This window comes from Gobio gobio (assembly GCF_949357685.1).
Source record: "Gobio gobio genome assembly, chromosome: 19".
Taxonomy (NCBI): Eukaryota; Metazoa; Chordata; class Actinopteri; order Cypriniformes; family Gobionidae; genus Gobio; species Gobio gobio.
In genome coordinates this window covers 37,540,429-37,668,472 of record NC_137112.1, presented here as the reverse complement: position 1 = coordinate 37,668,472, position 128,044 = coordinate 37,540,429, and the positions used below count along the sequence as shown (strand labels likewise).

General features: G+C 41.4%; 5 protein-coding genes across 10 annotated transcripts; 3 read left to right on the top strand and 2 right to left on the bottom strand.

Moving 5' to 3' along the window:
- Positions 1-7,081: 7,081 nt before the first annotated feature.
- On the bottom strand, positions 7,082-11,532 carry il1fma (interleukin-1 family member A). Its single transcript, XM_079844633.1, has 7 exons — positions 11,420-11,532; positions 11,200-11,306; positions 11,020-11,116; positions 10,167-10,515; positions 8,905-9,024; positions 8,471-8,613; positions 7,082-7,911 (listed from the first exon to the last, which is right to left on the bottom strand). Exons 1-7 carry the CDS (start codon positions 11,429-11,431, stop codon positions 7,681-7,683), a joined length of 1,059 nt encoding a protein of 352 aa, XP_079700759.1. The 5' UTR covers positions 11,432-11,532; the 3' UTR covers positions 7,082-7,680.
- An 8,382-nt stretch (positions 11,533-19,914) lies between these two features.
- LOC307143251 (uncharacterized protein) lies at positions 19,915-29,068 on the top strand. Its single transcript, XM_079844630.1, has 10 exons — positions 19,915-20,054; positions 20,172-20,348; positions 20,451-20,623; positions 22,831-23,046; positions 23,308-23,602; positions 23,738-23,871; positions 25,740-25,979; positions 26,142-26,303; positions 28,368-28,457; positions 28,641-29,068. Exons 1-10 carry the CDS (start codon positions 19,934-19,936, stop codon positions 28,806-28,808), a joined length of 1,776 nt encoding a protein of 591 aa, XP_079700756.1. The 5' UTR covers positions 19,915-19,933; the 3' UTR covers positions 28,809-29,068.
- Positions 29,069-29,090: 22 nt separating this feature from the next.
- pir (pirin) lies at positions 29,091-45,056 on the top strand (the record flags this gene model as incomplete). 2 transcript variants are annotated; one of them, XM_079844632.1, is made up of 9 exons in its annotated part: positions 29,091-29,413; positions 29,540-29,632; positions 33,116-33,196; positions 35,147-35,353; positions 39,123-39,207; positions 42,048-42,092; positions 42,729-42,811; positions 42,914-42,980; positions 43,340-45,056. In XM_079844632.1, the coding sequence occupies 9 exons, from the start codon at positions 29,321-29,323 to the stop codon at positions 43,456-43,458; spliced, it is 873 nt and encodes a 290-aa protein (XP_079700758.1). In that variant the 3' UTR covers positions 43,459-45,056. The 2 variants fall into 2 exon arrangements, with proteins under 2 accessions (XP_079700758.1, XP_079700757.1); XM_079844631.1 differs by having other exon boundaries at positions 29,321-29,632.
- A 424-nt stretch (positions 45,057-45,480) lies between these two features.
- On the top strand, positions 45,481-59,982 carry vegfd (vascular endothelial growth factor D). 5 transcript variants are annotated; one of them, XM_079843890.1, is made up of 7 exons: positions 45,481-46,307; positions 51,614-51,812; positions 51,945-52,135; positions 53,934-54,070; positions 54,486-54,589; positions 54,765-54,886; positions 59,346-59,982. In XM_079843890.1, exons 1-6 carry the CDS (start codon positions 46,218-46,220, stop codon positions 54,860-54,862), a joined length of 819 nt encoding a protein of 272 aa, XP_079700016.1. In that variant the 5' UTR covers positions 45,481-46,217; the 3' UTR covers positions 54,863-54,886; positions 59,346-59,982. The 5 variants fall into 5 exon arrangements, with proteins under 5 accessions (XP_079700016.1, XP_079700018.1, XP_079700015.1 ...); XM_079843889.1 differs by having other exon boundaries at positions 45,497-46,307; positions 51,945-52,162; positions 59,346-59,974; XM_079843888.1 differs by having other exon boundaries at positions 45,497-46,307; positions 54,765-54,858; positions 59,346-59,886.
- A 36,418-nt stretch (positions 59,983-96,400) lies between these two features.
- Positions 96,401-118,250, bottom strand: grpr (gastrin-releasing peptide receptor). The gene is made up of 3 exons (XM_079844260.1): positions 117,726-118,250; positions 111,576-111,927; positions 96,401-97,076 (listed from the first exon to the last, which is right to left on the bottom strand). The coding sequence occupies exons 1-3, from the start codon at positions 118,124-118,126 to the stop codon at positions 96,693-96,695; spliced, it is 1,137 nt and encodes a 378-aa protein (XP_079700386.1). The 5' UTR covers positions 118,127-118,250; the 3' UTR covers positions 96,401-96,692.
- Positions 118,251-128,044: the final 9,794 nt, after the last annotated feature.

The window sequence follows — 128,044 nt, the reverse complement described above, 5'->3', positions numbered from 1 at the left end:
TATGGCTGAACCTGGCCGATATGCGGGACACCGAGCGGACCCGGTTCCTCGATGCCCCCCTCGATGCGGCCTCTTCGGCGGGGCGGTTGAGGACTTTGCCCAACAGTTCTCAATCGCCCAGAAGCAGACTGAGGCTATAAAACATGTACTGCCCCGGCGGCCAGCTGCTGCCTCCACCCAGCCGCCGGCACAGTCGCCTCAGTCTGCTCCACGCCGAGGACGCCCTCCTAAGGCTCCCGCCCCTCCCGCCCGGCCCAAGCAGCAGCCTTCACCCGGGCCGGGTGGCAGAGGTCGCCGAAGGAAGGCGTCACAATCCGCTCAGCCCGCCCCTCGCCCCGCTAAACGCCAGGCCAAGCGGCGTTCCTGAGACGGATGGCTCAGGGATGGAGTATTCTTTCCAGGAGATGGTAGCAGGACCACTCCTTCCCCCGGTGGAGGGCCGGGGGAGAATCTTTTGTTCAGCTGCTGGCCCACGGGTCAGCAGCACCCTAATTTGGTCAAAGAAAGAATTAACACTCCCATCCCTGAGCCCACAGAGTCCGGTGATGACGGTGCGCGCCACCCACGGGTCCCGCCACTCGCATCCCACTCTGTCGCCAGCCTCCTGGCAGAGCAGACCCCAGTGGAACGTGCGTCCTTCCCTGGTCTCCTCTGTCAGGACGCAGCAGTCAACCGTGCCCCCGCACCGGGACGCCCCTCAGCCTCCCATGTCCGGGCCGGTGACGCTGCATCGCTGCAAGCCCACACCGGGTACGTCTGTACTCCGTATGACCCCGCTGGCACAGTTTCTGGGAGTCTGGCTTCAGCTTCCAGGGCTGTCCCGCTGGGTCGCGCGGACCATCAGGCGCGGCTACGCGATTCAGTTCGCGCAGGTTCCTCCCTGCTTCCGGGGAGTCCGTTCCACTATGATCGGGGCCAATGCCCCCGTCATGCGAGCGGAGATTGCCACCCTACTGGCGAAGGGTGCGATCGAACCTGTCCCTCCAGCCGAGATGAATTCCGGGTTTTACAGCCCGTACTTCATTGTACCCAAAAAGACCGGTGGGCTACGACCGATCCTGGACCTGCGCGTCTTGAACCGTTACCTTCACCGGTTTCCGTTCAAGATGTTGACAGCGAACCGTTCCTACGGTTTGCTTTCGAGGGGCGGGCATATCAGTACGCAGTTCTACCATTCGGGCTATCTCTGTCCCCTCGCGTCTTTACGAAGATTGCCGAGGCAGCCCTTGCGCCCCTTCGGCAGCACGGGGTTCGCATCCTGAACTACCTCGACGACTGGCTCATACTGGGTCACTCTCGAGAGCAGGTTTGCGGACACAGAGATTTGGTGCTCCATCACCTAGCCCGTCTGGGCCTTCGGGTCAACTGGGAGAAGAGCAAACTTTGCCCCGCGCAGAGTATCTCTTTTCTCGGTATGGATATCGACTCGGTCGCCATGTGCGCGCAGCTTTTGAGCGAGCGCGCGCAGTCTCTGCTGACTTCCCTTCGTCAAATCGAGGGCAAGAGTGCGGTTCCACTGAAACTATTTCAGAGGCTCCTGGGGCATATGGCATCTGCAGCCGCGGTGACGCCGCTCGGATTGCTTCATATGAGACCGCTTCAGCACTGGCTACGCGATCGAGTCCCGAGATGGGCATGGCGGTCTGGCACGCTCCGGGTACAAGTGACTCGGGCCTGCTTACAGACTCTCACTCCGTGGTCGAACCTCAGCTTTCTACGGACCGGAGTGTCCTTAGAACAAGTTTCCAGGCATGTTGTTGTATCAACAGATGCATCATCCACGGGCTGGGGTGCCATGTGCAATGGACAAGCAGCCGCGGGCTCCTGGATAGGACCCCAGTGCCTTCTGCATGTCAATTGCCTCGAGTTACTGGCAGTACGGTTCGCCCTGCACCGCTTCCGAGCGTTGCTGAGGGGTCAACATGTACTAGTCAGGACAGACAATACAGCCGTAGTAGCGTACATCAACCACCAGGGTGGTCTACGCTCTCGCCGTATGTCTCAACTCGCCCGCCATCTCGTTTTGTGGAGTCAGAAGCGCCTGAGGTCCCTTCGTGCTGTCCACATCCCGGGAGACCTGAACCGTGCAGCCGACGAGCTCTCACGGATTCAACCTCTCCCCGGAGAGTGGAGACTCCACCCCCAGACGGTCCAGCTGATATGGGAACGGTTCGGCGACGCACAGGTAGATCTGTTTGCCTCCCAGGACTCTTCCCATTGCTCCCTGTATTATTCCCTGACCAAGGGCACCCTTGGCACGGATGCACTGGCGCACAGCTGGCCGCCAGGGCTACGCAAGTATGCGTTTCCCCCAGTGAGCCTCCTTGCATAGGTACTGTGCAAGATCAGGGAGGACAAGGAGCAGGTCATGTTGGTCGCCCCGTATTGGCACGGCCAGACCTGGTTCCCAGAACTTCTACTCCTTGCGACAGCCCCTCCCTGGCCTATTCCTCTGAGACCGGACCTCCTCACTCAGAGACGGGGCACCTTTTGGCACCCGCGTCCAGCGTTCTGGAAGCTCCACGTGTGGCTTCTGGACTGGACGCGGCAGGTTTGAGTAGTCTTCCACCTGCGGTGGTCGCTACCATCACTTCCGCTAGAGCTGAGTCTACGCGACGTCTCTATGCGTTGAAGTGGAACCTCTTCGTCACATGGTTCTTCCATGTTCTTCCCGCCAAGAAGACCCCTGGAAATGCCCGATCGGGTCCGTGCTATCGTTTCTCCAGGAGGGGGTGGAGCGAAGGCTGTCTCCTTCCACCCTTAAAGTGTATGTGGCCGCAATATCTGCCTACCACGATCTCCTGGGAGACAAAAAGGTAAGTCAGCACGACCTGATCATCAGGTTCCTGAGGGGGGCGAGGAGACTGAATCCTCCTCGCTCTCCACTCGTTCCCTCTTGGGACCTCTCAGTAGTCTTAAGTGCTCTGCAGAGGCCTCCCTTTGAGCCTTTGCGGTCGGCTGAGATTAAGTTCTTGTCTATGAAGACGGCTCTGCTGACCGCATTGGCCTCGCTTAAGAGGGTCGGGGACCTGCAAGCATTCTCGGTTGACGAAGCGTGCCTTGAGTTCGGGCCGGCTAACTCTCACGTGATCCTGAGACCCCGGCCCGGATATGTGCCCAAGGTTCCCACCACTCCGTTCCGAGATCAGGTGGTGAACCTGCAAGCGCTGCCTTTGGAGGAGGCAGACCCAGCCTTGGCATTGCTCTGTCCAGTACGCGCTCTCCGCGCCTATGTAGACAGTACGCGATGTTTCAGGACCTCAGACCAGCTCTTTGTCTGTTATGGTGGAGAGCGGAAGGGAAGTGCTCTCTCAAAGCAGAGGTTGTCTCACTGGATTAGGGCTGTAGCGATACACTAATCTCACGATACGATACGATACACGATATTCAGCTCACGATACGATATATATCACGATATTCAGCCAACGATACGATTCGATACGATTCGATATAATTCGATACACTTACATCATTTTCTGAAAGATTTAAAGGGGACAGAGTGATTTTGGTGACATCTTGTGAGCGTTTCATTTACTTGGATTGAATTAACTGAACTGAAAACTAAAATCATCAATTACACAATATATGTCTCTGACGGGACAGAGAGTCTACAGCTTGCAAATGCTGGACAAAATGAATCAAAGATGTGTTGAGAAAATTTGTTCCATTTATTGAAACAGTGCAAACTGTAGCTTACAAGCCTTTGAAAAGTAAATAAATTGCAGTATTGAAATTAACAATGGAGTTTTAAAAATTGCAGCAAGTGGCCTGTTCTGAACAGTTTCTTTGACAGCTTTTTTAGCTTGACACTGACACTTGGTATTTCCAGAGTATTTCACGTTTGTGTCACACAGCTTGCAAACCAACCGCAATGCTTTGTCTAAGTCAAGGGTCTCCAACCTTTTTTCATTTGAGAGCTACTTTTTAAAAAAGAAAGTCAAAGAGAGCTACTCATGTTATATAATACTTAAAACTCTTAAATAATGCATCATAATTCTCTTATTAACAACTATCCAAACTGTTTTACACCTGAAAGAGTATAGTAGTGGTTCCAGTAGTCGGTACAATACCACTATTTTTTTTTAAATAAATGTTTTATTATATATGATGATAATCATAAGTAAACAATACATAAACATGTAAAGGCTTTATGCTGTTTAAAAGTAAACATTGTTTATAAATGAAAGATCAAGTGAAAAATAAGCAACCATTAATAATTATATAATTAGTATTATTTATTTCATAATTATTATTATTAGTAGAGACGTATTATTATTACATAGAGACGTAGCTAAATTTACTGTAGGCTACAATCTGTAGTCAATCTCTTCACGTTAAACCGAACTTTTATTTTGACGGGTTGCCGTGATTACCAGTGTCTGTGTTCATGATATGACAGTGGGTGCGCGTCTCAGTCATTCAGCTCCCTAGTTCAGTCAGGGATCAGCCCATTGACTTATGTCCTGATCAGTGCCCTGACTACTGAACCAGGAGCAGAATGAGACGCACCCAGTTTTCTCAAATGATAAATGTAAATTCTCATGAAGTGACGGTTTATGCGTTCCGTGTCGGCAGAGACTACAAGAGCGAGTGCGCGCGCGGCGCTCGTCATCCACACAGACGCATAACATGCAGGAGTAATTTAGCAGTTTATTTTACAGACACTAGTATATATTCGGCTTCAGTCTGGACTCGAGCCCTGCGCTTAAATTAACACGGAAGCGACTGAACGCAGCTGCTATGGTGAGCTATTTTTAGAACAGACCCGCGGGCAACTCGTGTGGTCCTTGCGGCGACTCATGTTGTTGACCCCTGAGTCTAAATCGTCGCTTTCCTTCTTCTTTTTAAACCCAAAGTGCTCCCACACATCTGCTTTTAAGCATGAAGGTAACGTTACTGGATTTATATTCGCCGCCATTTTCTTGAATCTCCTCGCTCTGACTCCGTAAACAAGAAGAGATAGACGTCGGCGTCTGTGTAAAGTTAGTGCGGGTAACTTGCTCTACAGCGATACTAGCGGCTGGCTGACCAAATCGCTCTTCCTGCAACGCAAATGGGGGTAAACACGGGGATTTGAATGGGACTAATGTATCGATACTCGCGGCTTAAAAATCGATACTTTCGTGGGAGAAAAAATATCGATTTATATCGCAGAATCGATAAAATTGCTCAGCCCTACACTGGATAGTGGACACCATTGTTTTGGCTTACCAACAGCAAGGTCGACCATGTCCCCTTGGTGTGAGGGCACACTCCACCCAGAGTGTGGCCTCCTCTTGGGCTCTAGCGCATGGCGCCTCGCTAACAGACATCTGCAGAGCTGCAGGCTGGGCGACACCCAACACATTCGCCAGATTCTACAATCTCCGAGTAGAGCCAGTGTCCAACTATGTACTCGCCCCTATGGGTGGCCGGTAATGGGCCAGGCTCAGGTGTCTTCGCTTGCTCGCCATTCCACTCCAAGGACTGGATACGTGCAATATTTTCCCTCAGGTGAGCTCCCCGAGAGCCCTGAGCTCCTCCAGCACTGCTTACGCCGACATCAGTTCAGTCTGCCCTTTCGAGCCCAGACCCTCATGTCCGGCCAGGTGCTCCGTGTGCATGGTTCCCCTCCGGCGACCCCCACACGAGTATTTCCACCGTAAGCCTCCTCAGCGAGCAGGTGTCTTTCCCTTGGCAAGTCCCTGCCGCCCCTAGGGTTAAAAATCCACCTTCGGCTGGTACCCTAGAGATCTTCCATATGCAGCCCTTAGCGGGTCATATGTGTGTTCTTAGCCCTCCCTACGGGTAGGCATCTTGGCATTCCCTCACTGGGATATGCTTCCCAGTGTACCTTGGTAATCCTGTGATAAGTGGGAGTCCTTTGTCCGTACTAGTCTTACGACAGGGTACTCACACTTACGCAGGGCACTGGATGACAGCTGAGTGGCGTTGTTGTATTGGAACCCCCATTCGTTAGTCACTAACGTACGTCGTAGTGACTGAACGAAAGGGAACGTCTCGGTTACGTATGTAACCCTCGTTCCCTGAGGAGGGAACGGAGACGTACGTTTCCTTTGCCACGTCAGCTGTGCTGCCTGGAACGCGGAGTTCAGTCTTGGCTCCTGCAGCAGTAACATAATGCGATGTTGCCAGCGTACTTCCTTATATACCCACGAGGTGGGGCGGAGTTACGCATGCAAATTCCGCATGCCCATGGCATTGGCACTGCCATTTGGTGCTGTTGAATTCTCGGAGATGATTGGCTTCTAAGCGAAACCCCCATTCGTTAGTCACTAACGTACGTCTCCGTTCCCTCCTCAGGGAACGAGGGTTACATACGTAACCGAGACGTTTTTCCTTGTTGAAAATAAGGTATTTTCACCCAAATATCCTGTGTTGGAATTTACTTGTTAATAAAGTGGTATGTGGTAAAATGTCAACCCTGTTGTCTGTTTCTGTATTTTGCTTAATATATTTATGTTTTTAGTCATTTTTGTCTTTTGGGACAGTGAGAAATAAACAATTGTTACTACAATTTAAAATATTTAATTGGACCAACCACACAGTTTCACTGTAAAACATTTCTCCAATTCAAAATTTTCTAGTGACTGATCACATCTAAATGTTTTAGTTGGCCAAATTGAAAAATTTAGATGTGATCGGTCACTAGAAAATTTTAAATGGGAGAGGCCTGACATTTTTTACAGTGTTGGTAAATTACATTTTTCCATTGGCTCAACATATTATTTCTAATTGAGCCCATGTTAACAGACTGTTGCCACAATGGATAAAATTCAATTCACAGAAATTCAATTTGGCCAATTGAAAATTTTAGATGTGACCAGTCACTAGAAAATTTTGAGTTGGGAAGATTATAAATTTTTTACAGTGTATTGTACAGCAGCAGCATGTCTTACTTGCTCACAGCAGTGTGTCGTGTTGGCAAAAGCAAGTACCGTACTTGCTCTGCAGCAGCAGCAGCAGCAGCAGCAGCAATAAAAGCAGCAGCAGAGCATATCTATTACGCCAAGACCAAATACATTGTCATACCCATTACAATGTCAAACACTGAGTTGTCACGATAGAACTACCCTTGGAACTGTTGGATGAATCGTCTTTACTGAAACACTGAACTTGATTAAAAAAAGTATTTAATTGAAATTTGATAGAAAATAAATGATACATAAACACACGATAATATGATAAATTATACATGAATGTAGCAAAAGCAACTGCTTAAAGGCAATACTAGTTGATATTATAAATATACAAATATGTTTTGCAAAGATTTCTTGTCAATAAAAAACATTACCAATGTTTAAGCATAAAAAATAACTATGAGCAGTTAGCGATACAAATAAATATGAATTATATGTTTAAAAATATCAGTTTAAAAGTAGTTGAATATAAAAAAACTGACACTCATGAGACACAACTAACAAGGTAAAAAAATGGAATGGACAAATCACTCTTTGTAAGAGGCTGCATTCTCTAACACTTAAACTCATCTAATATGAGAACATATCAGATCAACTCATTATGTTAGGGTTAGGTTGTAATCACCAATATATTGAAGTTCATTTGAGAACAGTTCCCAGTTATAAAATGTAATTTGCACATGTCATTCATATACATATACACATACACAATCTCTTAGTCACTGTGACAATCATTAGGTTTCTATCAAGACCATGAATTCTAACATGACCCTTTGTGAATTATGATATAAAAACTTGTTCTGAGTTCACAGGCAAACTGACTCATGTCGACTTCACTTGTGTCTACACTTTTTGTGTAGATAAACCATCCTCTGTGGAGAGCTGACTCAAACCGCCGGAGATTGTCTGCCGTAGAACACATGTAGAATACAAGGGACCATTGCTCTGGGTCATCAGCACAGATCATTGTCAGGTCTTTTTTTTTATATTGCTGAAAAACAACACAAAACCTTGGGTTAACAGTAGGTTAAAGTCTTACTGACTATGTTTATGTAACTTCTTTGGTACTTTTGTGTCCTTATTTGAATTTTGAATACTGAACACAAAGGAAGATATTATGAAGTATATGGGTAACCAAACAGTTGCTGGTCCCCAATATGAAGAAAAAATGCTGTGGAAGTCAATGTGGACCAGAAACTGTTTGCTTTCCCACATTCTTCAAAATATCTTCTTTTGTGTTCAAGAAAACCAAAAAACTCATACAGGTTTAGAAAAACTTGAAATGTTGACAAACTTTTCATTTTTGGTGAACTATCCCGTTAAATTAACGTTCAACCTTTGCTTATAACTTTTGTAAACTGCATTTCAGATAAATAACATCATCAAAGAATTCATCAAATCAAATACTGTCTACTTTTCAACCACAGAGCACCCAACAATTACTGACATGCTATTCATATAACATCTAAAATATAATTGTAATGTAATATGAATGTTTCTTTATTATATGTCCTAATAGCATGACACATCAGAAATGAATAAAGACCTACCACAACTGTTAAAATCTTTGAATCTACACCTTGCTTTGCGGTGCAGCTGAAGAAGTTGTCTGTGTTTGAGAAATTCAGCACAACAGGAACACCTGGACTGCGAAACGCTGTTGTGACTTTGTAAGAGTAGATGGTGATTGGTGCTGAAAAAGCCAAAGCATTGCAAAATATATTTCAACATATACTTATGAAGCAAGTGAAAATGAAGAATATTGCTGCAAGACTGCAGCAACTAGTACATTGCAACTTACACAAAATTCAAATAACTGCATGATTTAACAAATACAATAAGTGTAATTTTGGTAAATGGGCCCAAATTAAAAGGACTGCTAAAAAAATAAATAATAATAATTAACAAATTAATAGAAAAAAAAATGGTCATGGAAAGAGGAATTTCAAACATCACATATGAATTGACGTTATTTGGTACCAACCTGACATGGTCTTATCCAAACATAGCTGATGATTATTTGGGGTGATGTAATTTTCCTTGAGTAAACTCTTCAAATACACATTATTTTTAATGCGAATCCGATGCAAATTCCTTTGAGAACCTGTGAAATTGGAGGCAGAATTGTTATACAATTTTCAAAAAGTCACATTTGGTTTTGCATTAGTTTCCTTAAAGGGTTAGTTTACACAAAAATCTAAATTCTGTCATGTCAAACAAGTAAGACTTTTGTTCATCCTCGGAACACAAATGAAGATATTTTAAATTAAATTGCTTGGTCAGATTTATTTTAAAATATCTTAATTTGTGTACAGCACAATAAAGAAATTTATACCGGTTTGGAACAACTTGAAGGTGAATAAATGATGAAAAAAAAAAAACTTTTTTGATGAACTATCCCTTTAAGAAATTAAAAAAATACACTCTCAAAAAAAACAAAACAAAATTGTACCTTTTAAGGTACAAGTGGCCGTTACTGTGGTGGTACCCTTAAGGGTACGTTTTTGTACCTCTAAGTCAGGATTAGGCAAGTTCGGTCCGGCTGATGTCCTGCAGAGTTTAGCTCCAACCCTACTGGCTTAGTATATTTGCAGCATTAAGTATGTCACAATTGTTGAGATTCATATGCTGATTCTTGATATATGTGTGCGTCTAAACCTAGAATGTATTTAAAAATCTAAATTCAGAATGTCTGATCTGTGGCAAGAAAGTATTGTTGGTGAATATTATTTATTAACACTTTTAGTCAGTGATGAGTTTAGTCAAACATTTTTCTTCAAGACATTTTTTGTTTATGGCTTCTTTTGAATTAGACAGATTATGTGTTTTGTTAACACTGTAACAAAAACCACTAACTCACATAAAAAGTGAAGAAAGCCAAGAGTCAAACTGCCCAACTAAAGGAAACACTGTTCACCATAATGGCGACCAAACATTTTCAATAAAACATGCAAACCTCTGTTAATTCTCAATAAGAGCTTCTATAGATGTCTTTCAGTGTTGAAGCCAAACTCTGCAGGACAGCGGCTCTTTAGGACCTCACATGCCTACCCCTGCTCTTAGTAGAGGAAAACAATTAGGGTATAGTTTTACTCTAAGGACCAATTGTGTACCTTTAAAGGTACAGTTATACGATTTGTTCCTCAAGGAACAAAATTGTACCTCTACTGTACCTTTTTTTAATATTTGTGTATTGTGCAATTGATTGCACATATTCAAAAGATTTAGAGACAAAAAATGGCTTACTAGAGGTAATCTCAGCTTTCGCAGGCAGGACAACAACTTCATTAAACTGGCAGTTCGTCTTTCCACAGTCGTGGCAAGGGTTGTCAGGGTCACAGCCTCGAGCAACAACCAGACTGAAGCTCGTATCAGCCATGGAGACAATCAGCAAATTTTCATCCTCGAAACCGTCGTCCTCAATGTCATTGCACTCTTCTTCTGAAGGTGACGGTTCCTGGCTCCCAAATTCCTCCAGCTTAGATTCTCTTACCATCATCAGGCTGAAACTCATGACTGTCGGCTCCTTTGAGTTGACATGGAGCTCCTCAGATTGGCACTCTTCTGTTTTTGTTTTGCACGGATGATGTATGGTCTAGGAGAGATTATTTTATTAGAGTTGAAGAAAATCAAGTCGCTCTAGCTCAGGTACAGTTTTATTCCTCAAGCAATTCCTCAAAAAAAAAACATGGTGATGTAATCTCTGGAACATACATTTTTCAACACCCACACATAAGTCCATGTGATCAATGTGAGTTCCCTGACTAGGCAAAAAAATGCCCCAGTGAAAAGTTTAGTTTCAGTTCTCTCTACCGGTGTCACGTTTAAATGGGTTAGATCAAACAGAAAAGTGAGAAACATGAGTTACATACACTCTAAAAAATGCTGGGTTAAAAACAACCCAAGTTGGGTTGAAAATGGACAAACCCAGCAATTGGGTTGTTTTAAGCAAACATTCAACCCAACCACTGGGTTAAAACAACCCATTCACTGGGTTAAAACAACCAAATTGCTGGGTTTGTCCATTTTCAGCCCAACTCGGGTTGTTTTCAACCCAGCATTTTTTAGAGTGTAGTCTGTGGATAAATGCAAAACTCACAAGTAAGGGAGATCCATCAACCAGAAGATCAGCAAATGCCTCTGGAGTCAAATCCTCCACATTTGTGTTGTTTACCATTACGACTTTATCTCCCTTGCTGAAAAGAGATAGATAGATAATAGATGATAGATGATAGATAGATAGATAGATAGATATATTGTATATCATAAATAATCTTACCTTGTGAACATTCCTTTGTTATAGTTTAAAAAGCCCTTCACTTCATACGAGTGTTTCCCTTCACATTCAGTGTGGAGCAATGTAACTCCACCAGAAACAAGATTCCCCTATAAGATGTCACACATATATTTTTTTCAACTGGTACATTCAAAATGAACACCTGTTGATCAACTGTGTATGGAATCAGCAATAGATCTGCATACAACAAAACACTACATACCTCGGCTGCCATGATGAACTCAGTGCTGATTACGATGTGTGTGTGTCCGAAATGCTGCCTTTTGAAAGTCAGTGGACCTGATACTGTGGTAGGAAAAGGAAGCTACATTTGTATGTCACTAAACCAGTGTGAGAGTTGGCCGGAAAAGGAGAAGTAGAGAGTTGTAGGGGAAGGACATAAAAGTGTAACCCACAATGCTGAGATAAGATAGAGTTTTGTGCCATTCACCTTTTCCTTAAAGCGATTTAAAATGAAAATTCTGTCTTCATTTACTCACCCTCAAGTTGTTCCAAACCTGTATGAACGTCTTTCTTCTGCTGAACATAAGATATTTGAAGTATGTCGGTAGCCGAACAGTTGATGGGCCCCATTGACTTTCATAGTATTTTTTCCCCCCTCCATACTATGGACGTCAATGAGTCCCCACTGTTTGGTTACCTATATTCTTCAAAATATCTTCTTTTTGCATTCAGCAGAATAAATAAATGCATACCAGTTTGGAACCACTTGAGGGTGAGTAAATGATGACAGAATTTTCATTTTAAAGTAAAGAAAATTTCAGAAAATGTCCAATCAAAGTTTTGCTTAGGAGAAGCTGACAGCTCACTGTGTGATTACCTTTGCCAAACAATATGACACGCATGCTGCTCATGTTTAAGTCATGTTTAAATACCCTATTTAAGGGCAGATTTTCTGTCTGAGGGTGCTTTCACACTTGTAGTTCGGTTCGTTTGGTCCGGACCAAAAACAAAAACAAAACATATAGTCCTGGGGCCTGTACCATGATGGTAGTTTAACAAACTCAGGGTTACAGGATTAGTTTCGAGTTGACAAAACCAAACCAATCTATTCAGGCTTTGTTGGTCCCATGATGCTGATCATCAGCTTTCTCTGTCAACTCAGGCTTTGATCCTGAGTTTAGGAGTTTAGCTGTGACATTAGTAGTGAACAGCCAATCACACGCTATGGATCAGTAAAACTGAGATTCACTTCTAGCGGGAGAAGCAGCGAGATTCGTGGAGCAACGAGGAGCAACGAGGAGGTAAAATGCCTCATCAACATATGCAGATCTTCGTTTCTGCGTACAACGGAGGAAATCCTGGTGCTGTTTTGAATGTTTTGAGCATTTTATGAGCTCTTTGTAAGTTCTCAGCTGGTAAAAATAAAACCATATGTACATGCATAAAATGATCGCGTTTAATCCAGCACACAGCATTATTTTGAATGTTCGGTAAGCAAGCTCCATCGCAAAATATACGTCATAAAAGCCGACCAATCAGGTTGTGACTGTTTCCCTATGCCTTTGGTTTGGTAACTGTAGGTTCGCTGTTAAAAATGGACTATATGTTTTGTTTTTGTTTTTTTGTCCGGACCAAACGAACCGAACTACAAGTGTGAACGCACCCTTACGTTCATATCAATCGAACCGCACCAGTGTTCGTTTGGAAGCGGACCGAGACCCATCTTTTTAGCGGTCTCGGTCCGCTTGTTTGGTGCGCACCAGGGTTCGGATGGCAGCGTTCACATATGTTCAAATGAACCGCACTAACCAAGCAATCGCACCAGGGTTCGTTTTAATCGAACCAAACACGACAAGTGTGAATGCACCCTGAATCACCAAAAACTGTTTTCACTGTGCAGAGCACAAAATCTATTTTACAGGAAATGCCGTTATTGAAAGTGACTTTTTAAATAGACATTATTGATAATATGAGGAAATAAGAAAATGAGGTTTCACGTGTATAATGGTAAATGTTTACACTCCCAGAACACAATCCCACTGTACTTCCTCATATAAGGTAATATTAACAAAAGAAGAGGAACAAACTGGTTACGGGGGAAGAGTCAATGTGGAGCAGTGTAACACTCCCATCTATCCACACACATTTACAGTGGCTGTGATAATGATGAAAGATCATACAATTTTGAAAATAAAAAGTAAGTATTCCAGATTATGGAATTGTGGTATATTTAATATAATTTTCCTTTATCGTTTAATATGCTTTAAACGGATAGTTCACCCAAAAATGTAACTTTTGTCATTACTTAGTTGTTCCAAACCTGTATGAGTGTCTTTCTTCTGTTGAATGCAAAAGAAGATTATTTTAACCAGAGAGAAAAAATACTATGAAAGTCAACTTTTTTGTTCAGCATTAGAAAGAAACAACATGGGGATGAGTAAATGATGACAAATGTTTCATCTTTTGAGTGAACTATCCCTTTAAGAAATACACAGTAAAAGAACATTTGAAGAATCTTCAATCAGCTCAATCCATACAAGAACAGTTCGAATGGACTATAGCTATGCACGTCTCAGTGAGATGTCACTTTGAACTGTCCTTGTATGAAACATGTCTGTATGAAACATGTTTGAGAATGCAACTCTTTGTCATACAAGGACAGTTCATGCTCACCATTGCTGGCAAGGTCTAAAAAGGACAAAAGGCACCATTAAACTAGTCCATACACCACACAATAGCTTTGTGTGAGAAACACACTGAAATGTAAGTCCTTTTTTCACTGATAATATATCCCTCCAGTGAGATGACCTTGCCAGCCATGGTCACCATGAACATTAGCTGCATGAAAATTCTCCTTTTGTGTTCCACAGAAAAAAAGAAAATCTTTGGGTTTGGAACAACTTGGGGTGAATAACTAATATAAGATTTGTTTTTTAAAGTTTTACAATGGCATCTTTTGCTAGCAAGGTTCGTACTTTATGACATTGTTTCTGTGGTTTCCTGCCAAAATGTCACCAGACACTTTTACTAAATTCTACCACACACACAAAACCTACAAAGGGCCTACCGCTCTGACTCAAACCAATAGATCATGTTTATAAACATCCTCAAAACCTTTACACATTTACACAGAAAAGGTAATAGGGACAGTAGAGTAGACACAACACTTCGGAACAGCCACTCACATAAACATACCAGTTTCGTAAGTCAAAACACAGGATCTCTCTCTGAATTGATCACGTAGCCCAGACTGTATCTATACAAAACAAATACGTCTAGGTGCAATCTCTGCAGACATTCTGAGTCATCATGGCATTTAAAGAAAACAAAACTGTGTTGACTTGTACTAAGTAACTTATAGGTAATGCTTTTATATATACTTCAACTTTTTAATTTGTATGCTTATCTATTGACAATTGCGATCTCGTATTTTTAAACTAATGCATGTCTTGTAAGTTCCGCTGAATAAGATTATTAATAAAAAAGACCCAGCCCACCCTATTTTTACAACCACTTCTTGCTTGTCCCTCAACAAACCTACATGAAACCACCCACTGCCAAACTCCCACTTATAAACGTAAAACAGACAAAAAGTTACATAAGAATACAACAATTTAAACGTACATATAAAATAAAAAGTTTTGGTTACACTTTATTTTGATGGTCCACTTAACTGTTACATATCTGTCTGTGGTGACTTTAAGTTGTGTTTTCTTCCTGTCACGTGTTCCTTTGTCTCAGTTTCCCGCCACTTATTTGTCACCATAGTTGCCCTCTTGTTATGTTCGTTTCAGCTGTGTTCAGTTAACTATCCCGTTTCTGATTGCTACTTAAGTTCTTCCCTGTTCCCCACTCTTTGTCTGGTCACCGTTATGATGCCTTTGGTTTATTTATTATTAAAACACGTTAGTATATGCATCTCCTACGTCTTCTGCCTGTTCCTGAGCACCACACCCGTAATAGACACTCTTAAGTATAATTAGAACATTAAGTTGACGTAGTTGAAAAGTTTCTTATAGTCAGTAGAATGTCTGTTGGGGAGCGTCAAAATATATTAAGCAGCAGATCTTAAGTAGGCAGTCTACTAATACTCCAATGAGAGTTAGTTGACATGTATGTAGGTGCAACATTCCTTTAGTTAGAATGTCTAAAGTGGACCATAGAAATAGTGTTACCAAAGTATTTTATAGTTAAACACTTATACAAGTGTCATGTTCACAAAATAGCAAACTTTTTTAATAAAAATGAGTCGTTTGAGGTCAAGGTCACCCCCAGAATGACATCAGCTCTACATATTTCCCTGATATCAAAGTGATATATCACTCACAAAATGAGTATCACAATTTTCCATGTATGTTCTTGATGTAACGCACCTCAATGAATTTGTCATTTCTTGTTTTTATCTATGTTTGTAAAAGCACCCGCATGTGAGTTTGAAACAGTGCATGTGTTTCTGAGCGTGAGATGGATAAAAAAAACCCACAAAGCTCTTATATTCTGAGGTAATGCTGAGCTCTATCCTCTCCTCTCAGTATGAATCATCGTGTATGAATTAGCTGTGGGTTTTTCTGATCAAACAACAGAGAACGGATAGAAATTTTGAACAAGAAAAAAATCCCATCATTGAGGGTGGGGAAAATATAATGTGGATTTCAGGTACAGAAATTAAGATGCAAAAAAACCCATTTCATTTTTTTAATCTGAACACATTTCACATTATATCTACACACAAAATCCATTAACTTCATTAAGGCATTGTTAACAAAACAAGAAACAGGTTATACCACAATGAAGAAACAAGGTTACCCCCGCTGAGGGCAGCTACTACTAAGGTCATATGACCAAGAGTTCAGAGCCCAGAACAAGTGGAAGTTCTGTGACAGATGAGTCATTTGTACATTTGTACAGAGAGTCTGGCCACTCTCCATTGACAAGCGTTAACTTACTTGAAGGCGGATACTCTGTTGAAGTTTGAAAACTATTGGATCTGCCATAACCAATCGCTAACGTTTGGCGTATCGCCACGCGTATGTCATGCACCGTTTGCCTTTATTTCTCACATGGAAGTAAAAAAAAAAAGTGCAGCCACCTCAGTGATAAAACCTCGTGCATTCGGATTGTGATTTATTCACGGTGGAGGGGAGAGTTTTGTGATCGGGAACGCGCTGCTCACGTGGTCCATAACATGATTGTAAACTGTAAATAAAATTTCATATGCTTGGTATGATAAGAATAAATGCTGCCGTAAATAACGGCCCAATTCAAATGTTTACGTGCTTTTCTTCCTTTTATTTTTTGAGCGGTGATGAAATATATTGCTCTTGAAAATACTTGCCAGCATTTAAAGAAACACAAGTCTAGAAATGCATCCAAATTACAGCGAAGCGCAACCGCACGGTGCTCTGCAGTGGTCAAAAAGGATATAAACAGTGAATTTTGAAGTGATATATTCTTGAAAACTCAGAGATGTGGATTCGGACAGCAATTAAATTACCACACGACCTTGGTGTTTGTCTAAAACAGTTGGTAATTCGGCCGGGGATTTTTACGCGGGTGGTGGGAGAAGGACTGCAATCACTGACTAGCCCCTGTAAATGATGACAATACCTTACTACCGCACGAGAAACAATTACCAACTCCTTCACCACTAACGGAGCGAGCTGGAAAATCAAACTTTTCCTGGGACACAACATCATGGCAACAAAACTCAGCAAAGTTTGTTCTTGCTCCGGCTTTAACTTCTGTTTAATCGGCAGCAGTGCCACAAAGGAATGAATGGCTTCACTCGCATCTTTCTCCGCCACCATTACAACTCAAACTAGCGCACGACATCAACGTCATCGTTCTCAGCCACTCCCGCTGTTCGCTGATTGGATCTGTAAAAATTTGTTCGGAGAAAACCTAAGTATATACCGCAGTCCCAGACGGAGTACTGAAGGAAAATGAAAATTGAGCGGAAGTACGTAGGAGGGCGGAGCCAAGCTAGAGCAGCTCGGCATAGGCTATCCAATTCGTACGAATTCGTACGACCTCACTCTACGATTTGTCTATACTGCAGTAATGGTGTTTGGGGGCGGGGTTTGAGGTTAGGTCATTCGTACGAAATCACACGAATTGACCAACTCGTCAAATATGTACGATTTAGCAAAAAATATACCAATTCGTACGAGTGAGCGCACAAATTTGTACGATTTAGCCACCTCGTAAAATACGAATTGCCATGAGATCGGGTTGGTTCATCAGATGGACAGGCATCGCAGACATAAACAAACAAATGAGCAGATTCTGTATGAGCTCTGATGAAAAACGATAATCCAGCCAAGATCAAATGACAAGACAGATCCGAATCACAGATCAGTCCTTTAGACATAGGGTGTAACTGAAAAAAAACTTCAGCATATCCATTTGACTGTTATAGGCTATTAGTGGATGGTTAAAAAAAAAAACAAGGTTCAAAAAGATGAACTAAAACAGAGAAAGAGTTAGGAAGAAGTGGTTAACAGAATTGATTTTAACCAGAATGGAGAAATAAAGAAGCTGACTCCTAAAAACCCCCAAAACCAATGTTGGGCGTAACTCATTGATAAATAGCCTAATAATTACAGTAATTTAATTACTTTTGCCTTGTAAAGTAAGAGACTGCAATATAATTACAGTTACTTCTGATGTAATTACATTAAATATAAAAAAAATTGATGGATCAATGGAATGTGGATGACACCCGGTGGCTATTCTTGGTACAGCGCCTAAATAAAATGTCATGGGGACTTCAATTTTTGTGATATCAACTTCAAATTTGGAACACAACTTGGTTGGACATATGGCTTTGATTTTATAGTAATTTTATAGTAAAAATTTTTTTGTAAAATACATATTGTATATAAAATAAGAATATTTATTACAGTATTTTTCATTTACAGCGAATTTAAACTTCCATAACTTTTTCATACTTTCATATTTTGAAATGCTTTCACTTCAGCAATAATCTGCTGAGTGTCTTCTTTAAAACAAGACAGCCCTTTAAAGTTTGGATAGTGCATTTTCATGACTATTCTCAAAAAGGGGGGTGACAGTTAAGGGGTTGACATCAAAAAAATAAAATCTGAAGAATTTTCACTCAGCTCTTCTCCATACAAGGACAGTTCAAAGCTATTGTGAGGCATATGGACTAGTTTCATGGTGCTTTTTGTCTTTTTTAGACCTTACCAGCCATGTTAAACATGAAATGTCCGTGTATGAAAAAAAGCTGCATGAAGATTTTTTCAACATTCTCACTTTGTGTTCCACAGAAAAAAAGAAAAAAATCTTAGGTGACCTATCCTTAAAATTAAACATTTCATTTTACAATGACAGGTCTGTTAGCAAGGTTCGTATATGACATCTTGATACTGTGGTTTTCTGCCAACAAGTCACCAGGCATTTTTACTCCATTCCACACACACCCACACACACCCACACACACACACACCCACACACACACACACACACACACACACACACACACACACACACACACACACACACACACACACACACACACACACACACACACACACACACACACACACACACACACACACACACACACACACACACGCACACACACGCGCGCACACAGGCAAAAATAACCCTCTGACCCTCTGACTCAAACCAGAAAGTAAAACGTTCATAAACATCCTCAACCTCAAAAAAGGCCATGTACGCAGATAAGGTAACACATTGGAAGAGCTAACAGCCACATTTTTGAGGTTGACACAAACATACTCACTTCCTCTCTGAATTGATCATACAGTTTTTTTATTCGCTTTGGTACTATTTTCACAAGTAAGCTGTACATTTTCAAAACTATTAGTACAAAAATCCAAACTGATCACACTTGTAACGCACCTGATCTCATGCTTTCATTCAGTTGAACATATTTTCATTCCACATAATCACCGTTTCAAACACAAGATTGTAATATGTAATGAGCACAGTTTAAATCACAGTAACAATCAGTTCATTATAGCAAACTGTAACTTTATGGTTTTGTGTATTGTACTAACACAATTGCAAATATGCTGAAATGTTTGAAAAAAGTGCACTTTTGATGATCTGTTGTGATATTAGCACTATGAGTTTTAAAAATGTACACCTTTCTTGTGAAAATATTACCAAGCGATTGTATCCCCTACATCTGTACAAAACAAACAAATTAATCCAATTGATACATTTCAATAATCAAAGGTCTGTTCAAGATTAAGTGGCAGGTACTATTTTTTTTACTTTCTGCGATTATCCATAATTTTGACATGAAATAAAATATAACCTGAACCATCATTATATTTTCCTTTGATTATAATTGAATATACAGTTAATGTCCTAAACTCTTTCTTAAATGCTGCCATCTAGAGAGTGATTTAGCAACATCAAGTCAAATTCACATTAATCAGCATTAATCTATGCATTTTAGAAGTCTTTTGAAGCAATGATTTTGCTTCAATTGTCCTTCAAAGTTTTTGTAATAATACATTTGTTTGTTTCGACAATCCAGCAGCACATACAAAGTTCACAATACAAACACTTAAATATATATAAAAATGTTAAAAGGTATTTTTATATTTTGGACAATTTTATAACATACCAAAATGTGCAATATTTAAGTTCTAGCTTGTTTAGATAACACTGAGGAGTGTGAGCTAAAATTAAGCCCCTCTGCTCTAGGACAGAGCTATTCTGAGACCTACACGCAACCAATCAGGAGCCAAAGTATCTGGAGTGGACAGTGTAGCACATGCCACACTACTTGCAATCCGAAAACTGTTTGTCCAACGGTACTCTCTGTCAACCAACTGCTCTTGATCTTCAGAAAACAGACCTCATCCGCAAATACAAGATTCTCGTTCTTTCCAACAGTAAGATGGTTCAACTATAGGTGGCATGCAAATGAGTAAATTCTCCCTTGCTATATATTTGATCATGCTTGCTTTTAGTAGTTATTGTCTCTCTCTCTTTTTACTTTTTTTTTTTAGTTATGTTGGATGTTTTAATAATTGGAGGAGGTCCTCATGCGCTAACCTTGGCTACTCTGCTCTCAAACCCTGACCGACCTCTCTGCCAATCTAGCGCTGCCATCCTTCAGGGAATTCAGCTGAGCAAAACTAAAGCTAAAAGTGCACACTACAAAAGCAAAAAGAGACAACCCACCAGTAAGTTCAAGCTTGTGAGGACAACAATTTGGTTTTGGTTTATTTTTCCATCCATCTTTTCCTAATCAATCATCAGACAGCTTTAGATCTTCATTCCAACAGGAGCAGTGTTTGACACAGAGAATGAGGCCAAACGTCCGCCATGTCCTCCACTACACTTTAAAGTGGTGGATTCCTATGGAAAATGGACATCACTTTGGGAAAGTCAGTTTACCGCCCTGAACATCCCTCACCTCCGTTCACACACGCTGGTGCACACAGATCCATTTAATAAGGTAATATAGCACTAGAGACCATTTTTATCAAATGTGCTTTTGAAATATTGTGGCCTACTGTTTGAAAAAGTACAAGCAGGATTTCTCAAACTTGCTCTTCAGTTGAAGAAAAGCTAAATAAAAATTTAATGTAAAACAGTTTAAATAAAATACTTGATAAAAAGTTTAAATATTTTTCTCGATGTCATGTGACCATTAACTGACATCCGAGAAATGTCAAAATATTGAAATATTATATTAAGGTTATAAAACACACCAATCAGGCATAACATTATGACCGGGTGAAGTGAATAACACTGATTATCTCTTCATCACGGCACCTGTTAGTGGGTGGGATATATTAGGCAGCAAGTGAACATTTTGTCCTCAAAGTTGATGTGTTTGCAGGAAAAATGGGCAAGTGTGAGGATTTGAGAGAGTTTGACAAGGGCCAAATTGTGATGAATATAGCATCTCCAAAACTGCAGCTCTTTTGGGGTTTTCCCAGTCTGTAGTGGTCAGTATCTATCAAAAGTGGTCCAAGGAAGGAACAGTGGTGAACTGGTGACAGGTTCATGGGCAGCCAAGGCTCATTGATGCACGTGGGGAACGAAGGCTGGTCCGTGTGGTCCGATCAAACAGACGAGCTACTGTAGCTCAAATTGCTCAAGAAGTTAATTCTGATTCTGATAGAAAGGTGTCAGAATACACAGTCCATTGCAGTTTGTTGTGTATGGGGCTTCATAGCCACAGATATTTAGGCACAAATAAGTGACTCATACTGTATATATAGCGCCTGTTTAAAATATTCTTTAAAAGCTTTCGCAGATGCGAGCTCCAGGCTGTTAGCGGCCAGTCAGCGTTCATGTACCCGCAGAGAATCAGAATTCATCTAATTTGTCACTTACTGTAGATAGTGGTTAAACATGAGATCATTCATTTGGGGTATATCAAATGGGCAATCTTTGGTCTTATTAATCCATTACTTGTTCCAAAGCAAACCGATTTGGGTTAAGGGAAAAACTAAATGCGATAAATGTTTACCTTAAACCCTGTAGGGCCTACTAGCACTGCTTTTGTACGTTTGACTGCATTGTTTGAATGTGTTTATTTCCTATTGTCTTTAATAAGGGCCTTTGTTGTTGGTTTAAATATTATTGTTCAATAAATATTATTTTATATAATATGCCACATTTGGTGTTGAGAAAGGGTCTGTCAGTGATTGTCATTTCGAATTCAGTGACAGTTACATTACACCACTATATGGCAGCGAAGACTGTCTATGGTTGTGAGTGGTTGTAAACAAGGAAGTTGTTTTTAGGGATGTATTTGGAAATCTTTTAAAAGGACAAAGATATCGCTTTCCTCTGCGGACATTCAAACAGATTTTTTACAATGGATATCATGGACATCGATCTGACGAATGAATACTATATCATATGCAGGTAAAACACTCGTTTAGTCGATCTCTCTCTAATACTCTCATCATAGTATAATATTCTACTCTACATAATACAATAAGCTTCAATGAAGCAACTCAACGTTACTAGTTCTAAAGTGACATTTTAGAATTAGTAACAGAAGCTTGGTCACAACTGTTAAACTGTCAACTTGAGATTTGTTTTTAAAGACACTTTATTGTTGTTTCTTGTTTATTTACTCCCTTCTGCCATCGAACTGTTGTATAAACGCAATATCACACTCATATTGCACTGCTATGAGGGAGATATTGCTCATTTAAGGTCAAAGCAGCTGACAAAAAAGTTTGGAAATCCCTGAGTTTAATACTTTGTTGAAAGAAGTTAAAGGGATAGTTCACCCAAAAATGAAAATGCTGTCATCATTTACTCACCCTCAAGTTATTCCAAACATGTATGAGTTTCTTTCTTCTGCAGAACACAAAATAAATATTTTGAAGAATGTCAGTAACCAAACAGTTGATGGGACCACTGACTATTTTTTTTTCCCATACTATGGAAGTCAATGGGGTCCATTAACTGTTAACCCATATTCTTCAAAATATGTTCAGCAGAAGAGAGAAATGTATGCAACATTTTGAACAGCTTTGGAACAAGGGTGAGTAAATGATGACAGAACTTTCATTTTTGGGTGAACTATATCTTTAAATTGGTCCGATTTGTGTACAAATAATAATGCAAACCAATAAAGATTACAATGATGTTGCCTATTAAAGGACTAATAGTTCCTGTATCTGTGTGCAATCCCAGAAGGCCTTGCAGGACTTTGTGGTGGAGCAAAACCGGGAGGAGGAGCTACACCGTCTACCTGACCAAATTTACATTCAGGATGAGAATGCATTTTTTAACGACAATCGCCTGGGAAAGAAGAACAAAAAGCTTCTTAGCGCAACAAACGGCCTGCAGAAAAACCTGTATTTCAGTCTTCCAGGAACACAGCTCAGTATAGACTTCTTCCAGGAGCAGGTCTGAACGCCAGCATGTGGAATCGAACGGAATGCCTGACTAACAATAATTAATAAACACATTTTTAAATGTTTGGGTTTTACAACTCTTCTGGTATTAGGAAGTACTGTGTTGCATGATGCTCAACTACCATTATCAAATATCTCATTTGGAATGCTACATGCAATGTGTGTTAATACTAAACTGAAAAGAAACATTGAATAATAAATGCACTGTGAAATAACTAAATTATGGATTACATTGCCAAGGACTTTCACCCAGGTACGGAAATATGACCTGGGCAGTGTCTTAATCCAAGCCACAGTGGACATAATCATCCCAGTCTTAACTGAGGATGAGAGCAAGGTGAAGTTTTTCAAGGTGACGCTACACACTGGGGAAAATGTAGAGGCAAAAACAGTTATCATGGCGACGGGGCCTTCGAGGGCACAGATGGCAAACATCCCGTGTTGGGTGCGAGCAATCCAAGAAAATTACCCAGAAGAAAGTCTGCAGCACACAGTGCAGCTCATGCATTACTTCTGTACACATGAAGAGATGGGTGAACCCTCCTCAGGTGGGTTTCTAAATGTGATCAAAACCTGATCCGCCAAGCCAAGCAAACAAATAACCCAACCATAGCTTATTAGGATTATGTGAGAATACAAAGGAAACCATTCAGCTCATAAAATGAATATACTCTTCTTCTCAGGTTCTCCTCCTGTGTGTCAGATGGGCCAGAGAGTGATGGTGGTAGGTGGCGGTCTGACCAGCGCCCACATTATCTCAATTGCGCTGAAGCAGCGAGCATGTCATGTGACCTGGGTCTTACGTAAACATTTACAAGTAAGTTACACCCAATTTGAGCGTAAACAAACATAAGGGATAATGCAGAAAAGACAAATCAAAATCAAATAATCTCTGACAGGGGGGTCGTGACCCCAATGTGAAGTTTAGGGGGCTTGTATCACCCTGAAGGAATTTATTTTGTGATTAACGACCTGCTACTTGCCATAAATAAATAAATGTACATGGAATACTGATTTGATGGTGCTCAAAGCCAGAGGTCTTCAACCATGCTCCTGGGAACCTAACATTTTTTTCCAACCTGCTTCAGGTTACATGCCTGTGTATTTTCAAGTAATCCTGAATAGATTGATTAGCTGATTTAGGTGTGTTTGATTAGGGTTGGAACTAAACTCTGTAGGGCAGTGGGTCCCTAGGTGCAGGGTTGAACTTGAAGAACTCTGCCCTAAGGAGCTGTTCACACAGAAAGCGTTTTTCCATTCCATTGTGCCCCTTTTCCTAAAACCCTGTCAATTTGTCGTAATCCGTTTTTTTACCTGTCAAGAAGCGAATTGAGCTCGGGATTTGTTTTCAAGCGTGTTGAAACCATAGACTGTAAAGAAAAAATGGACAGTGCGTCTTCGCTTCCTTCCACTGTAGAAAAATGAAGCCAAATATCCACCGTTGTTGCCGATTACGCCGTTCAGAGCCTTGCACAGCAGTGACCTGGTTGAGCCAAGAGACTGTAAAAAAAGATGGACGAGGCACCTTCACTCTCTTCCACTGTAGTAAGTGAAGCCGCCAGTGTCCAAATATGCCGCTGATATCATGAGTCTCGAGTCTGCGCAGTAGCAATTTAGAGCCCGTGTCTGAGTCGTAATGAGCGCAACGTGGAGCCACGATATCAAGGTCCCGCCCATAGACTGCTCTCGCCTAAACAATCACACGCCCCTGAACTTTTTGTGGAATAAACATTTATGAAAATGTAGAAATATCTCCCCCAGTGACTACTTCACTGGAGTGGTTGCCAGTGTGCTTTATAGCTCCCGGGTCTACAATGTCACCACGCCGACGACGTTCCGTCTCTCTATTGGACTGATGACATACGTGCTTCACGACGCAATCATGCAGGGGCGTTCTCAAAGCGGTGACGCAGCTCGAGTTCCCTTGAATGGGAACTAACTAAAACCAAACTTATTGGGAAAACAAACACTTGAACATAAGTCTGCGTGATGAGAACTACCTAAAATAACAGACCCATCTTTGGGAAAAATATTTTTGAAAGGTGATTGGATTTTTTTATATTGGCTCGCGTCCCATTTGTGGAGAGGGCGGGGTTTCAAAGGATAGTTCACCCAAAAATTTAAATTCTGTCATTAATTACTCACCCACATGTTGTTCCAAAACCCGTAAGACTTTCGTTCATATTCAGAACACTCACAAATAAAGGTCTTTTTGATTAAATCTGAGAGCTTTCTGTAGCTACTCTCCATAAACTGTCACTTTGATGCTTCAAAAAGTCCATAAAGAGATCTTAAAACTAATCCATATGAATTGAGTTTAGTCCAAATTGTGTAAATGGTCCCTAGTCTTCCGGATTTTAATGTCACGACTGCAGCACTCTATTGCAACGACATGTCTTCTCTTCTCTGGTGACGTGTTTACCAGCATGAGGGCAGGACAACCTGTCACAGTCACGAGATGCTATAGCAAACCCCAATGATCCAATCAATTCCCAATTAACAAAATCAAGTCTTGCTCTATACGTTTTTTCTTGTTCAATAAGCCGTCACAATTTGATAAGAAAAGACTATCACAACTTCTGTTTCATGCCTACTTTAAAATTTACAGAGGCTAGAGCTGTCAGAGATCGATGTGATTTCTCAGTAGTTATTTCAGTGATATTTACCAAACTTTACCCCTCTCAGCTTAAGCAGTTTGACGTTGGGGATATAGAGAGTCTGATTGGACGCTATTCCCACATTGAGCATGGGATCAAGATGGATGGTCTGGCCTACCTAAGGCAGTTCTATAATGAACGAAGTCTTCACAAGAGGCTAGCAATGATAAAACAAGCAAGGAAAGGAGGAGCAGTGACCCCCGAGGCCTATGCACAACTTCAGCCTTTCATTCAGAGTGGCCAGCTCCAGATCAGAGCTCACTGCCAGGTGTGTCTTTTGGCTATTGTAAGGCTACTGCTTATGTGGGATGTCTTTGACAGTTGAGCATAAACGTTCTTAGTAATATCCAAGTTCAAGGAGAGTCCATAGCAGTACCAAGTTAGTGGATTTCTCAACTAAATTATATATATTTTATACCTTTGTACCAAGGTGACTGAAGCTAAATGGTGTTATCAATCCCAGCGTTGGAAGGTCTCCCTGTGTAGCGGCGAACAGTGGATTGGGGAAAAGATTTGGCTGGCAACAGGCTGCAAACTGGATGTTACCCAGGACCCTTTACTCTCTGACGTTATGTCAAAATTCCCCATTCAAGTGAGCAAATTAACATTTGTAAAAAAATATAAAATTTAAGCAGGGGTCTTAAATAAGGGTAAATAATAATAATTTAATAATAATACACTGGTCAAAATTATTTGGAATAATTATGATTAAAAAAAACCTGTAAAAACAGAAATTTGTGAAATACAATTTTTCTATTTTAATATATTTTCAAATGTAATTTATTCCTGTGAAGGCAAAGCTGAATTTTTAGCATACTCCAGTTTTAGTGCCACATGATCTTTAAGAAATCTTTCTAATAATCTGATTATTAATAATGTTTCTTATTATTATCAATGTTGAAAAAAGCGTTTGTTGCTTAATATTTTTGTGGTAACCATGATAATTTTTTCTCAGTATTTTATGATGAATTGAAAGTTCAATGAACAGTATTTATTTGGAATAGGACTCTTTTGTAACATTATAAATATCTTTACTGTCTCGTTTGATCAATTTAATGCATCCTTGCTGAATAAAGCATTCGTTTAATTTTCTTTTTACCTTTGAATGGTAGTGCATCCACAATATATATACACCAATCAGGCATAAAATTATGACCTTTGTGTTCATAATATTATGTTGGTCACCCTTTTACTGCCAAAACAGCTCTGACCCATCAAGGTATGGACTCCACTAGACCCCTGAAGGTTTGCTGTGGTATCTGGCACCAAGATGTAAGCAGGAAATCCTTTAAGTCCTGTAAGTGGTGGGGTGGGGCCTCCATGGATCGGAATTGTTTGTTCAGCACATCCCACAGATGCTCAATTGGACTGAGATCTGGGGAATTTGAAGGTCAAGTCAACACCTCAAACTCGTTGTGCTCCTCAAACCATTACTGAACCATTTTTGCTTTGTGACAGGGTGCATTATCCGGCTGAAAGAGGCCACAGCCACCAGGGAATACCTTTTCCATGAAAGGGTGTACATGGTCTGCAACAATGCTTAGGTTGGTGGCATGTGATGTAAAAGAAAATGTGATTCATCAGACCAGGCAGATTCTTCCCTTGCTTCCAGTTCTGATGCTCACGTGCCCACTGTTGGCGCTTTCAGCGGTGGACAGGGGTCAGCATGAGCACCCTGATTGGTCTGCTGATGCTGCTACTATGCGGCCCTATTCGCAACAAACTGATGCACTGTGTATTCTATCACAACCAGCATTAACTTCTTGAGCAATTTGAGCTACAGTAGCTCGTCTGTTTGATCGGACCACACGGACCAGCCTTCGCTCCCCACGTGCATCAATGAGCCTTGGCTGCCCATGAACCTGTCACCAGTTCACCACTGTTCCTTCCTTGGACCACTTTTGATAGATACTGACCACTGCAGACTGGGAACACCCCACAAGAGCTGCAGTTTTGGAGATGCTCTGACCCAGTCGTCTAGCCCATCACAATTTGGGCCTTGTCAAACTCGCTCAAATCCTTACGCTTGCCCATTTTTCCTGCTAACACATCAACTTTGAGGACATAATGTTCACTTGCTGCCTAATATATCCCACCCACTAACAGGTGCCATGATGAGGAGATAATCAGTGACAATCACCTGTCAGTGGTCACAATGTTATGCCTGATGGTTGTGTGTGTGTGTGTGTGTGTGTATATATATATATATATATATATATATATATATATATATATATATATATATATATATATATATATATATATATATATATATATATATATATATATATATATATATATATATATATATATATATATATATACCAAAAGTGAAATCATTGTACAAACATAATAAGCTAATGTAATAAATAAAAAAATAATTTAAAATACTTTAAATAATTATTTTATTGGTTTATAATGCAAGCATCATAACAAAAATATGTGCTGTAAAAAAAAATATTATTATACTACACACAGTGTAATACCAGGCTCTTAAAATGCAACACATAGTTTTATCCACCCAGGGGTTCTTAAACTGAAAAGGATAAATTAAACTGATATACTAATTTTAATGAAAAATTTTATTTCTGTGATACTGTCTTAAAACTGATTTTTTTAATTAGTCATGTGCCCAACTATGATAACTGCTTGACAGGTCCTGGAGGGCTGGCCATGTATAACAGAATCACTTCAATGGACAGAAGGATGCCCCCTGTATCTGATGGGACAATATGCAGCACTACAGGTTCTGTTATGCTATTGTTATGTAATATGATGTGCCATATAAGTTCAAAACACCTAAAAGAAGTGAGTCGTCACTGATACATTTTCTAGATAACACCTGCACTGCAAGCTAACACTATATCATATTTTAGGCTGTAGATTAACACAAGCACTTACAGAAAAATAAATATATACATTTCCACAGATTGGGCCTCATGCTGTGAATCTTGCAGGGGGTCAAGCTGCAAGCATACGTATTTTCAAAGACATCGTAGCTCAACACAGTGGATTGGATGAGAATACATCAGTAAGGATGGAGAAGACCTGCACTGAAGAGTACATATCACACATGCATGGCCTCATGTGGTTGTAAAATCCACACAAGGACAGAAACCTGAAAAGAGGGAGGGATGAGCGATCTCAGGTGTCAAACTGAACATAAAAAGAGATTGATATGGGAGACCATCTTTAAAATAATACTTTAAAATGCTACACTTTATAGTAGCCTACAGAAGCTGCTGAATAAATAAAAGACCTACATTTTGTTTCAGGGCTCACTTTATTAATCTGCTAGTCATGTGTATATGCACAGCCACTCTCAAATATCGCATAGTCATTGTGACTTGCACTGTGCCTTTAAATAATCTGCATATCTAGGATTGTGTTCCGTCTATGATTCTGTGTAGGAAGCCATGGCAATCCCAGAATGTGGACATAGAAAACAAACACCTGTCATAGGTGAATACAGGTGATCTGAGAGCGACTGACACTGCAGTGCAGAGCTGTGTATAAATACATAAGATTTTGACTTCCGGTGCATTTGGGCACTCACAAGCAGAGAGCTGAAGCGAAATATTGTGATCATAAGTAAATACAAAGGTGTTTATGATGATCAGAAGAGTTTCTAAGGTCATTTTGAGTGTCGAACAGTCTGAAGGCGTCGGAGCTCGAGTTCGCAGGAGCATTGGACGGAAAGAGGTACGTGTTTTCAATGCTGGTTTTATCGCTTTCGTATTACGGATGAATACGAGTTATTATTATTCTTTAAAAAAAAAAAAAAAAAAATTATGCACTATAAATAAAATGAATTGTGGTTTATTTCAGCTGACGAATCTCGACCCTTTCTTGATGCTGGATGAATTCTGTATCGCCAAACCAGCGGGTTTTCCTGATCATCCTCACCGTGGATTTGAAACGGTAAGTCATTAGGTCGTATTTTCAGTTATGGAAAAGGCTAACTTACACTTGTCAAATCCATGAATTCGTGTAGTCAGATGAAATACACTGAAGTTGAACTGTTAAACTTGCTTGTTGCTACCGACCAGGATAACACGGAATCTTCCGCCAGAGGGCGCATATGACGGCTTAAAAATGCATTTAAATCTCTTTATTTTTGATTTACGAAAGACTTTTGGTACATTTAAATGTGTAACTGTTTAATTCTATTAATTACCCGAACTTTTTTCTGGCAAACAAACGGAAATCTCTTTACCGTGGGGCAACTAAATATAATTCTTATCCTGTAATGACAAACGGTGTCCACTCAGAGAAACGCTGATAAAAGTAACAAACACAACGTGAGAACAACGTGTTTCTGAATGATGGTTCTGTGTGTTTATGTACTCCCAAAACATTGACTAAGTTAACTTTAAGCAGATATACACATTTAAAATGTAGTCTTGGTTTTCTGGAAAAACAGACCAAAAAATACACTGCATAGATTTTTGTCAAATCAGATGCTCTCAAGAATGAGAATTGTTCTTTCTTTCTTCCTTTTTAAGGAACAAGTCCTTTGATATGCAATCTCCAAACACAGAAAAGAAAATGAAAGACAAGCTGGCTAGAACAGGGATGAGCGGGGCACAACCTAACGCAGGGTTAGTTGTAACACACATGGTTTAAAACTTTCCACACATGCCAGCATGGCGAAACAGTACATTTACTAGTTGCCATTTCAACTCTATATACAGAAAAAAGGTAAAATAAATCTTTGGAAGATATCACTAAACATTTATGTAACCTTACTTGGTTATTTATTTCTTACTTGAGTTAATTTATCATCTCTGTTTTTTGTGTTTATTTAAAATCAGAAAAATCTGATATTATTTTAATCTTATATCTGTTATTTAACAGTTGAGATAGTTATTTAATGCTGATCTAACCAGCAGAAGACACGAGCTGGGTTTAAATCCCAGTTGTGCAGGTGGGGTGCGTTGTTACACTGCATTACAAATGTGCCCCTATTAGAGCTATGCTATTCTATTCTATACTTTTATGAATTCTATTGAAAAACCATGAGAAAAAGGTGAATAAAGACTGCGAGTCAATGTTCAGAAACTATTCATTATTATTATATTTTGAACTATGATGTATAGCTGTATTTTGCTATGTTTTGTTGTCAAAATAATACATTTGTTTATTTTTAGTGATTAAAAAATGCCATTTATTTGATATGAAAAAGTTAAAGGGTTAGTTCACCCAAAAATGAAAATTCTGTCATTAATTACTTACCCTCATGTCGTTCGACACCCGTAAGACCTCCGTTCATCTTCGGAACAGAAATGAAGATATTAGTTGAAATCTGATGGCTCTGAAAGGCCTCCATTGGCACAATGGCACTTTACACTCTCAAGACCCTTAAAAGGTACTAAAGACGTCGTTACAAAGTCCATCTCACTACAGTGGTTCTAAAATAACTTTATGAATCGGCGAGAATAGTTTTTGTGCACAAAAAAACCCTAAATAACGACTTACATAGTGATGACGATTTCAAAACAAGGCATCATGAAGCTTCGAAGCGTTATGAATCAGTGAGTCGATTCATGATTCGGATCGCGTGTCAAACCGCCAAACTGCTGAAATTTGGCGATTCAAACCGCTGATTCGACTCGCTGATTCATAACGCTTCGAAGCTTCATGATGAAAAAAGAAAAAACAAGAAAAAAGTATACACTGTATTAATGAAACAAAACCACATAATTGTACTAGACGTGTGGAATTAATGTGGGAAAAATAAATACTCTGAACCCCAAGTGAATTTACACAAACTGAAAAAGCCAAAAAGTGTTAGGTTGTGCCCCGCTCTCCCCCTATATAGGCCTAGATAGTCCAGTAAAACACTCCCATCAGTTTTGGCAGTTTGAGAACTCGAGTTCTGTTTACTCATTGTGAGAGGATGTATGGTCATTAAAAACACTTCCTTCAAAATTACAGTGCTTTGGCCAGAACTGGTCCTGAGAGTGTTATTTGAAACTTGACTAAAGAAAAGCTGACCAACTCACTTAGTCTCTTAGTTTGTCTCCTTGATTATTTACAACATCTGATGTACTCATTTGTTTACTCACAGTTTGACAACATGGCTAGCATAAACTGTTTCTATGGAAAGTGGTCCATGCGGCTGTGAAAATCATTTAGACTTGTTTATGAGTTTGATGTCATCAATTGCCATCTGCACAAATATACTCTCATCCCATTTCCTATAGAGGATGAGTCACTGTATGTGTCACCTTCCTTCACGATTGGATTTGTCTTGTAATATTTGTAAGTGTAATTCAGAGACTTGCTGAAAAATGACTCCTTAAGAGAGCATGCACTCTAAAACCAATTTCCTGGAAAAATAGGCATTTATTCATTCTAAAGAGTTCATTTGTTTTGCAGGGATAGATAAAACAGACAAACAGTATACAATAGACTTTAGTTAGGATATACACAAATTAAAACCAGGCGGTGAGTCACAAATGTCCAGTCTGTTCATCGGGTTTTAGCCTCTCTTTGTAGGTTCTAGCGGTTTATTTCTTTCATATTATGAGCGTTATTCAAGCAAAATCGGACCTCTATGTTGCTTGAGACATGCAGGTGTGTTTGCTCGTGAGCGGTCACGTGACCATCAGATCACAGCTGTGCTTAGAGATCACAGGCTGCCTGTGGCCACAGGTCAAGCAAGCTTCAGGGGTCAGATGTTGACCTATTACCCCGCATCCCGTGTCCTGTTGAGAGCAGTGTTGTCTGTGTGGGAGAAGACATGCAATCCCTCCACGCTGTATGTCGGACCACCTCAGCTGACCATGTAGATTTATTTTTGCTTTTTCAGCGGACGAATAGGAAACGGCTGCAGGCAGATTTTTTAAATTGGAAACATGTTTGTGTAATATATGCAAATTTGAGATAATGACACATTAGCATCTAGCCTCTAGCTCTGTCTTGGCTTAGAACTATGAACTAGAACTATGTTTTTTATGGTGCGTGAAATACCTTTTCTGGGCTTTCACAAAAAAATACATATTTGTATTTGTGCCAGAATTATTAACTGTAAGATTTTGGTCAAATATTCATTAGAAGGTCAACTCACTCACTAACAATTTTAATTTTCCATCTCACTGCATAGGATATATCTGCTTTTTGCATTTAACTTTATAGTCCATCAAGGCTTTAACAAAATCCCTCGAACATAAACGCTTTATGTCTACTCTGCAAACACAGCACTTGAAATATGTTTCACCTTTCACCTGTACGATTTTTGACATGTTTATTTTTCTCTAAATGACCATCAAGTTGATGACTTTTCCATACTTACTGTCTTTTGTGTGAATTTTCCACAAGAAACCGCTTCATTTTCAGAAATCGACTATCTTTGACTATCTTGAGTTGTTTTCATTTATATGTGTTAAATGTGTTTCACAGGTAACGTACTTGTTGAGTGGAGTAACAGCCCATGAAGACTCCTGTGGTCACAGTGGGAGGTTGGAACCTGGGGACCTTCAGGTAGAACAACAATGAGACCTGCTTGTCATCTCTCGAAATGATGAAACACACTTAAGGTGCTGGCTTTTACCATTTTTCAGCGAATTTGTGCATGCAAAATTTAGTCATTTTGCATGAGGGTTAAAGATATTCCCAAGCAGACTTTGCGACGGATTCAGGTTGGTCACATGGATTCGCTGTGTTGATGGCTTTTCCTGGTTTGAAAGTGATTTCTGTGTGAGCTGTTCTTCATTCATCACTACATTATTGACAATAGTATGGTGCAGGGATGACGTCAACCTGGAAGACTACTTCACCACTGGTTCCCTCAAGATTTTCCTATGGGGTTTTTCAATTTACAAGTAAAATAAAGCCTGTGTGTAAATATAACTTAGATGACGGTAAGATACTTTGATGCTTTATTCTACAGAATAAATTACCCACATCTATACTGAAAACGCAAATTTTGAAGCAGTTATGTTTATTTTTCAAAAAAAAAAGTTTTTCTAGTAAGTAACTAAATAAGGCAGTTTGGGGTGTGAGTGTGTGTAAATTACGTTGTTGAACAAAACGTCAATTTCGTCCAATGTTTTCCTCAGGCTTTATTTTACGCATAAATTGAAAACCCCCATTATAAAACCATATTGGAAAATCTTGAAGGAACCTGGGGCAAATTAGTCTTCCGGGTTTTGATGTCATCCCTGCATCACTCTATAGACAATGGACCTTTTTTTCGCCACAAAATGTTGTTAATGTGACCACACGGTTAAATGATAGACTTGGGGGCCGATTTACTAAAAGGGAAAATTAGTGTCTGGCCGCATTCTAATAAAAGCGCAGATGGGAGTGGAAAGTTTTGTGGTGATCTACTGAAAATTGCGCAAATTCAATGTCATGTCAGACGCAAAATTTTAAGACATGCTTTTTTTGGGGAAATAATGGTGCAAATACTACTAAATTGACTACTGTAAACCTTAGGAAATCATGTTGCATGATTCATTTAAATACTCTCCGCCCATAAATTCAGTGACCTGACAGGGAAACTCCAACAAATGAATATGCAATAAGGTCAGACGTGTTCTAGTAAATCCTGACAGTAGTTTTTTAATGGCAATATAGGGTTTTGCACTGGTGCAAGCTGTTTTAAAAGGACCTTTTACTAAAAAAAGAAAGTGAACCAAAGATAATGTACACCAGAAGTATGTACACTTGGGCAAGTCTTTCATAGATAGAATGAAAGCCACCATTTTTATTGCTTTATATGCAGGCTGTAAAAATGCAAGTTCAAATAATTAAAATGAAAGCTTACATTCTTACATTTATTAGGATGTTACAGTATATCCATGCACACACACTCACCAAATGGACTAAGAGCTTGCACACCCGTAGGGCACTTCCTGTGTTTTCCTGTGTCGTAAAGCTGTCTCACTTTCTCCCGGATCAGTGAGGGAATGTTTTAATGGGCCTTTAAAATGTCTGTAGCACTCACTACTTTAACTACAGCTCACACCTAACCTCCAGCTACCAGGGCTACTGCCTCACCATCAAACATAAGGGACTCCCTGATAATACCAGGAGAGCAGTGAAGAAAAAAGCTGCTGAGGGTTTCACGCCATAACTCAAACCACCTATTGCACTATGGCTCCCTGAGAGTGGCTGCTAAACCTCAGAAGGAGTGGACATTTTCACTAAAAGAGAACGAGAAAGGAAGAGGAGAAGGAAAAGTACTCCATTAGGCATATTAAACTGCTGTTGTAAAACTGGAGTGGTTCACTTTTACGTTGAAATAAAAGCTCATAAACATCTCTCATGCTCAACATGAAGATGACATTAACCAGTGTTAAAGCCCCTGAACCAAGCGGTTAGTCTGTTTATTGGTGATTTACTACCAGATAACTCTACCATTAGGAATAGAATAAAACGGTAGTATTTGTTCTTACTTTGCTGTGTATTTGTTCTCTGTTGTGTTAGTGGATGACGGCAGGTCGTGGGGTGATTCATGCTGAGATGCCGGTGTCAGATGGGAGCATTCACGGCCTTCAGCTTTGGGTGAACCTGAAAAGTGCAGATAAGATGGTGGAGCCTCAGTACCAGGAGCTGAAGAGAAAAGAGATTTGCAAACCCAGCAAAGATGGAGTCACTGTGAATGTCATCTCAGGAGAAGCTCTTGGAGTGAAGGTGTTGTATGGTCATAGAAACATCAAATATACAGTATCAGAGATTTAAAATGAATAAAATCTTAAGTCATTACAAGTTGTGCTTAGCTCACAAGCCATATCCTGCTGAAAAAAAACAGCATATGCTGGTTAGGTATGTTTTGAAGCATGGCAGCTGGTTTGAGCTGGTTTATGCTGGTCCTTAGTTGGTCATGAGCTGGTTTAAGCTGGTCCTGAGCTGGAGCTAGTTTCTTAGGACCAGCACTTAACCAGCTTAAACCAGTTTATGACCAGCTAAGCACCAGCTTAAACCAGCTCAGACCAGCTGCCATGCTTCAAAACATACCTAACCATCATATGCTAACAGGGTAGTGATGTCTGATTTGTTAGTAAATCATTCATTGGAGTTATGCCTGGTACACATTATACGATTTTAGGCTGTCCCAGACGAAAGCTGACCAATTGTGCCAATTTCTGTGGTCGTAGCTCCTAAACGGTTGTCCTACGTTGTACAGTGAGAGACTGATGTCATCATGGTCTTGTTAACAAAGATAGCCTGCGATAATTTCCTGACAGTTTCAGAAATGTAACATGATCATCACGTGTGTTTGCTGCTATGACCTACGTCTACTGACTAGGCAATAAAAGTGCAACATGAAATGGCGTATTGATCAATGTGTCATGGCGCTAAAACTTAAAGGCAGCGGCTATTTGCACTTAGTGTAAATAGACACTACTAAACTTAAAACTATTTACCATTTGCAAAATTGGCATGCCAAGTTGGCCTCATTTTCCTAGCTATGACCGCGCCATATTCTCCTCTTTCGGTCCCTCTTTTTTTTTAGCGCACATAAAACCATAATTGCCAAAGGTTCATCTTCTCTGTTTATGCAAATGATATTTTATTTTTCTATACTAACTTGCGTCATAGCCTATGATTCAATAGGTGTCATCGTCGTACAGTCTAGTCTTGTAAGGTTGTTTCTAACCTATAGTGGTTAGCACATAGAGCAATCTCAGCCCTGTCCCAAATGGCAGCCTAAACAATCACGGTCTTCTTACAAGTAACGCCACATTGACTGTCAGGTAGAAGTCCGCTGCGGAGCTCGCCTCAGTGCGGGCTTGGCAAAAGTATGCATCGAGGGTGCATATTTGGGATACAACAATAGAGTTAGTCCACGGTTCAATACATACCTCGATTTTTTTTTTTTTTTAACCATGGTTTTCGGTTCGGTTCTGATGGCTTGTCACTTTCGTTTTTTGCTATTCTATTCTTAGGCGACAGGGACAGCAAGAGGTTAAGGAGAAAAAATACTATTTTGCAATACTCTTTCTTTATTTTACTTAAAAGACTTGAAAAACCTTACTTAAACTTAGAACTTTACTTAAAAAAACCCTTGTACACATTCCTAGTGTATTGTATAATATAAAATTAATATATATAAAGATTTACACTGGCTGGCTGTACAGCAGCATTTAAGTATGAAATTGAATTAATAAATGTAAAAATAAAACGCTACATAGACTTCACTTTAAAATATACATTGATTCTTATTAAAGCTATATTAAAGTTTTTCAGTCAAGAGCAGTGAGTGATTTTCTTTTTGTCTTTTGTTGTTTTATTAACATTAAAGGGATAGTTCACTCAAAAATTATGTCATCGATTACTCGCGCTCAAGTTGTTTTAAACCTGAAAAAAGTTCTTTCTTCTGTTTGACATAAAATATATTTCGAAGAATGTTGGAAACCAACCAGTTGCTGGACCCCATTGTCTGGTATTCAACTGTCTGTGTTCAACAGGTGAAATGAATACAGGTTTGGAACAACATTAGAGTGAGTAAATAATGACATAATTTTAGAGTGAACTGTTCCTTTAAGGACAAGCGGCAGCGTGTTCACTAGGCTGCGCTGCTGTCAATTTAAGACCTGCACGCATCTAATATACAGACACACGCCGATTTTACTTTCACTTTAGACATAACCGAAAGTGATGTCTAAAGTTTTATGTTAACCTTGTGTGTTTTTGATAGTATTAGCGCAGTAAGACTACTTAGTCCAGTAATCACGTGTTTGACAGACTTTTTGTGCTCGCGCTCAGAAAAGCGTATATGTTAAAACAGTGCATAAGCATTAAGCATGCGAATGAAATGTTTAACCGGTAAGGCTTTAAAACACATGCAAATAATGAAGTTCCGTGATTGTGAATAACTATAGTGTTCCGTGAGTATAACTCACCAGTAACGTGTTATGTGAATGTATGTCACGTTGTTCGGTATATTGGGATGGAGGCAAATGATAGAATGTGTAGAAAAATAATTAATTAAATGCGAAACCTAGCGCATATTGAACCGTGAATGCCGTACCGAATGGTTCAATATTATATTGAGAATTGTGGCATCCCTAGTGCATATCGACCGCAAAAGGGGGCGCTCGCGAGCACAATTCTAAAACGGGACACCCTGCAGTCTCATGGACTTCACAATCACACTCACACGGTAAGTCCACAGGACCGTAAGTGCAGTGTTTCCCACACATAGACTAATTCGTGGCGGCGCGCCACAGAATCAACACCGGCCGCCACATATTGCGCGTCATAAATCTTTTCTTTTTTTTACGCTATTTAAAACCATGTTTAAAACACGCAGCATATTCGTTCATCTGCATTTCCTTTCCCTGCTCTCTCTCTCTGTCACTCACACGCGTTCTCGCTCTCAAATTGCCAAACCTGCTTTTGATATGAAACAAAGTCTAAGCTTTTAAAATGTTTAACGTTTTAATACGAAATTCAAACAATAAATAGCGTTTTTGCGCTAATGAGGCAGTTAGGGACATTTTGGACAAGGCCTCAATCCTGTTTGTCCTTCCTGTTCCCATAGTTTCCATTCATATCACTTAAAACCTCCGAAAATTATTTAAAATGTTGTTTATTGGATTCAAAAGGTGGAGGTTGGAACTGTCTCTGTAGTTTATTGATATACTGAAGCATTAATCTGAAGTATGGATGATTTTGCCAGCCAAGAGGCCTGCTTGTTTATCAGGTGATAAAAAACATGCTCCTCGTAATTATTCTAAACTCTATGAACCAAACCACTGAGTGAAAAAAAAGTAGTCAGTACGCCTCTGCTTCCTGACACTTGCATCTGTTTATCGTCCGAAATTCATTTGTCCATCCATTTATCAAGACATTAAGGCTATTACCAACGCTTCTGTCTGTCTTTTCCCATCTATGATTTAAGGCAAAATACAAGATTGTAGAGTCACGGTGAGCAGCCATCACTGAATGTTTGATCCAAATGGCCGAATCCTTTGTAAATGTTCCAGCCAATCGGAACCTCAGATTTACAATCTGATACTGGGGTTCATCACGCTAATTGCTGCTGCAAGGCCATCCTCTGCCCCTCTCTCTCAGACAACAGCAGGAAATTTGGAGCAGGCTTCATTGGAAGTGGTTTTTGCAAAATGTTTTAAATGTAAAATGTGGTTATGGAGGGTTTCTCTAGGGCAGAGCGATGGATGCGGCGCTGAAGTTAAATGTGGGTCAGCCAAATACTTGGGCTTACTGGAAGCAGATATGCACTGGAACTCACACACAATGTTTTTACATCTGTTAAAGCTCATAATTTAAACAATATTGAAGTAGTTTTTTGTCTCGCAGCAATAAAGAAATCTGGTAAAAATGTTACGGTGAACATAAATTGTTGTTGTCACAGAAGTCTTCTGCTGTAATAAACCATAATTTCTTCAAGCTAAGATATTATGTTGTGGTATTTACATGTTATTTCTGTTGTCAGTCAAAGGTTTACACGAGAACTCCAACCATGTACCTCGACTTTATGCTGAAGGGAGGTGCAAAGCATGTGCAGCCTGTTCCTAAAGGTAAAAGATGATTATCAGATGTATTTCTTTTTATTAAATGTGTTTTCCCCCATGTTAGGGAGAGTGAGTTTTCCATTAAATCCCAAGTTACTTACAGAGTGCCTTTAAATGGCTTGTTTTGTCATTATAAACTGGGAAACCTAGTAAAAGCAAATCAGTTTAGCAGGAAATTAGTCTTAATGTTCCTTACTCAACGTTCTGGGAAAAGACAGTATTATTAAATTTTTGCTCAAATAGTGAATTAAGTCATACTTATTTCTGTGAGTCACTATTACAATGTCTCCTCTTTTGGCTCACTTTGGAGAGTTACAAAGGCAAGATGTCAAGTAACACCACCAATCCAAATGTATGAAGTGTTCTTGGTACAGTTTGACTCACACTTAAAGTGTTCTTAAAGATACAGTTAGCTTTATGGCATCATCATTGAGCTTGTTGAATATCATTATCAGAAACTGACCGCAGAGCATCAGTCAGGCTTTTCAGTCCTGGTCCCTTGTGCATCCACATGTAGCCTCAGAACGGCTAAGTCATGTCAAGATAAGAAAATGTTATCATATTAATTACTGTGTATATTGTTATATTATTTAATGGATACATATCAGTGTTGGGGAGTAACTAGTTACATGTAACAGTTATGTAATTACAGTTACTTATGAAAATGTTAATGATTACAAATTACAGATTACATCTGAATATTTTCTGCAAAAAGCTTGGATATGTTGAATAATATTAATATGTTGCTTTGCCTGTTTTTGATGTGCACGATGCTTCCTGCCATTTAAAGGCTGTTTAGTAAAGTGATGCTATTCTGATGCTTTTGATTTATTCTCGAATTTGTTGCACACCGTCTGCCAATTACATCAATGCACATCGCTGCTGAAAGCTTAGATAGGCTACAACATATCTGAGAGTTGCCACCATGGCGAGTGATGAAAAATGCGTTCCAGTGCTGAAAATGTAAAAATTGTTTCATCCAGATTTCAGAAAAGGGTGCAAATATAACAGTTTGGTGCTAAATTAGTTTGCCAACTATTCAAATGCTATCGACATTGAATGTTTCAATGTTGAACCTGAGGAAGCATCCGCAGGTATGAAACTTAGCCCACAGTTAACTGTAAGCAGTTATTAAATAAAGTAGGAAAGGCATTGCCTTCTCCCTCCTGCCACACCATTGTGTATTCAAGACGTATTTTAGCTCTGTATTGCTTGGTGCATGTCCAGTAGTTTATTTAACAATGTTAATCTTCATTCTTAACAAATGAGGTAGTCTGCAAGCTAGCTAAAGACATCTTTACCAACCACAGTTCTATTTATGAACCCTTTGACAAAAATACACCGATCAGGCATTACATTATGACCTAATATTGTGTCTGCAGCCAAAACAGCCCTGTACGTCGAGACATGGACTCCACTAGACCCCTGAAGGTGTGCTGTGGTATCTGGCACCAAGATCCTTTAAGTCCTGTAAGTTGCGAGGTGGTGTCTCCATGGATCAGACTTGTTTGTTCAGCACATCCCACAGATGCTCGATTGGATTGAGATCTGGGGAATTTGGAGGCCAAGTCAACACCTCAAACTTGTCGTTGTGCTCCTCAAACCATTCCTCAACCATTTTTGCTTTGTGGCAGGCCGCATTATCCTGCTGAAAGAGGCCATAGCCATCAGGGAATACCTTTTCCATGAAAGGGAGTACATGGTCTGCAACAATGCTTAGGTAGGTGGTACCTGTCAAAGCAACATCCACATGGATGGCAGGACCCAAGGTTTCCCAGCAGAACATTGCCCAAAGCATCACACTGCCTCCGCCGGCTTGCCTTCTTCCAATAGTGCATCTTGGTGCCATGTGTTCCCTGGGTAAGCAACGCACATGCACCCGGCCATCCACGTGATGTAAAAGAAAACGTGGTGCAGTTCTAATGCTCACATGCCCACTGTTGGTGCTTTCGGCGGTGGACAGGGGTCAGCATGAGCACCCTGACTGGTCTGTGGCTATGAAGCCAAATACGCAATATACTGCGTTCACTGTGTATTCTGACACCTTACTATCAGAACCAGCATTAACTTCTTGACCAATTTGAGCTACAGTAGCTCGTCTGTTTGATCGGACCACACAGGCTAGCCTTCGCTCCCCACGTGCATCAATGAGCCTTGGCCGCACACGACCCTGTCGCCGGTTCACCACTGTTCCTTTCAGAATAGGACACATGCTAATTCTGTAACTGTTTTTTTTCCAATTTGAGTTTATGCTTGCATTGGTATATGCTTTATTTTTTTAAGATTAACTGCTTTTTTCAAAGGTATTGTTAGATGCCAGTGTTTCTTTTCATAGCTATGGAAAGATTTGATTTCAAAAACAGTATAATAGCTATTAAACTATTTCTTGTTAGGATTGTATGGTTGAGTACTGTAAGGTTAACCCTGCCTGGTTTAAATGTTTGAAAATGATTAACAATTGAAAACATTTGTTAGAAATTTAGAAAAGTAACCAAATGCAATCACTTGCATTACTTTAATAAAGTAATTGAAATGTTACACTACTTATTACATTTTAAATGTAATCTGTAACCTATTACATTTTAATAAGTAACCTTCCCAACACTGCATATTATTAATTTCTTTTTATATTTCTTTGTAATGTAAAATATAACATTTTCTGATTTTATTACAGGTTTAGATCTCATGTTTTTAGTTTTTAGATTTTGGACCCTTCTCATTTAACATATTCATGTAAATTGAGTCGCTTTTTGACAGTTATCTCAATGTCAAAAGGTGTATTAACCCTACACTTATTATTTTATAATTAAAGTTCCATTGTTTTAATTATAGTATTCCTTTCTCAGGTTGGACAGCTTTCATCTACACCCTCGCAGGTTCTTTATGCACCGGTGAGTTCAAATGAAGACCGTATAAAAAGAAACTTTGTCCTCCCGCAGGCAAATCCACTACCATAGCAGCTTTCTGTCCTTGAAATCTGAGCAGGTGCTTTATGATTCTTTTTCACTTCCTGTCTCTCTTGGACATCTGACAGACATTTAGACTATTCCTATGATCTCGTGCCAATGGCAACTCTAAACTCTCACATTGAGAAATGAGATTGCCGTAGCAGTGTTTGATATGTTGATTTATCAGTTTGATTTTGATGATTTCCATGTTGTAGAAAATTAAACTCACAATCATTAACAGTGAATATTCCACCTGTGACTTCAAAGGCGTTTCTAAAGGAATCGTGTATTTTCATTGTTCTCTGAAATACATTTAGCATAAATTGAGCAGCTCTTGAGAAACAGACTTCTTGAGAAATTATCTAAGTGGGTGGGATGTAATGCTGGACCATCTTTACCCCACAAAACACATCTCTTGGTTGCATTTTCCTTATTTGTGGGGTATCTGGTCTTCAACAACCTTGAATCAGCCTTGAGTTGTTAGCCAGGTCTAGTTATGTCAAACGATTTATGGTGTATAACAAGACCTATGAACATAATTTGTATTAAAATGTGAAATGTATTTTGGATTCCCCTCAGGCCCAGACGATGATCTGCGGACGATTGAGCCACACCACACGGTGGTTTTGGAAGATGGTGAATGTGTCAGAGTGGAAAACAAGGTTTTTTTTTTTCTATTGATCCCGTAAAGCTATACTCTGGGTTTTATACAAGTTCAGGTTAAGTGTAAATTCAGTCTCTATTCCCTTCATTATTATTTCTAGGTAGCTGAGGAGTCTCACTTTGTGTTAATTGCTGGTGAACCAATTAAAGAACCTGTGGTTAAGTATGGTAAGTTATAATGATATTGGTGGGTGATATTCAACATTTTAATGACCAAATATTTGAATTAGGGGTTAAATCAATAAAAAAAATTGTAATTGAATTTAAATACATGATTTGATGATTCGTTAATCAAATTAAATTAGTTGCATATGTCAGTATTTGGTTGATGGGGGCAAGAATGCTTTTTTTATTGCTTTATTGTCTTTAAAATGATTTGCACTAAATTAAGATGTTAAATATTTACATATATATGTAAATATCGCATATACATTTATTTACATTTCTCATATTATAAACATATTTCTATGTCATACAATTTATAGATTTTTCTAAAACCAGAGGACTTATTTATTTGTTCGTTTCAGGGCCTTTTGTCATGAACACACAAGAAGAAATTGATCAGACCATCTCAGACTTCAGGTCAGGCACTAATGGATTTGAGAGAGCAAAAGTTTGGCGATCAAAGATTGGTCAAAAGTTCTAATGTTTGCATAAATATCCCCCTCTATAAGTTCTATATATATTATAGCCCCAAAAAGGTATTTGGATATTTAAATTTTACTTTTGAAATACAAAGTAGCATTTATTTTAAAGTAAGATAATAGGCTTATTTTTCAAGCAAATCATCTGACAAAAAGAGGTTTTAAATGATGACATATATTAGGACACTTTCTGGTTGCCAAACATAATGTTCATAGTAATGTCACTAAAAGTCACTTAGGGATCAGTAGGAAAAATCAATTGCAAAAACATTTAGAAAAGGGAAAAAAGGTCTAACATAATTTGTTTGCGGGCGCCACTTGGTATGATAATTTCATATGATATGTCTTGAACATTGGGGGATGGGACCAAAAGTTTTTTTTAGGGGATTTTATTTGAAAAAATATGCACACATTAACTCTTGTTTGTATGTCTAATATTTCAAAAATGTAAAACTGAATGTGATGAGACAATAAACGGTTGACATCATCATGTAAATGATAGCATATTTTCTATTAAAAATGGCGAAATTACAAAAAAAAAGTTGAGCAGTTTGCATCACTGTATGTTACTGTGGATCATTAAACATGTCCATCACAGTTGTCAAATATTAAATGTTTAGCTTATATCTTATCACGCATGCAGTCTTTAGCTGCGTTTCCACCGCAGGAACTTTCCCCAGGAACTTTGGGGTGGTACTCGTGTGTTTCAACCGCAGGAACCAGGGTCTAAATGAAGTTCCAGGTAAATATTTTACCCTCCGAACGGCCCTGCTCGCGAGGTAGTACTTTTTCAAAGTTCAGGAACTTTCGGGGGTGGGACTTGTGCGCTGAACATGCTGATTGGTTAAACTCACGCAGCATTTTATTTCAACCGGCATGTTTAAAAGTCTTTTGTGAGGTTCGTTCTGCGTTCAGTAAATATCAGTCTTGCTCTTTCAGTCCGATGGCGCGCGATCGTCCCAGCAATGGCACGGTCAATGTCCGTAATAGCTGATAATAATATACGTTGTCTTATTTTAAATCTAGCTTTACGAGCTTTCAGAATACGCTTTAGTATCAGTGCTCGTCTCTTTTCCGCCGTTTTGTTAATTACCTCTTTAGTAAACCAATACATAACCAGCAAAAGCAGCGCTGCTTGAATCTCCTCCATACTTGTTATTGTTGCAGACAGTGTCAGCGCAAAAATTATTACTGTCCGTCGGTGACTGGGAGGAACAGCCGCACGCAGTCCTACATCACCGGACTAATTTGCCTAATCTTCATGGTACTTTAGACTGCAGTGGAAACGCGGACAGTAGCAGGTCTGGGGGAAAAAAAGTTTCTGGTACAAATTGTTCCGGGTAATTTCGGTGGAAACGGGGCCATACACTGTAAAACTAAACTAAAAGCCCCGCCTTCTTTGATCTGATTGGTTATCATTTTAAAATGACATTTATATATTTTTAAGTGGGACTTAAGGATGCAAATACTTCTTGGGGCCACTGTATATGCAACATGGTACTCAAATCATTTCTGATGTAATTCTAATTGTTACAAGTCTGATGTATCACTTAAAATCTATGTATTTCTTATCATTAAAAAATATATAATTTGAGTATTTATTTCTGTTTAATTTTTGTCTCTGGCTCTTGTAACATGATTTCCTTTATCTAATATCTGTGGCAATTTTCCTTTAACCTTGAGGATTTCCCTATATTTGACCATACAATTCATCGACATTTTATAAAAGTGAACATGTCCAGAATCTAAACAATCGTGTAATAGATTCCTTTGACCGCTGATAATAGATTCTTCTGTAGCTTTTAAAGTAAAAGCGTTAAAATGATCCGATAGAGAGTGTGGGTGCAGAGAGCGGCACTCACAACCCATTACGCTGCATTAAAGCTCCCTCTAATTCCGGACTCGTATTACAAACTCATTGTTGGATCTGCTTGAGAGTGACGTGGGCACATACACAGAGAATGAGAGAAAGGGCATGTCGGCTTAGCTCCCCTCCTTTTTCATCCCGCCACTTTGCTGCATTTAAGTAGGATATTGGCTGCATTCAGTCTCTGCATTCAGCCTCTCTCCCTCGAACTCTCTCTCTCTTCTCCCTTCATCCCTAAGTTCCCCCTTCCCTCCTCCTCCTCCTCCTCTTCCCCCTCCTTCACTCCTTGCCCTCTGTAGAGGTCTGGATCACATTTAAAACCACATGTTCCTGTGTGCGAGCAACTGAGCCTGGAAGTCTGCAAGCAGGAAACGTGGTGACAGTGGAGTGGGACTAAAGCGCACAGCGACCGGACAGACATGCACGCCTCCCAGACGGCCTTGCACGCACTGGCGGCTGGAGAATACTGGATGTGAGCCCCGGGCGGATTTTGCAAACACACATATGGTGTGACACATTTGGGTCTGTGGAGACACTGGGCCAAATTTGGCCGGTCCAAGACGGATGACAACACCAAGGGGTCGTCCTGATCAGAAGGAATCATACAAAACGGAAGGGAAAGACTGAGAAATTCCTCCTCGGCCAAGTTCAAAGTGCTGTCCTAGACTAGCACTGATTGATGTGTCTTTCTCCTCCTCTTTTTTTTTTTTTTTTTAAAGGGGAGATCCCATTTGGCTCCAGGAAAGCTCGTTGTCACAGGTTTCTCTTGGTGCGCCTGTGTGGTCCTGTGAGATAAACCTGCTGCGTGATTTGTGAGCGTGCGTAAGTGTATACGCAGACTGGCCTCCCTCGCTGCTTAATTGCTAGACGGTACCCTGGAGAGTAAGTAGCAGGATGAAGACGCAGAAATGTGCTGGACTTCACATGTTGCTACTCCTGTATGTCAGACTGATGCTGGCAGTGGACGCCTACAGACCCCAGAGAGTGAGTATATCATCCCTCAGCATACATTTAGAACACCAAGAGCAGCCAAAACTACAGGACACTTTTTATTCGCAGTCGGATTTGAACGATTCTGAGATTTAATTGAATGTAGTTTCATTTTTTGTTATAATGTCCATATTTAGTTGTGAACCATGAATCCTTTAAAAATGAAGTCTGTCTTTTTACACTCTTAAATGTCCTAAAAGGTTGTTGTTTTTTTGTAACAATTTCATAGAACCTTTTTTGGTTCCCCAAAGAACCTTTCATTGAACAGTTGTTAGTTCTAAGAACATTTATAAAAATCTAAAGAACCTTTTGTGTAATGGAATGGTTCCAGTGATGTTAAAGGTTCTTATTGGAACCATAAATGCCATAAAGAACCTTCATTTTTAAGAGTATACTCGCTTCCATGTCATTCCAAACCTGTATTTTTCTGAGAACACAAAAGTAGGCTAGATATTCTAAAGAATATTTGGTAACACTTTAGTATGGGGAACACATATTCACTATTAACTATGACTTTTGCCTCAATAAACACCTAATTTACTGCTTATTATTAGGTAGTAAGGATTTTTTTTAAGTGTTTATGTTTAGGTATTGGGTAGGATTAAAGGATGCGGAATAAGGGATTCATATGTGCTTTATAAATACTAATAAGCAACAAGTTGAGAATTGAACCTTAAAACATTTTTTTACCAAATGTTTTTGTTCATTCAATGAAAGTCAAAGGGGTCTAAATCAACATTGGACACCCCACAATTTTTTTGTATTTTTTATTTCTGGGTGAACTGTCTGTTTAAAATACGGATTTAACATTATTTTGCGCTGACTCACTGAACAGGGACCTGTTGCAAGCTCAGCAAAGCCGGATGGGGTCTCCTGCTGTGACATTGTGGTTGCTTAATAGCAATTTCGGTCATTTTCCTGTATGTTACCTTGGGAAATGGTGCTTGAATCTGACTGAAATCAATGAAAATGTTCGGAATTGCAGTTTTTGCTTTAAGATGGATGGTTCCCCTGGACGCACACTGGGGAACCCTATTGTAAGAGTTTCCAAAGACGAGCCGTTGAGGCCATTCATCTGTTTTTCTGTGTATGTGAGTATATCAATGATGGGTTATGTAAGAAGGGTGATGAGTTCCAAGCAGTGGCGCAATAGCATAATATCCTATTCGGTTTTACAGATACACTCTATAAAGAGGCAGTTTTAGTATATGTGTGTGTGGCATGAAGCCTGGTATCCAAGTGCAGCCTGAGGCGCCGTAGGGTCTTTTATATGTTCAAACTCTCACCCGTCTCATTTATTCGTCCTTGTTAGGGGCCTCTACCTCATTAAGTTTGTCCAGGGAAAATGCACATTTGTAACTCATATTCTTTCTTTCTTTTAAACCCCTCCTCATTCTCTCGCTCTTTCTGTTTGTTGTTGCATTGTCTGCGTGGGTAAGTGAAAGCAGACGTCTCCACCCTTACATACTGACGGGATCATAGAAGATAATGTCACTACACGACAGCAGGATGCGAGACTTCTCTGGTGATGACTTCCATATCGCGTGCCAACCCTCTCCATCCCAGCCTTGGCTGTTTTACTTTCCGCCCGCTTTGTGGCTTTCCCGTCTCATAAAAGAATGATTGGGATTTGGAAGTCCTTTGGCCTCTATTGCTTTTTTTGGTGTTTGTTTTTTTGCCCTTTTTTGTGGGACACACCCGGTGTGTAGTAAACATTCAAAACCAAGCCAGTGCTGGTTTTTGACTGCTTAACTCAACGTTCTCCATACTCGTGGTATTGATTGAGAGGTGGTAGACTTGTGTCTAACTCTAAGTTAAGAAAACCTCCATAAACTCTGTCCACTTGCTCTTCGGTGACCAATGTGTTGGATCAGGATGCCTAAAAAAGTACCCACTTAGCCGATTTAATATAAGTAGCCTCAAGCTAATATTGAATAAAATAAATGCTCATCAAATCATTTGTTTTCATGATTTGTGTACTTCAAGATCTGAGCCTGACTACCATTACTGGACAAATAAATATGTGGAAATTAAATATTGATTTCAAATTATAAAATTATTTTAAATAGTCCACCACAGTGTACAAAGCAATCGTCCTAGCAGCAAGATGAGCTCTACAACAATATCACTTTAATATTAATACTGACATTCTCTGAGGTAATTACAATAAATGAAACGCAAGATGGCGTCAACCAGTTGCGTTTTTATGAAGACGCAACTAAAGAGCGAATCCGCGGTGTGACCCGAGCGCGCCAATTTATTACCTAGACTAGCATACTGCTTATTCAGCTTGACATGGAAGAAGGAGAATGTGACGATGCCTGTTGAATAAAATATGTTTTGAGTTAAAAAAGTGTTGTATTTCAAGACATATGTCAGGTTTCTGTCCATATGCTGCATCTCATTCCACCTCTGTTACTAATTCCAAAACGTCTTTTTAGAGCTAGTAATATGGCTTGAGTCATTGATAGACTAATGCAGTTATTAAAGGGATAGTTCACCCAAAAATGAATCATTTACTCATCCTCAAGTTGTTCCAAACCTTTATGAGTTTCTTTGTTCTGCTGAACACAAAAGAAGATATTTGGAAGAATGTTTGTAACCAAGTAGATAGATCAACCATTGACTACCATAGTATTTTCCCCCCCTACTATGGTATTAAACAGTTATTCCCTACAGTTATTAAAGAGAGAGAGAGAGAGAGAGAGAGAGAGAGAGAGAGAGAGAGATTAAAGGATTAGTTCACTTCAAAATGAAAATTTCCTGATAATTTACTCACCCCCATCTCATCCAAGATGTTTATGTCTTTCTTTCTTTAGTCTTCTTTAGTCTTAAGTTTTTTGAGGAAAACATTCCAGGATTTTTCTTCACATAATGGTTTTCAATTGCAACCAAAATGTTGAAGGTCCAAATCAATGCAGTTTCAAAACGCTTTGAAGGGCTTCAGAGCAATCCCAGACGAGGAACGAGGACGAGTCATTTTCAATTAAAAAAAACATAAAAATGAATATATTTTTTACCTAAATTGCTCTTCTTGTGCTGCTCTGCGGCCCCCAGTGATAGCGCAATCACGTTGAGATGTCACACTAGACGTAGGAGAAAGTACCGCCCCAACCAAATGTGCGAGGACTAATACAAACGCCCTTTACCAAAAAACACTCCTTATTCAACTTCAAAATCATCCGACATTGTTGTTTTACCTTTTTTTGTTAAAGGACGTTTGTATTAGTCTTAGCATGTGCTCATAAGTACGGGGACGGTAACTTCCGCCTACGTCTAGTGTGACGTTGTCGACGTGATTGCGCAATCACTGCGGCCACAAAGCAGCGCAAGATGAGCAATTTTTCAATGACCAATCGTTTCGTTAGATAAGACCCTATTCCTCGCCTTGTGCAGAGTCTCTGAAGCCCTTCAAAGCATTTTGAAATTGCATTGATTTGGACCTTCAATATTTTGGTTGCAATTGAAAACCATTATGTGAAGAAAAATCCTGGAATGTTTTCCTCAAATACGTCATTTCTTTTCGACTGAAGAAAGAAAGACATCAACATCTTGGATGAGAAGGGGGTGAGTAAAATATAAGGACATTTTCATTTGGAAGTGAACTAATCCTTTAAGTGTGTGTGGGCGCATGTGAATTACCCGAGTCTACATTTCTAATAGCGAACTGTTAGTTTATCTGCTTCAAGAACAGCACCGTTATTAGTGCTTGTGAGAACTGTCATGTAGCTTTTAAATTGCTAAACTATTTTACTGATATTACTAAATAATTTGCTTGATCCGTGTCATTGTGGGTTTTGGTTATTTTACTGTTGTAGTCTGTAAGGACCTTTGAAATAACTGAAATCAATTGGCGAAGTGATGCCTGGAACTATTTAGCCGTGCGTTTCCCTGAAAAGAATTGCACACCTTAGAATGTTCGTCAACCAATCAGATTCAAGCATTCACCAGCCTCGGAGTTTAATAGGAAATATCAGTATCCCACATTTGACCAACAAGAACCATCCAGGCAGAGCTGTGGTATAATATGTATAGCTAATATTGGCATTATATTGACCATTATTTACTTGACTCTCTAGGTATCAATATCGACATTGGCCATTGAAAGAGTGACCACCAGTGACTTTGTAAAGGTTATTCCGCAGCTGTCACTAGGCACTTAGTAGTTATTCAATCCATGTTTTGCAAAACAGCCACAATCTTCTGTTCAAATTGGTGGCAGGCGTCCCAAACTCCAATCCCTGGGATCTGTCTTCACTGAGCTTCTAAACAGGTGGTCCATACTGAGCTAATAGAGTGTATGTTCCAGTTGTTTAGAGTGGGTCTCTGCCAGAGGGTGTTCCGTGTGTTTGGCTACACAAGTTGGTTTTAGAGAAGTTTATGGCCTGACAACAAAGCTAGACTGAACACGAAAGTTTTAAATATTGAACGCTTAACATTCAGTGCAAAGTATTTTGTGTATGATTGACCATTTAGCAGAGCTTTAGAACTGCCTGAGATGATTCAAGAGGTCATTCAGCCATGCTGATGGTTGCATAGTCATGTCAACTTTTTTTTTTATTGATCTTTTCAGCAAGTTGTGATGGAAAACTCTGTGGATTATATTGCAGGCGCTATATAAGGTCTGATGCAACCCTGGTATATAAGTCATGACGTTAGGAACAGCTGCATCCCATCCCTCGTAGAGTGATACCGTTTTTTACACATCCAAAAAAATGCTGAAAAGTCCAACATTGATTATCCACACTGCCCTCTAGTGGACAGATGGAAAATTCTCATTTAAAGGTGAACTTTTTCTTTTTATATCTATCCATTGTTCAGGGATAGTTTGCACAAAATGTTCTCTCAGACAACAGCGAGTTTTTATGATGCAAGTGGAAAGAATATGTTTCTTATGTAGAATTAGGGCATTAACTTCTGCTGTGCCTGTGCTTTTCCATAGTATGGCAGTCGTGGCCTAATGGTTAGAGAGTCAGACTGGTAACCCAAAGGTTGCCGGTTTGAGGAAAATTTAGCAAAAATGGCTGCCCACTACTCTGTGGGTGTGTGTGTCTCCACGGTTTGCAGTGTGTGTTCACTCACTGCTCCTAATGTCTGTGCACTAACTTGGATGGGTTAAATGCAGAGGACAAATTCCGAGTACGGGTTACTATACTTGGCCTTCGCGTCATCATGTCACTGTCATTTTTGCTTGGCATGCCTCAAACATTTTCTTCTGAGAATTGTTCGCCTCTGTGCTAAAATCAGCAGCACCAATGTCATCAATCTTGTCATCATTCAAGATTGTATTTCTCCCAAAGGACATAAACCAGGAGAAGTGGGAACAGAAACTGAGGGAAGCTGGGAGTTTAGATGAGCTTCTGATGTTGACCGAATACCCGGACTGGAAGCTGTGGAGATGCAGACTCAAGCTGAAGGACTTTGACGACGCCTCTCCGCCTGAGAACCGCAGGTCAACTCGCTATGCGGCCGCATCTTTCAGCCCAAAGATGCTAAAAGGTTGAGACCTTCATGCAAACACAATTGAGAATACTTTGTGTCTAAGTACAGTGATTTGTAATTAGCAATGGACAAAAAATATAAATGTGTGTGTGTGTATGTGTATATATTAAATTTTTTTTTTTTTTCCAGATATTGATGATGAATGGCAGAAAACACAGTGTATGCCCAGAGAGACGTGTGTAGACGTGGCTAAAGAGCTGGGCACCAATACGGCAGTGTTTTTCAAGCCCCCGTGCGTCTCTGTCTTCAGGTGTGGCGGCTGCTGCAACAAAGAGGGAGTTACCTGCCGTAATACAAGCATGACTTATGTCAATAAAACTGTGAGCACTACTCATTGCATTGCGTGGGTATACATCAAAATTAATGTCCAATACAATCTGTTTGTACTTGCTTATTTAATGGAAATTATGTGCAGTTCATTAAAGGGTTAGTTCACCCAAAAATGAAAATTCTGTCATTAATTACTCACCGTCATGTCGTTCCAAACCCGTAAGACCTTCGTTCATCTTCGGAACACAAACTGCAAAATTTTTGATGAAATCGGAGAGCTTTATTCAACTTAATTCAAGAATCTCATCTTCTCCATGACACTCTCCTACGCGATTCAAGTAAGCACCACAACGCATGCATGTGGTGCTCGGCCAATGGTGAGTCGGCGTTCTGCCATTGAACCCGGAAGCGCTGCAATGTGTGAATAGCGCAAGCGAGTGACAGGGAAGAGGAGACATTGTTGAATAAAGTCGTTATTTGCGCACAAAATGTATTTTCGGCATTAGTTAATACACAATACATTAATATAAATGAATGACAGAAATGTCATTTTTGGGTGAACTAACCCTTTAAGAATTTGATATTGAGCTTACTCAATATGCATTCTTGGGACCTATTCGCACAGAACATTTTTGCATTGAAAAAAAACAACACAAGGTCTAGAGACTTTTTTTTTTAAAGTAGAAAAATGTGAGGGACGCTGCAAAAGACGTGATCGCAACCATAGATATACATAATAAAGGCTAGATGTCTCGTCCGTGCTGCTGGCCAATGGAGGTCAATGTCCGCACCTGGCGGCCATCTTGTCACAGGCAGCTCGCTCACTCGTAACATTGTTTTCATGGGTGCTTGCAGTTTTTAAATAACCATAACTTGCTCAATTTTCTACCGATTTTCAAACTGTTTGGTTTGTTATAAACGTCAGAGATGTAGTTATGACACTGCATACCTATGAAAAATTATTCATAATTTGTTCAAGCATCCATAATTATACCCACATTAATAACGTTTGTAAGAAACCAAACCATTTGTAAATCCGTCAAGATTTCAGTGAGATAAGAGTATTTGTGTTCATGCAGATCACTCGCCTTACATCAGGTACCACAGAGCCCTGCCTGTGACAAGATGGCCGCCGGTGATGACGTTAGAGACTCCGTCGTAAGACATATAGCCTTTATTATGTATGTCTATGAGCGCAACGCTCAACCAAGTCCGTCTAGTATGTTTACATTGAAAAACAATGGAAAAGCCAGACCTTGTTCTGTGTGAACGGTCCCTAAAATTTGTCTCAGGGCCCATTCACACAGATTGCATTTTCCTTTGAAAAACGCAAGAGCAGTGGAATGAAAAAAAAGCAAGGTCTAGAGACAAGTATAAATTGTGTGAGACGTTGCAAAGGATGCAAGCTGTGAGAGCAACGGTCAAACACATCCATCTAGTGCATGTTTACATTGAAAAACAACGGAAAAGGCAGCGCAGTGGAATGCAAAAACGTGTTCTGTGTGAACAGCCCCTTACACAGTCTTAAAGGGACAGTTCACCCAAAAACAAAAATTCTGTCAACATTTACTTACCCTCATTTTGGCCACTTTTATTGTGCTTTTGTGTCCTTTTTGAAAATTTTAAGTCGCTGTTGATTATAATTTAATGGAAAAGAGCGGCCATATCATTCTTTAAAATTTCTCCTTTTGGGTTCCACAGAAGTAAGTTATGCAGGTTTGGAACGTTATGAGGATGAGAAAACAGACAGAATTAAATTTTTTGTCTTTACTATCCCTTTAATATACGTGTTTATGTGCACACACTGTTCCATTTGACTGTTCGTAAAAGACGTCCTCTTTCTCACAGATTTTGAGTGTGAGTCTGGCGCCGTATAAATCTGGACCAGAGCCTGTGCTGTTGAAAATAGCCAATCACACTGAGTGTAAGTGCCAGGAACACGCGCTGATCCGCAGACATGTTCGTGAGAAGCACAGGACGAACGGGTCAGTACCAGACTCATATGTAACAGAATCGGTTAAAATAGGGTGCAACCTTGACATGAAATATTAGGTAAATTGCGTAAGATTAAATAATAGCGAAGGTTTAACAGTTGTTGTTGAAAAGGCCAGATTGATTACAAACAGGTAGAGCTGGATGAAGCTATCAATGAGGCAATCAGCATTCCTCTGCACTTACATTAAGTGCATTATACTGTATTTTTTACTGCAATTGGCTGGTGTATCATCAAACTCTTTGAAATGTTCGACCCAGCCCTTGTTTTTCCAGTGCTACACTGTGATATTCACTGTTGATTCAACAGTTTGCTCTTAGAGAAATTACAGATTGCGCCTTGCTGACTGGCAGCCATATGTAGGAGTGCTTTCTGCTGTGAAAATATGTCTCTGTGTGTGAATGCAGTTTCTCTCCTACACGTAAGCCAGAAGACAAGAGGCTATGCAACAGAGGTTTAATATGGGACTGGATGGCGGAGCGATGTGTGACATACCCCTCCAGCAAACAAGGTCAGTGAGTAATTGATTTCAACTCCCATTTATTTTCTGTTCTGGTCTAAAACACGAATGACTCGGTTACTTTTTATTTACTCGCTATATTACAGGAACTTTAATTTAATATAGACCCAACAAGGTGCACGCAACAACATGATTTATACATTTGTGCACTTTTTTTTTTTACCAGAACCGCCATCTACTGTCAGTGAGGAGGACTGTGAGATTGATGTAGAGCAATGTGAATGTATTCCAAAAGTATGGACACACAGATTACACCATAGGTGACACAATTCAACAAATCTTCTAAAGGTAGAGGGACTTTCAAAAATATATTTACTTCACTATTGGATATTAAAGCTAATTTGTAACGTTTAAATGAAAATTACATTGCTTAGTTTGCAGTTTCTTTGAGTGTTTTTGTATGTCACTGGACATGTTTTTAAAAAAATCACTTTTATTTCCGTCGCTGTTTAAAGGTAGGGTAGGCAATTTTTGAGAGGCTAGCAATAGCGAGTTAGCTTTGAAAGCATAATGGCTTGTCCTCACCGGGACGATTATCGTGCGCGTTTAACGCCTCGTGAATAAAATAAGGGAGCCAAGGTGAGTGCAAAACGGCAGGTGTAAAAGCGTTGTTTTTTTGGTTTGACGCGCCACGTGAAAAACTGGCCGACCAATGAGATTGCCGCTTTTGTTCCCGTGCCTGGAGCTGCTGCAGTTACAGTAAAACATGACTCGGCCAAGCACACATTGATACCTAAGAAGAAGACGACGAAGAGGAAGTAAGTAGACGAAGAAGAAGATGCAACGAGGCAAGATGAATGTAGACTACAAAAATCTCGATAAGAGGGAGTTATTATGGAGAGGAATTGCAGATCATATAGGATTTGATGAGTTTCCATCGAATCTTATTTGATTTGACTAGACTACAAGCCTCAGAAGGACGGGACTAGGAAGGACGCAGTCTGCAAATTCATTTCGCTGTTGAAAGTGTTGCCCCATTGACACGCATAAATTTGAGTCACTAAACACTCCGAGTATAACGCCACAGGTTTCCATCTCTTCCAAATTACAGTAGATATGGCGTGAACATGCAGCATAAGCTCGGACGTGTATATATATATATATATATATATATATATATATTAGGGATGAAACGGTATGGAAATTTAACATCACGATTATAGTGACCCAAATTATCACGGTTATCAATATTATCACGGTTTTGTTCAAACGAGATGAAAGTGTTCAAAAAGAACTGATGCACACACTTAAAACATTTCAACAAGTTTTATATTTGAAAATCAACAAACAACAAATAAATCAAGCAGCTCTATGCACTTTTTTAAGCTAGATTCTGTGGGATTTCCTTCCTTAATGGCCGTCGTCAATAGCAACGCATAACGCATAAATAATAATAATTTGTCGTAAATATAATCTCTAATATTATCTCTGATGAGAATATTGCTTGAGAATATATTTACAGTGTTCAGCAATGATGCATTTAAATCTAGCATATTTTGTGTTAGAGCCCAAACAGTATCCAAGTGAAATAATGCATATCCATATTTCCATATGATTTGACAGTTTATTTTATTAAATATCAAAATGTGTGCATCATACCTGACACCTAAATGATCACTTTACAGTCAGTTTTATGACTGTCATTCTCTTCAAATGCTGAAGTTTGAAACGTGTAACGTTACCAATGTTGTATGTAACTTTAGAGACGGTCCCTAAATTCGCCAGCGTTATGCCAGTCATGTCAGATGCGCTGTGCTTCTGCTGTGTTTTTAAAACCATTTTCGCTGCTGAAATAGAACAAAAACAGTACAACCACTATATGATGAATGAATCTCCTGCATACATCGCACGTTTATCGCTGCTTTTAGTGTAGATTTCAGCGAGTAAGAGCGGCGCGCGCTCTGAATGAAACTCCGGCTAATCTGAACGCCTCTGATTATGAGACATTGCATTCATAAACTCAATAGAAACACGTGTGAGTGGTTATAATGCGCAACGCGATTATAACAGATGGCTTTTGAGAAGACTATTATAAGTTCAACAGCCAGAGTGACTAGTGTGCAGCCGAAATAACGTTACACCCGCAAATGGCGGTTGTTAATGTCAAGCCCTGATTATTATCCCTTAAATGTTAGTCTTGACTAATTTTGTTTGTTCGCTTCACGTTATTATTTCCCAGATGTAGTTTTGGTATTGAGGTCAAAGTCCACTTGTCGTTCGTAGTTTTGAAGTGTTTCCCCTATTACAGTGACTTTCTTCTGGCATGTTCTGCAGACAGGGTGACCATCTTAGATTAAGATTAGATAAGATTATGACCACACCTCAGATTTGGTCCTTTTAGAGGCTGAACAATCCCCCGAGTGCTGTCACTGCCTTCTGCCATTTCTTATCATTCAAAAAAACAGCGGTGCTGCGCCTGACTGACGCTGACTGACGCTGACTACACAGGATTTACCGCGAGTTTTCACAACCGTGATAATCACACGCGGTTTTAATGATAATAAAATTTTATACGATATTACTAACCGTCACTAAATTTTATCGTGGTTTATCGTGAAACCGGTAATCGTTTCATCCCTAATATATATATATATATATATATATATATATATATATATATATATATATATATATATATATATATATACACACATTTAGACCATTTAACTTAGTGATTGCTATGAGGTGACTTTCAACCAGCATAACAAAAAATGTTTCTGGAAAAAATCACTTACTGTATCTTTAATACTTGATCCTGATTGGTCAGTCGTGCCATTCCGCCGTCTGATATTTCAGTGCGCTCTTTCGGTCTCATATTGCACTCACTGAAATCAGAGCTGCTTTTGTGTCTCTCGTATCACACTGTGTACTCGTGCCCTTTTGATTCAGACAAACACAACTGCCCTATCTTGCGTCTCATTTATCAATTGTAGATCAAATCACCTCAGAGGACTTCAGCATTCATATTGTATTTTGTTGTGATAAAGAAATTTCAGTGAAAATTAAGGTTGATGACAGAAGGGTACAAAAGGTATAACATACAAGATATATAATATATATATATATATTATACATACCTCGTTTTTTTTAACCACAGTGTTCGGTTGGGTTCTGATGGCTTGTCACATCAGTTTTTTGCAATTCTATTCTTAGGCGACGGGAAACAGAAAGAGGTTAAGGAGAAAAAAAAATGCAAATTTTTTATTTTACTTAAAAGACCTTACTTAAACTTAAAACTTTACTTAAAAAAAACTTGTACACATTCCTAGTGTATAGTATAATATTAAATAAATATAAATAAAGATGTACACTGGCAGCTCAAAGCTGTACAGCAGCATTTAAGTATGAAATTTAATGAATAAATGTAAAAAATAAAACACTACATAGACTTCACTATAAAATAAATTGATTCTTATTAAAGCTACTGTATTAATGTTTTTCAGTCAAGAACAGAGAGTGCTTTTCTATGTATTTTGTAGTTTTATTAACATTAAAGTCCCCACAGTAGGAAATAATATGGAAGTCAAAGGCTACCATCAGCTGTCTGTGTTCAACAGAAGAAATGAATACAGGTTTGGAACAACATTAGAGTGAGTAAATAATGACATAATTTTAGAGGTGAACTGTCCCTTTAAGGACCGCTTGTTCACTATAGGCTGCGCTGCTGTCGATTTAAGACGTGCATAATATACAGACACACGCGAATTTACTTTCACTTTACACATAGGCTAACCGACTTTGTTTATGTTAAGCTTGTGTGTATTTGACAGTATTAGAGCGCGTATATTTTAGTGCGCGTGCTCTGCGCCTTAAAACGGTGCATAAGCACGCAAATAACCGGCAAGGCTTTAAAACGCATGCAAATAATGAACTTTCGTGGTTGTGAATAACTATAGTGTTCTGTGAGTATAACTCTCTGACACCAGCATTGCAAGCGTGTCTAGCACTGTGTATAGTGATTGGATATTTGCTCATATCAGCGCGTAGACTCACAGGCACACTGCAAAAACAAAACAACGCAATTCACAAGCGCGTATTGAACCGTGAATGCTGTACCGAACGGTTTAATATTATAATGAGATTTGTGGCATCCCTAAAGCGTTTGTGCAAAACTGTGGGAAAACTGCTGAAAAAGTGTGGGTGTTGAACCCTCTCACCGGGAAAAGTCCCACGAGTACGATGCCCCTGGTTGCTGTGCCAATGACCCTGCCAATCTTTATTTTGCTGTATTTTGACTGACTCACTGTAAATTATCCCTTAACAAAGCTTTTCAGTCTGATATACACATTATTCAGATTCATGAAAAATATTAAACCACCCAGTTAACAAAAATATGTTCTAAAACAATTTCTTTGCTATGGTAACATTTTGGTAATGCTATATTTTGTTCTGGTTTCATGTTTTTTTTTAATCATTTTGGAAACATTAGTTACTTTTGAATATTCTCTGAATGCTCTGGAACAAGTAACATTTAAAAAAAAACATTAGACAAAGATTCAATTGAAATGTTACAGACCAAAAAAAAGTTAAATAACCTTTTTGTGCTAATGTTTTGAGAACATTATTAAAGACCAGATTACTTTGAATGAATGTTCTAGTAATGTCACTTCATTTTTGTTTTACAGCATTAAGAGAACCTTGTCTGAACATTAGCCAAAGTCCTGAGAACGTTCCCTGTTAGCTGGGCATGGAAACAAGTTTCTCACCATCTAATCAATGACACACAATTTCATACATTCTTTTACAGCTGCAAGAGAGAAAACAACGATGAATATGACGCCCTGACGATCTGCAAGTGCTGAATGCAGAGACTGCAAAATACCATTTAATTTATTTATCTCTCTATTTATATCAAATAAAAATACTTTTATTAACATTTATTCACACATCTCATCAGTATCATGGCAGCAATAGCATTCTAAATATAACAACAATGCTGCTTTTCCTGTCTGAACACAATGGAAAATGATATCGGAGTTAAATGTCTCTTTTGCACTGAATTCAACATGTCACCCTTAAGAATATCTGTGGAATTTCTTAGATATTTAAGTATAACTTATAATTTTTTTAAGTATAACCCCTCCAACCCCAATCATGTTTCCATTGCACAAGAGGACTATATGTGGGATGATGTACATACAGAAGTACTTCAATGACTAAGTCTCTTTTTGTTGTGTTCACCACTGAGCATGCTGCCAACAATAAGAAAATATGTACTGAAGATAAAAAGCTGTTCAAATAAAAAATTGGCAAATTTAATAAATAGACCTATGATTGTGATGTTTTCAAGGAGTGTTTGCTGTGTAATGCTGTGTATGAAAGAATAAAAGAGGGCCCTTGGCATGTTTCAAGGACGCCATTTATGTAAAAGCCCATAAAATCTTACCAGAGCGAATTGTGCTCATTTAATTCTCTTTCTAACACTTTGGTTTGTGGTTTTTGGTCATGGTTCTTTTCAGTATCGACTGATTAAATCGATATGAAAGACCGGAGTAGCATATCTCTTGACTGTGACACAAAACCTTCATTAAATAGTCATTAAAAGTCATGAAATACTCTATAGCTATAGCAGGCAGTGTTGGGGGAAACGCATTACAAGTAATGTGCATCATCTAATCAGATTACTTTATTCACGTAATGAGTAAATTAACACATTACAAATGGACATGCAAATTGACAAATTGGGCAGACCTGTGGAAGATCCCGCAGGCAAGGCTCAGCTTCCTCATTTGTTCAACCTACGACACGCTTCCCTGTCCTCGCAACCTTCACCAGTGGTTTGGGAGTGAGGAAGGCTGCACACTCTGCAATACCCCTAACGCAAGCCTCCAGCACATCTTGTCAGGCTGTAAGATTGCGCTTTCCCAAGGACGCTATAGATGGCGCCACGACCAGGTCCTGAGAAAGCTAGCCGAGGTGCTGGAGGGGTGCCGACAGGGCAGCAAAGGGGTACCATCAGCAGAGAACAACAACCACATCAGTTTCATCATAGAAGACGGGGGGAGAAGAAAAATCAGGCCAAGAGAAATATCTGGGCCGTTTTCCCCTGACCAGGAGTGGAACATGAGAGTGGACCTCGACAGACAGCTCCGTTTCCCGGTAGAGATCACTGCTACATCTCTCCGCCCTGACATAGTGGTTTGGTCTACCAAGGCAAAGTCTGTGCTCCTCATTGAGCTCACAATACCAGCGGAGGGGGGCATGGAGGCCGCCTACGAACGCAAAATGGCCAAGTACTCAGAGCTGGCTGCTGAGTGCCGAGAGGCTGGCTGGAAGACCACCATCTATCCAGTGGAGGTCGGATGCCAAGGCTACACGGGGCTGTCAACCACACGCCTTCTGAGGGACGTAGGAGTGACCGGAGGGAGCCTAAAGAAGGCAACCAAAGAGCTAGCGGAGGAGGCAGAGAAGGGAAGCTTTTGGCTCTGGCTGAGGAGGAAAGACAAGAGCTGGGGAAAGAACAACTAACCCCGACAACAGCCGCAGAGGGTAACACCTATCAGCTGCAGGGGGTGACAGGGAGACGTCCCTGTCATTGCTCCGACACCAGGAGACGTTCCAGGATTAAAGGAGCAAAACGTTGGTGAACGGTGGTTCCTGGCTGATGACCCTGCAGCTGACCCATGAACCACCGGAGGAGGTGCGACCGGCAGCAATGCCTAGCAGGAATTCCACCTACCTGTACATTTCACTGACACATTGTCTACATTAATTTTAAAGGTGTCATGAACTGGCTTTTTAAATTGTTTTAATACTGTTGTCTGAAGTCTATTTGTGACGTTCGCGTGGTTTTTACATCCAAAAACATCATAATGAATAAGTAATAGGCTATTTTCTACCCTGGTTTTGAGCCTCTCTCAAGACACGCTCGGTTTTTATGGGCGTGCCGCACTGAAGACTTGGAAGTAAATGCCCACTGCCATGATTGGATAAGCTTTGCATATTTAATGAGCTTCGGCTCATCCATGAGTAGGCCTACGTGTGAGGGATTGTTTTGAAAGCGTGTGGGGAAATGGCAACCAGAATGATTCTTCCCTCAGGACTCGCAAAATGTCTTTATCAAACAAACACAAAGATTTATCTCTCATCCACCCGCAATTAATATGAATGTTATTTTATATTACTTGGCCCGCCCGATCGGTGGATTATGCGCGCGCCAAGTACGTTGCAGACAGCATGATCAAAACTTGTTTGTTGTTTGTTACCGCGATTGTATTTTTCCTTCAAATATCAAGTCAAGAGAGTGAACAATGCACATCAAGAAAGGAATGTTATTTCACTATTTAAGATGATACGTATTGGTAGTCTGTGTGGAAAACACATAGCCCCGGGACGTTGGGCTTTGTGAGCCCTGTGACAGCGCGGTAAGTTATGTTTAGTTAGACATGTACACAATGTAACATTGTATTTGATCTGTAACAATGCAATCACATAAAACTACTCACAGTGTGTTGCTTCATTCATTCATGTAATCTCATACTGTCTGCAAATCCAGTATCTTGTTTACAAATGAATCCGTGGTTAAATGAACAAATGTGCTATGTCTTCCCCACGTGAGCTGGATATTCATTAAAAATAAAGTTCAACCCACACATTTCCAATATTAGAATCCAAAGGAAGCTTATGCAGCGACTGTGTTCTTCCACAACCAGGCACAGCGCAATATCTTGCTATCTTCGGCATGTTTGTTGCTCGGTAGTGCGATCAGTTTAGCTCCACGAGTCGGTGGGCGAGACTACAGGGACACATGCAAAATGTGCAGTGTTGGTGTGCCTCCAAGATCGTGGTTGGGAAACACTGCTATAGACTATAGTATATAGTATCCTGTATACTCTGTAGTTTTTTTTTGTTGTTATTGTTGTTGTGTAAAGTCAGATGAAATTTCCTGTAGATTTCTGTTCCAGATCTGCTTCTGTTCTCGTTTACACTACACACAGTAGTTTCCTTGGTAATCTTTGTTTGTGATGTCAGTAAAGCCGACTATAAGATACTCAACAAATAGCAGGGGTCTCCAAACGCAGTCCTGGAGGGCCACTGTCCTGCAGAGTTTAGCTCCAACCCCAAATAAACACACCTGAACTGGCTAATCAATGTCTTACAAGGCCCTAGTTAGACACTGATTAGCCCAGGGGTCTCCAAACTCGGTCCTGGAGGGCCGCTGTCCGGCAGAGTTTAGCTCCAACCCCAATTAAACACACCTGAACCAGCCAATCAGTGTCTTACTAGGACCGTGTAAGACCTTGATTAGCTGGTTCAGGTGTGTTTATTTGCGGTTGGAGTTAAACTCTGCAGGACAGCGGCCCTCCAGGACCGAGTTTGGAGACCACTGGATTAGCCAGTTCAGGTGTGTTTAATTGGGTTTGGAGCTAAACTCTGCAGGACAGCGGCCCTCCAGGACCGAGTTTGGAAACCCCTGGATTAGCCAGTTCAGGTGTGTTTAATTGGGTTTGGAGCTAAACTCAGCAGGACAGCGGCCCTCCAGGACAGAGTTTGGAAACCCCTGGATTAGCCAGTTCAGGTGTGTTTAATTGGGTTTGGAGCTAAACTCTGCAGGACAGCAGCCCTCCAGGACCGAGTTTGGAGACCCCTGGATTAGCCAGTTCAGGTGTGTTTAATTGGGTTTGGAGCTAAACTCAGCAGGACAGCGGCCCTCCAGGACAGAGTTTGGAAACCCCTGGATTAGCCAGTTCAGGTGTGTTTAATTGGGTTTGGAGCTAAACTCTGCAGGACAGCAGCCCTCCAGGACCGAGTTTGGAGACCCCTGGATTAGCCAGTTCAGGTGTGTTTAATTGGGTTTGGAGCTAAACTCTGCAGGACAGCGGCCCTCCAGGACCGAGTTTGGAAACCCCTGGATTAGCCATGATAACTATCTACCAGTATAACAAACAGATGTCAAAGCTGATTCCAATTAAACTAAAATGACATGTAGTTGGCTCACACATAAGGACAGTGGCGCGACAGTAGCACAGTCAGCTAGTTTTCCAGTAATTATCCAGTTTTTTTCAATGAGTAGGGATTTAGCCACAAAAATGCTATTTTCAGCCATGTTGTATCGCAACAGCAGCTTCAGACTGACACAAACGAATAAATATTAACACACTCTTAAAATATTTACTTAGAATCGTGCAAATGAAGCACTGAAATGTTTGTGAATCGATTCACAAAACAACTCGATGATTTGTATAAATATACATTCTAATACAGGGCTGTGACATATGTGGTTGTGATAGATGGGTGAACAAAACCTCCAGTATTTTTGCACTGAAAACTTTTCACATATATTCCAAAATAAAGACAACCTGTCACTCCTGACATTTTCATTCAGAAACCTATTCATCTCCTCAAGCGCAGTCTTGACATCCTCTTTCTCCAGGTTGCGACTTGCCCACATGCTCTCTGTCCATTACTGTTGAAGGTCACACAGTCGTTGCCCCCTGGAGTGTTAAATGCCTGGAAGTTGTCCAAGATATTTTGACCTTTACAGATCACTTTGCGGCAAATGCACAGTCACGACCCTAAACATCAGAAAAATCCGGCACTCATGCAACCGTACTGCACTCAGCCATTTGTTCTGTTCATCTCTTCACTAAAGTGTTGTAAATCATTCTATTCATCTGACCACTTGAAAACATCCATCAATATGCCCCTTAAGCAATGATGAGAAATTCTCACATTTGATCTCTCTGCTCATGTGTATCTGTAGCCTGACGTCGTCATCCTCAATTCTAGTCAGAATATGAGTCTGATTCTGCTCCGTTGGGCTGTGATTATGGGGCGTGTTTCAACCGAACCAGGAAAGATCTCAATTGGATAGACCTACAACCAATCAGAGCAACGGAGCGACGCATAACGTTAGTTTTCAAATGTCAACAGAACTCAACTGCACTGTGTTGCCATGTCCGCGGGTTGAAGCGACCCCAATTATGTGATATACAGACCCAGGAATGCGATTTTTAGCTGACAGCCCTGCCAAAATAACACATATTTTACCCCCCAAATGCCTTTTTTCCCGGGGAACCCCCCCTGGAAAGCTATTGGGCTTGTTTTTGGCTAGTTTTGAGGAACGTTAGCAATTGGGCGGGTTTTGTTGTAAAAACTTGGCAACCCTGTACCTGCACGCACGCTGGAATAAGTAGCCTAACGTTAGAAGAAAAAGATGAGTGTAAACGATCTTTGCCGGTGTTGTAAAAAAAAAGGATACACAGAGTTTACTTACCAACACGATCATCATTTCTGAGAGAAATAGTAAAGGTGAACGCATATACGAACAATTTCTCCGTTTAGGATTAGAACAAACTCAACCCAAGCGCCTTTGATGACGTAGATGATTATGTTACTGTTGATCAATGATCATCTGTCCATCATCGTCTAAAGCCCGCCCTGACAATTTCATTGGTCCGAACAGTTTCTGTTCGGGCATAATTACTTCTCTACCGATCAAGTCCAGACCGAACTGCCCGAGTAAAAATGTTGTGGGCGGGGCTAAGTTCGGCTGGCATCCAGGCTAAACACGAACATCATTTCTGAGAGAAATAGTGAAGGTGAATGCATATACGAACAAGTTCTCCGTTTAGGATTAGAACAACTTCAACCCAAGCGCCTTTGATGACGTGGATGATTACGTTACTGTTTATCATCTGTCCATCATCGTCTAAAGCCCGCCCTGACAATTTCATTGGTCTGAACAGTTTCTGTTCGGGCATAATTACTTATTACTTACCGAACTGCCCGAGTTAAAATGTTGTGGGCGGGGCTAAGTTCGGCTGGCATCCAGGCTAGTGTATCTGCTGACTCCCCAATGTTTAACCTTGATCATACTCTCCTGCTCACCTGATAACTTTCTAGTAATCCCATACCTTGATTAGCTTGTTCAGGTGTGCTTGATTAGGGTTGGAGCAACAGAAATTGGACCTTAAGGGCTAGAGTAGAGAACCCTGATCTAAAGCCCCGTCCACACAAAGCCAGAGCTTTCCCTGTCCGATCTTTTTTTCCCCCTCGTTTCAAGAGATATCTGCGTACACAAGAGAGCTCAAAACGATGTAGTATACATGCCAGGCCAGTATGTGGAGCTGTAATTCTGCCACAGAAATGCACTAAAAAACGGAGAAGAGTTGTGGCTAGAAGGGGTACAGCAATGGTAAGAAGTGAGGCAAAATCTCACAATTACTTACCAGATGTGTTTTATTAATGCCTAGACCCTAAACCTACCCTTACAATAATGCAAATACAGCAATTAATGTCGTGTGATGACATCACCGTTTCACAAAATATACAGAATGGCAGTACACACGAAAGGGTGTCATTTTCAGATTTATAACCTCTGCATGGGACCCGGTTTCAAAGAATATCGGTTTCATGCTCCCAAAACGCTGGATCCGTGTGGACGAAACGCTGATACGGTACAAAATTTTGACGTTTACAGCTCCGTGTGGATGGGGCCTAAGACTGGTCACACGATTTTGGGCCTAATTTGCAACCCACAATGATCTGGGGGGTGTGCCAATTCAAGGCTTCTCGCGAATGATTTTCTGTCCAAAAAATCCTCAATTGTGTGGTGACATTACGATTATTATACTTCTCCCGATCGCGTAGGAGCCCGCACAATCCCAAATCTTTTGCTATTTATGACTGTTGATCGGGCTTCCTCTGACGTGATACCCACGATAGCCAATGAGAGTGAGCAAGCTTCACCAACCCAATGTTGCCTGCTTCTATAGCTTAAACATGCCATGAAATGTTATAACTGACGGCTGTGTGGTTTTGCGGTCTGGGCGAATCTTCTAGTGTTTGTATTTGGAGGTAGCCTAGAAATCTAGACGCACCCTAGCGGCAGAACATTTATTTTGCCGCAAGTGTAGTCTAGCAACTCTCGGTAGACCTGAGAGCTGGAAAAACCAAACTCTGGTCAGGCCAATCACAGCGTGTGTAGAGTCGGTGGGCGGGCTTAACATAATGACGGCACGTCACGGCAGAGTTGCGGAGGTTCTGCGTGCTACTCAACAAAGAAGCTGACGAACAGCGGTCTTTTGAATTGGCTTTGGCCGCGACTCTGGAAGACTTGGAGTTCAGCTTTTCTTTGAGAAAAGAACAAAAAACGGCACTTAAGTCATTCTTAAGAAAAGAAGATGTGTTCAAAGTTTTGCCGACTGGATACGGCGAAAGTCTATCAACTAACGTTAGCTCTGCTTCCCCTTCTTCTTTGCTCTGGTTGGTTGTGGCGCTCATGGCGCTATCCAATTGCGTGCAGAGGGAATTTGAGAGACAACTGTTTATCCCGCCCCTGGGATTGAGCCTTGTCAATGGTGAGTTTGGGTCAAGATGTTGGGTCTGGCTTGTCAGGCTAATTCGGAGGATTATAATGCTAAAAATCCATTGAAACTGCCCGTATGTCTGTGGTCTCCCACAGCTTTGAAATCAGTTAAAATTTGAAAATCGTCTAGTGTGCCCCAGGCATTAGGCTGCATTCAGGCTGTCGTCCAAATTCGATTTTTGTGCATATCTGATTGAAATCCGATCCGACAAATTCAAGATTCAAGATTCAAGAGTTTTATTTGTCACATACACAGTTATATACACAATATACAACTGGCAGTGAAATGTAAACAGGTCCGCTCCATGGACAGTGCAAATAACAGTTACAAGAAATTAAAATAGAAATAGAATAAAATTAGAATAAAAAGTATTAACATAAGTAGAATTATAAATAAATCAAGTAAAAGATAAAAATAGGAAATAAGATAAATAAAAATATAAAAAATATGTGGATATGATAAGTGAGATAAACTGTAGACTTAAAAATAAGTGGTTAACATAAAATATATATATATGTATATATAAAGAAGTATAATGTGCAAGGTTTATTACAGGTTGTTACGCAGTAACAATAGGAAAGTAAAGTGCAGTGCAATGGCAGTATGTGGATGTTAATGTTTAAACTGGATGTTTATGTGTGTGCGGGGGTGAAGTGAAGTCACGTGACTGAGTTCAGGAGTCTGATGGCCTGGGGGAAGAAACTCCTCCTGAGTCTTTCAGTCTTTGCCATCAGGCTACGGAAGCGCTTACCAGATGGCAGCAGGGTGAAGTGAGAGTTTGCAGGGTGATTAATGTCTCTGATGATTTTGGTAGCTCTACCTCTGCAGCGTTTGGTGTAGATGTCCTGCAGAGACGGGAGAGCTGAGCCTGAGATGCGCTCGGATAAGCGCACCACTCTTTGCAGGGCTTTGCCATCATGACTGGTGCTGTTCCCGTACCACGCTGTGATGCACTGAGTCAGGACACTTTCTATCGCCCCTCGATAGAAAGTTTTCAGGATGGCTGGTGAAACCCTGAATTTCCTCAGCTGGCGCAGGTGGTACAGTCTTTGCCTGGCTTTTTTCACCTGTGTCTGGATGTGTGTAGTCCAGGTCAGATCCTCGGAGATGTTCACACCCAGGTATTTGAAGCTGCTCACTCTCTCTACCGGTGTCCCGCTGATCATGAGAGGGGAGTATGACCGATGCTGTCTCTTCCTGAAGTCCACAATCAGTTCTTTGGTCTTGTTAACATTCAGAGAGAGACAGTTGTCCTGGCACCATGATGTCAGTTGCTCCACTTCGTCCAAGTATGCCGTCTCATTGTTGTTGGAGATGAGACCCAGGACAACAGTATCATCAGCAAACTTGATGATCGAGGTGGAGCGGTGTGTGGACAAACAGTCATGGGTGTAGAGAGAGTAGAGCAGGGGACTCAGCACACAGCCCTGTGGAGCTCCAACACTCAGGGTGATGGAGGTGGAGGTGAACTGGCCTACTCTCACCGCCTGGGGTCTGCCAGTGAGGAAATCTTCAATCCAGAGGCAGAGAGAAGAATTCAGGCCTAGATCCAGGAGTTTGTGTGTTAGCTTAATGGGAACTATGGTGTTAAAGGCTGAGCTATAGTCAATAAATAGCAACCTGACATAGTTCCCACTTTTGCTGTCGATGTGAGTGAGGCAGGAGTGAAGGACGTGAGAAATGGCATCTTCAGTCGATCTATTGGGACGATAGGCAAACTGAAGAGGGTCCAAAGTGTCAGGAATGGAGGAGCAAATGTTGTTTTTAATGAGTCTCTCAAAGACCTTCATGACTAAAGATGTGAGAGCCACTGGACGATAGTCATTTAGGCAAGAGGGTTTACTGATCTTAGGTACAGGGATGATGGAGGATCGTTTGAAGGAGGTGGGGACAACAGATGTAGCAAGGGACTCGTTAAATATGGATGTAAAGAGCCCTGCGAGCTGATCAGCACAGGACCGCAGAACACGACCTGAAATACCATCCGGCCCAGCAGCTTTCCTGACATCCACACGTTTGAGTGCCCTCCGAACCTCGTCCTCCGAGACAGAGATCACGTGACCGTTGCTGCTCTGAGGGACTCTCTCTGACGCGTCACTCGCCGGAGTCGCGCTGCCGCGATTACCATCAAAGCGAGCGTAGAAAGAGTTTAACTCGTTCACCAGTAACGGATCAGCTCTCACCTCTGCAGAGGATTTAGTTCCAAAAGCACAGATGGTTCTCAGTCCCTGCCACATCCGCCGGGAGTCGTTGAGTTGGAAATGAGATTCCACTCGGTCTTTATAGCGGAGTTTAGCGGCTTTAACGGCGCGCCGGAGGGCGTAACATGAAGCTTTGTACTCCCTCATATCCCCCGTTAGGAGACCGGCATTGTAAGCGGTGGTGCGCGAGTTTACTGCAGTGCGAATTGAACTGTCCACCCACGGTTTCTGATTAGGGAAGGACGTTATAGTTATTGTTTGTGTGGCTTGCTCTGTCAGTGTGTTAATAAAGCAGAGCGCCACTTCTGTGAACTCGCTGACGTCTTCAGAACTCGCGCGGAACATGTCCCAGTCGACGTCATCAAGAGCTGCCTGTAGCGTGATCTCTGAATGGGATGACCAGCGTTTGACTTCCCTCCTCACCGGGGGCTCTTGAACGAGCCTTTGTTTATATTCCGGTGTGAGGAAAATGGCGGCATGGTCCGATTTGCCAAAAGCTGGCTGTGAACGAGCTTTGTAGGCGTTCTTAAACGGAGAGTAGCAATGATCCAGTGTGTTTGCTCCTCGTGTGGGACAGGAGACATGCTGGTGAAAGTTTGGCAATACTTTCTTTAGGTTAGCTTTGTTAAAATCACCCGCGACGATGAAAGCAGCGTCAGGGTGTTTGTTTATGAAGCCGCTGGTCACATCATGGAGGGCAGATAAAGCCAGCCCCGTGTCTGCTTGTGGTGGAATATAAATGGCAGTAGCGATGACCGAGGAAAACTCCCTCGGCAGGTAGAAAGGCCGGCACATGAGAGTTAAATGTTCCAAGTGAGGCGAGCAGGATCGCGAAAGAATGGAGATGTTCCTAGGATCGCACCATTTCTTGTTTATCATGAAACACACTCCACCGCCTTTAGATTTCCCGGCCTCGGCTGTTCTGTCCATCCGAAAAACAGAGAAGTTCTCGGACGGCGTCACGGCTGTATCCGGGACCGCTGGCGTGAGCCATGTTTCGGACAGACAATAGATGTTGCAGTCTCTCATGTCCCGTTGAAAACTTATCCTGGCTCTAAGATCGTCCATCTTATTCTCCAAGGATTGGACATTTGCGAGCAAAATGCTCGGGAGAGGAGGACTGAATGCTCTTTTTCTCAGTCTGTTGCGGATCCCAGCGCGTTTCCCGCGGTGTTTTTTGAATCTTCGCCGTCGACTCGAGTGGCCATTGTTCAACTCGGCGTCCCGGCGAATCTCAGATGGAAGATTGGAGAAAGTGTCCTGAAACAGGTCAGTGTAGCGGTAACCAATTTCCAGAAGTGTTTTGCTGTCGTAACAGATCAAAGCAGATGATCCGTTGGAAAAAATAGAGAGTAAAAGAGAGTAGAATAATAAATAAAAGCAAAGTCTTAGCGGAGCGACCTGAACGGCGACCGAGCACGGCGGCGCCATCTTGCCAAATCCATTTCAAGCTAGATTCACATGTGGTTTGAAAACCTATTCTAATTTATTTCTGGAAATCTGTCTGACCGCTCTGATCAGATTTTGCATGGTTCATGTGACTTTCTCAAAAATGTCAGACGTCATTATAGGAAACAGGCAGAAAGTCTCTGCAGAAACCAGAGCTGCGTCTCATTTCTAAAGCTGCCTTTCCACTTTATCCAACATCCCCCTAGCGGTCGCACAGAACTTTGAAATTGGTTGTGAAGCAACCGTTGGCCTCGGCTCATTCACCATGGTAAAATGAATGATTTTAAAGTGTAATGAAATGGCTTTTTAAAAAATGTTATACTGTTGTCTGAGGTCAACTTATGACGCGGCATGGTTTTTACATACAGAAACATCATAATGAATAAATAAAATGCTATTTTCTGCCTTGGTTTTGAGGCTCTCTGAAGAAACGGTCGGTTTTGATGGGCGTGCCGCACTGAAGACTTGGAAGTAAACGCCCACGGCTAGGATTGGATAAGATTTGCATATTTAATGAGCTTCAGCTCCTCTCAGTACATGTGGGGATTTGCCTGTGCTAAGGCATGTAATCAATAGATTTAAAACAATCTGTAAGAATGCAATACTAACACATATAAAAAAACATGTTTTACTCACATAAGTGTGTTGCACCATTCCTTTCGGATCCAATATAGAAGGCACAGCATTTTGTTTTAATCTCAATATGTCTGCAAATCTCGACCTGTATCTTGTTTACAATCGATTCTGTGGTGAAATGAAGTGAACAAACGCGCAATGTCTTACACACGTGAGCTGGAACCGTCATGTTTATTGCTCGGTAGCGCGACCCGTTTAGCTCCATGAGTCGGTGGGTGGGCTTGAGGCGGTGCTTCTGCGTTCTATTACGTCAGTGGTCGACATATTCTGAGATCTCTCGTTTTCTGGGCCTGGTGTCTGTAAAAACTTTTCTTTGACTAACAAGGAAGTTTTCAGCTCTGAAACTTACAGGATATTCTTATCTCATGATGAACTTTTATATATCAAAGTCTCAAGGGGAAGTTGATTTCTCAATTTATCACCCCTTTAATGAATCTAATGCATGTGAATATATCCACACAAAACAAGTGAGCCCCAATACATCTAAAGTAAAAAACAAATTGTAAATTTTATAGAGCAAATTAACATAAATAATGATTTAATAATTATAAAATATATTTCTGCCATAATTATTAATAAGCGCAATTTTACAGAAATAGTGTTTACAGAATACCGTTAAAGTGGAAAAATATGGGCAATTCTAACTTCCTGCGCATAGTTTTGATTGGAATACATCTAATCCACAGCTATTTTTATGTTTTAACCCTCTGGTGCTCTTCGTTTAGGGGTTGCATTGGTTGTCTTCCCGGTCATAAGTGACCGGACACCTACAAATTAAACTTCCTCCACCCCAGTAAAACCAATGCAAATTATTTTTCTTCAATAATATTTTTTTCTTTTTAATTTTGTATTTTGAGATGATTTGATGGTACTTTTAATATTTATGCAATAATTATGGTCTATTATTGCCATTGAAAATTATACAAAATTATTATTTTTTTAATTATTGCAGTATTTCAGGTTAAAATAGAGACTAGGCCTTCAAAATAATTTTTTTTAAGGCAGATTAGCGCCCTCTTTTGGAATTATTTAAGAAATCATGCAACCATGGGTGTAATCACTAGAGGTCTCTATGGAGAGGCTTGAGAATTCCCTAGTTCTGTTTTGAACACATTTAATGATTTTTTTTGTTGTTGATGGATTTGAATATATATTTAAAAAATCTCAAAGACTATTTATTATAAAGTTTTAGAATTTTTTTGTTTGTTAGAAATATAGATTTTTTTTTCTGTGAATTTGTGTTTTTGCAGATTTCCCATTCATTTCCTATGGTGGTCATTTTTTACCGAAAAGCACAATATAATTTTACGACCACTTAGCATCTTCGAATCATGCCCTCAATTTTTTTGTGTGTTTACATACCTAATGCTAGAAAAGTCACCAAGTTTCATATCATTCTGATGAAACTGATTTTTAAAAATTCCAAATGTGGTTCATAGGTTCAGTTTTTCATAGGTGTGTGTGTGTTAAGTGTGCGTATGTGTGAGTGGATGTGTCAATATCACACTCTTGATGTTTTAGAGTGTCACCCCTTTACTGCTGTGTACTTTTTTTCAGTATTTTGGCCGATTTGTAGATTGTACACACAAATATTCAGTGAATTTTTTTGTTTTTGCCGATTTCCCATTCATTTATGGTCGGTCATTTATGACCGAAGACAATGAACGCTACTTTTTTTTAATGACCAATTAGCATGCTCGAATCATGACCCCAATTTTTATGTGTGTTTACATACCTAATGCTAGAAAAGTCACCAAGTTTCATATAATTCAGAAGAAACAGTATTTTTAACATTTCAAAACAGAAAATTTTCCGGTCAGAAATGACCAAAGAGCACCAGAGGGTTAAATAAGACAACATTTGTATTGCAAACCTGTCCATGTTGCGGTTGTTGTTGTTGTTGTTGTTATTGTTGTTGTTGTTGCTGTGTTTGCCATATATACCAACTCAACACCATTTCCATAGAAACAAATGCAGACATTCTGGAGAAAGAGCGCCATGGAGTGTGGACAGTCAATGATTTTAGATCAGATTCCAATCGGATACACAAATAGTCTTTGGACTGACAGTGTGAATATTATAGCCTTTGTGTATCTGGAGAAGCTCTCTTCACATGAAAGCCACTTCAAAGGGGTCATATCAAACTTTTTTAATATTTCAATTTTCCCTGAGGTCTGCTCATACAATTAGTTAAGTATTGTGCATCATTTTGTTTATCATTTTCCACCCTCTCTCTGACAAGTTCTTGTCACTGTGCCTTTAGGACTTCATGCAAATAAAGTTCAACCAACTTTTTATCTCCACCATCATTCATAAGCAGATTCATAAAACAATGCATGCTATAATGAGCCGCACAAACTCTGAAGGTCAACTGAAATTATCCGACATTTGAGTTAACTGAGGACTTCTGAAAGTTACAGCACGATTAGTACAATTATATAATTTTAAAATAAATGTCTCTTTCAATGCTGACCTTTACTTAGACATTGATAAATAACTGTAAATGACTTTTTATCTTGAACATTATTTTGAAAGATGAAAATCAGACAAGACAATTTAACTGATAATAAACTGTGGTTTTTTTTTAGTTTCTTAACTGTTTAACTCCTTAAACCCGAAATAAATTCGGGGGGGGGGGGGGAGGGGGTTACTAAGCAACCACTGAATGTAATAACATATATAAAATATAAAATATCATTTTAAAGCTTAGAATCTCAGCTTTTCAATGCATCTATCCATGTTGGGATACTCTAAACGAGTGCTGAGTTATTAATCTAAAACGGAGTGTACCGCCCGAGGGCGCCACCTAGCTGTGAAAAAAAATAATTGTCATATTTTTCAAAACTACTGCATTGATCAACACAAAATAGGTGTAATTTGAAAGCTTAGAGTCTAAACTTTACAATGAATGTAGCCATTATGAGTATCTCCAAACTAGTGATGAGATATTTGCTGATAAAATGGAGAAAAAAAAAATCATAATTTATGGAGGGGGGGGGGGGGGGGTATTATGTTCTGCCATGTGTTAATCGCATCATACAGCTCAGATAGTCATGTGCAGAATACAACAAGCCTAATTGTTTTGGCCTTTGACTAAAGTTTTAGCAAGTTTTTGTAAGTTAAGTCCTGCAAGACCCATATGTAAATAATATACTGATGCAGCATTCACATGACGTCTTTCACTTCTAACTTCATGAAACGTGGAAAATGGCACATCATTATTTACAGCAGATTCTCACGATTAAAAAGAGCCCAAGTCACCATAATCTGTCTTTTAGATCTATAGATATCCCTCGTTGAAATATGACACACAAAAAACAGCACAGAAGCACATGAGCGGAGTACAAAAATAACAGTTGCTTAGACTTGGCGTTTTTGCTGCTAACTTAATAAAACAAGCTCTGATCGTTATGCACACCCTTATTTAGAGCAGATTCACACGATTAAAAAGAGACCAATGACACCATAATCCGTCACTCTCATCCAAAATTAGTACTCATCGAATTATAACCTCAAAGGCGCAAATAGGCGCCTTTATGTTTTATATAGCAGCTAGGGGGCGCCCGCGGGCGGTACACTCCGGTTTAGATGAATAACTCAGCGCTCGTTATGAATTTATCAAAGAGGATAGATTCATTGGAAAGCTGAGATTCTAAGCTTAAAAATATAAAATTATTTTATAATGTATATAATATAATATACATAATATTGTAATAATATATGTATTTTATCAGCAGTTTCTCAGCATTAGATTGTCCAAATGTAATAATAATTTATATTTTCTAAAATTATTAAAAGTGTTTTAACAAATGATGCATACTTTTTGACTCTTATTGCTATAGTTTGAGTTATGAGTCTTAAAATGTGTGTATTTCACTCAGAAAACAACAGTTTTGTAAATGTCAAGGACTGAACAAAAAGGCTACCTTTGTTCTAAATGCTGTAACTTTTGATTATACTTTATAATATCGCCACAAAATTTGATCCAGATTCAGACCACATATAGGGGAATTTGTTCTGCTGCCCGATTTCCTTCCTGAGTTATTGAATGTTAAATATGAAATATTTGTAAAATTATAAAAAAAAAAATATTTTTAAAAATGGCCTTTTATCAGCAGTTTCTCAGCAAGATTTATATTTTCAAAAAATATAAAATGTTTGCTAACAAATGATACCTACCATTTGACTCTCCTTACTATAGTTTTGGAGTTATGAGTCTTTAAAGTTGTATATGTTACTCAGACAAAAAAACTCTAAAAATACCTTCAGGGTGTAAGGGGTTAAATATAATCAGGTTTATTTGTTACAACTGGGTTCATTCTGATGGTTGAAGAACTGCTGCAGTAAATGGTATTGTTTTTTAATCAAAAATAAAAGCCCAAAAGCAATCAAAATCACATCCACTTATACTCAAACTGTCAAAAGAACTGATTAATTTTGGCTATTTGCCACTTTATGTTAGAAAAATTTATTGAGAACACAATTTTATGATACATAAAGCTCAAACTGTTCAGTATAAAACAGTTTTGACAACAGACTGACCTCCTTTTTTTTCTGATGGTCTTTGAGATCATGCTTCCCGTAGAGATTCAATTTCATCGTACAGTTTTGAAGCTCCAGTGCCAGCATATCCACACAACATTCTCCAACATATTCATGGAAGAGCCACAGACACTTATTCAGGTCAGCCTGTCACAACTAAACACTGCTTGTCGGCGTACGAACGGGCGGCATGTGACCTATAGCTATGAAAGGGTTCCAGGGCACACAAGTGCAAGGCACAACAAAATATGAAAAATGGGAAAATGAGAGTGTCTCTTGGCTGTTTATGTCTGCGTTCCTACATCATACTGAATGTCCTGAACCTGTCTGAACTTTCTCAGTTATAAGATTATGACTTCTTTGCTTTGATCTTGTTTAGATATTTCTGTCTGGCTCTGATCTAATTTTCTTAGCCCCAGCGGGAGTTCAAAAATGTACAAGGAGACACGTAATAGGTTTTCATCAAATTATAAACAACAACAACCAAGTACTTTTAAGTTTTAAAAAATGGATTGCCTTGAACAGTTATTGATTTGTGACATTATCACGAACGCTTATGTTTAATCAGTGAACTTTGACTGAATTTCAGTATAGTAACTTTTTAATAGATTAAACCCTTGCAGAAGAAATCTACACACTAAAAGTATTTTTTCTTCCCTGGCCTTCATCTATTTATCTGCCTTTGATATACACATTCTTGAAAAGGAGATGAGTAGGTTATTGTCTTTTAACCCATAAAAAAGTACACATAAGCATACATTTTGATGTACCTTCTGTTGTGCTTTTGGCATGAGTGGAAAGAAATTTCATTACATCTGAATTTTCCAGTGTTTATGAAATGCAATATAAGAGCACAGATAAGGTGGATCGTATCTGCTTTCTTAAACTTTCATTTTAATGTGTGTGTGTGTTTGAAATCTTTCCGGATTAAGAAGGTTTATATTAGCTATGCTGATAATACCTCTGAACTAAACAGTGTTTGAACTTTGTATTTTTTGTTCTTTATTAAAAGGAAACTGTCTCATAATATCATGCTGATCACATGCAATTCTTTATTAGTAGGCCTACAATTTCATGCCAACAACCTACCATAATATGCCTAATATTCAATGGCTAGCAGAGTATGTTCCAGAAAAATTGTAGATTAAAATAAACAGGTTGTTATCTATCCACTCACCCAACTGAATCATTGAAGTTTCCATATAAACAACATACAGGTCTGTTTCACATATGCCATTTCAATGGTCTTTGTTTGCAAGGATCTTTAGCTTTCTTCTATTTAAGGCTGAAAAATAACACCTTTCTGCAATTATACTGCTGGTTTAACATGTACAAATGATTAAGGATCCATTTTCCAACTTCTTGAGGCTATGTTTTCCCCCATTTTCTTGGCTAGCGGTTCACAACTTTGCATGTGCCTCATATTCGGATGCACTCTCCTCCGTGTTTTAAGGTGCGTTCACGCCATTTTCGAAATTACCGTAATTATGAGCTTACGACTTGTCAATGGTCAGCCGTCAGTGCCCAGATAGCAACATTGTGTCGGCCCAGATCAAGCCTGTAGTGCTCCAGTCAGAAATTGAAGCTTTCGCGCCTCGATCGCCCCCCGGTGGCCGGTCCCAGTATAGCTCCTAAACCCTGCCTCTCCATGTATTTGAATGGGCGCGAGACACACTAAACAATTTAATTACACTTCAAATAATTGTTTCCTAAAGATGGTTTCTGTCATTTTAGGCAGTTTTTATTACAATAATTTCATTTCAAGTGTTCGTTTTTTAAATAAGTTTAGTTTTAGTGAGTTATTTGATGCTATAAAAACGGGGGGTGTGACGTCATGATTGACAGCTGAGATTGACGGCTTCTCTGAGTGAACTTGTCACTGAGGCACTAACGGACTTTTTTCTGGATTTTTGGGAGGAGATTGGAGCTTTAGCTTTAATTTCTACACTTCCATAACTGTTTATTTCACACCAACATAATTAATTGTTCTGCATCTGCGAGAGTGTGGGCGGGCTTTTGATAATCGCGCCTCTACTTCCTGTTCTCTACTGCGCAACTCCGGTCCCGAGATCGCTACTGCGCAGACTCGGTCCCAAGATGTCAGCGCCGTGTGCGGGCCTATGAAAGCTTCAACTTTGGTCAGCGGAAGTCAATGAAGTCGCATCGTCCATATTTTTTTACGGTCTATGGCCCAGATCCATAATGAAACCAAGCCGACCCTCATTGAAAACTTATAATGGAACAAAACCGACCCTCATTGAGATCTTGTAACCGAACAAAACCAACCATCTTTGAAATCTCATAACGTAACAAAACCCTCATTGCAATCTCGTAATTGAACAAAACCGAGTGAAGTGAAGTCGGTGCACGAGAATGAACACACATGTTCGAGCACAGTGTGCACACAAGATGCACACCAGTAATGTTGTTTTTTAAGGCATGGTTCTGAAAGCAAGATACAGTGGGTAGAACAAGTATTTGATACACTGCCGATTTTGCAGGTTTTCCTACTTACAAAGCATGTAGAGGTCTGTAATTTTTATCATAGGTACACTTCAACTGTGAGAGACTGAATCTAAAACAAAGATCCAGAAAATCACATTGTATGATTTTTAAATGATTAATTTGCATTTTATTGCATGACATAATTATTTGATCACCTACCAACCAGTAAGAATTCCGGCTCTCACTGACCTGTTAGTTTTCTTTAAGAAGCCCTCCTGTTCTCCACTCATTACCTGTATAAAAGACACCTGTCCACACACTCAATCAAACAGACTCCAACCTCTCCACAATGGCCAAGACCAGAGAGCTGTGTAAGGACATCAGGGATAAAATTGTAGACCAGCACAAGGCTGGGATGGGCTACAGGACAATAGGCAAGCAGCTTGATGAGAAGGCAACAACTGTTGGCGCAATTATTAGAAAATGGAAGACGTTCAAGATGACGGTCAATCTCCCTCGGTCTGGGGCACCATGCAACATTTCACCTTGTGGGGCATCAATGATCATGAGGAAGGTGAGGGATCAGCCCAGAACTACACGGCAGGACCTGGTCAATGACCTGAAGAGAGCTGGGATCACAGTCACAAAGAAAACCATTAGTAACACACTGCCGTCATGGAGAAAAATCCTGCAGCGCACACAAGGTTCCCCTGCTCAAGCCAGCGCATGTCCAGGCCCGTCTGAAGTTTGCCAATGACCATCTGGATGATCCAGAGGAGGAATGGGAGAAGGTCATGTGGTCTGATGAGACAAAAATAGAGCTTTTTGGTCTGTTTGGAGGAAGAAGGATGAGTACAACCCCAAGAACACCATCCCAACCGTGAAGCATGGAGGTGGAAACATCATTCTTTGGGGATGCTTTTCTGCAAAGGGGACAGGACGACTGCACCGTATTGAGGGGAGGATGGATGGGGCCATGTATCGCAAGATATTGGCCAACAACCTCTTTCCCTCAGTAAGAGCATTGAAGATGGGCGTGGATGGGTCTTCCAGCATGACAATGACCTGAAACACACAGCCAGGGCAACTAAGGAGTGGCTCCGTAAGAAGCATCTCAAGGTCCTGGAGTGGCCTAGCCAGTCTCCAGACCTGAACCCAATAGAAAGTCTTTGGAGGGAGCTGAAAGTCCGTATTGCCCAGCGACAGCCCCGAAACCTGAAGGATCTGGAGAAGGTCTGTGGAGGAGTGGGCCAAAATCCCTGCTGCAGTGTGTGCAAACCTGGTCAAGAACCACAGGAAACGAATGATCTCTGTAATTGCAAACAAAGGTTTCTATACCAAATATTAAGTTTTGCTTTTCTGATGTATAAAATACTTATGTCATTCAATAAAATGCAATTTAATTACTTCATAATCATACAATGTGATTTTTCTGGATTTTTTTTTTTTAGATTCTGTCACTCACAGTTGAAGTTTAGCCTACATATGATACAAATAACAGACCTCTACATGCTTTGTAAGTAGGAAAACCTGCAAAATCAGCAGTGTATCAAATACTTGTTCTCCCCACTGTAAATGTCCTAATTGAACTGAAGCCTAATTTGAATCCGGCCTAAAACTATTATTAGATTCATGACGTTCTGTAGGCATAATTGTTGTCAAACAAAAATGGTAGTCTGATCATTTTGTAATGGTTGGTCAATCATATTTGCAGAATTGTATGTAATTAGTTTTTGGTTATAAATCAATTCACTGCCTTAATTAGAAAAAAAAACAAGGAACTTTGTGTCAAGGAATTGTGTCAATAATTTTTTTTACTATAATTATCACATCTTGGTTACACTCTGCACCTATAATGCACTTACAGTAGGTGGACTAATGTGTGCACAGTCATTAAGTGCTATTTTTGTATTATGTTATTCCCCACTCACAAGAGCAATGCAGGACAAAATCCATCAAAATGGCCTCAGTTGCATAGATGTTGGTATTTATTCCACTGTGGCTTTCTAGTAGAGCGGTTTTAATAGGAACAACGGATTTTGAAATGTACCTATATTTTCATGGGGAGAGTGTAATTGCAGGGTTTTTTTTTTCTCAGAATTCAATAATGAATGGAGAAACATAATTATGTTTATGCTTTTGAGCGTTTCAAGAAATACACATAAAAGTTCTTGACCTTTTATGTTACTATGCTTTAAAGGTTGTCTGTGTCCACATGGGCTGGAATGAATTATTGGTTTATTTGCTATGACATAAGGGTGAGTAAATGATAACTGAATTTGTATCTCCCTTCAATCAATTGCCTACACACAAAGGAGTGAACAGGTTGTTGTTAATTTCTTCTTCTTTTTTTCTGATCAGTTTTCTGTCATTTTTGAGGACTTTCTTTTTGAAAACATTGGCAGCCCAGTCAAGCATTTTATTTCAGATGACATAGTGTCGAGACACAACAACCATGTATTCAGAGCTGCCTGTCATTCAGAGAGGAAAGAACCATTTAAAATCCAATTCACTCGCAAGTGTTCAGTCCTCTGAGGCTCTGTACTCAGCTCTATTTTCCAGCTGTTTCATCCGGACACTTCTACATTTAATCCATTTCACTTCACAGACCTTTTCAAAGATATGTTTTTGTTTGGCTGATGTCACTGTCTCACATATACATTTTTTTTTCAGGTCAAGCATGGTCAAATCTAAAGGAAAACAATGTCAAAAGGGATATCACCTTTCATTCTACACAAGATTCATTCATTTGTGTACATCACTGCAAGAACAGTTCTGTTGGGAAAATAAGAAGTAATTTTACATAGCCTAGCAAATTGGATGTCGATTCCTAGATTCATTGAGTTCACTGAGAATGACATTCTTACTTTGCATGACTTTATTGGGACGCCCAGTCCCAAGACAATTAGCAACTGTTTTAAACATTTTCCATTTGTAATAAACTCCTCCTCACTATAGTCATGTATAGTCATTATTTCATTGTTTGCATATTGCAGGAATTTCCCAGACTGATGAGAAGCAACGATATGAAATCGATACAATCATGTGTATGTTTCATTCGTGATCATTAAAGGTGAACTATGTAGGATTTTTGCAGTAAAACATCCAGAAACCACTAGGCCAGTGTTATATATTTTGTTCAGTTGAGTACTTAGAATATCCCAAATGTTTTCAACTATTTGTAAATCGTGAGAAAATTGCTATTTTAACCAAGGAGCCGGGACGTGTGAGCTATGCGTGTGAGGGAGTCGCCTGTCGATTGCGTCATATCTGCGTCACCCTCGGTCTCCGGTTTTATTCAGTGAAACACTTTACTCTCACTGCATTGTGAACAAGTGTCATAGCAGCCGCCGAGTGAACGTCATAACTTCCTTTTCAACACACTCAGATATATCTAATACGATAAACAGAGCTGCGTTACCTCACACTAAGCACTGGAGAAGAGGAAGTGCCGCCGGCAACCGTGTCATAATAAAAGTCCCGCCAGCGACTATGCCATAATAACAGTCCCGCTCTTCAATCGCTCCTGCGGCCTTGCTCAGCTCCACAACACTCGCTCCTGCTCTGCTTCAGACTACAGTAATGTTAATAATCGCATCCATGAACATGATTTCTGCCCGAGTCCTATCCTGACTGTTTCCCACCGGCTGTGAAGTGAAGACCACATGTCCCGAGATTCTGCGCTCAAACGTGGCGTCATCAAACTACGCCTTTGTTTTGAACAGGCGACCTCTAGTGGACGGAAAAGTTACATAGTGTAGCTTTAAGATATCATTCTAATGAGCTCATTTGGTTTGCGTAAAATATATTTTTCTACAGTTTTTGTGTTATGTTTGTGAAAATGGTTGTTCTGCCTAAAGTGGAAACGGCAGTACGGTGTCTTTTTGCAGTTACTGAACTTAATTCCTTGCAAATCTACGGTGACCGGGAGGGGACATGGTTGGTTAAGTTAGTTTTGTCATGGCCTCAACATATAAACTTGTGGGAACGTCATAATATGTTGTGGCCACGAGATATTCATTCATGGGAACGTCTTATTAACTTGTGGGAACGTGATACTAATGCTGCGTTCCAGGCAGGTTTTTGAGCCCGTAAGTTACAACTTCAAACCAAGACTCACGACTTTGTAGCAATCCAGGCAAAGTCACGCCAAAATGCCTGAGTGCAAGGAATTGTGGTAGCTAGATGTAAACAACGCATGGTGGACCGTAGGAGGCTTATGCTCATTTACAATAATTTTTATCGCCAAAAGTGCTTACTTGCTTATTTGAGGGAAACGAAGGAGAAAAAATGGCGCATTCGGAAAGAGAAGCTGTTATACCGTTTATTTTACGTATATTTGTTTCATAAACACCGCATCCGTAGGGGGCTGCCATTGTTGTTTCGCGGGCTATGTGACGTCAGAGCTCGTAACTGGGAGTACATCAATCTAGTACGAGTTCACGGGTGGGAAGTCTCGAATTTGACTGTCGTTCCAGTGCCCTTTCACGGGTAGAAGGTTGGAAGAACACAGGTTACGGGTTGCCTGGAAAGTGGCATAAGTCGTGGCCACGAGATAATTTTGTCGAGGTAACAACATCATTATGTCGTGGCATCTATTTCTCATGGCCACAAGTTATATGCGTAAACAATCTGCGCGACCATAGCAACTTGGAATTACCAGAAATGAATGGGGCTTTAATAATATTTATTTTTAAATAAGAAAAAGCTAATTAATATCTCGTGGCAACGACATATGACGTTCCCACAAGTTTATGTCCCCTCCCGTACTAATCATTTTACACTGGCAGAACATTTTTTACTTTAATTATTAAAATAAAAATAGTAGGACTGTCAATCGATTAAAAATGTTTTTTTTTTCTGGATTAATGACGATGAATCATGATTAAAAACATCAGCGTTTTTAATGTTTTTATTTCACATTTACTCTCCAAATTAATGTAGAAACAACTTAAAGACAGTATATTTTAAATATTTGTTGTAATGAATCTTTTTATGAATGAAGGCCAGTATCACTGATACTACTGGTACTGATGTCTCTATGAAATAGATTTTTTTTAAAAACATTAATGGTAGACATTCAACATTACAGTATAATTGAAAGCTATATCAATTTCAACATTTATTAGGCGTAAAAAATAACAACTTTTAATTAAATAAAACTTAAAACAATCTTCACATAAACACATTATAATAAAACATATATTTTCACTCGCTGAGCACTTGGACTGAGCGCTTGAGAGATTCAGTAAAGTAAAGCATGCTATTTCAGTTAAAGGTGCACTATGTAAAAAAAAAATCAGTAAAATATCCAAAAAACACTATGCCAGTGTTATGTATTTTGTTCAGTTGAGTACTTACAATATCCCAAATGTTTCCAAATTTGTAAATCGTGAGAAAATGCTATTTTAACCAAGGAACCGGGACGTGTGAGTGAGTCGCCTGTCAATGTCACCATATCTGTACTACCCTCGGTTTCTCTGTTTTATTTAGCAGAAACGCTTTACTCTTACTGCAGTGTGCAACAATTCTCATAGCAGCCATTGAGCGAATGCACAGAGTAACATCATAAAATAATTTTCAACACACTCAGATGTATCTAATATGATAAAAAGAGCTGCGTTACCTCATACTCATGACCGGAAAAGCGGAAGTGGCACCGACGACTGTGCCATATTAAAAGTCACGCTGCTCACGAGGCGTGTGTTGAGTTCATCTTATTAACAATCGCTCCAGCGGCCTTGCTCCGCTCCACAACACTCGGTCCTGCTCTGCTTCATACTAACTACAGCAACGTTAAGAATCGCATCCATGAACATGATTTCTGCCCGAGTCCTATCCCGATTAGTTTCCACCAGCTGTGAGGTGAAGACCACATGTCTCAAGATTCTGCACTCAAACGTGACATCATCCAACTACGCCTTTGTTTTGAATAGGCGACCTCTAGCTGATGGAAAAGTTACATAGTACACCTTTAATCTCAATGAATGCAGTGTTTTTGACGCACAGTAAACACTAGTAAGCTACATGTAAACCATATTCTTTGTTGTATTTTCCTGTAACGGCGTTCATTTGGAATTATTAAGCCTTTATGAACAAGAACAAACTAATGCTCAAGCAGCAATCTCATTGGCTGGCATTCCTATTACTGTGCCTGTTTTGATTTCAGCAAATCAGTTCCAGCGAACGCAGACAACGTGATTAATATTCATGAACCCAGCAGCTCATCAATCCTTAGTGTGGTTTATATTGTTATTAGTTATAGAATTCGTAGTATTACTATCTTATCAGTATTATTGTTACCAACAATTAAGTCTTAAGCCCCACCACCAGTCCTAAATTCAGTTAAAATGACAAATATGCATTCATATTTTTTTATTCGCGCATGATTACCAAGTTTTAGTTCAAATTACTTAATTCTATCATGAAATTATTATTTGCAATTTTTTTGTATTCTGAAGAAATTAAATGTAGCTGTTTTCACTATTTTTGCCACTGTTTGAACCATGAGAATATGAATAAATACAGAATCTGTGTTTACATTTGAAACATGTCATTGATTTGAATTAATTTTTTTTTTTATTGTGTGATGTTTTTCATCACAGTTGCACTATTTAAAGGGGTGGTAAACCACGATTTCACTATTCTAACTTTAGCTAGCGTGTAATGTTGCTGCTTGAGCATAAACAACATCTGCAAAGTTACAACGTTCAAAGTTTAAAGCAAAGGGAGATATTTGCTTTTAAAGAAATCAGTTTCTAAGAACTACAGCAAACGGCCAGTAGGCGACTACAGACATTCCTCCAGGGTTGGTGACATCAACAGGCTCAATATTTACATAAACCCCTCCTCCGAGAATATTAAATAAGGGGGGGTGAGGCCATTTTGTATCGCGGCGCTGTTGTGGTATAAGTTAGTTAGGCTGGAGTGTTGTTGCCGCGATGCAGAGGAAACGCTGTTATTTTCATCCGGATTGCAGGTCTGGGTATACTTGCTCTGTTCAGCCTTCCTTGGGATGGGGGTGCGTTGCAGAGCGTTTAACACACAGCATGTTATATGCACGTGTGTTTGAGTCAGCGGGGAATCAGGCGTGCGCAGGGCTCCTGCAGCACATCTAACAGAGGAAAACATCCACCGTCTTCGCGATTTCAATGCCGGATTTGCACAACGTCAGCTGCGTGAATAAAACACTGCCGGTGCGTGGATGCACGACGCGCGCGCTGCACATTTCACGGAGGACAACACGAACTTCCACAAACTTCGCGAGTTCAATACAGGATATGCACAACGGCTTGTCCTGAAAGCTGGATTTACAAACAGAAGCTGTTTACGGGCCACAACCTGTAAGTCTGATTTATATTTCATCGATGTGTTTTCCTGTAATAGGTTGTAGCAAGGAAGTAAACAGATGACAACGCTGTTCTGCAAACCAGTCTGTTAAATGCTCATTCATACTTAACGTTATCCGACGAACACCTAACGTTACAAACACTAACGTTAAAATCTCAACAGCGAACCTGGCATTAGTGTAAATGATTCTTTGATTAGAGCTTTTATGTATTGTTTATCTACAGGCTTGCTAAACATGGTTCTGTGTATGATTTGGCTAACTTACTAGTTAAAGCCAGTGCTTAGTGTTCGTTTTGGGTTAGTTCTTGCGACAGATATTTGGCTATAATCGTTCTAAAAATACAAAAGTTAAAGTGCCATTCAGTAGCGATTATAGATCCGCGGTCTTTACTCTTGAGGACTGAACAGGTTCTGCTCGATCATCTTCACTCAAATGTTCTGGGTCTGATTCGGGCTCATATGGGGCGTGACGTTTCCGACAACCGTGCACTGCGGTTAGCGAATCAGAACACACTAGGCCAGCTAACCAATCAGAGCCCACTGCGTATTTTTGAGGGACTGGCTTCATACAACCCGGAAAGCATCAGACCGTTTTACAAGGAGGGACAGAGCAGTGTAGAATAAAGGTCAAATATATGAAAAATAAGGCTTTTTTTTTTAAACGAAGCATGAACACTTGTTACAGTGCACCCCACAAACACAGTCAAGCCTTCAAAAGAATGTGTTTTACCACCCCTTTAAACATTACCTGCACTTTTACAGAAGAAAAGTACATCAACAATTTTTCCATTTCTGCAAAGGCTGGTGTTTAATTTGTTTTATTCTTTTATGAAATGTGTTTATTATAGGAGCCTTTTGGATGATGGGTATGTTTTACTTTAGATCATTTTGTTTTTGAGGCTCTCAAGAATGCATGCAGCTCTCAATTGTAGCCAAAAACATGGGTAATGGTACATCCATATACATAAAGGTATATCGTCATTGATATCGTTATCGCAATAAATACCAGAAAATATTGTGATCAATTTCAAAGTCCATATCGCCCATCCCTAAAGCGTGAAAGAGAACTCGTCTTTCTGTATGTCAGGACATTCATAGACAGCGTGTTCTCCTTTGTCTTGTCATGCTTGAATGGTTTAAAAGCATTTGCATGAATAAGAGCATGGACATATAATGTAACGTTAGCCCAACGATGACAAAAAACAAAAAACCAATGCTGCATTAATTGCGTTAAACATTTTTAACACGTTAAACTGAAAAAATTAATCGCAAGCTTTAACGCATTCGTTTTGACAGCACTAAAAATAGTAAGTAGCATTATAAATACAAATTTCTGTCATGAATCTCTAGATGCTGATAGGTCCTTGACTCAATATATCTATAGGGCACAGCCAATTGACCGTTCGCAAAGACCCGCCCCCTTTAGTTTCTGTTGCTATGTCCGACAAGCCATGCCGCTCTCAAACCACACACACGTTCTCACGTAGAGAAAATACATCGCGGAGCAAAGAGGACACTGACAACACGCCGACAGACAGGACAGAGCAAGTTACTTTTAATATGAAACAAAGTCTCAACTTTCAAATTGTAATTTTTTTTTAAGAAATGTAAACAATAAATAGCGTTTTGTGGCTCTTTAATGTGTTGTGATCGCTGTAGCGCCTCAGTTAAAGCTTCTCGTGAACCGATTATTTCTTCCTTCTAGTTCATTGATAAGCACGAAATAAACATGAATGAATACTAAAAGAAATGTTGTTTCAACCGCGAAAAGACGTCAGTACACACCGTTTTTCCAAGTTCAAGTCCACCGACGTTAATCTACTAACTCTCCTGACTGCTTTGTCGGACAAAACGGCAGATTCTGCGATGTGATTGGTCAGATTGCCTGTCAATCAAAAGTGTGGTGAAGGGTGAATTGGTTCCTACTGTATCAGCAGCCAATGAGCTTGCTGCTCAACTTTCAAATACTTGGTCAGCGTTTGCTCTAGCAGTGTGCTTTCAGAAACCCTCCACCTTCCCCAGCTCCACCTGTATAGATCTGCTACAGGCAGTGGTGGGTAGTAACTGATCTGGATTACTTTAATCAGATTCCAAAAATGTACTTGTGATAGATTATGTTACGTTATAAAATGTTCATTATCAGATTAAAGTTACTTTTTTATGGATCACATGATTACATATTATTCATACAATGGCAGTAAATTATTCATAATTTATTGATTCTTTCCATCACTCTCCTCTGAGCATATTGCACATATTTGGGGAGACTGATGGAAAGATCAAATCTTTTAAATCAATCTTTGAAATTTTTCTTGTGACTATATTCACAATATAGAATGTCATCAGCAGCAATAATCAACAAAGGCAGCGTAGCAGATCTATTCCACCAAAACCAGAGACATATTAACATTTGTCATAATATCCATAACCAATGCCAAATACTCCACCATGACAGAAATGTCTTTATTGTCATTTTTAATATTTGGGTTTTTATTGTCATTTTTAATGCATCTTTGGTCATTTCTTTTAAAAACTCCAATGTGATTCTGAACAGTGTAGTGTATACAGTATACTGTAAATGACTTATGTTATATGATGTTATGTTATAGCTGAACGTAGGAAATAAAATATAAAATTTTTAAGAGAATATGCATATTTTTTGTTATCCCTGTTTTGTTTGTTTTTTCACTTAGTTTATTAAGGTTTTTAATTTGTCTTTCTGTATGACATGGCTCTAGTTAAAGGCACATTTTGTTTCTAAAGCAAAACTTTATGTACAGTCCACAAATCTGGCATGTTCCTCAGGAAATGTTTTCAGTGGTTTTACCCAATTAAAGTGATAGCATCAGAGGACAGAAGTTTGTAAAACATCTGATAAAAGATCAAAGGCTATAGCTTGTTTTTGCAAGGTTTTAGCTAAGAAATTGACAGGTTACCAAAGCAACAGAATAATTAAGAGAATGATCTGAAGCCTCGTAAAACATAACACAGCACAGTTATGTAGGCAGAAGGAACTTTTCTGAAACATCCATAACATCTGTACATATGTCATACATGCACAGCTGTCAGGTATGTTTTTGATGCAGTGCTTGCCAAACTGCTTTGATACATTTCCCACGATGCCCTGATGATTGATGATGAGGTATTTACAGGAAGTGAACAGCCCATTGCACACACTCAGAGGAGAGTGATGAAAAGATACTGTCCATTACAGAACAAAAACAGACCCACATTTAACATTCCAGTTGGTATAGTCAGTTTGATTAAATAATATAAATCATATTCAGTCATATTAAATAATATATACAATATAACTGTTCAACAAGAAGAAACGTATCGTATCACCTCCATATCCAGCATTCACCTGAACTGCCATATCTGACTCTCACCTCATCTGCTCACATCCTGGTTCTGCAAATAAACTCTGCTTTCACCTGCCTCTGTTATCCGTGTCACCTCTGTTTGTAACAGTAATATTCAAGTCCTTGGAACACACAATGTGATTCAATGAACTCCATATAGCACCACAATGTTAGCTTAGTGCAAAGAAGCCATCTGTGATGCATGTAAAATTGTAATACAATATCAAATGTTTCATTATTAAAACGTGCTGTTAAAGTTATTTGACCTGTTATCTGCAGCAGTAATGAAGGATGAATTTTGTGCCAGATCAATATGATTCCAAGTCGGCCATTTACCACTTGACAATAAATCCAACCTCGTCATTTTTGACCTTTAGTGGAAATGAAGGACTTGAAGGTGCACATTCTAAAAGCGCAAGAGGCGGACACAAACACACACACACACACAGGTTTGTTTTGCCAAGGATTGTTTGCCACATAGGCGTAATGGTTTTTATACTGTACTAACTGTACATTCTATCCCTCTACCCTATCCCTAAACCTACCCATCACAGGAAACATTCTGCATTTTTACATTTTTAATAAAACATTGTTTAGAATGTTTTTAAAGCTAATTTAAATATGAGGACATTTGAAACACACACACACACACACACACACACACACACAGAGAGAGAGAGGTTTTTATGTTTTATGGGGACTTATTGACGTAATTTTTATAATGTACAAACTTTTCTCCCCCTACACTAAACCTGTAATGTTGCCAGAATCATAATCATATACTGTTTGTTAATTGGCCAGAGGAGAACTGGCACCCCTAATGAGCCTGGTTTCTCCTAAGGTTTATTTTTCTCCATTATGCACCTGTTGGAGTTTTGGTTCCTTGCCACTGTCACCCTTGGATTGACTTGCTCAGTTGGGGACACTAAATATTCAAATAAATGTTCAACTAAACTACTGATCTGCCTGAATGGTCACTATATGATAATTTAAATGAGCTGATGACATCATTGTTTTCTCCAGAGCGGCTGTACAGCCGAATCAAATTCTGTTGCTGAAACACTGAAGCTGCTTTGAAACAATCGGCATTGTAAAAAGCGCTATATAAATAAATGTGACTTGACTCGACTTAAACCTACCCCTAAACCTATACCCATTACAGAAAACTTTATGCATTCTGTTTTCCTCATGGGGACCAAAAATGTCAACATAATGACAAAATGTACTATAGTATTACTATACTTATGGGGACATTTGACCCTTATAAATAGGGAATACACACACACACACGCACACACACAAACACACACAGATGCGCATAAACAAAGCACTTACTGATGCAATGTGACAAGTCAAAACCCACATATGGGAAAATGTTAAATGCCAAGTTATTTGAAAGCACATAGCGCTTTCAGGTATGACTGCAATTTTCACTTGTTCACTACCCAGCAGCACTAACACAGTATCATTCTGAATAAATACAACCACTCTGGTTTAATCATCATTATTCCTGCTAATCACAATTTATATGATCACAATCAATCACAATAAACACTCACTTGCTGTATAAACGCATACATTCTTGGTGAAAGTGACCCATAAAAAATGTAATCAAGCCCTTTAGCCTGACACACAGACTCTGATCTGCCTGCCCAACCAATGACATGTAAGGGGGGAGTGTGTTGAAAATGATTATTTTTACAATTCTGTTTGGTGCAGCAGAAACTACACAAAATGAGGAAACATTAACAATCCACAAAAAGTCAAAGATGAACAGAACACCTTCAGAAAAAGTGAGCGTTCAGCTCATTCATATTATCTATTCATTCATAACTACTAATAATGTATTTTCTTTTCTTATAGAAATAATTTGCTCAGTTGCAGTCACAGATTTACATGTCTATTAAACTAAATTAAAATTAAATAATGTTTTTATTTCAGTTAACATTATTACAATGACCAAAAATATTTTTTTTATGGCTTTATTTTTAATTAACTTACACATAAACTAAACAAAAACAGTAATGGTTTAGTACGGTGAAGAAAAACAGATTATGTCTTTAACTGCTGCCAAATGGAAAAAAAAAACATATAATAACAGATTGATTATAAGGCAGCAAAGCATGAAACAGTGGGAAAACAACTGATATTTTCCAGTGCAACCATTCTTAAAAGACTTGAATGACCTCCACACCACTTTTTGCTCCCATACATCTATTTTTACTTGATCTTATCCCCTTCCTAGGGGACAGATATGCCTCTGTTATATGTCTCTAAGGAGGGAGCTTATCTCTGATATGTTCTCTATTTTATATCCAAATTTGAACTTGGTGAGAAAATATTTAAATGATAAAGGGAAAAAAACTAATGTTCTGTGTGTTTATAGCATCAGCTATGACCATTAAATATGTGAGCTGGACAAACACTTGCCCGTCTCAATGAAGAGGTCAAGGTTAAGCATGGACCAGTTTGTCCCTGTTGGTAGATGCTGTAACTACACAACTCAGAAAGCAAAAAAACAATATCTTTCTCCCTTCATCCATTACTAGTAGTTGACTGCCTTTTTCTTTTGTTTTTGTTGTCTTTTTAAAAATCCAGATCGCTTGTAGACTATTTGTACACATTAAGTTTTAAAAAAAAAGGGACAATCATGTAATATTAAACTATTTTGTCGGGTAAATACACCATTTTATTCACAAAGTCAAATACACTTGAGTTTCTTCATGTGAAACAAGATCACAAGTCTACAACAACATGATTGCATCCACATTAACTTCAATACAGTTCAAAACGTTTTCTTTTCATCTTGTAGTGTCCTTAAAAGAAAATGCAATCAAAAAGGCATTATGAAGGATTAAGCCACAAAACTGCAATGAAGGAAATAGTTTCTGTATCTGGAAAATACAAAGAATTACTCCCTAAAGGCACCAAAAAAGCCTGTGTTCTTCAGCAACCCCAGCCCACACCTTGTACACAATATGACTAAATAATACAGCAGAGCATCAGTCAATGATCAATGCAACTCTTTTAAAATGACTTTTACTTGCAAAGCAGACAAGGACACAGACTATTTTGTTCACATTTGAAAACAATGAAGTGTTTTCTCCAAACTCAATGCCCCAGGTAACTTTGTAAACATAAAACCAAAGAAAAATATTTATCCGTTCCAAATATTTCGAATAATCACAGTCCCTGTTACCTCATCAGAACGGCAAGTCACCATGAAAAATATCTATATATTTATCCAAATATTTCAAATAAAACAAAATAAATACATATTGAGTATATTACATACAATTTGTTCATTCCTTCACATTAAAATGGGATTGCCTCTCCAGTGGCGCCTGCAGGCGTACGGCTATATGGACTGTGCAAGTGGTTTGACTGTCTAGCAAAACTTTTCTCTGCTAATATTTCAGCAGTTATTATTATGTGTCACATATTTCCGTTGACTGAACCAGCGATGCCAATCAGTTGAATTTATCATTAAAGTCAGCTCTTCATTTTCAGTGAAATGCATTAGTTTGGATCGCTCTTGTGCTGAATCATCTAAAGCGGTCTTTCAGTCAATAAAACAGACAGCTTTGAGATACTTAAGATCACAGAGAACAAACAGAGCTGGATGAACTGGATATTCTAACCTGATCTTGTGAGAAAATTTCATTATTTAAAAATTAAAATTAGCCCACCCTCAAGTCATCCTATGTGTAAATGACATTCTTCTTTCAGATGAATACAATCAGTTTAAAAAAGTCCTGGCTCTTCCAAGGTTTATAATGGCAGTGAATTGTTGCTTCGTTTTTGAAGTCCATAAAAGTGCATCTATCCATCATATAACTGCTCCACATGGCTCGGGGTGTTAATAAAGGCCTTCTGAAGCCACCATATCGCCTTCCGTATTCAACTTACGGAAAAAGTGTAGTGCCTCTCGCAGTTCAAAATGCTTTCTGACGACATTGCACACCACCAGTTACGTTTTTGTACCGATCTGCCGGAAGCTATATATTTTACTTTATAAAGTTTTAAATATGGACATTTTTCATACACAAACGCATTTCTTCATTTCAGAAGGCCTTTATTAAAGGTACCATGGCATGGATTTTTTAAATTATTTTATAATGTTTCCTAAGGTTTACTTATATTGTTGGTATGGTTTTTACATAAAAAAAATTATAATTTAGAAATAAAAAGCATTTTTTCTATACTGATATTAGCCCTCTGGCTTGAATGCTCTGTTTCAAGGGGCGTGTCTGATGTGAGACTTCAGTGAAAACGGCCACTGCTGTGATTGGCTGACATCTTTGCATTTGAAATGAGTATTAGATTATGTGGCGGAGGGGGCGTGGTTTAGCGAGGTCTGCAGGCGCTGCCAGAGAGAGAGACGGACTGCATGTGGACCAGAGAGACGGAGAGCTGGATAAAGATTGCTGAGAAAGTTATATTGTACTGAGTTGTTGTGAGCGCGAGTTTATTTTGTTTGTGTCTGAGAGTTCTGAATAAACACGAGTTCCAGTCACGCGACCCTGTCTTCTTCCTCCTTATTCTACGAACTTTGTAACATGTGGAACCCCTCTTGAATACTTTTACTACGTTCTTTTTCCATCACAGCCGTCGAGATGAACGAATCGTGAAAGTGTTGATTATAGCATTATTTTTAGATCTTTCCCCATCACATGAAAGGCTTGAGCATTGAGTAGACAGACAGTCTGTTGATCGCGTGAATGCAGTGATCTCGTCATTGCAGTGCGTTTTCTCTCACTAAATGCTTTCACTACAACAAACAGCAAACACGACAGCGATATGAATACAGTAAGAGCTTTGTTGTGCAGTATAACAGCATCATTCATTATAACGGCAGTTTGGGCAAGTGTGCAGATACACTCGTGACATGTGATTGACAGATCCGAACATTATAAAGAAAGTGTTCTTTGATCGCTTTCGGTAGTTTAATCATTTAAATAACGGATTTGTTTCATGCTACTAACAGAAACGATGTGAAGTTGATCGTTTTAGTCACTGGCTTGATTCACTGATGCATTACGCTTAGGGCATCAAGACGGCACTGGGACTGACAGTATTAAACGATTTAGAAAGAAATTCTGCTTGAACTTGAATGATTAGCTACACATCAGAAATCACTGATCACAGATCAGGCATTAATGAACACTGTTACTTACTGTTTGTGGCGGTGATGTCGAATCCATTTCATAAAAGTCTGTTTGTAAAGCCTGTGCTGACATCGCGACTGATAAACAGAATCCTTTTTCTCCAAATTCTCTGGGCGGGCAAAGCAGAGGAAGGGGAGGTAACCATTCCCCGTATGACGACATACAGGGAAGATTCCAGATCGGCTCGTCTGAGCTCTCATTTTCTCAAAGGCAGAGCAGGACAGCCAGAACTCGGTTTACACCTATCAAAATTTCTAGCCACTTGGGGACCATATACAGGCTAGGGGAACTCATATTAATGTTAAAAAGCCTCATAAAATGAAAATTGCATGCCATGGGACCTTTAAAAACTTTTAAAAATGGGATTCAAAGTGCATGTTTTTGAAAATGATACCGCTTATTGTCTATTATTTGTGAAAACTGCGACGTCATGCACATGCGTATTATGTGTTCAATCTATAGGTGCGTAGTGTTTCTTTACAAAGAGACATCGCCAACTACTGGCCTGACAGCATAATACAGCGCTTTTAGTCGCTTTCGCGGATCCGTGTTAACGTTGCGGTCTGTATGCGGAAAACACAAAGGAAAAACATCACGTTTTTAGTACATCACTGTGATGTAAACATACACTAAGGCCTATTTCACACTGGACATGTATGCAGAGCATAAGCAGTGCATTTTTATTTAGCGCCCATGTTAACAGAAATGAGCAGAGTATCGGTCACAAATTTTTTTTTGCTGCGCCACTCACGCTTAATTAAAACCACAGTGCTTTGTTCTTGTTCAAAATGCACCTGGGTTAACAAGAAGAATATCAAATTCATATAAAAATAAAGTTATATAAGTAAGGTGTGTGTTTTACCATATGACTTTCAGCACTGGGAATTTTTTTAAATTATTTTTTATTATAATAATAAAAATAAAGGAATTGAATAATTAAAGGGTTGAAAGGGATTTAAGGGAATAAATAAATAAGAATGGTAAAATAAGTTCTAGTTGTAGTAGGCTAATGAAGTAATCAATTTAAACTATTTGCAGATAATATTTTATTTTAAAATGTGCACAAATTCACTCTTATTTGTATGTCTAATATGTAGAAAATGCAGAGGTTTTTTGCCTCATAACATTCATTTTGCATTTTTTTCAATCCAAAACGGCGAAATTTCATAAAAAGTTGAGTACTTTGCATCACAAGATAGTCTATTACTGTCGGGAGCTGAACATTTCTATCATAAAACAGTCTAATACTAGCATCTAACATCTTTCCACGAAATCTCGTTGCATTGTGACAGTTTAACAGTAAGACCCGCCTTCTTTGATCTGATTGGCCATCTCGATCATTTTGACATTGACGAGCGCTGTTAGACCACTGAGGTAGAGCAGCCAAAAAAATGAATCTGCCTAAAAATGTAACTTTTAAAAAATGTTGTCATACTAAAAAAAAATCTGCTTTACTCATTCTACACTAAAAGGATAAGACACATAAAATGAGAAAATATGAGTTACATTATTTAAAAAAAAAAACAGATTCATAGCTCAGGCAAAATCATTGACTCTGGCCCCCCAAGATAACTTTTATCATATATACAGCCTGTTACATTCATATATAATATGTGTGCGAGGGGAACACATCACAGCAGTTTGCTGCACGTCATAAATCAAAACATGTTTTAGCAATTGCAGTACACGAGTAGGTGCCAGTGTAGGTGCCATAATTACAGTAACGATTATGAACCATAAAAAGCCTTCATGTGCTTGTAAAACTTGTAATTACAAGTTATTGCTGAGAGCTACGACTTGTACCACCTGACCACTGCAGATTTAAGGTGTTTGAGTGTGAAGCGGACCTGTGCAGACCGATCGGTGTATGACATCAAAGTAGTGTAGGAGCGATTTGAAAGCATACAGAGCTAAATTTACAGTAATTATCACAAGCAACACGTGCTGCTTCCACTCTACATGCGAATACCTTCTGTGCTGCTTCTGCTCTGTACAAAACCGAAAAGTTGTTTTTGTGTTCACCTGCGTTGTTTTCCAGTTGTTATCTTATGTGAACATGCACTAGATGGATGTATTTGACTATTTTGTTGCTTTTTGCCATTTTTATGTTTTAAAAAGTGTCTAGAGACATCGTTCTGTTCAGTTGTACAGTTGCTCTCACTGATCGTTTGATCTGAAGTATCTAATGCCTTATAGAAGTGCGTAATAATTACATAAATGCTCATATTCAAGAAAATTATATATATATATTTTTTTATTTATATTTAACTGCAATAACTAACAGACAACATTGACCACAGATGAGTTATAATTCAGTTTCAGATATCCATAAAATATTAAATTGTCCTCATTTTTTATTCGGTTTTCATTCATTAAGAGAGAAAAGATCAAATACCAATTAGACGTCAAAACCTTATCCAACAATAACCAACAGGCGCCTAACCTTTCCAATCTCTTAAACTAAACATGATATCTCAATAGTTTTAAAAGGAATTGTTCAGTCCTGTCATTATTTATTCACCAAACCATTATATTTTTTTCTGAGGAATGCAAAAGGACAATTTTCATTTCTGGGTGATCTATTCCTATAATACAACTCTGAAGAAGAAGATAAATACGCCTGTTTAGCTCTAATGGCAGACAGCGTTGCCATTGACAAGGCTGAAGCTGGCCACAGAGTGGTTCTGGGTGCTTTTGAGTGAACTCAGTCGCGTGTTTTTACGCAGAGTGCTTTGTGAACGCAGAGAGATGGACGGGCAGCAGCAGCAAAGCTGCTTGTTGAACTGCTTCCTAAAGGATTTGCTGAGCAGGTAGAGAGCGAAGGGATTCACACAAGAGTTGGTAAAGGCAAGAATACGTGCGCACACGCTGAAGATGAAATGGGCCATTGAGGTGTCCACTTCTGTGTAGTGGTAGGACCGGTAGAGGTAAATCACGTGGTTGGGGAGCCAGCAGATGGCAAAAAGACCCACGAACACCAGCACTGTCTTGGCAAGCCGCATCCGTGACTCAATCTAGGAAGCAGAGAGGGAAATATCACACATACAAGGAAGTATCACAGATTGTCCTATAATAAAACAAATTTTAAACCAAAAATAAAACGATTTCTCCTATTCCAGCTGTTTTAACTTCTGACCTGTCTGATACAGCAACATCGGCTCATCCAATTGTATGATTTGGGGCGGGGCTAATTGTTTGCTCGACCGATGGAAGACAGAGGTAGTATTTTTTTTCTTCATTTGGTGACACTAGTGGCACAGAAACGTCTCGGTTACGGATGTAACCCTCGTTCCCTGAGGAGGGAACGGAGACGTAACGTTAGTGACTAACGAATGGGGGTTTCGCTTAGAAGCCTATCAACTTCGAGTTTAGAGAAAACGCCCAATGGCGTGCCAATGCCATGGGGCATGCGGAATTTGCATACGTAACTCCGCCTCACCGCGTGAGTATATAAGGAAGTACGTGAAAATATCGCATTATGTTACCTGCTTGAGGAGCCAAGACTGAACTCCTGCGTTCCAGGTAGCACAACTGATGTGGCAAGGGGACGTTACGTCTCCGTTCCCTCCTCAGGGAACGAGGGTTACATCCGTAACCGAGACGTTCCCTTTCGTTCAGTCACTACGACGTAACGTTAGTGACTAACGAATGGGGGTCCCAATATAATCCCGCCACTCAGCTGTCTTCCAGTGCCCTGCGTAAGTGTGAGTACCCTGTCGTAAGACTAGTACGGACGAAGGACTCCCACTTAACACAGGAATACCAAGGTACACTGGGAAGCATATCCCAGTGAGAGAATGCCAAAAATGCCTACCCGTGGGGAGGACTTAAGAGACACATATGACCCGCTGAGGGTTGCATATGGAAGATCTCTAGGGTACCAGCCGAAGGTGGATTTTTAACCCTAGGGGTGGCGGGGACACGCCAAGGGAAGAAACCCGCTCACTGCGGAGACTTACGGTGAAATACACATGTGGGGGTCGCCAGAGGGAACCATGCACATGGGGCACCTGGCCGGACATGAGGGTCTGGGCTCGAAAGGGCAGACTGAACTGATGTCGGCGTCGACAGTGCTGGAGGAGCTCAGGGCTCTCGGGGAGCTCACCTGAGGAAAATATCGCACGTATCCAGTCCGTGGAGTGGAGTGGCGAGCAAGCGAAGACACCTGAGCCTGGCCCATCACCGGCCCCTCGGGGGGGCGAGTACATAGTTGGACACTGGCTCCACTCGGAGATAGTAGAATCTGGCGAATGTGTTGGGTGTCGCCCAGCCTGCAGCTCTGCAGATGTCTGCTAGCGAGGCGCCATGCGCTAGAGCCCAAGAGGAGGCCACACTCCGGGTGGAGTGTGCCCTCACACCAAGGGGACATGGTCGGCCTTGCTGCTGGTAAGCCAAAGCAATGGTGTCCACTATCCAGTGAGACAGCCTTTGCTTTGAGAGAGCACTTCCCTTCCGCTCTCCACCATAACAGACAAAGAGCTGGTCTGAGGTCCTGAAACACTGCGTCATGTCTACGTAGGCGAGGAGGGCGCGTACTGGACAGAGCAATGCCAAGGCTGGGTCTGCCTCCTCCAAAGGCAGCGCTTGCAGGTTCACCACCTGGTCCTTAAACGGAGTGGTGGGAACCTTGGGCACATATCCAAGCCGGGGTCTCAGGATCACGTGAGAGTTAGCCGGCCCGAATTCCAGGCACGCTTCGTCAACCGAAAATGCCTGCAGGTCCCCGACCCTCTTGACTGAGGCCAATGTGGTCAGCAGAGCCGTCTTCATAGACAGAAACTTAATATCAACCGACCGCAAAGGCTCAAAGGGAGGTCTCTGCAGAGCAGTTAACACTACTGCGAGGTCCCAAGAGGGTACGAGAGGAGAGCGAGGAGGATTCAGTCTCCTGGCTCCCCTCAGAAACCTGATGACCAGGTCGTGCTGACTTACCTTCTTGTTCTCCAGGAGATCGTGGTGGGCAGATATTGCGGCCACATATACTTTGAGGGTGGAGGGAGACAGCCTTCGCTCCAGCCCCTCTTGGAGAAACTCAAGCACGGACCCGATCGGGCATTTCCAGGGGTCTTCTTGGCGGGAAGAGCACCAGGTGACGAAGAGGTTCCACTTCAACGCATAGGCATGCCGAGTGGACTCTGCCCTAGCGGAAGTGATGGTGGCGACCACCGTAGGTGGTAGGCCACTCAAACCTGCCACGTCCCGTCTAGGAGCCACACGTGGAGGCTCCAGAGGTCGGGACGCGGGTGCCAAAGGGTGCCCCGTCTCTGAGTAAGGAGGTCCGGTCTCAGAGAAATAGGCCAGGGAGGAGCTGTCGCAAGGAGTATGAGTTCGGGGAACCAGGTCCGGCCGTGCCAGTACGGGACGACCAAAAGGACCTTCTCCTTGCCCTCCCTGATCTTGCACAGGAGCTGTGCGAGTAGGCTCACTGGGGGGAACGCATATTTGCGTAGGCCTCGCGGCCAGCTGTGCGCCAGTGCATCTGTGCCGAGCGTGCCCTCGGTCAGGGAATAATACAGGCTGCAGTGGGAAGAGTCGTGGGAGGCAAACAGATCTACCTGTGCGTCGCCGAACTGTTCCCAAATCAGCTGAACCGTCCGGGGATGGAGTCTCCATTCTCCCGGGAGAGGCTGAAACCGCGAGAGCTCGTCGGCTGCGTGGTTCAGGACTCCCGGAATATGGACAGCACGAAGGGACCTCAGGCGCTTCTGACTCCATAGGATGAGATGGCGGGCGAGTTGAGACATACGGCGGGAGCGTAGACCGCCCGAGTGGTTGATGTACGCTACTACGGCCGTGTTGTCTGTCCGGACAAGCACATGTTGACCCTTCAGCAGCGCTCGGAAGCGGTGCAGGGCGAACCGTACTGCCAGCAACTCGAGGCAATAGACATGCAGGAGGCGCTGGGGTCCTGTCCAGGAGCCCGCGGCTGCTTGTCCATTGCACATGGCACCCCAGCCCGTGGCAGAGGCATCCGTCGATACGACAACATGCCTGGAAACTCGTCCTAAGGGCACACCGGCCCGTAGAAAACGATACTCGGTTACTTAACGTAACCTCGGTTCTCTCTAGAAGAGGGAACGAGTATTGCGTAAGTTCCTTACGCTACGGGAAAGTATTCTTTCTTCGAGATTTCTGAAAAACCCAAAATTATCCTTAATTTTGTAACATTGTCAACGCAGTGCGGCAGCCTGGCAGACCATAGCAGGCTATTCCAGCGTGCTATTGGCTGCTCTGCTGGCAACTGCAGCAGCCTATCGGTGAGCCCGCGTGACGTGGCGACCAATGAGGGCGCTTCGCGCCCACCTGGCTTCATTTGCCTACAGGTGGGGCGTGGCCACGTGTATATAAGCGGGGCTCACGGGCTGCATATTCGGTTTTCGTAGTTCTGAAGCGTAAAAGCCCGCGGGGCGCACGGCAAGGAACGCAATACTCGTTCCCTCTTCTAGAGAGAACCGAGGTTACGTTAAGTAACCGAGTATCGTTCTCTTACGAGAGGTTCTCTCGTATTGCGTAAGTTCCTTACGCTACGGGAACATATTGTCAACGCCGTGCGTGCCTCGCATACAGCATATGTATCCCAGGGAACCGGGGAAAAAACACTGCTCGGGCAGGGTGGCCGGTAAAGGAAACGGGCCACCACATATACGGGCACTTCATTTGAACTGACGGGTGGTTACAACAGGTGGTTACAACACCCTGTCCCATGAATGAGGGAACGGCACCTGCCGGTCTCCTTCAAATTCACCACACCTTGTCTCATGAATGAGGGAACGGCAACGCCAGTCGCCTTCAAATTCACAATATCTTGTTATATGAGTGAGGTAACGGCACCGCCGGTCACCTTCAAACTCACAACAGCTCGTCTCGTAAATGAGGGAACGGCACCGCCGGTCTCCTTCAAATTCACATGAGCCTAGTACCGAACTTACTACCAGTATGTGAGCTATGTCTGCGCAGAATCACTGGGCAGAACCAACAGCCCTATTGAACTGATAACACTTTCGCCTGTAAGGCAGGAACTTCCAGATTGTAAAATCTCACGAACGTAGACGGGGAGGCCCAGCCTGCCGCCATACAGATATCGTGGATGGAAATCCCTCTGGCCCAAGCCCACGAAGAGGCTATGCCTCTGGTGGAGTGTGCTCTGACACCTAGCGGGCACTGCAGGTGTTTGGAAGCGTATGCAGTTGCAATCGCGTCCACTATCCACCTGGACAGGGTCTGTTTCGAGGAGGCGAGACCTTTAGCGCGCCCTCCAAACGAAACAAATAGCTGCTCAGAACGCCTGAAGGCGGCGGAGTGTGTGACATAAACCCTCAATGCCCTGACAGGGCAGAGGATATTGCCACCGTCCCCCTCGTCGGATGCTGGCAGAGCCGAGAGGGAGATAATCTGCACCCTGAAGGGAGTGCCGATCGCTTTGGGGACATAACCATGCCTCGGTCTGAGAATGACCTTAGAGTCATTAGGACCGAACTCCATACACGTCGGGCTCACTGAGAGCGCGTGTAGATCCCCCACGCGTTTCACTGAAACCAGAGCTATCAGGAACGCGGTTTTTAGCGAAAGGAACCTTGGTTCCACAGTCTCGAGCGGTTCAAAGGGATGAGCCTTCAGGGCCTCTAGGACCAAGGCCAGATCCCATAAGGGAACCAAAGGGGGCCGCGGGGGATTCATCCGTCTGGCTCCTCTGAGGAAACGGATGATGAGCTCGTTCCTTCCTAGCGTGCTACCTAGCGTCGTCTGAGCGAACGCTGCTATAGCCGCCACATACACTTTGAGCGTGGAAGGGGACCTGCCCAGTTCCAAAAGCTCTTGGAGGAAGGAGAGCACCCGCTGGACCCCACATTGCTGTGGGTCCAATCCCTTGGAAACACACCACTCAGTGAACACCGACCACTTAGAACTATATAACCGCCTCGTCGAGGGGGCTCTAGAGTGTGAAATCGTGTTCATAACCCCTTCGGGTAGGTCAACGGGTATCCGTTGGTCACCCATACATGCAGAGACCATCGCTCTGGATGGGGATGCCAAACTGACCCTCCTGCTTGAGAGAGGTCTGCTCTCAGCGGAACTGGCCAGGGGGGTGAGTGCGACAGCTTCACCAGCTCTGGGTACCAAATCTGGTTCTCCCAGCGCGGCGCTATAAGGAGCACCGGGCGGCGCGTCTCCCTGATTTTCGCTATGACCTGGGGCAATAGGGAAATCGGTGGGAAAGCATACAGCGGGAGGCTGGGCCAAGGTTGGGACAGCGCATCCTCGCTTTTGGACGGAAACGTCGGGCAGCGGGCGTTCTCTTTTGTTGCAAAGAGGTCGAGCTCCGCTCTGCCGAATAGGCGCCATACCAGCTGGACTGTCTGGGGGTGCAGGGACCATTCTCCTGAGAGAATGAGGCCCCTGGACAGCTTGTCCGGGCCCACATTGAGGTGGCCCGGTATGTGCGCAGCTCTCAGCGAGCGCAGCGAGCTGTCTGCCCACACGAGCAGGCGTTCTGTCAGATTGCCCAGACACCTGGACCTGACACCGCCCTGCCGGTTCACGTAGGACACCACTGTGGTATTGTCCGACCGGACCAACACGTGGTGTCCTCGTATAAGCGGGAGAAACTGCTTGAGCGCGTTCTCTACCGCTATCATCTCCAAACAGTTTATGTGTAGGAGTTTTTCCTCGCTCGACCAGAGGCCCGAGGCTGATCTGCCCTCGAAAACGGCGCCCCAACCCGTGGTGGAGGCGTCCGTCGAGATGACCTTGCGGTGTGAGATGGCTCCCATCGTCACTCCCCTCTGGTACCAGTCGGCTACTAACCAGGGCTCTAGGCTGAAACACAGCTCTGAGTCACTCTGATCCTGAAGCCTCCGGACGCCCAGGCTCTGTGAGGCACTCGGGCGTTTAACCAGCATTGCAGCGGGCGCATGCGCATTAAGCCCAGCTGGAGCACAGCTGCAGCTGAGGCCATACGTTCCAGCATCCTCTGAAAGAGCTTGAGAGGTGCGATTTTGCCCGGCCGGAAGTACTCAGCCATGCGCTGAACTTGGCGCGCGCGTTGGGGTGACAGGCGGGCTGACATTGCCACAGTGTCCAGATTCAAACCCAGAAATGAGGTTGATTGCGTGGGCACTAATGAGCTCTTGGTCCAATTGACCGTGAGCCCCAGGCTGTCCAGATGGCTGAGCAGCATTGCCCTGTGGGCGAGGAGCTCGGCCTCTGACTGCACCAGGATGAGCCAATCGTCCAGATAGTTCAACAATCGCATCACTCTTTTTCTCAGAGGAGCGAGGGCCGCGTCCATGCACTTCGTAAATGTACGGGGTGCTAGTGACAGGCCGAACGGAAGGACGGTGTATTGATAAGCCTGGCCGTCGAAGGCGAATCGTAAGAATGGCCTGTGACGTAGCGTTATCTTGATTTGAAAATATGCATCTTTCAAATCTAGGGAGATTAGCCAGTCTCTCGGGCGAGTATGCGCGAGGATCTGCTTGGTCGTGAGCATCTTGAACGATCTTCTCATAAGAGCTTTGTTCAGACGCCTCAGATCCAGAATCGGTCTGAGCGACCCATCCCTTTTTGGCACGAGAAAATACTGGCTGTAAAAGCCTGACTCGCTCATAGAATGGGGAACCGGTTCTATAGCCCCTTTGCACAGCAGCGTGGCTATTTCTGCTCGAAGTAGATGTGCTACTTCCTCGCTCACTCTCGTCTCTGTACGCGCACAGAAGCGCGGAGGGTGGCGAGCGAACTGCAGAGTGTAGCCGTGCTTCACTGTTTTCAGCACCCATTCTGATACACCTGGAATGGCTTCCCACGCTCTCGCGTGTGCCACACGGGATAGAACGGCCTCCGGGCTCAAAACGCCGCGCTTCGCGGGTTTGACGGCCTGTATAGGAGGGGCGGGCGCAGTGCGCGCGCTCTCTGTGCTGTGGGCCAGCCGATCGCTCTCGATGGCTGGCCGCCTTACACACTGTATCTCTGCCGCTTCGAGCGGGGAGTGGCTTGTGTGTGGCCCTACACTCGTCGTTCCGGCCACCTTGGGCGGAGAACAAATGGTGTGTGGCGCGGCGCATGGCGCCGGGGGCAGAATGTTCGCGAAAATGTGTGAGCGCGTTTGAGCGGGCACAACTCTTACGCGTGGAACATGACCGGTTAAGAGTGACTGTGTGACAGCGCGTGTGGTGATTAGGCGTGGGCGCAAATAAGCGGACACGTGACCTAACTCTAGCACTCGAGCGGCCGGTGGCCGCTTTATGTGAGTGAGAGACACGGGATTTGCACGTTTACTGCATTTGAAAACACATACGGCGTGAGCCGTGCAACCAGAAATAAAAGCAACTTCGTGATTTCTCTGGTTCGTCGTAAAACGGCGGTTGTAGACAGGCGAGAGGGCAGTTTTGCCGGCTCGTTGGCTGCGTGAGAGCCATCTGCAGCAGCCACAGGAGTGGGGGCTGACAGGAAGAAGAGTTTTGACGGTGGTCCGGCCACAGCGGGACTTAACCGTCACTTCCCCCTTCTGCTAGGAGGACTTTGGAGGGGCTTCAGTTGGAAACAGGCGAGAGGGCGAGTCCGCCGGCTCGTAGGCTGTGTGGAAAACATCTGCAGTAGCCACAGGAGTGGGGACTGACAGGAAAACAGAGTTTTAACGGTGGTCCGGCCGCAGCGGGACTTAACCGTCTATTCTCTCCTTATGTATAGACGCCCAAAAATACTCGAGCGCCACGTGGTGCAAGTTAGCTTTCTGTATGTAAGAAAAGCTGGCCGCGAGCCCGGGGAAGCGGACAGTAAACATTTTTATCTGCCGCGAGAGCTGGGCTCGAACTCGGGTCTCCGGCGTTTCAGCCGCTGATTTTGCCGCTGTGTTACCGGGAGGGACACAATAGCGCGAGCATACGGCACTACGTCCTCGTGCTTATTGGCAGTCGTGCGTGCATAAAAGACAGGCTCGTTACTGCAATAGTAATATTTCCAGCCGCCTGAACTGGAGAGGGGGCTGAGAAATGCTAGAGAAAGGCGGTTCGTCCGGCCACAGCGGGACGAAAACACCCTCTGTTAATTTTCCGGTGAGTGCGGCGCGCACACGCGCGCTGAACATGCTCGTGACCGTGCGCACTCTCATTCCTTGCGAACGGCGCAATCTGCGCGGTCCAACAGGGGGGGGGGTGCGGGTTCGTTGGAGAGCATATGTCAGCGTCATGTCTCATGACGGCGTTTGTTCGCTGGCGTGCGTGTCTTAACAGGCTCGTGTACAGCAATATGAACAATTCCAGTCGCCTGAACTCATGAGGGGACTGAGAAATGTGCGCGAGGGTGGAACAGCTCTCTTGTAACGTAAAGAGAGCTGCAGGACCGTCCGTTTCTGCCATCCCTTGTATGTAAGCGGCGCATTAGCGCGGCATGAACAGAGGGGGGAGGAGGCTCGCTCCGAGACCGTTCATTTCTACCATCCCTTGCAAGCGGCGCGGTGGCGCGGCTTGAACAGAGGGGGAGGAGGCTCGCTCCGAGACCGTTCATTTCTACCATCCCTCGCAAGCGGCGCGGTGGCGCGGCTTGAACAGAGGGGGAGGAGGCTCGCTCCGAGACCGTTCATTTCTACCATCCCTCGCAAGCGGCGCGGTGGCGCGGCTTGAACAGAGGGGGAGGAGGCTCGCTCCGAGACCGTTCATTTCTACCATCCCTTGCAAGCGGCGCGGTGGCGCGGCTTGAACAGAGGGGGAGGAGGCTCGCTCCGAGACCGTTCATTTCTACCATCCCTCGCAAGCGGCGCGGTGGCGCGGCTTGAACAGAGGGGGAGGAGGCTCGCTCCGAGACCGTTCATTTCAACCATCCCTTATAAGCGGCGCGGTGGCGCGGCTTGAACAGAGGGGGGGAACAGCGGAGTGATGTCATCATAAAACTGCTTGAGTCGAGCCCGCAGGGTCGACATAGAGAGTTCCTCGCACTCGGGGCAATCGCCCGCGAGGAGTGCGGCGGCGGCGTGGTCACGGCCCAGACAGAGAGCGCAGACACATGGCGGTCTCTGGTGCTGAGCTGCACGTGGCACGAGCCGCAGGTGGAACGAGGCGTTTTGATAAAAACGCTCGTGCTCTTTTATGAAACGTGTGACGCAACGGCGAGAACACGTGCAATGAAAGGATATAATGCTGCCGGATAGCAGAGCAGGCACGGATGGCTGAAGGTGGCGCGATGCTGCCGGCTTCTTCAGGCGCTGTCCTCTGCTTGCTCGTCTGCACGTTCAACGGCGGCGGGTTCCAGATCCAGCGATGCGAAGGGCTTCGCTGAAGAAAAGAAAATCGAATATGCAGCCCGTGAGCCCCGCTTATATACACGTGGCCACGCCCCACCTGTAGGCAAATGAAGCCAGGTGGGCGCGAAGCGCCCTCATTGGTCGCCACGTCACGCGGGCTCACCGATAGGCTGCTGCAGTTGCCAGCAGAGCAGCCAATAGCACGCTGGAATAGCCTGCTATGGTCTGCCAGGCTGCCGCACTGCGTTGACAATGTTACAAAATTAAGGATAATTTTGGGTTTTTCAGAAATCTCGAAGAAAGAATACTTTCCCGTAGCGTAAGGAACTTACGCAATACGAGAGAACCTCTCGTAAGAGAACTGAGGTTCGACCACGGGGTGAGCGTCTGTAAGCAGGCCCGAGTCACTTGGACCCGGAGCGTGCCAGACTGCCATGCCCATCTCAGGACTCGATCGCGAAGCCAGTGCTGAAGCGGTCTCATATGAAGCAATCCGAGCGGCGTTACCGCGGCTGCAGATGCCATATGCCCCAGGAGCCTCTGAAATAGTTTCAGTGGAACCGCACTCTTGCTCTCGATTTGTCGGAGGCAAGTCAGCAGAGACTGCGCGCGCTCGCTTTCTCGAAAGCTGCGCGTACATGGCGACCGAGTCGATCTCCATACCGAGAAAAGAGATCCTCTGCACGGGGCAAAGTTTGCTCTTCTCCCAGTTGACCCGAAGGCCCAGACGGGCTAAGTGGTGGAGAACCAGATCTCTGTGTCCGCAAACCTGCTCTCGAGAGTGGCCTAGTATAAGCCAGTCGTCGAGGTAGTTCAGGATGCGGACCCCGTGCTGCCGAAGGGGCGCAAGGGCTGCCTCGGCGATCTTCGTGAAGACGCGAGGGGACAGAGATAACCCGAATGGGAGAACCGCGTACTGGTATGCCCGCCCCTCGAAAGCAAACCGTAGGAACGGTCTGTGTCGAGGAAGGATGGAGACATGGAAGTAGGCGTCCTTCAGGTCGATCGCTGCAAACCAATCGTACGGACGAACGCATTCGAAAAGGCGTTTCGCAGTCAACATCTTGAACGGAAGCCGGTGAAGGGATCGGTTCAAGATGCGAAGGTCCAGGATTGATCGTAACCCACCGGTTTTCTTGGGTACAATGAAGTAGGGGCTGTAGAACCCCGACCTCATTTCGGCTGGAGGGACAGGCTCGATCGCACCCTTCGCCAGTAGAGTGGCAATCTCCGCACGCATGACGGGGGCATGGGCCCTGGTCACGGTATAGCGGACTCCCCAGTAACGGGGAGGAGCCTGCGCAAACTGAATCGCGTAGCCGAGCCTGACGGTCCGGGCAACCCAGCGGGACAGCCCCGGAAGCTGAAGCCAGGCTTCCAGAGACTGCACCAACGGGGTCATACGGACGACAGACGTACCCTGGGTGGGGCAGCGAGGCAGCGTTACCGGCGCGGACAAGGGAGGCTGTTGGGCGTCCCGGGGTCGGAGCACGGTTAACGGCTGCGCCCTGACAGAGGAGACCAGGGAAGGACTCGCGTTCCACTGGGGTCTGCTCTGCCAGGGGGCTGGCGACAGAGAGGGATGCGAGTGGCGAGACCCGAGGGTGGCGCGCACTGTCATCACCGGTCTCTGGGTGCTCAGAGACAGGAACATGAGTTCTTCCCAAGCGCTGCTAGCCCGGGGGCCAGCAGCGGAAGGATTTTCCCCCGGCCCTCCACCGGGGGAAGGAGAGGCCCTGCTACCATCCCCTGGGAAGAACTGGAACCCATCTCTGAGTTGTCCACCTCCATCCTGGCGTTTAACCAGTCTGGGGAGCGGACTGGGCGACATCCTCAACCACCTCCACGGCGCGGCCCAGGTGAAGGCTGCTGCTGGGGCCGGGCGGGAAGAGGGAGGGCGCCCTCGGCGGCGAGCGGACTGAGGCGACTGGGCCGGCGGCTGGTGCAGCAGCTGGCCGCCGGGGCAGTACGTGTTACAGCCTCAGTCTGCTCTGGGGCGGCCGAGAACTGTTGGGCGCAGTTCTCAGCCGCGCCGCCGAAGAGGCCAGCCTGGGATATGGGTGAGTTGAGGAGGCGGGCCCGCTCAACGTCCTCCACATCACCAGGTAAGGCCCGGTGTTCTCCCGGACCACAGCTGTGGACATCGCCCGACCCAGGGAGCGTGTGGCCACCTTCACCGCCCGGGGGCGGGGTCAGTTGCGGCACGCAGCTCAATGAAGAGCCCTGGGTCGGCTCCACCCTTGTGCATGTGCAAAGGGGCGGCGGCCTGCCCGTAGCTCTGCGGGACCACGCCACCGAAGTAGACGAGCCCACAGGCTTTGGGGGGGGTGCTTAGGACAGCCACACCACGCCACGTCAAAGCCCTCTGTGGACACCGTAGTGCGCAACAGAGAGTTCAACAGTGGGGGGGAGGGGGCCCCAGTGTACCCAAGGCCGCGGCCCCATCAAGGGCAGAGAAGGCGGAGGAGGCCACCAAACGGTCACGGGAAGCACGGGGACTTCCGGGACCGCGTGATCTCCTCATGCACCTCGGGAGCGAAAGGCATTGGGGGCGGGGCCCAACAGCTGTCGGGTGCCGCCCCCAAAAACCAATCGCGCAACCACGAGCACCCGCGACTGGGCGGAGTTCCACACCAGCGCGAGACCCGCGGCTGCCCGAGATAACATGGCTGTCAACTTTAGGTCAGATCAGGCAGTGCTGACACACCCGGAGGCGGAGCACAACCTAATCGTCATCCCCAAAGGACTCCAGCCCACCTTGGGATGCGGCGATCGACATCTCACTGCTATCCGGAGCGTGAACTGAACGAACGGGGCGTCAGAGACGGGCCGTAGATTCAATCCAACACTCACGGAAGCGATGTATAAGAGGGGGGCGTGGCCCGAGGAATGAACGTCGGGGTTCTTAATACCACAGCACCGCCCTCAGGTCACCCTGGCCACCAGCCAAAGTACCATCTCACTCGGGGACGGTAGATTGGGGTGTGGCAGAGGGGACTCTCTCTCCTCACGGAGATCATTGAGTCTCGACCGCGACATCGCGATGGTCACGCCCCCGCAATGGAAACGTGACACATCCGCAAACACTGCCCGAACGTGCTGAAGCCCAAACACGCTCGAGCAGTGAATGCGTCCACAGACAGCAGCGGAAAATCGATCGCACCCGGAAGTGCACGGGCGAGCCGTCTTGAAAAAGACGTGCCACGCGCAAGCTCTTTTTGTGAGAGGAAAGCCTCGCAGTCGATGCCGAAGCGCCCAGGGAAACACACACCAGCTGTCAAACGGACCACTGCGCAGATCAGCAGGCAGGAAGTATGCGATCACTGGAACGCGCCGTCACACCAACACCGACTGGAAAGCTGCTCGTCTCGAAGGCTGTAGGAGTGAAGAGGTAGGTACTCTTGGCTCCGAAAGCAGAACATAATGCGATATTTTCACGTACTTCCTTATATACTCACGCGGTGAGGCGGAGTTACGTATGCAAATTCCGCATGCCCCATGGCATTGGCACGCCATTGGGCGTTTTCTCTAAACTCGAAGTTGATAGGCTTCTAAGCGAAACCCCCATTCGTTAGTCACTAACGTTACGTCGTAGTGACTGAACGAAAGGGAACTACACATGTCAGCTTTATTTAATTATTATTACTTCTGATAAAAATAGCTTTTATTCTGCTTTAATTTATTTCTGTTATACGCACCTGAACACCTTTGCATCTGAACAAAATATGTTTATTGATTTGCATTAAAAAAAATCATGAGAAATATATGAAACAGGTACTTTCAGGTTAGTGCTCTCAAGGATGAAGAACAATAAAAGAAGCAATTTGATAAAGGTTTTTCTATATACATTTTCTATATATGGTTCCTCATGTATGGTTCCTTTCAAAATGCAGACTGTATTATTCACATAACAATGGAACAGCAGAGCAGATACTTCCAGTCTCATCTTGAATTATGAATACCTTTCAAAAATAGCCACTGAATCACCTTTAAAACACAATTATACAGACAGAGGTTCACTGTACAAATGCTCTCTTTGCATTACCTCTGGTATTTTCAAACTCAGCAATGGAAATGTTATAAATATAAAAATAAAACTACTGAATATAAGTAAACATTCCAAACATAAAATATAATATAATATAATATAATATAATATAATATAATATAATATAATATAATATAATATAATATAATATAATATAATATAATATAATATAATATAATATAATATAATATAATATAATATCGTAAAATGCAATACAATTACATTGTGCTGATTATAAATACATCTTTTGAAATAGGAATATGAAAAATGATTACTAGGCTTTTTTGTATGTTGTGTGTCGTCATGCATGATTGAGTACATTAGATTAAATACATTTAAAACATCATACATATTTTGTATGAATCAGAAAAAGTGACAAAAGGAAAAAGTGTTATGTATTTTTAAAGTCAGCTAAAATCTAGGTAAATATCAATAAGTCACTGGACTTTGGTTAATACATTTAGAAAAAATCTGTATACACACAAATATTAGTATTCGCACAGTATTACAAGTCATACAGCTATTCATTGTTAAAGTCCTCATGAAATCAAAATCGGTCTTATCTACTTTGTTCTTAGTGTGAACAATTAATCCGTGCAAGTTAATACACAGAAAAAAATTGTTTGCCTTGGTAATCTGAAAAGTAACTTCCGGTCTGGAATGGCGTTCCCTTTCAAATGACGGCTTGGGTTTGAATATCCTTAAAGGGGTAGTTCACCTTGAAATGAAAATAAAGCCATCTTTTACTCACCCTGCTGTTGTTCTAATACCCTATGTCCTTCTATCCTTTTCGGACCTCAAACGCTGAAATTTTCTCACTGTATCATTGCGTGATACTTTTGTATAGTTTTTTGTAATGTTTTAGCCTGGTCGCTATCCACTGCCATTATAGGAAGGAGCGCGTGCAGGACTATTTTTAAATTTTTGCTTTTGAGGTCCGAGAAAGATAGAAGGACACGGGGCATTAGAACAACAGCAGGCTGAGTAAAAGATGGCTTTATTATCATTTCAGGGTGAACTATCCCTTTAACCACTCCCCTCCAACCGTTAGTCTGCTATAAGCGAGAGATGGAGAGGAGGAGCGCTGAAGTAAAACCCTGCCCTCAATTCAATATTCCTACGGAAATACGTCACAGCACTGAAATAAAATCAGTTGCAACTTTCGTTTCACTGGGACTTTAAACCATTAAGCTGTTTTCAACAGCTGAAGCACTTGGCCATTGTACTCACCTGCCTCCGAATGTGCGCATTTCCTTCCACAGGCATGTTAATCGCACTCTTGATCAGACTCCTGGCAATGAAGATGTAGTACACAGAAATTATGAAGAGAGGAATGATATACAGAATGAGGAAGGAGGCCATGGAATGGATTTTAGGGTGCAGGTCTCCAGCGTGAGGGTACGGGGCGCATGCTTTAAAAGTCTCATTGGTTTCCGGGATGTGGAAGGTGTGGAGATCGGAGAACACCGCCTCAGGAATGGCCAGGACCATGGAGAGCAGCCAGATCGACGCAGCCCTCAGGCAGACCTTTAGCGAAGCTTTAGATGCCTGAATATCCATTGGCTTGACAATGGCCTTGTATCTAAGAGACAGAAAAGACCCCAGGAACAGAAGGGGCCATTTTAATTAAGACTCTAACCTTAAGAGCAGTGTTTTAATTAAGAACGAACACACATAAAAAAAAAATCGGACTATTTGGCTGAAAGGATGTGACTAAACTCATGGGAGAAGATGTGATAAATCAAGGGGACTCTCGTGCAACTGAAGTCTGCAAACCGCAGTTTTATCTGAACTGCTGCGTCTCAGAGTTCAGTATGTAACCTAATGTTACAATTTTCTTAAAGAGATAGTTCACCCTGAAATGAAAATAAAGCCATCTTTTACTCACCCAGCTGTTGTTCTAATGCCCTGTGTCCTTCTATCTTTTTTGGACCTCAAAAGCAGAAATTTAAAAAATAGTCCTACACGCGCTCCTTCCTATAATGGCAGTGGATAGCGACCAGGCTAAAACATTACAAAAACGATACAAAAGTATCACGTAATGATACAGTGAGACGCGCGCCATATATGGAAAGTGTTCAGGAGGCATACTATAAGGTTTTGCGAGAAAGAAACCGTATTATTCAGTCAAAACACTGAGCTTGGCCATTACTCTGAGCGCACTCCTGTGATGAGTGTCAGCAGGCGCCGGCGCTCATACTAATGCCGCGTTCCAGGCAACCTGTAACCCGTGTTTTTCCAACCTTCTATCCGTGAAAGGGCACTGGAACAACAGTCAAACCCGTGACTTCCCACCCGTGAACTCGTACTAGATCGATGTACTCCCAGTTACGAGCTCTGACGTCACATAGCCCGCGAAAAAACAATGACAGCCCCATACGAATGCGGTGTTTATGAAACCAATATACAAATAACGTAAAATAAAAGGTATAACAGCTTCTCTGGCCGTATGCGCCGTTTTTCCCCTCCGTTTCCCTCAAATAAGCAAGTAAGATCCTTTGGCGATAGAAATTATTGTAAATTTAGCATAAGCCTCGTACGGACGGCCATGCTTTGTTTACATCTAGCTACCACACGATTCCTTGCGCTCAAGCAGTTTGGCATGACTTTGCCTGGAACGCTACAAAGTATAGTATTAGTATTTCCATTTTAGTATTTCCATTTTATTATGTCCATTAGGATAAATTTATCTTAGGCAATCAAAAAAGTCGTGATTCATGGTTTGAAGTTGTAACTTATGGCCTCAAAAACCTGCCTGGGTACCATGACAACAGTGCAAGTTATAGTAGCTAATGCTGCGTTAGCTACTATAACTCGCACTGTTGTCATGGTACCCAGGATAAGCACACACATGCACACACACACACACACACACACACCATTTTGAGAAATCAGGTTCAATAGAATCAAACGTGACTCGATCTCGTCTTTTCTATAAGGTATATGATAAGAAATAATACAATAATACTATTAATAAAACCTCCTGAAGTGAATATTGTGTACCGTTGTCATGACAACATTGCGTGAGGGGCTGCTGAGTCAGTGCTGACGGCTCGGATGCACTCTCGGAGTGCGCTCAGAGTAACGGCCGAGCTCAGTGTTTTGACTGAATAATACAGTTTATTTCTCGCAAAACCTTATAGTATGCCTCCTGAACACTTTCCATATATGGCGCACGTCTCACTGTATCATTGCGTGATACTTTTGTATATTTTTTGTAATGTTTTAGCCTGGTCGCTATCCACTGCCATTATAGGAAGGAGTGCGTGCAGGACATTTTTTTTTTTATTTCTGCCTTTGAGGTTTGAAAAAGAAAAAGAACAACAGCAGACTGAGTAAAAGATGGCTTTATTTTCATTTCAGGGTGAACTATCCCTTTAATGCTTCAGCTGAGAAAAAAAATCTTGATTATAAAGAACAAAACAATCTGCCTAAAGCAACAAGTTAATCGATTGCATATGGTTTTGTTGAACACATTATTTCAACTTATTATTTTAAAATAATCACGTTTAATCGCAGGCATCCTGGTGAGAAACTACAATGCCCATGATTATTTTTTTTTTAAACCCTCCACCAATCAGAGAATTTCGACAAAATAACACTTTAGTGCCTGCCCACTCCCACTTCAAATGATTTAGAGTCAGTTTCCCTACACTCTCAAAAATATTTGTATGCATAATATACACTAATCAGGCATAACATTATGACCTAATATTGTGTTGGTCCCCCTTTTGCTACCAAAATAGCCTTGACCTGTCGAGGCATGGACTCCACTAGACCCCTGAAGGTGTGCTGTGGTATCTGGCACCAAGATGTTAGCAGCAGATCCTTTAATATATATCAATATTGATCCTTGGAGAGTCTTTGGCCACTCAGACTCTCCTCCTCGCCGTGCATTAGGACGATATAGACACACATCCTCTTCCAGGCAGATTCGTAACATCTTTAGTTGATTGGAACTTCTTATTTATTGCCCTGATGGTGGAAATGGGAATGTTCAATGTTTTAGATATTTTCCTACAGCCACTTTCTATTTTGTGAAGCTCAACAATCGTTTGCTGCACATCAGAACTATATTCTGTGGTTTTACTTCTTGTGATGGATGATTAAGTGAATTTAGCCTTAATTTATACTCCTGTGAAAGTCTTAGCTAGACCATTTCATGTTCCTAGTCCCCCTGGTTTGTTCATTTTTTTAAATTATTAATGGGAATATACTTCAGAGATGTTTTACTCATAAAAAATTCTAGGGATGCCAATAATTGTGGCCAAGGTTTTTTGGACAAACACATTTATTTCATAATGTTATTTTCCCCTGCATGACTTTCCATTCCACTCTCAATTAATTGAAGAATTGCACATTTTTTGAATTATAGATCAAGAAGATAAACAATGCAGATTTATTTTTTACAGCCATCTTTAATCATATTTACCAGGGGGGCCTCAGTTTGACTCGTCTACATGTGAATTTACATTCTACATAAAATGTCTAAAATGTAAACAATCTCGTTGTTGTTGCTCTGTACACATACTGTAAATTCTGAAAAAACACTGTGAATTCTGTAAAGTTTTTTTTCCCATGGGTGCTTAGGTGTGTATAAATGTATTATATAACATAATTATATGGACTCCTTGATTATTTGGTGTCCTTTTGGAGTCTCCAATGATCCTTGAAGCTTGCAGAAAATACAGTTTTGTGAGAATCACTCTTCAATCTAATTGTTTACTTTGGATACTTTAGAAAGTGGCTGTAGGAAAATATCTAAAGCTTTGAACATTCCCATTTCCACCATCAGGGCAATACATAAGAAGTTCCAATCAACTAAAGATGTTACAAATCTGCCTGGAAGAGGATGTGTGTCTATATCGTCCTAATGCTGGGCGAGGAGGACAGTCTGAGTGGCCAAAGACTCTCCAAGGATCACAGATGGAAAATTGCAGAGATTACTTCAGTCTTGGAGTCAGAAAGCCTTTAAAAAAAAATCTAACAAAAACCCCTACATCACCACATGTTGTTTGGGAGGGATTCAAGAAAAATCTTCATTGCAAAAATTCTCAATTGCTCATCCAGAAACAAACTCAAGCATATTCAGTTGTCAGACACGACTGTAACTTCAAAAGGGACCTGGTTCTGTGGTCAGATGAAACTATAAAAAGAGCTTTTTGGCAGCAAACCCACCAGATAATAGTTAAAAATACCGCTATCCTATTTTTTTTGCTGGAGGTCCTGGACATCTTGTTCAGATACATGGTATCATGGATTCTAGCAAATACCAACAGATAACAAATCAAACCCGGATAGCCTCGGCTAAAAATCTTATTATGGGCCGTGGTTGGATCTTCCATCAGGACAACGACCTTCCCTGACATGAACCATAGAAAATGAGTGGGGTAAACTGAAGAGAAGAAGCACCAACATGGAGCTGTGAATCTGAAGGATGTGGAGAGATTCTGTATGGAGGAATGGTCTCTGATCTCTTGCCAGGTGTTCCCCAAACTCATCAGGCATTATTGGAGAAGACTCAAGAGTTGTTATCTTGCCAAAAGGAGGTTGCAAAAAGTATTTAATAAAAGGGTGCCAATAATTATGACCAATGTGTTTTTGGAGAAAAGCGTTTTTTTTTTTTTCATGTTATTTACCCCCAACTTTCAATTGTTTTACTTCAATGAAAGGTTCGATTTTTGTGTTTAAAAGAAAGAAAAAAAAAGATCAAAAGATCAAAAGGATAAACAATGCAGATTTGCAACAGTGCACTCTATTTGGAAATATAGACCACTGGATGGCGGATTGGATCAGAATTGACTATTCCGGAAAAGCCATGTAATAAAAAAGTTACCAGAAAATAGCCTATTTGATTTGAAGCACATCAGTATCCAGACCACAGGAAAAGATCCTCCCACCTACGAGTTCCATCTGCCATCTGTTGTTCATTGCTGTTCACCTAAATACGAAATCAAGCCTCCAGTGCTAACAGAACAGTTTGGCTGCTTAGTCAGTATTCATTTTCTTTATATCAAAGGGAGTTACGTGGAATTTAATCTCAATCACATGTATTTAGTGCATTTCACAATATACATGTTGTTCCAAAACAGCTTTACAGAGAATAGTGCCTCGCAAACCCCTAAGTGTACAAGTCAAAGTCTTACCAATAAATGTCTGACTCTTTATGAAATACTAAGCACCTTATTTTAAGTTTTTAATAACTTTAGTAATTGTCAATGAGTCATTCTTAATACTGATTGACATTGATTTTTCACCACATTATCAACTGTTTCTCATTTAACGCGAGAGAAACCGGCCGTCAGTTGATCCATTGCTCTGGAAGTGCACTCGTTACTCTTGAGTGCTTTAGTGTCAACACTAACAGGCAGAGGAAGCAGTTGATTTTTTCTCCATCATTAAGCATGTTATTTTTCATTTCCATTCACCTGCTACTATCACACATTTCCTCAAGAGAACAGACAGACCAAGAGGGCATAAAATTGGAGCCTTGTGTATATGGGATACAAATACAGATGTTTATATACGTCAATAGAATAGAATAGAATAGAATAGAATAGAATAGAATAGAGTCAGTTCTGAATTGCTAAAGTCAGGGTTTATACTCTTTTTCTTTTTACATTGTGAATTACACAAAAGTTGGGTTTTTGGCAGCTTCTCAGCTTTTTTTTCAGGCTACCTCCTAAAGTGTTTTTGACAAGTGACAGATCATCAGCAAAAGTGGCACAGTGATTTTCAGTTACCTGTTGCATTACATTTTTCTTCTATTAAAAACGACGGAATGAGTCTACTTGAAAAAGCATGTAGATGGTCGTGATGGAATATCAGGTGGTTAGTTACTGGTCTATCAACCCTAACCAATATGATCAAAGTCTGCCAGGTCAGTCTCACCCACACTTAGTCAGTGTGGACCAGACCCTGTACTTAGTTAAAACAGAACATAGAATATATATATATATATATATATATATATATATATATATATATATATATATATATATATATATATATATATATATATATATATATATATATATATATCCCCATTCTCAAGCTTGATCACATACATAATTATTAAGTGACAAAGACTTTGGAGGAAGCTAGTATTAATGACTTTCACATTTGAATTGTTTCCTGATATTTAGAAGGCAATCAATCATGAAACTTAATGAGCCATTTTACCTGATTTCCCACTTTAGCTGAACAGCCTAATCATAATATTTAGTGTTAATGAGGACTAGCCAACTTAACGAGTAATTTCATAATAATGGATATTGCTTCATTACATTGCGGTGATTGTAATCAATGATAAAAAAAGACGTTTAACCGAAATGGTATGGCTTTGCTTTCTGAACTGAACTAAAGAATAGATGTATTTACCTGTCCGCTGCCAGCGCTGTGAGCGTGAACACCGACACTCCGACCGATGTCAGTTGGATGAACGGGATGAGTTTGCAACCCATCCGTCCAAAGAGCCACTCATCCGCCAGAAACTTGCTGGCATCCACGGGCGCGCAGGTGACCAGCAACAACACATCTCCGAGGGCGAGGCTCGACATGAACAGATTGGGGACATTTCGCATGGATTTTACGATGCAAAACGTCCTAATGAGCGTCACATTACCAATAAGTCCAACAGTAATGAGAAGCGCGTAAACGGTGGCGATAATAATGCCCGAATGCAAGTGTGGATGCTCCGGAGCGGTGCTGGTGTTGTTGCGCTCCGGAGAGTCGCCCAGAAACTTTACATCGGGTGTCGGAGTTAATGTTGCGTCAGACATGTTATCAAATCAATTCGTACGCATTTTGAAACTCAAGTGTCCGATGTTGACGCATATTGCCATAAATACGGTTTATACTGTTGGTCCGATGATAGGCTATTCCTCTCCAGCGCATCCTGTGCGCAAATGGAGAGTCCATGTGAGGTTTGGCTTCTATATGCCAAACTGACGCGCCTGCGCTCTCATGTGTTGGAAAACTACATTTTGTTTAGCCATAAATCAGTGAGCCGCCTAGACAGTAAAGACAATAGTCTTTGACCTTTAGTTCATAGAGACCTATATTATTTAAGAATAAATAAACGTACGTGTGTGCGTATGTGGGCATGTTTTTGTGAAATATCAGGACACAAATGTGTATAATGACATGGGTATGACATAGGTATTACAAAAAGAGGGTGAAATATGAGGACGTTACCCATGTCCTCACTTTTCAAAATGCTTATAAATCATAGAGAATTAGGTTTTTTTTCACCTAAAGTAAACTGTGCAGTTTCCTGTGATGGGTAGGTTTAGGGGCAGGGGCAGTGTAGGGGGATAGAAAATACGGTTTGTACGGTATAAAAACCATTACGCCTATGGAATGTCCCCACATTTCACAAAACCCCCCCTGTGTGTGTTGGTTAATGAAATGTCATAAGAATTTACATTTCATTGCATGTTTACTATTTGTTTTTTATTTGTAAATTTTTATTTGTTTTGGTAGCCTACTATTTTCACAAGTTGTGAATAGTCAAATTTTTTTTGATGATTTGTTGGGAGTTTTGAAAAGTTATTTGTGAACATAGTTTCTATTTTCACCAATTATTATTATTATTATTATTAATGTGAAATGAGGCGTACTTAAATACTTGGCTATGCCTCGACTGTCGATTCTGGCGATAACATTTTTTTGTTAGATTTTTTTGTGCATCCGGACATAAAAGGTCAACTAAATCCTCTGTCTTGATGACACTTTCATAATTCTTTTATAACAGGTATTCTGAATAACAAACCCGCACTCTGAAATCTGATTTAGACATGAATATCTCTCGGTTTGTGCAGTGCTTTTGCCTTTGAAGCATGTTGGTAGCCACCAGCCATCTACTCAAGAGTGAAAGTATGTTCTGAATGTATGGTCTGAATAAATGGTCTGAAAGTACAGAACACATCCAGTAATACCATGAGTGACCAAAGATATATGGTCTCCACAGCAACAGAATCTAAATTTAGTGCAAATGAACGGAGTGCAGACAGAAGTGTTACACGCAGGTTAATTTGCATTTGATTATCTGAACCAAAAATACAACAGAATTGATTAGCTGAACCGAATTACATCAATATCATGAATGTATTTATTAAACAAACACTGCATAACACACAAATACACTTGACTTCTCTTTCCATAAACTAATGTCATAGTCAAAACCATATGCAGAACTTTCTTCAACATTATGAGGTACTACACCGATCAGGCATAACATTATGGCCTAATATTGTGTTGGTCCTCCTTTTTGCTGCCAAAACAGTCCTGACCCGTCGAGGCATGGACTCCACTAGATTAGGTATCTGGCACCAAGATGTTAGCAGCAGATCCTTTAAGTCCTGTAAGTTGCGAGGTGGGGCCTCCATGAATCGGACTTGTTTGTTCAGCACATCCCACAGATGCTCGATTGGATTGAGATCTGGGGAATTTAGAGGCCAAGTCAACACCTCAAACTCATGGTCATGGTGCCATGTGTTCCCCAGGTAAGTAAAGCACATGCAAAACATGATTCAACAGACCAGGAAACATTCTTCCATTGCTCCGTGGTCCAGTTCTGATGCTCACTGTTGGTGCTTTCGGTGGTGGACAGGGGTCAGCATGAGCACACTGACTGGTCTGCAGCCCCATACCTAACATACTGCGATGTGTATTCTGTGCATTATGACACTGTGTATTCTGACACCTTTCTATCAGAACCAGCATTAACTTCTTGAGCAATTTGAGCTACAGTAGATCGTCTGTTTGATCGGACCACAAGGGCCAGCCTTCGCTCCCCACGTGCATCAATGAGCCTTGGCCGCCCATGACCCCGTAACTGGTTTACCACTGTTCCTTCCTTGGACCACTTTTGATAGATACTGACCACTGCAGACCGGGAACACCCCACTAGAGCTGCAGTTTTGGACAAAATTGCTGCCTAATATATATCCCACCCACTAAGAGGTGCCGTGATGAAGAGATAATCAGTATTATTCACGTCCCCTATCAGTGGGCATAATGTTATGCCTGATCGGTGTATAGCATATGTATGGGTCATGCAGCTGGGAGAATGGATGTAAGTATGTCTAGTGATAACAGAAATGCCCCCGCTTATCTTCACCAGGTGTGAATGAATAGGGCACAGAGTGAGCCCTCATTGTGTTGGCGAGATAATCCTGCAGTGCACAAAGAAAGGGAATGACACACAAAAGGCATTTCTAAAAATCCATCAACCAGGCTCCCCACTTCCCAGACCTCCCACACCTTCCCTTTATTTTGCCGGTAAAAGGGTCCGCCTCACTTTCAATCTGAAAATGCTTTTCAATCAAAATGCCACATGCACTTCACTACGTTCACTCTCCTCCTCTGATAACACAGCATACATAAAGCTGGCAAAACCCATGAGCACTTCAATCTTTTTAAGACTCTTTTTAACACAGCCTTATTAATTAACACTGATTAATACTGACCAAACTTATAATGAATGAATGAATGAATGAGAGGATGGGGGTCCCAAACCAGTTAGTAATGTGAGATACTAGGTTTGAATCCGAAATCCATGATTAAAACGAATGAAGGAAAATAAAGACATGAATGGAGGAATTGGACATGGCAGAAAAATGAATTATAATATTTAATTGGAACCACTGTGTGCAGGGACACAGATTTTTTTACATTTATAAAAGTACATCTTAAACAACTTCCAGAGGAATCAAAAAGAAAGTGTGTAAGTTAAAGTAGTAAGTTATAAAGTGTGTGTAAAATACAACTCTTTTACCATGATGAAAAGAAAAGCTATGATAAGACTCTTTATATAATATTGATTATTTTTTCAGTCTGCTCTGAATTGCTTCTCAATTGGCTGTTATTCAAAATAATGTCTTTGTTTCTCTTCTATATACAATTCCACTTTAGTGTGGCAATTTTATTGATTTTCCTAAATGTCACATCAGCTGAATGCCTCATATTGGACATTATATTGGATGACCACTCCATCCAGATAGGCAGAGAGGATTTGGTAAAAAAACAAAACGCTGCAATTACTGAGTCATAGTCAAACCCCGGATATGTTGATTAAATGTCATTCTTTATTATGTTCCATAAGCAAAAAGACAATTACCTGTTTGATTGAATCCATTTATTGACCTGTCCATGAATCCATAATAGCATTTCAGGTATTCCTTAAGAATATCTATCTCAGAGAATGAAAACGGTTTTCTTTTCTTCGACACAAACAATGGATAAATAAGAAGACAGATATTTTCAAGTACATATTCATATTTGGCTGTGACACAGGACACCTTTCTCATGTGTTAAGAATTAATCAGCAACTTGATACAGAGTAGTAATGAATTCTGGAAGGAAGAAAAGACTAATCATGGAAAACAAGCAAAGAAAACTCATGTCAAAGGTCATCAGACTTGCAGCAAACTGCTGTAACCTTTTCAGTAAGACTGGCGATGAAAAGGTTCAGTTGAGACCTTTGCTTCTTATCAGCTATAGCGATAACCACAGAATCCTTTAGTGATGCATGATCGAAAGGTTTCTGCTTCAGTAAACTTCTTCTAGGTTATGACAGTGTGCAGAATTTTTTATTCTCCCGTTACAATATTTCTAATATTTCCTGTTCCTCACCTGCAGCCAGGGCCTAAAACTAAGGCTGTGTCCGAAATCGCCCCCTATATCCTTAAATAGGGCACTATTTGAGTGCAATAATTCAATCCAACAATGCAACCACAATGAATTCCTGCATCTCTCCAGGAGATGGCGCCCACAGCTGAATCAATCATCAAATTACAAACAATCAAATTACAAGCAATAGCACAATAAACAGTGCTCTTCAGGCAGGTCAAATAGTTTTCAGGTACTGAAATTTAATAAAGTAGGCAAATCAAATAAATAACACTGCATCTCCATATCCTTTTTAAAGTTCAAGAGCAGTGAGGGATTTTTTTCTCAACCTCTTGATACGTGAATTATGGTCAAAACAAATATCTTGCAGGTATTTTTTTATGCTCGAACTAGCTATTATGGCACCCCCTACCTGCGCAAAGGACGCCAGTCTTTCTGTAGTCCATATTAAAAGTTAGCTAGCCAGTTAAAACTACACAGTCGTTGCAAAACTACTGATTCACAATACGACTACTAGCGGAAGTGGCTAATCGGAAATCTAACACATTATAGTTAAAAAATGGCGGCGCCCGCTCTTACGTGAACAATAAGGTGGATGCTCACCAACGCTGATTTTTACTCGCATTTGGCGTTTGGTGAGTGTTAATTTTAGGCCCTGCCTGCAACCATTCAGGAGCGTGCAACGTTTTTTTTTATTACTCTGAGGCCCTGTCCAGACGAACACGGGTATTATCAAAACCGCAGCTTTTTCTATGCGGTTTGGCTCTTCGTCCACACGCAAACGCAGTATCCGGTTACTGAAACCGGACTTTTTTTGAAAACTCTGGCCAGGTTGAAGATTTTTAGAAACTCCGTTTACAGCGTTGTTGTGTAGATGGTGAAACCGGAGCTCTCGGCTTGTTAAGTCGAAAGTGTGCGCCATTCTCTCCCTTGTTTGACGTCAGATTGTGCGCCGTTAACGCTTTTGTTTACATGAGTGGAGTCTATGCTATGGCGGACATAGCTTTTAATAACTCTGCTAACAGCGCTTATCACATGTATAGCCTACAGATACATGCGCAGTTATCTCATTGTATTGCAGAACAGAGGCGCCAGAATGCAATAATACACCATAGTAAGGCAAGTGTGTGAAGCTTCAGTCCACTTGGGCCCTGCCACTGTGTACAGTTACCTGTCACTGAGTCCAAAGTAAACTTATAGAAGGGTTTCACTGAGCCCATGGCATCCGTGCCGTGGATGGGACCCATGTGGAAATCAGGCAGAAAATCATAGCATGGTTTTGCGTTTTCATGCGAACAGAGATTTTTTTTAAACCGTGCTTGTGTGGACGCAATTGTTTTTTAAAACGGAGGAAAAACTCCAGTTATAAAAATACCCATGTACATGTGGACTAGGCCTGAATTGCATTGTTAAACTCTTCTATTTGTAATGGTGTGAAAATGTTATAATTCATGAAACTTTGTTAAAGGTGAACTATGTAGGATTTTTGCAGTAAAATATCCAGAAACCACAAGGCCAGTGTTATGTATTTTGTTCAGTTGAGTACTTAGAATATCCCAAATGTTTTCAACTATCTGTAAATCGTGAGAAATTGCTATTTTAACCTAGGAACCGGGACGTGTGAGCTATGCGTGTGAGGGAGTCGCCTGTCGATTGCGTCATATCTGCGTCACCCTCGGTTTCCAGTTTTATTCGGTGAAACACTTTACTCTCACTGCAGTGTGAACAAGTGTCACAGCAGCCGCCGAGCGAACGTCATAACTTCCTTTTCAACACACTCAGATATATCTAATACGATAGACAGAGTTACCTCATACTCATGACTGGAAAAGAGGAAGTGGCGCCGGCAACCGTGTCATAATAAAAGTCCCGCCGGCGACTATGCCGTAATAACAGTCCCGCTCTTCAATCGCTCCTGCGGCCTTGCTCAGCTCCACAACACTCGGTCCTGCTCTGCTTCATACTACAGTAATGTTAATAATCGCATCCATGAACATGATTTCTGCCCGAGTCCTATCCTGACTGTTTTCCACCGGCTGTGAGGTGAAAACCACATGTCCCAAGATTCTGCGCTCAAACGTGACATCATCAAACTACGCCTTTGTTTTGAACAGGCGACCTCAAGTGGATGGAAAAGTTACATAGTGTAGCTTTAAATAGATAAGTTGCTTCTCAATCAGGTGCAGAGAGATTGAGCAAGGGTTGATCCATTATTTCGTTAAGGTGGGGGAGGGGGTTGGTATAAGTAAATGTACACAGTATGGGAATTGTAACTGTTTTACACAGCATTATTCCAGGTGCCTATCGAACATAATGATTTTAGTACTGCCCGGTATTGTGTTTGATTTGAAAAATGTGTTATGTTCTTTCATATTGCCAATTTGGTATAACCCCCTCTCTTTGATTTAATGGTATATTCTCCGCATGCAGAACTCTTCAGTTTGCGGGAAGCACTCTGAAGAGAGGTATGCGTCTTGATCATAGACCGTAAAAATATATGGACGACACGTCTTCACTGCCTTCCACTGAAGAAATGTGAAGCTGCCAACGTTCAAATATGGCGCTGACATCTTGTGCAGATTTGGGACAGAGTCTCTGCAGTTGTGACCTCGGGACCGGAGTCTGCGTAGTAGAGAGCAGGAAGTAGAGCCGCGATATCAAAAGCTCGCCCACACTCTCGCTGATGCAGAACAATTCATTATGTTGATGTGAAATAAACAGTTACGGAAATGTAGAAATTAAAGCTAAAGCTCCAATCTTCTAGCCTGACAAGCCAGACCCACATCAAGATGTTGGGTCTGGGAACTCACCATTGACAGGGCTCAATCCGAGGGGCGGGATAAACGGTTGTCTTTCAAATTCCCTCTGCACGCAATAGGATAGCGCTAAAACCAACCAGAGCAACGAAGAAGGTGAAGAGGAGCTAGTTGATAGATTTTTCGATAGAAGAATTTTTCTTGGTGCTGAAGCTTCCAGTGCACATATACAAACACAAACACAACAAGAACATAGTAATACAAATTCTAAGAATAAAAATAGGAAAATAGCATTAAAAAATATTAGGTCACAGTTACGTTTAGTCAGAATAAACATTTACAGATTATAAACATATTTACAGTTTGTGGGTAATATGAATAAATATAAATATAAATATTTGGGGTGGGGGATGGGGTGTATTTAACTGTTCAAGAGGGAAATGGCCTGTGGGAAGAAACTGTTCCTGTGCAGATTTTCTAGTGGCCAGTGATCGGAGTCGCCGTCCTGATGGTAACAGTTCAAACAGGCGGTGTCCAGGGTGAGTGGAGTCTGTGATGATTTTCCCTGCTCTCTTCCTCACTCTGGAAGAGTACAGGTCCTGGAGGGTTGGCAGGGAGGCACCAATAATCCTTTCTGCAGTCCGGATTGTGCGTTGTAGTCTCCTGATGTCAGATTCGGTAGCTGAACCAAACCAGACAGTGATGGAAGTGCATAAAACAGACTCAATGACAGCTGAGTAGAACTGAATCAGCAGCTCCTGTGGGAGGTTGAACTTCCTCAGCTGACGAAGGAACTACAGTCTCTGCTGGGCCTTTTTCACAATGGAGTCAATGTGATTGTCCCACTTCAGGTCCTGAGAGATGGTAGTGCCAAGGAACCTGAATGACTCCACTGCTTCCACAGTGCTGTTCATGATGGTGAGTGGGGGAGAGCTGGGCTGTTCCTCCTGAAGTCCACTATCATCTCCACCGTTGTTATAACTGCACCAGACAGCCAGCTGTTCAACCTCCAGTCTGTAAGCAGACTCATCACCGTTTTGGATGAGGCCGATGACAGTGGTGTTGTCTGCAAATTTCAGGAGCTTCACAGAGGGTCTTTAGAAGTGCAGTCATTGGTGTACAGCAGGGAGAAGAGCAGTGGGGAGAGAACACACCCCTGGGGGGCGCCAATGCTGGTAGTGAGAGTCCTGGATGTGAGTTTCCCCAGTCTCACGAGCTGCTGCCGGGAAGCTGGAGATCCACTGACAGATTGAGGATGGCATGGAGAGCTGGGTCAGTTTATCTGTGAGAAGATCAGGCATGATGGTACTGAAGGCCGAACTGAAGTCCACAAATAAGATCCTTGCATAAGTCCCAGGTCTGTCGAGATGTTGCAGGATATAATGCAGTCCCATGTTGACTGCATCATCCACAGACTTGTTTGCTCTGTAGGCAAATTGAAGAGGATCCAGCAAGGGTCCAGTGATGTCCTTCAGGTGGGCCAGAACCAGTCTGTAGTCATTAAAGGAACTGTATGTAAGAAATGTATTTCAATGAATCATAAAATGGCCCTGATATGTCACTAGACATTAAGAAATCATGTTAATTTCAAATACTTATATCACAGACAACGGTTGCCTGGCCAAGATATTGTCATTTTAAAAGTGAAGTTGCAGCCCTCAACTGATGTTGATGTTGTCATGTTGTGTTTTGGCCTGAAGCGCCACCCTCCACCTGTCTACCAATCACGAAGTCAGTAGTGTTTCTGCATTCGGGTTGCCAGCTCTGCTCTAGTTAACACAGCTGCAGCTACAAACTTTTTGGATAAACAATGTCTAACTTTACGAAACTTAAACGACCTCGTTAAGAATCAGAAAAACGTTGTGACAGTGTCCGAAATAAAACAAGTATTTGTATAAGAGATGCCTTTGAAAGATGGAGACGGCTGAAAACGGAGAATAATTTGAAGACTGATGCCAACGTTGCTAATTTTCTCCTGGACAGTTAACTTGTACTTAATGTAAATGGCCATTTCAAATATTCATGACAGTCGAACAAAGTTATGCATGTTCGTGCAAAGTAACGTTAGGTTAGCGCAGATGGAGGAGGTGGTTCATTGAATTGAAAAGGTAACGTTAAGGAATTGTTTGGTAAATAAAAACGGCGAGTCGTCATTGCTAACATTAGTAATGCATTATCAGAGCCCGTTTCTCTGTCATTATGCTGGGACACTGAGGAAAACAACATTAGCACGCCTATTATGGCAATGTGAAAACGTATTTGAGACAGTAGCTAACGTTACCTCGGTAAAAATTATTCCTCATTCGTTCTTCGCATATGTAGTGGACAAAACATGCTGCAAGTGGACCTGTATGACCATTGCTAATGTTATTTAGCTTTGCTGTAATTTTACTATAGTATTTTTTCATGTGGGAATGTACTGTCACAAACGATCGTTCATATTTACGATTATATTTTGCTAATCGCCATTAGTACATTTTTGCGATTCATTACTTCACAAAACATCGCTCTTGAAGCATAAACATAATTAACAGAAAGAAAAAAAACGTACTGTGTACGACTCGTCACTAGCCATTGAAAGCTCCGTGTAGCAGCCTACGTTCCTGCTGGATCCTGCAGCCTATCTGGCAACCTCGAGTCAGGGGCAGGGGGAGAGGGGATACACCGCTCTACAGTAATTTGAAAGTGATTGCAGTACCAGTTTTGGCCACAGTCCTACATACAGCTCCTTTAAGTCCAGGGATTTTGTTTTTTTGGGGGACGGGAATGATAGTGGAGCATTTGAAGCAACAGGGAACTTCACACTGCTCCAATGATCTGTTGAAGATCTGCGTGAAGACTGGGGCCAGTTGGTCAGCGCAGGCTTTCAAACAGGCAGATGAGATGCCGTCTGGGCCTGAAGCTTTCCTAGTCTTCTGTTTTTTGAAGACTCTGGTTACGTCCTTCACACAGACCTTAAGCTCGGGTTGGATGGCGGGGGGGGGGGGGGGTGCAGGAGTTGATGGGGGACGTGTGAAGTGCAGATCACAGCGGGTGTGTGGTGTGAGACTGGGCTTTTCAGATCTGCAGTAGAATGCATTCAGATCCTCAGCCAGTTGTTGATTCTCTACAGAACGGGGGGATGGTGACTTGTAGTTGGTGATGTTCCTCAGGCCTGTCCAGACTGAAGCCGGATCGTTGGGTGAAAACTGGTTTCTCAGCTTTTCAGAGTAGCTTCTTTTAGCAAGTCTGATCTCCTTTGTCAGTCTGTTTCTGGCCCAGTTATACAAGACTTATACAAGAACTGTTTGAGTTTCCCAGTAATGGTTT

Bases quoted from the DNA above. Each gene is read 5' to 3' on its own strand.
- LOC307143251 (XM_079844630.1), top strand. From the start codon at position 19,934: ATGCCACACTACTTGCAATCCGAAAACTGTTTGTCCAACGGTACTCTC. The intron at 26,304-28,367 runs GTGAGCAAATTA...ACTGCTTGACAG, and splicing joins TGTCAAAATTCCCCATTCAA to GTCCTGGAGGGCTGGCCATG. The intron at 28,458-28,640 runs GTTCTGTTATGC...ACATTTCCACAG, and splicing joins GACAATATGCAGCACTACAG to ATTGGGCCTCATGCTGTGAA.
- grpr (XM_079844260.1), bottom strand. From the start codon at position 118,126: ATGTCTGACGCAACATTAACTCCGACACCCGATGTAAAGTTTCTGGGC. The intron at 111,928-117,725 runs GTAAATACATCT...TCTGTCTCTTAG, and splicing joins ACAGCGCTGGCAGCGGACAG to ATACAAGGCCATTGTCAAGC. The intron at 97,077-111,575 runs GTGAGTACAATG...TCTGCTTCCTAG, and splicing joins ATGCGCACATTCGGAGGCAG to ATTGAGTCACGGATGCGGCT.
- vegfd (XM_079843888.1), top strand. From the start codon at position 46,218: ATGAAGACGCAGAAATGTGCTGGACTTCACATGTTGCTACTCCTGTAT. The intron at 52,136-53,933 runs GTGAGCACTACT...TCTTTCTCACAG, and splicing joins TGACTTATGTCAATAAAACT to ATTTTGAGTGTGAGTCTGGC. The intron at 54,590-54,764 runs GTCAGTGAGTAA...TTTTTTTACCAG, and splicing joins ATACCCCTCCAGCAAACAAG to AACCGCCATCTACTGTCAGT.
- il1fma (XM_079844633.1), bottom strand. The intron at 10,516-11,019 runs GTGAGTTTTGCA...AATCTCTCCTAG, and splicing joins TTGATGGATCTCCCTTACTT to ACCATACATCATCCGTGCAA. The intron at 8,614-8,904 runs GTTGGTACCAAA...TGGCTTTTTCAG, and splicing joins TTTGGATAAGACCATGTCAG to CACCAATCACCATCTACTCT.